We start from the raw sequence: 121,896 nt of genomic DNA on the forward strand, positions 1-121,896 counted from the left end.
TCTCTGGTTATATACAAAGTATATTCACATCAATTCGTTTCCTCAAACCTGTACTTCAGATAATGATGATCATCACATTCCACCATCATTTATAACCCCAAGCCCCCACTTCCCCTCCAACCCCTCTGTCTTATCTAGAGTTTGTCTATTCCTCCCATGCTCCCTTTCCCAACCCCACTATGAGTCAGCCACCTTATATCAGAAAAAAACATTCATCATTTTTTTTGGGGGGGGGCATTGGCTAACTTCACTTAGCACTATCCTCTCTAACTCTATCCATTTACCTGCAAATGCCATGATTTTATTCTCTTCTATTGCTGAGTAATATTCCATTGTGTAGATATGCCACTTTTTTTATCCATTCATTCACTGAAGGGCATCTAGGTTGGTTCCACAGTTTAGCTATTGTGAATTATGCTATGTCAGAAGTTATTTTAATGATAAATCTTCCAGCACCTGATAGAAGGTTGCCTTATTCAGGAAATGCAACTTTTCTGAACAGGTTTCATTTTTAGATGATATAATCTCAAGTCAAATAAATGTTAAATTCTGCTTTCTTCAATTTCAGAAAAAAAGAAATGCAAGAAATGGCAGAGGTGGGTGGCAAGAATGACCTGTGAAGGGCGTGGGGTAGGAAGAGGAGTGGAAATAAAGCCAGAGACTTTCCACTGAACAGAATGGGCGGGGCTTGTAATGGCTAATTTGAATTGTCAACTTGATTGCATTAAGAGATACCCAGGAAGAAGAGGCTTCTGGGTGCATCAGTGAGGGTGTGTCTAGGAATGATTGGCATGTGGGATAGCCAACTGGAATGAAGACCCTCCCTAAGTATGGGCAGCACCATCCAACCCATGGGAGGTTTGAATGGAATAAAAACTGAAAGAATAAGGAAGCAGCACCAGATGCAGGCTGCATTCTTCTTGAAGGGATTCTTGATTGCTGCTGCAATCCCCTGAGGATATCAGACTCTCACTTCTTCACTCTTCCAAAGTGGACTCTGCCAGTGATTCTCCAGAAGCCTTTGGTCTTGGGCTAGGGTAGCACCATTGATCCCTCTTGTTCTGGGGCTTCAGCCTCTTGGACTGAGCAGCTGCTGGTTCCTCCAGCTCTGCAGCCTGCAGATGGCCACTGGGGACTCTCCAGCTTCTGGTCACTTAAGCCAACCTAATAAGTCCCCTTTCTATAATCATACCTCCTGTTGATTTGGTCTCTCTAGAGGACCTTGTCTAACACAGGGCTCCTGGATTAGAAGCAACCTCAATTTCTCCATAGTTTTCCTTTGATAAAAAGGAAAGTGTATTTTTACTCTAGCAGACATTACCTTTTGTGTGGTCTAGCTTTTAGCAATTTGCGATGTCTGTTCTCTCTGTCCCTTCATGACTTTTAAAGCGCCACAAAACCTACTTCAGCTTTCTCCTTGAACACACCGAGATTCATTTCTTCACCTGCCATTCTGGAAAATTCCTTCTTCATTCTTCAAATCATGGCACCACGCAACCCTCACTGGGTTTCTGCTTTTTATAGCCTGTCTTCTCCACCAAGGCCTGAATGTCACTGTTACAATCCCCTTTCTCGCTTGTCACTTTGGCTGGGATGTCACTGATTTCCTGTCTCTGCCTAGCTTTCTCTGGCTCTGCGGGCCAAGTCGCTGTCATGCCTGGCTTCCACATTCAGTGGGATTCGCACTTCATTATTCTCCTCTCTGCCCCCTGGACCCTTAGAAACTCTCTGTTCCCAGCCCCCTGCTTCTGTCCTCTCATGCAGATTTCCTGCTGTCCTTTCTCCCCAAATTGCAAGAATCTGTGGTCCTCTAGGCCCACATTCTCCTCTATTCCACGTCTTTGCCACCGGTGCCAACTCTTGGCGCCACCTGCTATCATTCACTTGGATTTCTAACTGGCTTGTTAAGCAGAAAAACTCATTGACTTAAAATGCAAGCTTCATTTTGTTACTGTAAATGGAGCAGCAGTGTCAAAGGTAAAGGATGGAAAGGTATTGTAAACATTCAGATGGTAAAAGGGGCCCGGGGTCATTAACTCCTTGCTAGGAACACTTGACTGCTGTAGATGCCAGCCCTGAGCCCTACTCTGTCTTTACAAAGTGAGGTAATTGTAGAGTTGAAGTGCTGGTATTGATGTATTGGAATCTGCCTGAGAATTTCAGTATTCTCTCATCAGAGAATGAAAAGAGATTTCATAGGGAATGCCAGTCCCCTGGCTCACTTGCATCCTGCCCAGAGCCCATCCTGAGGTCATTTCAGGGCAGCTGGTCCTGCTCACAGAGATGTGACCTGGAAGGAGGGCAAATCACTTACAAGAAATATTGATCAAGCCTGGTGCAGTGGCACATGCATGTAATCCCAGTGGCTCAGGAGGCTGAGGCAGGAGGATTTCAAGTTCAAAGCCAGCCTTAGTAAATTATTGAGGCCCTAAGCAACTCAGTGAGACCCAGCCTCTAAATAGAATATAAGAAAATATGGGCTGGGGATGTGGCTCAGTGATTAAGCACCCCTGGGTTCAATCCCTGGTATAAAAAAAAAGAAAGAAAGTAAGAAAAATTCACCACTCTGCTCTGCACCCCATTTTCCTGCCTTTACCCCTCTATATTGAATCATTAAATGAAAACCTGTGATGTTCCTGCTGTATGAAAATCACTGGGATGAGTAGATAAACTCAGTTGGCCTGAAGATACTAAAAGTCAGTGCTTAATATATGTTCAGAAAAATATCACCAGTATGAACGTTTATGCATTTTCTGGGTTCAGCACCCCAAATGTTATGCATCTCCAGCGTAGTGAAAGAGCTGGGAAATGAACTCCAGTATAACCCAAAACAGGGGGTGACAAATACCATAGGGAGGTCTAGCTGAAATGTTATGGTGGTCGGACTAGAGAAGGGTTCTGTCTGTCAAAGAGGAGTCCACTATGATGAGGAGCAAAGGAAGAGGAATTCCATGGTGATGACCCTCTCCCTGAAGCAAAAGAAGTGTCCAAGCCCTATTTAGTGAACACTTAGTTTTCAGCAGTATTTATCCCAGTGTGATCTGGTGCTATTTGAGAAAACCTGATGTGATGAAATGTGGTTTAAAGTTCATTCAATCAAGAGCCCTCCCCCCCTCTCTCTTTCTTTGTGCCCGGGATTTAACTCAGGGGCACTCAACCACTGAGCCATCTCCCCAGCCCTATTTTGTATTTTATTTTTAGAGACAGGGTCTCACTGAGTTGTTTGGTGCCTTGCTTTTGCTGAGGCTGGCTTTGAACTTGTGATGGTACTGCCTCAGACTTCTGATTCACTGGGATTACAGGTGTGCACCCCCAAGCCCAGTTAAAGCCCTCTTTCTCATTTAGAGTCAGGGTGGAGAAAGCAGGATGTAGGTGGGAGAAGGTGTGAGATGGGTCCCTTCAGGGCATCTGTCTGAGGGTCTTCTTCATACTTGCTTGGTTGGTCGAGGAGAGGTTGGGGTGTCTATCTCTACACATCTTAGAGATGTTTGGCTCCCATGATGACTTAAATGCTTCCCAATTCTAAGATGACCAAAGAGTCAGCTGCTCATGGCACAAAATGCAGCACCTGCTTTATTTTTTTAGATGGGTTAAGTTCACCTCTGCATTAGGAGGTCTAGCTAACTCTATGCTATCTAGTTTCCTCTGAGGCCTGGATCTCAGAGCTGGAAAAGGCGATTTCTGTGGTTATTCTTCATATGTATTTCACATGTGCAATGCAAAATAATAATAATACCAAGGACCTCAGTTATTAGGGTCTCAGTATGAAATGTCAAGGACACTAACTCTCCTTTATATCTGTACCCTCTTTCTACCTTTTCCAAGTGAAATTATTTTGCACCATTTTCTGAGAGGCTTGGATGGTATGTGCTACGTTATTATTTCCTTATTGATATTGGAATCGTTTTCTAATGATTAATAACTGGGAAATGATTAGTAATGAGCTAGAGTCTTTTTTAGACATTGCATTTTAATACAATTTACAACTATAAGCCATTGGCTTCTTTTAAACAGTTACAAACATGAATATCAGTGTCGATTAGGAATGGGTTTCTTAACTTCGGACAGCTCTTAAATGACATATCCATTTGTAAGAGTGCTGTGGCTTTCTCATTTATACCTAGAAATACAGAAAATCTAACTTATTCAAAGTTTATTAGATGAAGTACTTGTGTTTTTGAAGTTTTAAAAGCAGTAGCTACAGTGATGTGAAATATTCTAACTACACCTACTAGAATGACTCCTTACAAAGATTAATTATGTGCAGCTAATAAGAAAACAGTAACAAGGTGGAATTTAGAAACTAAAGAATTGAGAATTTAAACACATGGTGCAGGGAATGTTCATGCACACACATATAGCTGCCTTTTTTGTTGTTGTTGTTGAAAATCCACATTAGAGCACTTGTGTTGAATTATGTCTCTTAGGCCATGCTTTATCATAAGGCTTTCATCAACAAAGTGAAAATCTCTTAAAATTGTCATGGATTTACTGTATGTTTATTAGTATCCCAAGTGGCATCTCTTTCTTGACCACATGCTAGGTGATTAATTATACAATGATTCTGTGCATTAAGGCATCTCTCTCAAAAGCTTTTCAGCTTTTGAACAAATGAATGTTGCTGTCTCTTAAAGGATTCAAGGATGACATTGACTTCTGAGTTTGCCATTTTATGAGTAACTAAAGAGAAGAATGTATTGATCAACTCTGATATTAAATGTCTCAGACTTTAGAACAGTATAACAAGTATTTTAAAAGCTTTTCTCGTCTTTGTTCTACCACTTCATATTAAGATGCTGAGTATAATATAGAAGTACATATGGAATATAAATATTATGTGAGCATATTATACAATTATGTATAATTGGGCTTCCTCAAGTAATCTTTTTAACATACTTTTATTATACATACAATATACTATTATTATAGAAATGATTATTTCTGCTTAAAGGTGATTTATGGTTGGGAAATGCAGATATATTATGTGTAAAATTAAATATTTTTCTAAAAAAGTATAACATCAGATGTTCATGAATTTCGGAAATAAAAATACATAATGCCTAGCTAGTTCCTAAGAGGTAGGCTATATCTTCTGTTTGTCAAAGTATTTACTCTGAATTGTTGGTGGAGCTAACTTTTACTGAGGTTTCTCTGTTGCCAGGTACTTTATTACCAAGGTTGCCATCAGAACCGGGAATGACATTACTCACTATCAGGATTGAGAAAATTGGTCTGAAAGACACTGGACAGTGCATCGATCCCTATATTACAGTTAGTATAAAGGGTAAATAACTGGCAAATTGCATTATGTTTTTTCTCATATGGGACAAAGTTTTTGACAGGGGATGGTCTTGTATATGTGACAACTTACTTTAATGCATTCTATAATGAGGCAAAATCCTAGAAGAGATCATAACAGAACATAGTTCGAAAGACTTACAAAAAATATTTCCTACTTATACACTCACTTTTGCTTTTGAGTTTGTATAGATTTTTGCTCTTCAGATTCCATCTAATGTGCAGACTAAACATACACATTGTCCTTAACAGCAGCTACAGTCTTCAGGATATAGATTAACAATAGCACCCCTCACCTTCTCCTATCCAGTCTATATTCATTTCTCTCCACAAAGCCCCATTTCCTATTTTCCCATCTCTCCTGCTTCAGCCCCTTCTTCTTCCTGTGCTACTGAGGTATCTACTTAGGTGAATCCTACAGAGGCAGATGAAAATCAGGGGACAGGGAAGTAGGGTGCAACCACAACATCCATGCCCTGAAAGCAATCCCGTGGGATGATGATGTGATTAAGGAATAAATTATACCATTTTACAGAAATAACTATAGTTAGTACAAACGGCTTATTTTAATCTGTAGTTTTGCACCAAAGGAACAGATCGGTGCTGAAATTAAATGGAGGAACTTTTATCAATTGCAGAAATAAAGTCAGATCCATGGGTTCATTAGTGCTAATTAAAAGAAAAATATGACCACAAAGAAAAACATTTATTTAAAGAACATAATCCACAGCACTAATACTGGTACACTTTTAAATTCCGAGGTTACCAGTTATCAAATATATAGTGTACCGGAAAATATTTACATTGTTTGATAGGCCATTTATAAAACTGCATACTCATTGAGAAAGTATACTTAAAACACAAAAATATTTAATGATGTTGTAAATGTTAAATTACCTTTGCATATGTTATACTGAAATATTTTTATGTAAATATTTTTTTAATTATTAAATGTACTAAATTGTTTTTTGAGCTTTTTGAGACACATAAATGAATAACACATAAACACTGAGGAGTTATTAAATGAGTCCATGTTGAATTTGACTAAACTGAGATTTTTAAACCCGGAAAATTAAAACTATATATAACGTGCCATCTGGTTGTTGTAAATTCAGGGTATGTTGTAAACAGTATAACCAGAATTTAGATAATATATATGAAAAATTATTCATTAACCAAAGGGTTTTTGTTGGCTGTTCTCATCCATTTTTGGTTCTTAACAGGGAAATTATGATAAGGTTAGGTTTAAAGGCTTTTCTAAATAAGTCATATACTTGATCAAAGTTAGAAATTGGTGGCAGAGCTCCATTGTGGCAAATTATATACTCCAGATTTTTTTTGGCATAGAAATATATAGTGGGATATTCCCTATGGAAAAAAAAAACATGTTTGTTCTTTTTACCACTTCACTATGAAGATCAAGTTTTGTCCACTTGGCCATGTAAAGGCTTCCTACCACTTCACTATGAAGATCAAGTTTTGTCCACTTGGGCCATGTAAAGGCTTCCTTGTCCCCTTCATGAGGTCTCCTATCCAGTCTATATTCATTTATCTCCACATACCCCATGAACTTTAACAACTCTCACATACTTGCTCACACCAAATAGGAATCTCTTAGCCTGAGAATCTCCTCTCAGCTCTTTCCATGCCTCTTTAGGAACTGTAACCTTTGCAGTTTCTATATTTTCCGTCTGTATATGTGAATGCTCATAAGCAGAAACTTAATTGTTTCTCCAGATCTGAATGACATAGATTTAACTCCTGTGCAAGATACTCCTGTGGCTTCAAGAAAAGAAGATACATATGTTCATTTTAATGTGGACATTGAGCTCCAGAAGCATATTGAAAAATTAACCAAAGGTTTGTAATTATCAGTTACTGACTTCTTAAGGACACAGTACTTATCTGGGTTTGTGTTCATAGTATACTTAACACAAGATCTTATGTCACATAGTTATGAATATTGACTTAAAGTCAAATCAAAATTTTTTTTAAAATATGAGAATTAGCAGTTGCATTATCTAGTTGTGTAATAAATGTGGTTAAATATTATTTGATAGGGAAGTTTTTCTCATAATACAGAGTTAAGGAAGCAGGTTCCCTAATAATTACCTTAAGTCCTTTTAGGAACCTAATGATTACTTTCTAACAGTTAAAGAATTATTTTTTTTTCTTTCAATAAGATGCATTGGGTAAAAAGATACTATAACTGGCAGTTAGTTTGTAAGAATATGGAAAGGACAATCTGGGCGTGGTTTCAGGAGGGAGAGAAATGATATAAGGTAGAATTTTTTTTAAAGGAACTCTTAAATTTCTATTCTATCTAATACAGGTGCTTATTGAAACCATTTCTATAGGTACTGCTGATACTTAAGTAACTTCTGTTTTTCTTGTGGTATTTAATATTTTATATTCTTTGGTAGTTTATGATTCTACCTGTGTACATAACTTACATTCTTGCTATACATTTTTGTTGTACTTTGTAGAATTAAATGATATGGAGAAATGTCACTCAGACATGCTAGTACCAGAGCTTGGAGTGACAGCCACAGTGAGTTATCAACAGTTGTGTCATCAGACTGTTTGACACATGTTACTTTGTAAAATCATAGGCTTCTGGTGACACATAAGAAATGTGTGGTCTCTGGCTTATGTTGTTTGTTTTAATTCCTTAGGTGCAGCTATCTTCTTTGAATTCAAACACTACAAGCCTAAAAAAGGTTTACCAGCATCAAGTGTTTTGCTTTCATGGAGATGGATGAGATTAAACCTGGGCCAACTGTAATAGAACTGTAAGTGATATACATATAGGATTCATACTGTTCTAATGGTTACTAGTTCATGTTTCTTCTTAGTCCCTCTTATCGAGAATGTAACATTGGAGTAGATCAATCATCAAAGTATTTTAAATCTATTGTGGTTACAGATACAAGAAACCCACTGACTTTAAAAGAAATTGCAGTTATTGACCAAGAAACCACTTTATCTTCATCTACATCAAACTTTGCACAAGGAATGATTCTGACATGAGTAATGTGGAATTTCTGTGAATTTTACCACTCAGTAGAAACCATCATAGCTCTGTGTAGCATATTCATCCTTCAGGAGGCAGGAAGTGAACCATATCTATAGGCCAGTGAGTCCATTGCAAAGCTGTACCACAGAACTAAAGTCCAGCACCTCATTGTTATGACTCCTTTAGATACAGATTTATTGTAGATTTTGAAACTTGTTTTTACTTTTCTATTAATTGTGCAATTAATAGTCTGTTTCCTAATTTACCACTGTTCCTACCCTGCTTCCTGGAACAATATTGCTGTGGTAGGTATGCTCATCTTCAAACTTAATACAGCAATAAGAATGTGCTAGAGTTTACACATTTGCTCACTTTTGCTCCAATATGGTCTTTTGATTTGAATTAACTTCAAACTTTTGAATTGAAGTGGGTAGGATAGTACTAGATTGCTTTGAAAGGAAATTGGATCAGTTATGGTCTGTCTTTTAGGCTGTTCCTTAGAGCTGGCCTAAATTCACCCTCATCTGATAGTTCTACTTAGAAATAGTGTGCCTTGATCAGATCAATATCTTATATGGGAGTGTTCCCCAGATTGTAGCTGTGATTTTTTTCCAGATGACCAGATTGTTTTTCTGAAAGTGAGCATATTTTTAGTCATGTTGATTAGTTGTTCTATATCACATTGCTATTGTTTCTACGGTTAAAATTAAATGATTCTAGGGTTAACATTAAAACTATCTCTCTCAGAATAATTACAAATTTTTGAGTGGGTTTACGTCGTCTAAATCATGTCATCTAAAAATAATTGAGTCAGATGCTAATGAGATACTGCAGGAACAACTGCTGTTTTTCTGACAACTGATTGTGAAACCTTAAAACCTGCATACCTTGTCTTTATAAAGTGATGAGTATGCAAAATTTGGAAAGATATTCTATTTTTTTAATATAGGTAGATACGACTGCCATTTATTTCCTATTTAGATATATTGACATTCATATGAAAATAAGCACGTCATTAGCCTATTATAATTTCACTATTTACATTACTTTTAACTTGATGAGACATAAATAAAACTGTCATAGTACACAAGGTGGATATTTGATACACAGAAAATAAAGATTTGTGAGGAGCTTTTTTGTGGGTTACATGTAGAACCCATGTATTTTAATATTCACTATTTTAAATGAACAATGCATGAAGGGAATGCAATACTTGACCTATTTTTAAACTAGTGTAAACCCTAATCATACCATCAATTTGCTTTTTAAAATGAATAACAGTTATTTTAGCCCTTGCACTTCAAGAGATCTAGTCTTTAATTTTTCAGTTGTCTGTTAGGTCAGTTTTGTTTACTAGATGAATGTTAATAAAACTATATGAGCCTGAAAGAATTCTCAACCAAATTTAGTCTTTTCTTTCATCTGGATTGGGTTAATTTCACAAGTGCAAAAATAGTTCAGTATACAGTAGTTCTAGGAAATGAAGAATTTGCATTAATAAAATGTTCACTCAACCGAAACTCTGAGTAGTCAAAATTTCCAGACTGTAAACTTCTCAAGAGAAGGGCCTCATCTTCTCCATGTCATGTAAACTTTCCAAGGTGCTTGGCAGCACTCTACTCTGTACCCTGTGGAGTGCTCAGTACCTTTTTGTTTGATGTTACTGATGTTTGATGTTGCTCCCTTAAAATCTACTATTAAAATGTAGCAAAACTGATACATTGTTCTTTCTGTTTTCTCATACTATAAAATATGTATATCAAAGTGATAATTTAAAAAAACAAACTTTTTTTGGTTGTAGATGGACACAGTACCTTTATATTTATATGTGGTGCTGAGGATCAAACCCAGTGCCTCACATGCAACCCCAGCCCCTCAAAGTGATAATTTATATGAAGAAATATTTAGCATCCTTCACATAAGAATGCTTTTTTTTAACCTCGATTTATTTATGTGGTGCTGAGGATTAAACCCAAGGCCTTGCCTGTGCTAGGCAAGTACTCTACCACTGAGCCACAACCCCAGCTGCCACCAAAGAATGGGGTTATATGGAAAAAAAGAGGATGCTTTATATGAATGTCTTTCATCAGCATTAAACAAACTTAAATTGAACATTGTCGTCAGCTTAGCTTTAATTCAGACCTGATTGACCAACCCCCCCCCCAAAAAAAAAGGTGATTTTATCTTGAAGCAGTTAACACAAAGCAATCTGTATCTCACAAATTAGTTGTTTAAATTTACTTTCTAGTGTGGGAGGGGATGAGTCACTGGACAATAATTACAACTATAGCAGTAATACTTTCAGGTTGAAACACTACTGCTTCACAAATTAAATGATTTTAGTAACTAAACTGAAACACAATTTGCTGGAGAGGACTTCTAAAACTTTTGAGATACAAAAGTATAATTGAATCAGGGGACAGTATTCTCTACACAACCTGTATATTGGCAGATACCTTGGGCTTTGCTACAGAAGTGGTACAATCAGATGGATGTAAGGAGAGGCAACTATAGGTGGGTTCAGAACTGCTCAGATAAACTACGTAGAATGCATTATAACTTACTAATAGAATAAATACAAAAAAGGCTTTAGAGGGAAAACTACTGTTGCTTTGAATAAAATAATAAATCTGCCTTTCCTTGAAAATCTATCTTCCTAGCTGACATCACCTTTATTTAAATGCTATTTTAAAATTAGAAGTTTTAGTAACTTCAGCATTGCCTTGTGTCATGTAGAGGTTGAAAGATACATTCAAAATTGGTGTTTGTGACTTAAATTTTATTTTACATGGTTAAAAATGGCATAAGCTATTATATGGTTTTCCTCTTACACACACAGCTGCTGCTTCTAATATTAAATGGAGGTTATGTAGATTGAATTCTTCCTAAAGGACTCAAATTCTTTTTATTCTGAGTTATCTTCAGTAGTTTAGAGATTTTGTTTCACACTGAAGCTTTTGCCCCTATTTTGAGAATACTTAGGGGACATAAAAAGAACAATGATATGTTATGTTCTAGGTTTTAACAATCCTATTACTTTCTAGAATTTAAAAGAATGGAAGAATATGGTCTAGCAGTAAAAAAAAGTACTAGGCTTTTATAATTTTATTTAAATCTTAAACCTCTTAAAATGTACTGTTAAAATTGCCGTAATTAATATTACAGTTCTGGAGAGCTAGTTCTTAGAAACATTGCTTTAAAGACAGTAGTTACAGATTCAGGATTTGCTTTAATTGATTTTTAAATAAAATATATTTGAGTATCTATCAAAAAAGAATTTAATTCAGCCCATATTTGCTGATTATAGACATTATAAGTTTATGAGTTTCATTCATTCTTAGAGGATTATACTTTTCTAATTTTTTTATCATATTCCTTGAAAATCAGTGGCAAGGTATGGGAAAGAGAAGAGTGTGTTGTGTACATTTTTAAAAAGAAATTTCCTTATTTTATAGACACAACATACCACCTTATATTTTACTGTTATAATGCAATAATGGCAAAAGCAGTAGAACTTCAGGTCAAACAACTCTTGCTACTAATGTAAACTCATTCTCAGAAAACCATTCTCACATAGACAGTGGTTAGAAAAAAGTACAGGAATGTGCTACAAAAATAGAGCCACAAGACTTCTCACAAGTAAAAGAAATCCTCTATAGAAGTCCACAGTTGACCAAGGTCCAGCCTCCTTAACAGTGAGCAACAGGGAATATGCTGCCAAGTCACCATCTTCAGTTCTGAGAGTGAGTTTACATGCTTCCCCAATGGCACAAAGTCTCATGACGATCCAATGAATCAACAGACACTTGGGAAATATTAATAAACAATTTTTTATGAACTATTACAACAAAGAACTTCAGCAAGAAGGAAAATGAAGTTTATGATCTTTGAGTAAACATTTTTAGCGTAACAGTCTCTGCGACCAGATATTGAAAGAGAAAAAAATCAAGCTTATAAAACACCATTTCTCTGTTATCAACTGCAATACACTAAAAATAGGATAATGGAAATACATGTTCTTAAAGCATTTCCACAAGAAATGTCCATAATTATGACATTCTAAATCATTTAGCAATTGTATATGCTACATTAACTAAAACAAAGATATTCCTTATTGCACATTTTAAAATTGGAAGAATACTCTAGCTTAAGTGGGGATATTTAGGGGGAAAATATTTTGGCTCAAAATATATACTGCGCCAAGGCAGCTTTATTCTAAAAACATAAATCTTTTAAAATAAACTTTTATATTTTGAAGCCAATAATCCTTTAACTCGATGAATAGTTCATAGTCCATTTTCTGACTAAGTATCAGAGGTTAATTTTACAGGCCCTGTTTTAAGGCCTGTGAACATCCCTCACACCTGAGAATCAGGTGTAGGTGGAGCTTCATCTTTAAAGCCTGAAGGCATTAAGTCTTTTGCAGCAGGTGGTGGCCCATAGTCTTGGGGACCATGAGTTGGAGGTGGTAATGGGGCACCAGAAATGAAGTACTCTCTTGGGCCAAATGAGCCTAAAGGTCTAAATGGTGCTGGTGCAGGTTCTGGAAAAAAATCACGAGGGTCAAAAGGCAAATCCCGTTTTCCAGGTGAAACACCTGGTGCATATTCTCTGAAGCCTATTGGTGGATGAATACCAGGACCTGGAAAATAAAAAGGAAGTTATGTAAATACCCAGAAATTTCTGAACTAGGGTGATTTCAAGTATGTTGATATTATAGTCTTTAATTTCTCTCAAGCCTAGAACATCAACTGGTGAACATCCTGACTTGCCAGATGAGGCAAACTGAAATGGAACAAGTTTAGGTTATAGACTTTGGCCAACCAGCCATGAAGCAACATATTAAGGATTTAAATAAGGCTCTACCTAGCTCCAGGCTTGTCGTTTTTCTTTTCCTACTATATAATTGCAGAATTATTTCTATCTCACAAGAGCTCCATTTATATTTGGAAGTACTATATTACCATGAAAAGATGATAGATTATGAAATAAGAACTTTACTACATCAAAGAAATTTTGATAAAAGGAAATCCCACTATTTATTACTCTATCCATTAAAAATTCATGAAGTATTTCAGCATGGACTTTACACATGCCATCAGAATCAAGGTGCAGGCCCTCCAGGAAAAGGCCTTCCACAGCCACCTAATTAAATCAGCAACATTTATTAGATCACTGTTAAATCCTCCTCTTTAACACTTCCCTCTGACTTTTCTCAAGGTAAGGAGGGTTTGACTTTTCCTTTTCTATATTCTATAACCTACTGCTTATGCTTCCATTATGGGTGATTACAAACTTTATGTTGTAGGATTTTCATATCTGTGACAAAATTTTAAGTTATGGCATGCATCTCATCCACCTTTCCATCTATTGCAGTGCATATCAACAGATTTTCAACAAACATCTGCAGAAGTAATATTTCTGGCTTTTCTGTATATAGCCCCTTATCCTTGTCTATGAGAGATAGCTATTGCCTATCTCAGTATAAGATTATGTAGTGTCCCATATGTGCCAGAAAACTTGAGGAAAAGTTAAAATGTACTCAGCTTTATCCTTTCATTGTTAAGACCTGAGATAGCAACCAACTGTTTTAGCAAGCAATAGAAGTGGAAGATGAATGTGATTTATAAGTCAATCACTACTATTCAGATCATCATACCAAAAGGTGGAGGAATTGGCTGAGGCCCAAAAGGCCCACCGAGCTGAAGTGGCAGTCCATACCGAATGGGAGGTGGTGGAGGCCATCCCATTGGGGGTCCCATGGGGGGGCCCATGAAGGGTACCCCTGAGAAAGGAGGGGGCCCTTTCATAGCCATATGAACCTGCAATTTAAGATTTGAAAGAAGTTAAAAGTTTTAAAATTCCTATGTATTAAGACAAAGTACCAACACCGATAAAAGCTAAAACCCAAAACAGGCACCTGTCCAGAGAACACCATCAGTGCAACAAAACTCTACCCACCCCTCCTGTGTATTCCCACTGACAGCTTACAGAAGTTGGAAGGATGCCACAAGAGGGACCAGTTTGTTACTGATTATATCTGCACAGGAAAGGGAAAGGCAAGAGGACTGGCAGAGGTTGTTAACAGAGGTGATTTCTGACCAGTATGTCATGCTGTATTCACTAAAATCTATTTCAAAGGGACTCCCCCCCTCCCCATCACTTCCCTTTCATCACAATAGCTCATTACTTCCATATTAAGAATGAACAGAATAAAATGAAAAATCCATTCTCTACCCATGTAATAATAGCTACTATTCAGAGTATCTTCGGTAAGTCTTTCATATATTATTCAACCTCTGAGATCTTTAAGTAGACTGTCTTGTTTTAAATAAGAGGGAACAAAAGCAAATGGAATATCATAATTTGTTGAAGACCACACTGCATATTAAAGAAACTCAATCCCAGGTTTGCCTCCCAAGCCATGCTTTTCCCACCTCTACTCCTCTCTAACAATGGGTCTTTGCTCTCTTTTAAATCTTCTACTACAAAGGGGTTTGGGGTCTTATCTAAGCTGCCCTTAGATTTCTCCAGAGATGTATATTCCTAGAATATATATACACTGGAACTTGAGAAGTATTTTCCATCACAGTGCTATATACACAAATTAGGAAGAAAAGGCTTTAATATTTACTTTCATTTACTGTACACCATTTGAGATATTGATTTATCATTTCCTATGAGTAGTGGGTTTGAAACTAAACAATTAAAAATTTATTTTATTATAGAGCTTCAGAAGACCTACCAGATATAATAGCAACACAGTTACAAGAGAATACACTTATGTGAACAAATGAGACCATTGCTTGGGACTGGCTCAAGAGGTCATTTCAGATTATCATTGTTTCACTGAAACAGTATTTCACTTTCAGAAAATCTGATACCAATCTAATTCAAATCACTCAAAATAGGGTTTGCACAAATGGAGGAATTCTTAAATAACATTCTTCCAAACAAAAATAAAAATGATGAATTATATAATTTATAATGAATTTACTTTGCCTTAGAAGATTCAACACAAAACACCATATAAAGTTAGAGTGATAACTTTTTACATTCTGTAGTTCATTATAGTTGTACACACTTAAGCAACATTCCCAAGTTAAGGAGAAAAGTAAGCTCAATATTGCATGCAGTTTAAAGCAAACAAGATCAGTGTCATGCTCTGAATATCCTTCCCAGAAATGCACAGAATAAAACCCAATTCAGTTCTCAACCTCTAAGTACTTACTCCAACTGGATGCTCAGTCAAAGAAGTAATGGTGGAGACTGAGGGGGTCTCAGGTTCTTGGGGAACAGTTTGCTTTTTAAAAAACAAATGGGATAGTACAAATAGAACACAAAGAAGGATAAAGCAAAGAGAAAGTACTGTAGGAAAGCTACATGTTCCTGCATGACCACATGATTCACAGTAACTACAAAACTTACCTTGCCCTCATTCGTCACCTTAGCTGGAGAAGAACTTCTGGAGCTGCTGTTCATGTGAGCTGGACCACATCCTGGGTCTGCTAGAGATCAAAGAATGGATTCAGACTTATTCTAACATGAAAAGAATAAAAATCCTCCATCCACAATTACAGATTCTTTGAAATTACTTGGTCCTTTACCAGAGGCAACGGGTTTCCCAGATGCCTCAGAAGACCAGTACGAGGTAAAGGTCCATCCATTGACCCTTAGGAAAGAAAGATCAGAGCCCTTGTATGTATTTTTCAGAAGAAATAAACCACTGGTGGACAGGTCAGGGTTCAACAATAACTGGAAAGCAACATTAAAAATGGGTTGCCCAGGGGTTGGGGTCATAGCTCAGTTGTAGAGTGTTTGCCTAGCATGTGTGAGGCACTGGGTTTGATTCTCAGCACACATTTAAAAAATAAATAAAGATATCATGTCCATCTACAATTAAAAATATTTTTTTAATAAAAATGGGTTGCCCAATACATAAATCACAATTTATGAAGAGATTTAAGTAAAATAAAGAACTGCCTTGGGTTGATAGAACAGCAGATTAATAAGTACTGGTCCTAAACTTTAAGCTATAGACTTGAAGTATGTGTAGGCTGTTTTTTCTTTAGTCTGTATAACCTGACTTCCAATCTTACCAAGACTACAGTCCTATTTAGAATTGGAAATAAGACTCAGTATTTCATGTTGGAAATATGTATGCTACATAAAGTTTAAGGCTACTTTTATAATATTTTGGAAAGGAACACCATAGAGATTTAATTTAAAGATAAAGGTTTACACTTCACAGTGTAAAATTTAAAAGAAAAAAACAATACAGGGACCTCCAGGAAAAAAAAAATGTTTTCTATTCTAGAACAGATTTTACAGAAAACATTCACAAAGATAACGTAAGAAATTATCTTCTATGTATTGTACAGGCCCAAATTCTATGTTTTTATTAGAATATTCAAAAGGGAAAAAAAAACAAAACCTTGAAGCAGTTTACTATAAAGCAACATGTGAATGCTCACCAAATCCGTTTCTGGGCATATCTTTTTGATTAAGAGTAGCAGAAGGAGGTCTTCCAGCTTGCTCTGCCATCAGTGGAGGGGAACATTCTCCACCACTCACTGGGGATGGACCAAAAGAGCCATTATGGTTCAGTGGACCTAAAGACAACAATGCCGTGTTACTACTTTAAGGTAGCCTTCTCCCTGACACCAACCCTCACCTCCTGCTTTAGCAAATCATTCAGATTATTTCATAACCATTACACACAGAAATAAAAAGTAATTTACATACATTCTGCACCAAGAAATAAAATAGCTCCTTTTACAAAGTGCCCCCTACCTCTCAGAGGAGGATTTTGTAAATTTGGTCTTCCCAGCATAGGTTTTACAATCATGGGTTCATCTTGCTGCATTGCCATCTTTTGGGTCATTTCCAATAGTCTTGAATATTGAGAAAGAATGGGCTGAATTATGAAACAGCAATCTATTCCTTCATAGATAATATCTAGCATAACCTTAAAACACTATAAAACATATAGTAAGATACCAAAATCACATACTTCTGTCTCAAATTAGCAGCTTCCCTTTTCTCTTCAGCTATAGCTCTTTCTGCAGAACGAGCTTTGAGCTATTAAAGAGAAAATATTCAAATTCAGTTGCTGTAGGCTATGCACAAAATGAAGAAAAGGGGGAAAAAAATCTTACCCAATTATCATGAGCTTTCTTCTCCTGCACAGCAATCTGAAAAAGACAACACATTAAAAAAATATGTTTTTAGGGACTCATTATAATAGCCTATAATTGTCTGTATTAGATACAAAGAATTCTGCAACTACAGGACAGTATTAATTACTACCTGGTTTTTAAATGAGCGCTCGGTTTTCTGTAGTTCTTCTTCCAGTTCTTCAATTCTCCACCTAAGAATTACAACAATTGAATAACATTTGAAACATTCTGACCATTTTCCCTTTATTCCATCAGCTATACTTTTAAAGACTTTATCATACATAAGAAAAACATTTCTATAGTTATATGAATCCAGTGTGATCAAAACTAATACTACAGACCAGGTGCAATGCCACATGCCAGTAATCCCAATGATTGGGAAGCTGAGGCAGGAGGATCACAAGTTCGAGGTCAGTCTCAGCAATTAAGTGGAAACCTATGCAACTGAGACCCTGTCTCAAGGGAAAAAAAAGGTCTAAGGATGTAGCTTAGTAGTAAAGCACCAAAAATAAATAAATAAATAAAATAAAAACCTAATACTAATAACTTCTTTATCATTTAATTGCTAAAGATTCTGAATGATAAATTATAATTTCTATAACTGTTCATCAGTGTGTTCTCAAGTAATTCTGCTAGAAATATCTTCCTCCTTAAAACATTTTTTATTTTTTTCAAATTATATCCATAGAAGATTTCCAAGGTCTATCAAATGCCACACTTTTGTGGGTCTTGATACATCACACAGCAAACTGATTTCTTAAAGAATTACTACAACAATCAAAACCCCCAGAATTGTTTGCATTGACCAAGTTCCCTATGGTCTTTCCCATTGGGTGTAAGTAAATTTTTTGTTAACATTTTTCATTTGTAAAGTTGAAATTTATTTTTTCTCCTGTGTGAATTGAATGTATTCATATCCTCTCGTTATTTATACTTCCATGCTATTTTCTTCTATCTACATAATGTAAAAAAAGATTAAAAAAGAAAGCTAACACTAGATCATTAGACATTGACACCCTCCTTTAGAAACTGAACTCACTTGTAATTTTTAACTTCCTGTACAGCGGAAACCACCGTTTCATCTGCAGCTGACAGCCGCTGCTCTTTTTCTAGTCTCTCATATTCTTCGTGGCTTAGTTTCCTAAAATAAAGCCAGTTATCAAATCAAAAGTTTCTCTTTGTAAATATCACTTCCCACAATTCTATAAAATGCTTAGGCACATAAAATAGAAATTCAAACCTGCAATTTCGTAAATCAAACTCTGGCAAATCACTTACATTTTCTAACTTCTCCTCTTAATTCTCTACTTACCAGTAAATAAAATAAATGTGAAAACAACATGTGCCCCAAGGGCAAGTATCCTGTGTGTAAGATAATAAAAACTCACTTTACTTTACTTCAATGTGGAAGATCAGGACTGATCAACCTAACATAATTAAACATATTAGGATAAAGCAGGGGATAATTCTTTTCTTGTTTCTGCCATGGGTAGGACACTAAGTATATCTTTGTCATGGAGGAACTCTTTTCTCAATCCAAGACTGGTACCATAATAAAGATATAGTCAGTCAAAGAAAAAATCTTCTAGAATATGTCTTTTTAGCTATGCAATTAACGACAGAACATTTTTCACACTTTAGATATCTATTTCAAAAGAATTGCAATTAAGCAAAAAGACAAATCTGAGTTTTGATAATGTCTGAAAAGAAGCCAAACTGACCCACGATCAGAGTATTATCTACTGACAAGTTTTAACTCTGATCATGAAACTCAAGATGTTCATCTACTGAGACAAAGGTAGCCACATTTAATGATTTAAAAAATACTATTTTCTGCTATCCTTGTATTACTTTAGCCATAGTTCTAATTCAAAAGATAATTAAATTGAAACTTAATTTTCCATAAATCAGAAGAACTATAGTAAAAAAGGATTATTGATACCAAATAGAAAAAGGGGATTATATATTCTTATATAGCTTCTCATTTAATTCTTCAGCAAGTATTTTATGAGTGGCTATAATATACTAGTTACCTTGTAAGATGCTAAAGAATAAAAGAGCTCACTGTTTCAGGTACAAATGACACCTAAAGGAATATAATAATTTTCCCCACTGGCTTAAGAAGGAATATGGAGAAAACTGAATCTTGAAGGACAGAGAGAATTTTGTTTCCAATTATCAAAGAGTTAGTCTGAGAGTACTAAGAACAATCAAAACATCTTTATAAGAATATAAAATTGTGTTTGAAAGGATCCAAGCTAAAAAGGCAGTGAAGATATATGTATGTGGCCAAGATCCATTAGAAAAAGGAATCTCAGAATTACAAGTAAGGCTGGCACTTTAAGGTACTTTTCTCCTAGGTTTACTCACATATTGAAGATAACACAAAGATATAATGAGTCTGAACTAAGCCTTCATCAAATTCCTGGGCTTAGGGGAAAAAACAAGTGTTTGGGGCTACAAATAAAGGGACCCTTAATAAAAGCCCTAGCCTTTGAGTTTAGATTAGAAAGTACTGCACACTTAAGTGATGAACAGGCAAAAAATCCAAAAGGAATAATACTGAAACATTGAAAAGACAAGTCATTTTTGAATTATCTTAATTGCTGACTAAGTTTAAAGTGACAGACAATCTTACTCAAGTAACCTCAACACTTTTCTATAAAAAGATAACTTCATCTTAGTCCTCAAATTTCATCTATAATTATCACAACAATGTTAGCCAATCAAAACTGATCAGGCACTCCATAAGACAAAATTCTGTGAGAAAAAAATCCCACAGAAAAGGAAACCACCTAATGGGGTTATCCACACATGTTTTAAAATCACTGTGCTTTATACAGTCAAAAAAGTAAAGTCAAGATTATGAATTTCAGGTTTGGGAATATAGTTTAGTTGTTAGAGTGCTGCCTTTCATGCACAAGGCTCTGAGTTCAAACCCCAGCACCACAAAAGAGGAAAAAAAAAGATTATGAATTTTGTCAAAGGATTAGAAACTATAAAACCAAGAAATAGTTGAGTGTGGTGACCTACCTACAATCGAAGATACTCAGGAGGCAGAGGCAGAATGATGAGATTAAAGATAGCTTGGAAAGCAGTAAGACACTAGTCCCTTATGAGAAAGAGCAAGGAGTCTGGGGAGGTAGCTCAATAGTAGAGCACATGGCTCAAGGTCCTGGGTTTGAGCTGTAGTACTGAAATAGGACTGGGGTTGTGGCTCAGTGGTGAAGCACATGCCCCACATGTGTGGGGCACTGGGATCAGTCCTCAACACCACATAAAATAAATAAAATATTGTGTCAGGCTGGGGATGTGGCTCAAGCAATAGTGCGCTCGCCTGGCATGTATGCAGCCCGGGTTCAATCCTCAGGACCACATACAAACAAAGATGTTGTGTCCACTAAAAACTAAAAAATAAATATTAAAATTCTCTCTTTCTCTCTCTCTTAAAAAAATTCTATAAAAAATAAAATAAAATATTATGTCCATCTACAACTAAAATAATATTTTAAACCCTGAACTTTTTAAAATCCTAAACTCAATGAATGATTTTAGCAGCAGATTTGGGAAGTAAAATAAATCCTAGCGCTTTTAAGACAGGTCAGAAGAAAATATCCAGAAGAAGTAAATCCAGAATGTAGGAGGCAGGGGAAATCAAATTCTAATATGCATTATTATAATCGAGAGAATGAGGTAAAATCAACATTTAAAAAAAGACTCAAGAAATATTTAATGGTCCCAAACAACATAACTGCAAGAGGAAAAAGTGGGTGGGGTGGGGAAAACTACACCTAGGCACTTCCCAATAAAACTGTTAAAAAACCAGAGAAATGACTACAGGAACTAGGGGAGGGATAAGACCAAACAACAATGATAATGGACTCCTTAAAGAAAAAATTTAGAACAGATGGTAATTAATTGGATATTTTTAAATTGCTAAAACTAAGTAACAGTCAAAATTCAGTAGCCAAAAGAGAGATCCTTTAAAAATGGAAACTGGTTTTAACTCTAATCATGAAGTTCATGTCAACCTAATACAGATTATAAAGGTAGCAATATTTAGTGGATAAAATACTATTCTGTTTATCCTTGTACTACTTTGATACACTAATCAAATCTATCATTAAAGGACAATGTTCAAATAGAATGAAAATAATTTCAAATATGAAACCAACAGTGTAGAATGCAGAACTACAGAAACTTTAAATATGTGTATAAATTGAATGAATGTCTTATGGAGTTCACAGTATATGAAGTACTAACATACAATGCCACAACAGTTATCTGATTCGGGAGCTACTTAAAGCCCATAAAAAAATAATAATAAACCTATTAATCTATGTCAGGTTTTTATTAAATCCAGAATATATACCATGGCCTTTAAATTATGAGAAGATGAATAAAATTATAATTATAATTATATAATTACAATTATATAATTATAATTCCATTATAATTTATGATTACATCAAGCTTATACAGGGGATGAGGAAAATAATTAAAAATATTTAAACTATTAAAAAGATACAAGGAAGAAAAAAAGAACAGGTCATCAAATAGAAAGCAAATTCTTCATAAACCACAGGCACATATTGACATGGACAGACATATTTTAGAAAGTCCACTCAAGCAGCTATAGAGAAAATTACTAAGAATTTGAAATAAATTATATAAAAATATAAATAATGGAGAATGAAGACAGATGACCTAGGTTAGAAACAGAAAAGATGACACAGGCATGAACTAACATAGTACCTGGGGATGAGTAAAAAGAGTACAAACTACAGATGATGACTGAATGAATTTTGGAGGAGTTGAGAAAAATAGTGCTATAATTTAACTGCATTACAAAGAAAATTAATTGCCATTTAGGTCATTCATATTACTAGTAGGGACAGAGAAAACAAGTGTTCTCAAATAAAAAGTGATAAAATGAGAAATGTTTCTTTGAAACAGGCCAGGCATTTAGAACTGGCCTGAACAAAAATTTGAGATTCTAAAAAGGTCGCTTGGAGATCACAGAATTTTAGAAAAGTTAATGGAAAGGTTTTAATATTTAATGCATTAATTAGGCAACAGAAGTCAAAATACCTAAAAATAGTTAGGTCTATAAGAAGGTCTGTCTTTGCTTTAACAAGATATATATATATATGCCGAAGAGTAAAATCAGATGCAAACAAACAAAATCTGACACAAAAAACCTATTTTTAGAGAATTCAAGTATTTTTTGTGGATTAAAAATTTCAAATGAACTTTCAAAAAATAACTAGCTCCACACTGAGAAGATTAATATATAAATATATACTACAAACAAGTACTACTGTAATCATAACTCCTAAGGTCCTTGCCACAGTTCAATTTTTAGTGTGAACATCTGAGATATTCAAGTCCAAAACTTGTACCATCAATAAGTAAATATTATTCCTTTTTGAAGTTTTTATTCTACTAAAACATGTCATTCCAAATCACTCAGTATTTTTAAAGGTCCAGAGTTAGAGATAAAAGTTCAAAACATTAGAATTACATAACTGATCACAATGAAAGGTAATTAAAATAAATAGTGGGATCATAGAAAGGGCCTAGATCTTTTGAGAGGTATTTCCACATCAGTGACTGTTAATACCAGTTTACCACTTTCTGCCTTCATATGAATTTGACAATTGATTACGATGTCCTCACAGCCTTAGTTTATGGTTCCAACTACCTCAGGACTCTTAAGACTGATGATGGAAAGAAAAATGCAACTTATAGGAAACAAAACACAAAGGAGAAAAGACAAATCTCTACTTATTACAACTAGAAAAAATTGTAAATAATCTTAAGAAAAGATAAAATTATCTGTTAGTTCACACAGTGATAACAATAACAAACAATGAAAATCTTACTTTTGGAGTGCCATCTCATTTTGCTGGTAGAGTTCATTTAAAATCTCCACTTTCTGCCTAAGAGTTTTGCATTCCTCTTCCAGTTCAGCTTTAGAAGACCGTAGTGAATTGCAGTCACTTTCTAATTTCTTTATTTGGTCTGTAAAGGATAAAACAGCTTATCTCTATATGTGTACAAGGACTTAAGAACTTGTTTGAGGGAGTAGTGCCAAGAAAAGTAAGAAGCATGAAAGCAAGAAGCCATTCTTTATCTTTCCAATAAAATTTTAAGTCTTTTCAACATGGCAATTTCTTCTCAAGAAGAACCCACCTTCTAGATTACATATTGTGGACATCAAGGTGCTTTGCTTAAGCTGTAAAAGTTTTAGATCCTCTTCAACTACTGATATTGTAGTTTGTGTCTAAAAATTGCAGAAAAGAGAGGTATTCTTAAAAGTGAGGCACAGGAAGAATTCACAGGCACTATGGGACTCTTACAAAGAACTATACCCGAGAGACATCCATCATCTGCTTAATTTGATCTTTGATCTTCTCGTTCCGATCACCTAAAAAACAAAAGACTTTTAGCTTTTCCTTTCCTTACTTTTAACTCTATATTCTCCTAACTTCCCCAAACTAAAAAATGATTGTGTTCAAACACCGGAAGAAAAAAAAATCAATTAAATAATTAAACTGATTAGACTAATGACTTTTAAGAGAATTGCAAGCTTAGATTTAAAAAAAAAAGAAAGAGGTGAATTTCAGACTGGGGTTGTGGCTCAGTGGTAGAGTGCTCACCTAGCATGTGTGAGGCACTGAGTTTGATCCTCAGCATAAAAATAAATAAAAGTACTGTGTCTGTTTTTTAAAACAAAAGGTGAATTTCTAGTTTGCACAACTAAAATGTTATCTATGTTATTCTTGTAAGATAAAAGCTTTTCTTCTCTCTCAGATCTATCTTCACCTGGGCAAGTAAGTGTCTTGTTTAGAAAGATTCAATCCTCTATTTTCTCCCTGAATCTACTACCAGGTGTGGTTTGAAATACTTGCTATGTAAGCAATATCCAACTTGGGAGAAAACATCTGGAAATATTTTCCTCATCAGTAAACACTGTTACACTCCCTCTCTAGCTTTCTGATAGTCTCTAGCCTCTGTTCTCACAGCCTTAGTTTATGGTTCCAACTACCTCCGGACTCTTTTTTTTTTTTTTTTTTTTTTAAAGAGAGAGTGAGAGAGGGGGACAGAGAGAGAGAGAGAGTTTTAACATTTATTTATTTATTTTTCTTAGTTCTCGGCGGACACAACATCTTTGTTGGTATGTGGTGCTGCTGAGGATCGAACCCGGGCCGCACGCATGAGGGCGAGCGCGCTACCGCTTGAGCCACATCCCCAGCCCCTACCTCCGGACTCTTAAGACTGACTGTGGACTTAAAACCACAGAGCCATAGAGATGATGAGTATCAAAATCAAGTATCATCTGCATAAGTTAAGAAATAAATTTCTCTTACTGTACAATGTTCAATACTTAGAGGTTTAGGATGTGACTATTGTAGCTGCAGTGTACTTACTAGTTTTCAATGGGATAGAAAAAGTCAAGTGTTCTTCACATGCCTATTGCTACATTATACCCCAGCAACCCACCTCTGCCAATGCAACAGACATATCTATAGATCCAGTGATATGTGTCTACAACCCTGAAGCTTAAGAAGAAATTCAGCCAGCTGAAAAGTGGCATCTGTATACTTAATTAAAGACAGGAAAGCAAAAAAGGATTCAACCTCCCTGAGACTGATCTTACCTGCTAACTCTCCATTGGTTAATTCATCTGACTCATCTCGACTTTGATCCTCAGATTCAGATTCACATTGTAACCGATTCAACTGTGTGATGTAATTAGTTAGAGCCTAGAAAAGAAGCAAAAGGTTGGAAGACTCTCAATTTTAATTCAAAGATTTCAGGAGAATTCATGAGATGAAACATGTATTTGGAGTATAAACTTACATTAATAGTATCATCTTTAAGACTAAGCGTTACTTGTAAATCTTTCTGTGACTTCTCAAATGATTTCATTTGTTCACTGAGCTCAGCGTGTGATGTACTCCAGTCTTTCACTTCCTGCTGCAACTGAAAAGTCAAAACAAATGAATTCCTATGGGTTAGGGAGGGGTTTCTGCACTGGATACATCAGGACTACAAGACTTAGACAAAGAAATACAGAGCCATACTCCTCGGTGGCCTCCCTCAATCGAGGAGGTTGAGACCTTGGTTAAGGAAGAGGGCAGAGTGGCCTCAACTCTCACAGCTGCAGTAAGAACATCAGAGCTATCAGGAAGTTGAGCCTGTTTATTGCATTCCCCAGAAAATTGCTGCCAATTCAAATAATTTATCTCCAGCAGGAATGGCTGGGCACATATGACTGTCTCCTAAATTTAGATTCCTTATCATGTAATCTTCCCTTGGCCGGTGAATCAGTAACTACTCAAAAGAGGATCATAAAATACTTAATTTTCTGGTTTAAAAAGTTTCTTTGAGGCTATGCAAGTTAATAACTGATTGACATTTGATAAGAAAAGCAATAATCCAAAAATCCAAAACAGATGGAGACCATATATATGCACTCAGTTTGGGGAGCATTGTTTAAACTTTGCATATCTAGAAAAGGTCCTACATGAATATTCCTTACCTCAGAAACAGATCCAAAAAAGATACAAGATAATGATATTCACTTCTCTAGTTTACATTATGTATGACATCAAATTTTATTTACCTCCTCTTTCTTCTTCTTAAGCATGGTATTTTCTTTCTGAAGCTGACAGCATTCCAACTTCACCTTCTCTTCACGAAGCTTAGCTTCATTAAGGACAATGTGAAGCTAATGCAAAACACTACAGTTAGTGAATTAATTCCAAAGAAAAAACAAAGTTATATTTTCCCAAACCACACATCATACAGTTCTCATTTTTTGCACATTTTAGCACACCTCAAATTTTTGGTCTGCAACAAAACTAAGATATAGTATTAATATCCGTTAGCAAGAGTTGGCAGCTTTACCTCTGAAAGTTCAGAAGTATTCACTGAAATGACATCTTTAAGCTTCTCTATAGTTTTCTTATTTTCCATTATCTGCCAGGTGAAAACAGAACACAAAATATGCATTAGGATTTCAGTAGAAATACTGATATATATATGTGTGTGTGTGTACACACACATATATATACTAAAAAGATAAACACAACAAAATTTTTGTCAAGCCATCCCATTACATTTCAGGTAAATGCAGGGGATCCAGCTTTGGACTAAGCAAAAAATCAAGAACTGAAAGAGATGAGGGAAAATGAAGTCATAAATATTTCATGGCATCCACAACCTTACTGTTTATGAGATAACCAGAAAAAAAGGTCAAAGTATAGAAAATCATAATGCAATAAGTAAATAAAATGTTTTAAAGCATAGAAAATTAACTAATTAATTACTGTTTCAAGTAAACCAGTTCAAATTAGTAATTTTTTTCTAGTGATAGAGAAAAAAATTTCCCAAGATCATTTTTAAAATTTTCTTATCTGAAGTAAAAAATGATAAAATTTAAGGAAGAATAGACTAATCTCACATACAGAAGAAATACAAAAAATTTATAAATATACCCGCTCCTTAAGGAAGTGGATATAACTCTGCAATCTTTGTTTGCAATGCCTGGGATTGAATCCTGGGCCTCATGTATGCTAGGCAAGTGCTCTACCATGAGCTGCATCCTGAGCTTGTAACTCTTCATACTTTAACTGTGGGCTGTGCATGGTAACTTCCAAAGAATACAATATGAAAAGGATTGGAAAGAATTTTTACAGTGGAGAAATCTGATAAATACTACCTCAGCTAGGTGATCAAGCTTACTTGGGGGTAGGATATTTTAGAACACACTCTCTACTATCTTTTGCAACTTTTATGTAATTATAGAAACTTATAAAAATTGAAAATGAAATAAATTTTTTTAAGTACAGAAAATTGATTAATTCATTACTCTTTCAAGTAAAAAGTAAACAAATACTGTTCAACTGGACAATAGTTTTTTAGTTGTTCTGCATGTTTCCAAGGGTAGAGCAAAGCAATATGAAAATTATCCAAGGTTGAGAATAAAAATATTTCCTAGGCCCATAAAAATAATTTGTTGTATCAGTACTTAAAAGTTCCACAAAATGGGCAGAAGTGGGTTCAACTTCCTTGGCTCCTAATCTTACTTTAGTTAACAGCTAGACTAAGTTTAACTTAACCAATTTTACAAAATATTCCAAAAGCCAAATTGCAGTAACACTTAGCAGCAAAACTCTTACCAAGTCCTGATTCTTAGCTTTCTGTTCTTTCTCAGATTCTAACATAACATGAAGACTTTTAGCTCTCTCATCCAGAAGTTCATTAGCTTTTTCAAGAAGCTTCATTTTATCCTGGAAAAAATAGGTGTCAAGATTACTCACTCATTACATTTACTTTTGAGTTTAGAATGTAATTCCCCCCAAAAAAGGGATTTTTACCTTGTAATTAGTTGTTTCATCAGAAAGAATCATTTTTTGTTTCATGGTTTCTTGAACCTGTTTCTTTGATTCCTTCACCTATGCAAATAAAGCATTCAGAATTAAGATACACAAATTATAGTGCTACTATACAAGTTACTTCCAGACAAGTGACCCTTTCCAGAAGAAAGCAGTACTTAATACATGACTGCTTATAATTTGGATGATTTGTAGGAAATAATGAAAAAAATTTTAAAATACGATTTTTAAATTAAAACAGGTAGAAATGATTCAAGCTAGAACCAAGGGAGAAAGAAACAAAAAAATAATTATACCTTCTGTTCATAATTTGACAATTTCTGCATTAGTTCTTCATTTTCTTTTATGAAATTGTTCACCTTTTTGGAAATTTGCTGTTCATTGACTAAAAGGGGGAAATATACAAGATTATTACAATCACTAAATGAAATTCAATTATTCAATCTACTAAAAGCAAAGACATGTTATATGGTACTATGAGGAAATACTTCTTAGCATAGCTATTATGCTTTTAAAAAGAAATCTATGCTTATTAGCAATAAGAGTATAAAAATTATTAAAATTTAAGAAAAATATAAGAACAATGATATTTTGCTGGGCGCAATGGTACACACCTGTAATCCCAGTGGCTCAGGAGGCTGAGCTAGAAGGATCCCAAGTTCAAAGCCAGCCTCAGCAAGAGCGAGACACTAAGCAACTAAGTGAGACTTGGTCTCTAAATATAGGAGGTTGGGGATGTGGCTCAGTAGCGTGCCCCAAAGTTCAATCCCAGGTACCCCTCCCATCCAAAATGATATTTCAATTTAAGCTTATTTCACAGATGGGAAATACAGTAAAGTGTTGTAGCTTGATATTCCTCCCTTCTCAAAACACTTTCTTTTCAGAAAATGGAATCATTTAATTCTTTGCAAAGAAAAACAGAAATGAAAACATACTGATTCACATTACCATTCTTTAAATTATCTACTCAATTACTTTATGCATGATTAAATCATTAGCATAGAAATACTCTTCAAATGTAATACATCTGCATTATATCAATATTCAAAGTTAATCTGCCCCAAATTAAAACTTATCATCTCCCTATCCACAATTTGTTCCTCCTCTTTATCTCCTATCTCAGAGTTGGAACCATCATCATCTACTCTATTATCCATGCTAGCAACCTAGGAACAGTAAAATTTTCAGGAGGTAAAAAAGATAATAGACATTAAAAGTCACTGTATCTACTTCTAACATACATAAAACACACATCAAACACCAATACAAAGGGTTATTACAAGTTTAAGAGACCTAAAAATTTACCTTGATATACTCTATCTTTTACCTAGAAGAGAGAAAAAAGATTAAATTTGATATCAAACATCTGCTCAATAGAAACAGCATTCCTAAAACAACAATCAGAATCATAACCAAGTGAGAATTTAATAACATTCTGGTTCAGGATAATAATTTATAGGATTAAAAATAAGTAAAGGTTAACAAGCCTTTTAAATTTAATTGGTAGTGATATTTCATAAATAGCCTCTGACATAAAAACACTAAGATATGCACCTTATTTCACAGTAAATATGTGTGTGTATGTGTGTGTGTGTGTGTGTGTGTGTGTGTACTCAAAATCATTTACTTGACAATTCTAAATAACCAGGATAAAGTCTAGAAACAATGACTATTCAAAAGGAATCTGAGGAAACAATATTAAAGGCATAATCTTTGTACTAAGATATGCCACTTTCACTCACCAGAAAACATCTTAGAACTCCAATTTAAATTTGGCTATTGGCTGAATTTAGAAACTAAGAGGCTACATCATCTTATTTCTGCAAACCACTAAATGTATAGCAAGAATTCTGAAAGGGAAGACTGCTAGAAGAAAATGCACAAGCAACAAGAGAAATGACAATTAACATATTCTGGAAAGGACAAAAACAATCATTTCCAAAAGACAGCAATAAACTACCTGATAATAAAACGTAAGCAGAAATTTTTTTAAAACATCACTAAATTTCTTTATAACTTAGCATATTACTTGTCCTTTCAAATGTTATAAATGGTGATGGGATACTCAGATGTGTCCATGGATCATCCATGGGATCTTCGTAATAGGAAATTGCATTCAGAAAACTCCAACACAGAAAGAAATGAACATTTCTTTAATGTCATAGCCTTGCTAACCTTTTACTCAAAATGACAACAGAGGAAAATGGGAAGTAGCATAAAAGCATTCATCTAAGGTAAGGACTAAAGTTCCAAAGTCAAATGCTGAAACTGAGGAGCAACAAGCTAGGAACCAGATCCCACATAACCTAGTGAAAAGAGAAACAGGTACCAGGGTTTTTGAAATGAAAGAAACAAGAGAGAGAAATATAAAATGTTGTCATGTTTTTCCCTTCTCTTTATCCTTCTATTTCCTTTTTCCTTTTAGCTGAGAAAAAGTTCAATGAGATTAGAAAATTCCTCACAGGAATCCAGGCAAACGATTCTTCTATTTAAGAAGGGAATACTTTCTAGGAGATTTTACACTCAATTGTACAAGGAGAGGAAACTTATCTTAACAATGATATGTCTGATATAATTAAGAAATCAGAAAAAGAACAATCAGATTTGAAAAGATTTGTATCCAATGCTTTTGACCTCTTTAACTGTTAGGCTTTTCATATGCAAAGTCCATTTACCTAAAATAATTTTCTTCCAATTATGTTAAATAACTATGAAACAGAATGACCTACAGTACAAACATAAGTATGTATAAGCATATATATATATATATATATATATATATATATACACACACACACACACACACACACACACACACACTTATACATATATGTACACATATACACAGAGATAGACTAATTCTGCTCAGGAAAAAAAAAGACTTAATGAACAAAACATTTAATGGATTTTTGGACAACACATAATCTATACTTCCAAATAAAAAGGTATTTTCTGAACATATGATCAAATCATAAAATCTGGGAAAAATTTATATAAAAGACTGGAAAAATTATCTCATCTCCTTTTTCTCATTTTACTGTATTTCTTTGCAGCATTTCCCCCTGTTTATATGTGTTTATATTAACATACAGTTCATCAACATTTAAATCTTAGTTTCTGCTTTTTTTCCCCACTTCACATTTAATTGTGAGCATTTTCTGTACCTCAAAGCTTTGAAATAAATACATCTGCCTACTATTCCATTAATTGAACATACAATAACCCCTAAATGAATTATGTTGTGCTAAGTCTTCAATCTAATACACTGTTCCATTGAAAAACATTACCAAAATCTTCAAAGCATAGTTATTTCTTTAAGATAGATTACTAGACATATATGCTACATAAAAGGATATTTATCTAACCTATCCCATCTTTTATCCCACTTTTAAGACTTCTGATACATATGAAACTACTGGTCAGGATGGCTGTAAGAATTACCAGTTCTACCAACTGCACCCACACTAAATTATTTTATAAGGTTAGTTTGACTTAAACCACTAATTTGTGTTTTAGCAACTGAAAAAGAAAAAAAAGGGGGGGGCAGTGACTATATAAAATAATCCTTGTGCTTATGTGCTGAGGTATAAGTAAGTTAATTTACTCACAACAAGAACAGTTCTCCAAAAGAAAATGACAAAGGATACAATCCCAAAGAAAACAGTGAAAACTACAGGCTTCCATGGTAGTCCATAAAAATCAGGCCCAGGTTGAGTATCATCAGGCAATGTAGTAAACAGCTGAAACAGACAAATTAGAAGAAATGGGAAACCTTAAATTTATTACAAAACAGTCACAAAGAATCATGGCAATTCTAAACCAACCTCCTCATCAGAAATCAACCTCCTCAATATTTTCCAATAGCTTCTTCAAGAGAGAGGATACTGGCAGTCTCACATTTTTTGTTGGCTTGCAGTGTTTTCAAGTATAATGAATCTAAATACTTTTTTAAAAAATATTTATTTATGTATCTTTAGTTTTAGGGTGGACACATTGTTTTGTTTTTATATGGTGCAGAGGATCCAACCCAGTGCCTCATGTATGCTAGGCAAGCGCTCTACCACTGAACCACAACCCCAGCCCGAATCTAAATACTTTAAATTGAGCATACATTTCCAGTTTGTAACAGGCCCTATATCATCACATTGTCTAACACCTGGCTAGAATCCCTCTGGATCATTCTTTTCTCTTAGATAACCTGGTTTTTATAATTTAAAAATTCATTTAAGACAAAAATTTAAATATATGAAAGAACTAATTAATTTTATGGCAACAAATAAAAACAATGATGATATAAGATTTTAAATCTTACTTCCATTCCACTCTTATATAAACAGATAAGTGACATGTAATTTCAGACAACTCTTGAAAACTGGCTTAAACTTCTCTGAATTTAACATCCTTCTATAAAATTCAAAGCCTAATTTTAAATGGTTGCTCAAAGGCAGTGCAGTAAACACCTGCCTACTCTTCCCTGTTTTCACCGCCCTCTACACGTAATAGGAGATAACTGTCATTTGGGCCCAATTCCCCAGCAGTCTCCGTAGGGAAAACACCTGTAGTAACCTTAGCTGTTTGGATTGTTGGCTGCATTTCGGAACATACCATGAGGTTGTCACCTCTATTCCATCAAAAAAAAAAAAAAAAAGTGCAAGTGGGGAAAGCTCAAGTACACTCTCACCGGCCTCGCTTAACAATACACTCAAGTCCTGCCTGCCTTGGGCCCGACACACTCCATTTCTCCGTTGCCACGACAGTCAGTGCACCCACTCCGCCAGAACTCAGCCACCCGCCTGCCAGAGCTGGGGTCCCTCCCTGGGAATGGGACCGTCACCTCCAGTAGCTTGGCAATGAGGGCTGCGTAGAGCACCGACAGGGGTCCCAGGAGCTCCGGGTCCCCCGGGAAAGCAGTGACAGAAGGCACAGTGGCAGGTACTGAGTCCATGGTGTAGGGACAGCTGAGCGGAAGCAACGCTTCCATGCAGAACAGCACAGGACCCTCTTTCACCGTTTCCTACTTCGGTAGGACCCAGCGCAGAGGGCGGGTACTGGGAGTGAACTTTGCCTTCCTCCACCGCAGGCGCTTTCCGCCCAACGCAAGTAAAACGCGTCATCAGAGGAAGCCCCTGGGCCCACAGCAGTGAGAGGACAGAGGATGCAGAGGGGCGGGCAGGGAGCGGAAAGAACCAACTGCGGAGCCCAGCGGGGGACAGCGCAAGGAGAGCCCAGCAGAAGAGTCCAAATGAAAGGACTCCAGAAGGAAAGAGGCTCACCTGTCCCCGGAACTGGGAGAGGACCAGCGATTTAGAAGGCCCTGGAGGAAGCCAGGGAACTAGCAAAAGGGGATTATAGGCAGAGACTAGGAAAAAGGAGAAAGTCAGGCCTCCCAGCTCCTCCCAGAGCAAAACCCTTTTGTCAACGTGTTGAGACACCAGGTACCTACCTGCCCCAAAAGTGCAGACAGAAGAGGAGAAGCTTCTCCTGCTCCCTTATAAAGGACTACTGCTTGGACTGGGCTTTCCTTCCCTGCTCAATCCAGTCCTGTTACTTTCTCCAATTGTGGATGACACTCTTTTTAAAAAGCCTTACCCTAAGGAATCATGTCATTATCACCCCACTCCGGTGGCTTCATTTCTGGATGCCACATTTTAAGGTTGCATGACTTGTGGAAAAGAACAGAATCATGAATAGCCCCCAAAAATCACGTGCTAAAAATTGAAGAAACTGGGGACGTTTAACTTGGGGAGGGAATGAACATATGTGGATCTTTAAAAATCTGTCATCAAGTTGATTATAGTCAATTCAAAAGAACAAGAATAAGCAGGAAAGCACTGAAAAAGAAGAGCAATGAAGGGTACAGGGAGGGCAGACTATATAATTAATTCATGTACCCTCGTCCAAGCCCAAGAATACATAGAGATTGTGGGACAGAATAGAGAATCCAGAAACAGAACCAACTGGACACTTGGGGTACAATAAAAGTTAGTTTGGGGAAAATAGACTTTCTAATAAGTAGCGTTACCACATGGAAAATTATAAAATTGGATTTTTCTCTACTTATTCAAAAGATAAACTACAAATGGATAAGAAACATGAATGTAAAAATAGAAAATAAACAAGTACTAGAAAATATTGGGTGAAATTTTCTATGTATTATGAGTGGGCAAAACCTGCCTCATTGAAAAAATCTTTCCTGGCTGTATCTAAACCTGCTACACACACACACACACACACACACACACACACACACACACACAGTTTGACAATGACAACCTGAGAAAAAATATTTGCAACCTATTATTGTCCAAAGAATCATGTTCCTGAAATATAAAGAACATTATAAATAAAATGGCCAGCAAACCTATACAAAAATGGGCTGAAGAAATAAACAGATCTCAGGAAAAGAAATGCAAATAGCTATAACATATGGAAACATGCTCTGCTTAGCTCATAATGAACAAAATACAAATTAAACCACACCAAGATACCATTTCTCACTTGCATTGGCAAGATCCAAACGTTTGACCACATACTCAGTAGGTGAGAGAATGTGGGGGAATACAAATTCTCAGATAAGTATACAAAATGATACAACCCTTATGAATGAGATTTGGCAACATCTCCCAAAACTGCTTATATATTTACCTATTAACTCAACAATCGCACTTTTTTTTTTTTAACTTTTTCAGTGCTGGGGAAGGGTATCTAGGGCAAGTGCTCTACTGCTGAGCTATAGTCCCCCAGCCCTAACTTCTAAAGATACTGGGAATACAACAACAAATGTTTAAAACTTGTATTTACAAAACTATGTTATTCAAGCATTAATTATAATAATACAAGATGGTCACAAAAGGCTGAAACAACCGTCATCAATGAAAGTTGTTGAATAAACCAAAGAAGAAAGAAAATAATTTTAAATACTGCTAAGAGCTGGTTTCCAGAATATATATTTTTAAAATGAAGTAGAGAAAAATATTTGTAGAATACTAATTGTATCTTAGAAAGTGAAAAAAGATGAGTATATTATTTCTTATAGCTTTGAGGTAAAATTGACATGCAATAAATTACATGTATTTAAAGTGTGCAATTTGATAAATTTTAACATGAAATTATGAAATCACCATTATAATCAAGATAATATACACATCCTTTACTTCCAAAAATATTCTCATTCTCTAGGTAATTCTGCCCTTTGTCACCCTTCCTTCTTGCCCCCCACTTTCCCATTCCTCCAGCAAAATGTCTATCTTAATAGATTGCTTTGTATTCCTCAAGTTTTATGTGTATGGGATAATGTATTTTCTATGGCTTCTCTTATTCAGCATAATTTGAGATTCATCTACATCAGTTTATCTATCATCTATTTTTATTGCTGAGTAGCATTTCATTATATGTACATACCACAATTTGTCTATCATCTATTGATAGACATTTGGATTTTTTTCCAGTTTGGGGCTTTTACAAATATAAAATTCCTCCTATTGCTATATAACTTATCTTTTCTTTGGAAAAGAATGGTTGGATATGACTGGTATATGTTTACCTTTTTAAGAAGGTGATTCTACCACTTTATATCCCCACCAGCTGTGTACCCATCCAGTTCCTCCATCTCCAACCACTCAGCACAATTGTCTTTAATATTAGATATTTAATAAGTGTGTAGTGGTAACTCTTATGCTTCAAAATTGCATTTCCCTGATAATTATGTCAAGCATTTTTAATGTCTTTATTTACTATCTGTTTATCTTCTTTGATGAAGTGTTATTTTACAGGACTATATTTTTTCTAATGAGTTCTAAGAGTTCTTCATATATTCTTGATGCAAGTCTTGATAAATGCTTTACAGTAATTTCCTCCCAGCTTGTGTTTTGTCTATTTCATTCACTTCAAAGTGTATTTTGAATTACAGAGGTTTTAGTTTGATGAATCCCACATTGTCAAATCCTTTTTAATGCTTTTGTTGTCAAATTTAAGAAATCTTTGCCAAACCTAAGTTCAACAAAAATTTTTCTCTTATTTTTTTCCTAGAGGTTTTGTAGTTTTGAGTTTAATATTTAAGTCTGTGAGTTAATTCAGGTGTCTAATGCAAGGCATGGATCAATATTTTGCATATAAATATGCAGTAATTTCAGTACCATTTGCTGAAAAACTTCCCATTCTCTACTTGTCTTTCCATCTTTGTCAATGACTGTTGCCATATATATTGTGTATCTATCTCTGAATTCTTGGCTCTGTTCCAATGTTTTGTCTGCAATCCTGATTACTGTAGCTTTAGAATATTTTTTTTTCTTTTTTTCCTCTTCGTATGGTACTAGGGATTGAACACAGGACCTTGCATATGCTAGGCAAGTGCTCTACCACTGAGCTACATCCCCAGGCCTAGATTAAGTCTTGAAGCCACGTATTCTAGGTCTGTTGCAATCAGCTTGTCATTTTCTACAAAACTCTGCAGGAATTTTGATTGGAATAATGTTGACTCTGGTGATTAAACTGGGATGAATGGACACCTTAGTCTTCTGACTCATAAATTAGGTATATCTCTCCATTTAGGTTCTCTTTAATTTTTATCAGCAATATTTTATAGTTTTTAATATATACATTTTAGTTTTTGCCACGTTTATGTTTAAATACTTCATATTTTTATTCTATTGTACATGGAAATCTTTAAAATTTCAATTTCTAATTATTCATTGTTAATATATAGAAAATATAATTGCTTTTAGATGTAAATTTTATCTGTCAACCTTACAATAGCTTTTTTCTAGATCATACCAGATTGTATCTATATATATTCATGTTATCTGAAAATAAAGAGAATTTTATTTCTTTCTTTCCAATCTGAGTGCATTTTATTTCTTTTTCTTGCCTTAGTATACTAGCTATTTCCTTACTGCACCCCAGTACAATGCTAAATAGATGTAATGAGAGTGGACATCTCTGTTTGGTTTCTGATCTTGGGGAAAAGTATTCAGTTATCAACCATTAAGTATGAGGTTAGCTGCATTTTTTCAGAGGATATTTTAAGCTCCCTTCTATTCCTAGTTTGTTATTTGTTTTTCTACATCAATAATAAATGCTGAGGGGCTGGGGTTGATACTCAGTGGTAGAGCACTTGCCTAGCATGTGTGAGGCAATGGGTTCGATTCTCAGCACCACATATAAATAAGTGAATAAAATAAAAGTCAATCAAAATCTAAAAAAAAATTTTTAAATAATAATCAGGGCTGATTTTTTTTTACATGTCGATGGGATTTATTGTCACCTACTTGTACATGCACACAAAATAACAATATAATTTGGCCAATATTACTCCCCAACATTTCCCCCCTCTGCTATATTTTTTAAATGCTTGTTTTGTATCTCTTGAGCTAAACAAGAGTATGGGATATGTGTATGGAATAATGTATTTTCTATGGCTTCTCTTATTCAGCTTTTAGGTACATCAATGTGGTAATTTTCATTGATTTTCAAATGTTAAATAAATTTTGGATTCTTGACATAAATCCCCATCATCAGTCTAGTTTTTGTCTATGATGTATTTTCCTTTTACATATTGTTGTATTCGACTTAAATTTTTGTTTAGAATTTCTGTACAGATTCATTGGAGATCTCTTGAGAGGTATGTGATTTTCTTTTCTTGTTATATCTTTGTCTTGGTTTGGTGTAGTGATAACACTGGCTTCATAGGAGAAATATTTCCTTGCTTTAATATTCTACAAGGGTTTAGTATTACTAATACTATTAGGAATTAGTATCATTTCTTCCTTACAGGAATTGGATCACCAATAAAGCTATCTGGGTCTTATATTTTTTTCTTTGTAGAAAGGTTTTTACCTATACCTTCAATTTCTTTAATAGTCAACAAGGTTTATGAAGTTGTCTGTTTTTCTTGAGTGAACTTTTGCAATTTGTGGCTTAAATAGAATTTCTTCATTTCATCTAAATTGTCAACTTAATTAACATAAACTGTTCATAATATCCCCATTATCAGTCTAGTATCTGTGAAATCTGTAGTTATATCCCTTCTCTGATTGCGGATATTGGTAATCTGTGTCTCCTCTTTTATTTCCCTCACTAGATGTTGATCAATTTTATTCATCTTAAAGAACTAGCTTTGGGTTTCATTGATTTTCTCTTATTTTCCTTTTTTAAAATTTTACTGACTTATAGTCTTTATTATATCTTTTTTTCTTGCTTACTTGGAGATTAACTTATTTTTCCTTTTCTAGTTTCTCATAGTAGGAACTAAAGTCAATGACTGGAGACTTCTTTTTTAATAAAGCTATCTTGGGCCTGGTAGTGCTATAAATTTTCCAATAACGCTTTAGTGACATTGCACAAATGGATATGTTGTTTTCAGTTTTATTGAACTCAAAATATGAATTTCTTCTTTGATTTATTTGACTCAAAAATTATTTAGTAGTGGGGGCTAAGGTTGTAGCTCAGTGGTAAAGTGCTTGCCTCACATGTGTGAGGCACTGGGTTCGATCCCCAGCACCACATAAAAATAAATGTACTGTGTTGTTCATTTATATATATATATATATTTAGCAGTCTGGCACTAAAGTTTTCAAATATTTGAGAAATTTCCAGATTTTTCCATTATTGATTTCTCATTTTATTGTGTTCAGAGAACAAGCTTTGCCTGACTTTGAATACTTTTATATTTACTGATAATTTTTTTAAGATCCAGAATACAGTTTATCTTGGTAAATGTTCCATGTGCACTAAGCTCCTTGGGAGTTTTCTATAAACGTCAATTAATTTCAAATGGATGGATTGATTATGTCATTCACACTTTCTACAATCTTACTTTTATTTTTCATTTTCTGCCAATTGCTGAGGAGAGGATATTAAAATCTCTAAATGTAATCTATAGGATTCATCATTTTCCTCATAATTCTATCAATTTTTATACTTCATGTATTTTGAAGGTCTAATATTAAAAGTACAAGCATTTAAGTTTATTATATAATCTTGACTGATTCCTTTATCATTAGGAAATAACTTTCTTTAGTCCTGATGATATATTTTGCCCCACAACCTCTTTTGGTTTAATGTAGCTACTCCAGATTTCCTTTGACTAGTGTTTAACATGAGATACCTTGTTCAATCATTTTAATTTTGACTTCTTTGTGTCTTTCTTTGTGTCTTTACAGTGTTATTCCCTTAGACATCTATTTGGGTCTTGCTTCTTTAGGCAATATGACAATCTCTGTTTTTAACTGATGTATTTAGATACTTTCCACTTAATAGGATTACTGCTGTGCATAGGTGTAAGCTTAATATAATCTTCTATTTGTTCCTTCTGTTCTTTGTTCTTTTTCTTTTCTTTCTGTCTTCTTTTGCAGAAATACCACTATCGGTATTTTTAGTGATTCCTCTATTGGCTTATTAAGCTATAACTCTGTTTTCTAATCTTAGTGCTTCAGGGTTTAGAATGTACATCTTTAATTTGTCACAATATACCTTCAGATGATACTGTATTACTTCACATATTCAATAAGAACGTTACAATAATTACTACCCTTCTGAGATTTATACTGTTGTCATGTATTTTACTTTACATGTTTTCTAAATCCCATACCACACTGATGTTTGTCTTTAAACAGTCAATGACTTTTTAAAATGTTCAAATAAGAAAAATTATTTTAAATATTTATGCACACAGTCACCATTTTCAGTGTTCTTTACTCCTTTATTCCATTATTTCCATCTGCTGTCTTGGTGCAAGTGTAGGGTGAATTCTTTCAGCTTGTATGTCAGTACAAGTCTTCATTTTAGAAAGATATTTCACTGGGCATGATATTATCGGCCAACATTATTACTCTTCAAATATATTAAAGGTATCACTCCACTATATTCTTTTATGCCTAATTTCTGACAAGAAATCTGATGTCATCCTTAGTTCTTCTCTACATAAATGTTTTCTCTAACTGCTAAGATTGCTCTTTATCACTGGTTTTGAGCAATTTATTTATGATATAATATACCTTGATATAGCTTTATTCATGCTTTTTGTACTCTAGTTCCTTTTAATATCTTGGATCTGCAGATGTACAGTTTTCACAAATTTTTGAAAATTTTTGGCCATCATTTCTTAAAATATTTTTCTGAATACCTCTCAACGCTCAACTTGAAACTGTCCCACAGCTCACTGATGCTCTGGTTCACTTTTCTTTAACAGAAGAAATTTTCCCTGTGTTTCATTTGGGGTACTTCTCCTGTTATGTCCTCAAGTTCACTAACAATTTCATCACAAATGCTTATTCTGACATTAATCCCATCCACTGTGTTTATCATATATTTTCAACTCTAGAAGTCTGATTTTCTTAAAATGTATCTTCTATATCTCTTTTTACCTTTTTAACACACGAAATATAGTAGTAATAACTTTTTAAAAAATGCCATTACCTCATTCTAACATCTCCGGCAGTTCTCGGTTGGCTTTGATTGGATGATTCTTCTCCTCATCATTGTGGATTGTATTTTTCTTGCTTCTTTGCATGCCTGGTAAGCTTTGATTCGATGCCATACATTATGAATTACTATTCTTAATATTTTGTATACAATTAAATTACTGGAAACAATTTGATTCTCTTGGGTCTGAATATTTGCTAGGTATTACATAAATTGTAATAGTCAGTCCGAGGTAACGCCCTTCTGATTATTCTACCCAACTTCCTTAGATAGTTTTTTCCAGGTGCTATTCTGGTCCCTGTGTTAGGACCTGTTCCTTCTAATCACTTAAGATTGTTTCTATGACTTGCTAAGCAGTTTCATCACACTTATGTGCAGATCAATACCCTGCTGAACACTCAGAGAGCCTTTCACAGATTTCCAGAATTGTCTCTCAATGTAGCAACCTTCTTTTGGTACTCCACCCTGTGAATTCTAGTCACTTCGGTTTTCCTGGAATCTCAGCACCATCTCTCAATTCATGGTATCCTCTGGTTCTGCCTGACTTCCCCTTCTTTGTCATGGCTTGGGAATCTCTTAACATAGTAAAAGCTGGGACAACTAAAGAGCTCACAGCATTTGTTCCTTATGTTTCCAGAATCATTCTTTGTTGCTTGATCTTCAATGTTGCTGGATCTTCAAATTTTATCTGTTTGTGGGTTTTTTTTTTCATATTTATTTTAGTTGTTTCAGTTGGGAAGGTGAAGCCAGTACCTATATAAAGCTATCATAGCTAGATGTAAAAATCATTTGCTTTTCTTTTTCTTTTTATGGTGCTGGGGATTGAACACATGGCCTCATGTATGGTAGGCAAGTGCTCTACCACTGAGCTACATATCCCTTTTCTCATTTGCTTATTTTTTTAATAACAGAATACATAATGAAATAAATTTTAAAAGTTAACTATAAAAGAGAGTAACATCAGGGTAGACAGAACTGGGACAAAAGCTAGAATTCTTTCAAAATCAGGCAGGAGAATCACAAGTTCAAAGCTAGCCTCAGCAACTTAGCAAGTCCCTACGCAATTTAGTGAGAACTATCTCTAAATAAAAAATAAAGAGGCTAGGTATGTGGCTCAGTGGATAGGAGCCCTGGGTTCAATCACCAGTACTAGAAAACAGAAACAACTTATTTTTACAAATTAACTTTGGCTCTTCTAAATATTTAAATAATTATAAAATAAACAAAAAAATCTTTATAAAGTAATACCTAAATATTGAAAGCAAAAATGAAACAACCTGTGACATCAAGTTGGTGACAAACCACAGAAATGAATTAGTTCAAACATACCTTAGTGGGATATAGCTTAAAGACAAGAGAATTTCATTTCAGGAATACATTCCTGAAAGTATTTTAAATAACATAAATATAGTCTTGTGTTGCTTAATGATGGGAATAAATTCTGAGAAACACATCTTAGGCAATTTCAGCATGTAAACATCATTGAGCATACTTATACAAACCTAGAAAATATAGCCATTTCCACACGTAGGTATTCATATATGGTATATCATCGCTTTGGGGATAAAAACCTATAAGATATTATTATACTGAATTCTGTAGACAATTGTAACATTGTAAATGTTTATATATCTAAACATATCAAAACACAAAAAAGATATTAAAAATACTAGGTGACAAGAATTTTTTAGCTCCATTATTATGCACTAATGACCAAAATGTCATTAAGTGGCACAAGACTGTAAACAATTATACTGATGTCATTGAAAACTGGAACTCCAACATCAGAGAAAGAAAACACAAATCTAAGATAGATGAAGTGAAGTAAAATCTTTCCTGAATTTTCATGGGAATTATCTAAATGACATGATGAAAAATCCCCACATATTTCTGAGCTTTGTTCACTAAAAAGGCCTACAAATGACAGTCAATTTGAGCAATAAGCAATCCTGGTACTTGGAATGTAGCCTCTAAATATCATTTCCTATTGAAAGGAACCAAAGTTCTTTTAGAGAAATAGTTCCTTCAAGGTCTGGACAGGGAATGTTTAAGATGAACTTGGAATATCTCATAGTTCAAAAGCAAGGGAAATAGGTAACAATGACCACTAAGTGGTGGCAAAGGGTCCCAGGAGCCAAGATAAAGAGGCTTCTACAAGGCAAAAGGGGGAGAAATTGAGCATCAGGTAAGAACAATTACTATTCCTAACTGGATTAAACACACCAAATATTTTTAAATGCATGACGTCATATTGACTCTTAAATAAAAGTTAAAAAGATTTCAAAAGCCCCTTTGGGTATCATTTGATAATGCTAGAATACCACCTTACTATTCTGAAAAGTAATGAAGAAAAGGAATCAAATGTTTATCTCCTGCCTTAACTATACAAACCAAATATCTGTGTAAAGAATAATCAATCATAGCCAGGCGTCGTGGCACACACTTGTAATCCCAGTAGTTCGGGAGGCTGAGGAGGGAAGATAGCAAGTTCAAAGTCAGCCTCAGCAAAAGCGAATTGCTAAGCAACTCAGTGAGACCCTGTATATAAATAAAATACAAAATAAGGCTGGGGATATGGCTCACTAGCCAAGTGCCCCTGAGTTTAATCCCCAGTACAAAAAAAAAAAAGAAAGAAAGAAAGAATAATCAATCATAAATTTTTATTTGTATAGGCATCCCAGCCTTTAAATGAAGAAAGAAAAATCCCAGCAACTCAGACCATTGCTATTTTGCAACCTGTAATATATTAGCAAATCTCACCAAGGTCACTGTTGACTAGTAGTCAACATCAAAGGAGAGGACATGCAGATGTCAATGCAATATTTTATTAAGTTTTCATAAGAAACAGAATTGAACCTAAACCTGACTACCAATTTCCAAGAAATATAAAGCAACAGAGAAAGGCTGAGGTTGTTAGCTCAGCACTTGCCTAGAATGCATGGAGCCCGAGGTTCAATCCCCAACACCACCAAACAAACAAACAAAAAAAAAAGGCAATAGAGAAAACAGGTTAAATTGTTGTACCAGGGGGATGTCATTTATTCACCAAAGCTACAATATATCCTAGAAGTCCCACAAACATATTTTTTTCAATTATCGCAAAAAGTTACAACAAAAGGATAAATCAATAGAGAGTAACTTATATGAGACTTGTTCTCCCACTGAAAGCAACCAGAAAGTTGGAATATATATATATATATATATTTTTTTTTTTTTTTGGTATCAGGGATTAAACTCAGAAGCACTTGATCACTGAGCCACATCCCCAGTCTCAGCCCCATTTTGTATTTTATTTAGAGACAGGGTCTCACTGAGTTACTTAGCACCTCACTTTTGGCTTTGAACTCATGATCCTCCTGTCTCAGCCTCCCGAGCCACTAGGATTAAGGCATGTGCCACCATGCCCAGTCAAAATATATTTTTAAAGAGCTATTTTTCAGATAGAAAGCCACAAGGGACATGAAACTGTCACCCCTAAGAGCAGGAGAACAAATAGATGAGCATTTCACCTGGAGGCACCCTCTAGACCTCAGTTTGGGAAGGGGAACCCAAATAGGGCATAACAGTCTCACTGAGGAGAGAGAGACCAGAGTTCCAGGAGATTAAGCAGCCAAAAATATGTAGAGAAAACTACCAGAAAGATGGGAGCCACAAAGAAAGAGAGTTCCAGAAATCTGCATGGAGGTGGTCTTCAGTTTGTGGCTACATTCTAAGCAGTACCTGCGAGGGCCAAGAACAACTATAAGCTAACCAATCCCACAGTTGGCACTGAGCTGGGAGAAGTCTGGATTCCAGCTAGCCAGAGAGAGTTGACATACAAAAACAGTATGGTCAACAAGCTCATGAAGAAGTATTTGATCCAGGCATCATGGCACATGTCTGTAATCCCAGCAACTCAGAAGGTTGAGGCAGGAGGATCCCAAGTTTGAGGCTGGCAACTTATCAAGGGCCTAAGCAAGTTAGTGAGACCCTATCTCAAAAGAAAAAAAAAAGTTCACTCAATATCATTAATTATCAGGAAATAAACTCACAAAGACATACCCACTAGAATGGCCCAAGTGCTAGTGAAGATGAAGTCAAGTGGAAGTCTCCTAAATTGCTGGTGGAAGTATAAAATGATTGTGGTCATTTTTTAGCATGGCTTGACAGTATCACATAAGATAAAAACATACATTAAACGTAGGAGGCAATTGCACTCCTAGATATAAATGAGTCAATTTATAGTGGCATATATATGAAATAGTACTGTAGGAAAAATGAATCTATAGTTTAAAAAAAAAAGTTATCAGTGGTTGCCTGGAACAGGTGGTGAAGGAACTCACTGGGAAGGATCCCAAGGAAACCCCTTTTCTAGTGAAAAAACTGTTCTATATCTTGATTATGGTAGTTTTTACATGGGTATCTACATTTGTTAAAACTCAGAGTGTGCTTGCTTTGGCAGCACATATACTAAAATTGGAACAATACAGAAAAAATTAGCATGGTCCCTGAGCAAGGATGACACCCACATTTGTGAAGCATTCCATAGTTTTGTGGAACCAACCCTTCAACAGATGAATGGATAAAGAAACTGTGGTACATATATGAAATGGAATATTACTTATAGTCTTAAAAGAGAAAAAAATTACGGCATCTGCGGGTGAATGGGAATATCAGGTTAAGGGAAGTAAGCCAATCCCAAAAACCAAAAGCTGTATGTTCTCTCTGAAAGTGGATGCTGACCCATAATGGGGGTAAGGTGGGTGGTAAGAGGCATGGAAAGAATGGAGGAACTTTGACTGGGCAAAGGGGAGGTAGGACAGGTGACGGGGCATAGGGATAGGAAAGATGGTGGAATGAGATGAACCTTATTACCCGAGGTACATGTAGGAATACAAATGTGTTGTGTACAACTAGGAAAAGTTTTGTTCCATTTATATACAATGAATCGAAATGCATTCTGCTATCATGTATAACCAATTAGAACAAATTAAAAAAAACTCACTGATATTAGCTATCAAGGAATTACTGTTAAGTTGGGTGATGGCCCGTGGGTTCATTATACTACTCTCTGTGCTTTTCTTTAAAGCTTTTCTAATTAAATTTATTTTTTAACTAGTACATAGAAACAAACATTATAATTATTGAAGTAGGTAACATGACATTTTGATGCATGATTACACTATGTAACGTTTAAATCAGTTAAATATATCTACCTCCTCAAACATCATTTCTCTATGGTAAAACTTTCACAACCTTTTCTTCTAGTATTCTAAAATGTACAGTATGTTATGGTTACCTATAGTCCCCTACTATTCTCTCTGCTCTTATTTGAAAGTTTCCATGATAAAAATACTAAAAATAATTTTTAAATTAAGATATAACTTCAAATATTTAAAGGATTTCTATGTAGAAAAGAATTCAGTTTTATAGAGGAAATCATGTGGAGGAAAATTTGGAGTCAATACAAGGATGAACTAGACAACAGAAGAACATATAGCCTTGTAAGAGAGTGACTCATGCTAGGAAATACTGGTGTACAGGCCTCATAACTACTCGTCAGGGCCACAGTAAAGAAAATAACAGCAATGAGTGAGAAACTAGACTAACAGCCTTCCAAGGTTTCTTCTAACACTAAGATTCTACTAAGATTCCATTGATCAATGAACCTGATTGGTGCACATCTCCCAAACACATCAGAGCCTATTACTCTCCAGTCCTATCAGATATCATACTACTTGTTTAAGATTTTACATTGATTTGTTCATAATTTTTGCATATATTTGTTAAGTCCTTTTCTTAAGGCTTTCAAAAATCACAATCATGCCTTACACCTGTTAGACTCTTTTAGTCCTCACACAATGTCCTGTACATACAGGGCCATCAAAATGCCTTTTTGAAATCTCCTTTCAAATCAGTCTTTTAACATTGTGCCTCTTCTTTGCCACTCACGTCTATGTCTTACCTATCACTGTACAATCACTGACACACCTGCACCACATTCGTGTCCCCTGACCTAGACCTAGAGGAGGGCTCTGTGCATACCTAAAAATATGAATAAAGAAATCCTTTCCATATCGTGAGGCTGTTAACTTTCCAAGTGATGCTGATTCATTCTGATAATCAAATTATGACTGTGGAAGACTGCTTTAATCACTGGAAATATCATTATTCTAACTGCCTGGCTTGTACATACCCCTTACCCAGGTGGCTGCCACCATCATGAACAAACATGGAGCCAACTGAAAAATGATTTGTTTCTCCCCACCACATCTTTTCCACCCTGGTGGTCTTTCCTCCCCAGGTATTCATTGATTTATACCACCTTCTGACTGCCTACATGAGAATTAGGGGGTGCGTAGGGGTAAAACCCTTCAAAATGCCAGACACCTCACCAGACATTTTACCTTGTCAAATCATTTAATTCTTATGATTGGAGTAAGCATTATCTACATTTTTCAGATGAGGAAAACTTTTTTTCAAAAGTTTACTTATTTGCCCAAACTTCTAAATGATAACCTTGGGATTTGAAACCACATCTACCTGGCTTCAAAATCTATACATTTTACAAGGAAAACAACAACATCATCTTTCTTACACAAGCCTTGAAATAACACAATCTACAGGAAACAACTTCAGTTGAGGAGGATTACTGTCACAAAGGCCCTAGGACCTCCAACCTCTAAAAGCTTTCTCATTCCTATAATTAAATTCTAAAAGTCCAATATCAACAAATACCAATGGGGGGGAGGTAAGTCCTAAAATGCTTAGATAAGCTTCTAGACAGATTAAATGTCTTGTTTGAATCATGATTTTCTTTAGAAAGATCAGCCTTAAGTGACTCTTTATAAGAAACAGATCTAACCTAATTCCTTTTCATTCTTAAAACTTTCTAAGGATCCCCACTATTAATGGTCTAATGCTACTTTGGCTCATGACTTCAGTTAAGATTTGCTGGCCTCTCCAACAGGCCCATCCCCCTCCAACTTCACACTTTACAACACCAACTATTCACATTCTCCTGCCCTCCCCAAATATCCTTTCTTCATGTTTCCATTTCTCTGAACACATTTCTTCTGACTGCCAGCTTCCCCCACCACCCCAGCCTGTCTAATCAACAACAAACCACATGTCAGACTCCTGTTTGCCCTTTGCCTGTGCTTCAAACACATCTCAACCACTTTCTGACCTTATTGATCACCCTTCCAACCATAATAAATGCATTTATGGACAATAATGTTCTACCATTGAATAAATACCTCTCTTTCTGCCATTATCTTACTGTGTTTCAAGTGAATGCTGTTATCTCCCTGCCAGAATGAAAGGTTCTGAGGGGAAGAACCAAGTTTTTATAGGTGTGCAAATGTCCAGCCTTGGTAGACAGCAAATCTTCCTCATGTGCTAAACCAAGTAGCCATTAAAGCCACACCCCTATGGCTTTTGTTACAGGAGCTATCTACTCAAAGGATCAGGAGTAATTTTCATAAAGACATTTTAAGTTCTTCACTTCATGACCAGAAGCCACTTAAAAACTAATAAATAATCAACATTCTAATTGAAGAAACTATGTCAAACTTACCATCTTAGACAAATAAAGCAAGAATGAATGTAACAAGAAAAGTATGGTGGTGGCATCTTCTGGCTCTTCCACCTTTATCTCTAGTTGGTTTTCTGTATCAGCAGCATCAACAGGAGTACCTTCTGTTATAAGTAGCTCTAAAATTGAAAGGGGAAATGGCTATTTTATTTTATGCTATAGAATAAGAATTGTCTCTCTTCAGTTTCAATATTCATCGAGTGTTTCACTAAATATATGAGTCACAGTGCCTGGAATATTTGGCTCTCCTAAAGACAATTAACACAGAGAAGAAAACTTCATAATCCTAATTAGAGCTATTAGACCCTTCAATTATAAAATGAACAATCTCTAGTCTACTCTCCACTACTTCAATGGCCATAGAACTGCTACCAGAACAATATTCACTCAAGGGAAAATTTAAAACCAGAGATATATAGACCAGGGTCACATTCAACAAACATGGATTTAGTGCTGGTGAAACCTTGTGTTTAAAATTTTAGGAAAGCTGAAATAGAGGGAGTCTTGGTTTGCAGATTTGCAGGTGGAATGAGCCAAGGCTTAACACAGTATCTGGCACCTGGCAGAGATACTCAACAATTATTTATTGAATGCACAGATGACAGCTATTTAAAAAGAAGACAGTAATATCAAGAGAGACTAAAGGGAATTGGATACAGACCTGCATTGAGGCTCTGTGAATGAGGTAGAATACCAGTAAGAACTGAGAGCTTGTAGTGGTGGAATTTCAGTATGAGTTACAGCCTGGGGTACGTTTGATTAAAAAGCAGGAGTCCAACATGCAGTTATTAAGAAGTTGGACCAGTTGCTTCTAAGGTCTTTCTCAACCCTGAGATTCCCATTCACTACTATTTTTTTAAGCTTTTGCCTAATTTTTTTTAGTTTAGTTTTTGATGGACCTTTATTTTATTTATTTGTATGCAGTTCTGAGAATCAAACCCAGTGCCTCACATGTTAGACAAGCGCTCTACCACTGAGCTACAACCCCAGGCCCTCCATTCACTATTGGTCTATGAATTTGACTGCTGGTGAAGTCTGCACCATAGGCTCAGCATCTCAGCAAACTGAGCGGGCTGGCTGAGGCGCCGGCAGAGCCGGAGGGGACACACGCAGGGTCCTGAGGCTCTGTCACTCCTGCGCCCCACCCGTCATCCTACGACCCCCTAGCCCAGCCCACGGGGCAGGGGACCGGGGGATCAGAGCCCCATGTGGCCCCAAAGAGCCACCACGGAGACCCTGGGCTGCCCGCCCACCTGTGGACTCACTGCTGCATTCGTCGTCTGCACAGAGTTTGTGCTTCCACAAGGGCCAGCCGGTGCTCGGGTCCAGTTGGCCCGGCACTTGCCAGGTCAGCCACAGCACGAACAGCAAGAAGAGCAGCACTGGCGCTGCAGCCATGTTGTGGTCACCTTGGGGAGTCGGTGACAGGGTGGAGTAGGCTGTGGTGGGCTTCAGGGGGCGGAGGCGGGGCTCAGGGGGGCGGGTGGGGTGGGTAGCAAAGCACAGAGGGGTGGCGCCCGGGGAAGGCTTAAGCCTTTCCCGGGTGACACCTCAGCAGGGATATCTGGGGGTCAATCCACAGACTCTACTGGAGAACACACGGAGCTGGAGCTCCGTCCTTCTCTAGTCAAGACCTTCTCATGGACTGAAGACCTTCTCCTCTAGTCGCTGCCTTGGCAACTAGAACTCTCCTTCTCATCCAATCACCTGCCTTTGCTCCTGTGACCTCACAAGCGACCCTCCACATGATTCTAGTAGTCACCCCCCCATCCCCCCCCCTGCCAACTGGTCCTTTCTGGCTTTCCTTAATGTCTCATTTCTGGTCCATCCTAAACTAGCCCACTCCACTTCACCATCACTCCCATCCCCCATTCCTGGTCTGGTACCTCCTTTTCTGAACTACCAAATCCCACCCATGACTTGTCACAGCTAGTCTATGGTTCCAGGCTCCCTCCCCTTCAATCTCTTTGAGGTTCCTTGAAGCCCCACCCCAAGATCCCTCTGATTAGGAAAGGGGAAGGTGAATAGAACTGTGAGTGAGGGTGTAAACTGGAGACAGTGGCCTGCTTTTTTTTTAAGGTGGGGACAGGTGGGGGCAGAGAGATGGACATTAGTCTTCAGGCTAAGATCTTGAGATTCTTATCTTTATCCGTAAGGGAAGAAATTATTTAATTCAAAAGCATATTTTTAATTCTCATTTTGTGCTACCAAAGCCCTAGCATGGTGTGGGAGTGGATGAAAATCAAAAGACAAGATATCTGGTCCTGGTCGGAAAAAGTCCACAACTTAGTGGGAACCAACTGACAAAACCGATTGTCAGAGAAGAAAGCTAGTAGCTAACATTTCTTGAAAGCTTTATGTCCAGTTGTTATTCTGAAAGAAATTTTATTTTATTTTTTCTGACCTCTAAGAGGGATCTTACATTTTTCTACTTCCCTTTCCAAGACTATTCCCTCTTTTGCACTGTGTAATCTTGAATTTAAATCTGAATTAGTTGCATTGATTTTCCCTTGTGTTAATAGTCAAATTATGATACAATTTGAATTATTGAAATGCATATGGAGGGGTTTCTTTTCTTATTTTTAATGAAAACTCACGTTTTTTAAAATTAGCACCTAGGGGACTATAGGTGGAGACTTAATATGTAGAGTCATCAGCATGATAATTGTGATTAAATAAACACAAATCAGTTCATGACAGATGATTTCACTTACTATTATAATCAGCTTTCTCCTCTATAAAACAGCACAATTAGTCCTAAATTGACATTCACTAATTGTATATTAGAGTTTCAAGGAAAACAATGAAGAGTTGGTAACTAGCATAATGATTGAGATGTGTTTTGACATCAGTAATTATTATTATTTTTAAGATGGGGGTCTTGCTATGTTGCCTAACCTGATCTCCAACACCTGGACTCAAGCAATCCTCCTGGCTTGGCCTTCTGAGTAGTTAGAACTACAAGTCACCAAACCAGCCCAGTAATTATTGTTTAGTAGATCTCTTTTTGGACACTAAAATCACTACTAATATGATTGTATATGTTTGAAATTGGTTTTAGGAGCAACATACAGATTTGATGCAATTCCCATCAAAATACCCATGAATTGGTGTGAATATACTTAGTATACAATGAGAGATATGAAAAATTGTGCTCTATATATGTAATATGAATTGTAAAGCATTCTGTTGTCATATATAAATTTAAAATAATAATAATAATAATAAATGTCATTTTTCCAGAACTAGAACAAACAGTCCTGAAATCCATTTGGAAGAATAAAATATTCAGAATAGCCAAAACAATTCTAAGTCAATAAAGCAAGCTGGAGGCATCATCACAATACCTGACTTCAAATTGTACTACAAAGCTATGGAAATAACCACTGCATGGCTCTGTCATAAAACCAGATACATAGACCAATGGGAAAGAAGAGAAGACACAGAAAAAGATCCAACACAGTTAACACTCATCTGATTCTTGACAAAGATGCCAAAAACATATTGGGAGAAAAGACAGGCTTTAAACAAGTGGTGCCAGGAAAATTGGTTATCCATATGTAGACAAATAAGATTAGACCCTGTACAAACTTGAAAGAGATCAAAAGCCCAGGAATTAGACCAGAAACTATGCAAATCCTTGGAAGAAAATATACATTTGAGACTCCAGCATATAGGTACAGGCAATGACTTTCTTATTAGAACTCCTAAAGCTCAGAAAATAATGACAAAAGTTAATAAACAGAATGGCATCAAATTAAAAAGCTTCTGCACAGCAAAGGAAACAATTAGTAACATGAAGAAAGAACCTAATGAATTGGAAAAAATATATTTGCTAACTACTCTTTTTTTTAAGAGAGTGAGAGAGAATTTTTTAATATTTATTTTTTAGTTTTTGGCGGACACAACATCTTTGTTTGTATGTGATGCTGAGGATCGAACCTGCACTGCATGCATGCCAGGCGAGCGTGCTACCGCTTGAGCCACATCCCCAACCCTGCTAACTACTCTTTGACACAGGATTAATATCCAAACTATATAAGAAACTTTTAAAAACTTAACACCAAAACCTCAAATAACCTAGCTTAATTGGGCAAATGAATTAAACAGATACTTCTCAAAAGAAGAAATAAAAATGGACAACAAATCTATAAAAATGTTCAACATCATTATCAATTAGGGAAATGCAAATCAAAACTACAGTGAGCTTTCATCTCACTTTAGTCAGAATAGCAGCCATCAAGAATATGAACGATATGGGGCTGGGGTTGTGGCTCAACAGCACATTGCTTGTCTAGCACGTGCAAGGCCCTGGGTTCGATCCTCAGCACCACATTAAAAATAAAGAAATAAAAATAAAGGTATTGTGTCCAACTACTTAAAAAAAAGAATATGCACAATAATAAATGCTAGAGAGAATGTGGAGAAGAAGGGACACTTTTTTCTCTGTTGATAGGATTATAAATGAATATAACCACTATTGAAATCAGTATGGAGGTTCCTCAAAAGACTAGGCAGGAGACCACCATATAACCCAGCTATACAACTACTCAATGTTTATCCTAATGAATTAAAGTCATAATACTAGAGTAGTACATGCATACCCATGTTTATAGCAGCACAATTCACAGTTGCCAAACTATGGAACCAAACTAGGTGCTTATCAAGGATGAATAAATAAAGAAAATGTGGCATATACACACAATGGAGCTTTATTCAGCCATAAAGGTGAATTATGTCATTTGCTGGAAAATGGATGAAACTTGAGAACACACAAAATAAGCTAAACTCATAAGATCAAGGGAGTCTATGTTTTCTCTCGGATGTGGAAGCAAGAGAGGAAAAAGGAAAAAAAAGTGAAAATCAAATGGAGATCAGTAGAGTGTAGGAAAGAGACCAGGAGAGGGAGGAGTGAAGGGAAAATACTGGGGAATGATATTGGCCAAACTGTAGTGTTATATTGTGCATGTGGAAATATGTAACGACAAATACTGCCATGATTTACGACTATAATGTATCAACAAAAAAATGGAAAAAATAAAAGAAAGCAAACAAAAGAACAAAATTGCTTTCATGTATATATGTATGTATGTATGTATGTATACAGCCTAGCCAAACATCTATTGTGAGCATAACATTAATACTCTGGAACAGTGTTGAGCAAATCATACCTGTAAGCCTGACACTGTTTTTTTAAATTGTTCCCTTTATTCCTTTTTTCTTTCTCTTTCTTTCTTTCTTTCTTTCTTTCTTTCTTTCTTTCTTTCTTTCTTTCTTTCTTTCTTTCTTTCTTTCTTTCTTTCTTTCTTTCATTCATTCCTCTCTCTCTCTCCCTTCCCTCCTTCCCTCCCTCCCTCCCTCTCCCCCCCTCTCTCTCTCTTTCTTTCTTTCTTATTTCCCAGGCTGGCCTGAACTCCTAGGCTCAAGTAATCTTCCTGCCTCAGCTTTCTGAGTAGTTGTGACTGTTGGAGCACACCACGGTGTCCAACAATGACACTTGCTTTTGTAAACAAAGTTTTATTAGAACACAGAAGCTTATATTATTTACCCATAGTCTAGGCTGTTTTTGTGCTACACTGGCATTTGAGTGGCAATTAAGACTTGCCTACAAAGTCTAATATGTTTATTATCAGTCTCTTTTCAGAAAAAGTTTGTTGATCCATGATTAGATTATAGACTAAAGTCAGAAGAATGAATACATAAACATTTCTTTTCTTACGACTAAAATTGGCTGTATGAAATGAGATAAATGATCTATTAATTGCCAAGATATATGTCTCTTCCCTATAGAAAGTGTGTATTCAGGACTAGAAATCTTGGCACTGTGTCATGTCAAATGTAGGAAAAAACCTGGCAGTTCATTTTGATGAGACTTAAGAAATTTCTTTTCCAGGGCATTTTGAGGTGTATCTAAAATTTGTAGATAATACAGGGAAGAACATTTTAATCTGCAAATAGATTATGTTCATTATTAGTTTGTAATCATTTCACAACTATCATATAATATTAAAGCATCATAAGAGACTGCCTATCATAATAGAAACTTTTATGACTCTAGCCATTAACTTGTATTTTTCTACTTATTGTAGACCCATACTTTTAAGCTAGTGCTATTGGTAAAATATATGATTATTTAACTCTGATTGCCTTACTAATTTTGACCAGTTTATTTTTCAGATATCCATTTTGGGGTTTACTCTTTCAATTAATTTTGGGTTCCATGGGCAATGAAATTGTTGTTGAGTATGTAAGATGTTGCAGTTTCTATGTAAGTTCACCTAAGTTCTTCTACCACTATTGATGGGCAAGGATATAACTAATTTAGTACTTTTACTTGAAACTGTTATAGTTCTACTGTACGGGATTTGTTTTCCTGACACAAAAGAGTATAAAACTAGAAAAACTAAACATTTTCAGGTATTAATTTCAGAGAGATGAAGCTCAAGTAAGATGGTGGTCATACTGAGTTAAGGAGAAAATTATCAAAGTGCAAGATTATCATATTGGTTGGAATTTTGTGGACAAGAATGTCTGAGCTATTTATGGTGGGTGCAATGTGATTATGTGTGTGTGTTAGAGAGAGAGAATACTAAAAGCCTGGAGGAAATTTATTTTTGATATGAATGTACCAGATGAGACTCTTTAAGTCTTAGCAGAGTTTGACTGCTATAAAGGAGACTGAAGATGATGCTAAATGGCAATGTTGGAAGAAATTAGGTTTTCAGCAGAGTCAGGTTGCAGCAGCTTCACTAATATATCAGGTACTTAATTAAGAGTTCATAAATAAGCCTTAGCAAAAAGAACCACACAAAAAAGAGTAAAGGGAAAATGGTAGACCTAAATTTGAAACCAAAATTGATTCATGCTGAAAATGTATGAGGAAGCCAGAAAGGAAAAAGGAAAAGATAAGTGTGTGTGTGTGTGAAAGGAATCTGAGGGCAATCAAAGGGAGATCAGTAGAATAGAGGAAAGGGATCAGGGGAGAGAGGAAAGCAGGTAAAAGAGAAATACTCAAGAATGATATTGGCTAAGTTTTATCACTATATTGTACATATGTATGAAAACATAACAACAAATCCCACCATTATGTACAAGTATAATGCACCATGAAATATGGAAATAAAGAAAAATACCAAACCTAGTGAGGCACGGAATATGCTTATAATCCCAGTGACTCAGGTGGATGAAGCAAGAGGATCACGAGCTCAAAGCCAGCCTTAGTAAATAGAGGTGCTAAAGCAGCTCAGCAAGACCCTGTCTCTCAATAAAATACAAAATAGGTCTGGGGATGTGGCTCAGTAATTGAGTACCCTGAGTTCAATCTCTGGAACCAAATAATAATAATAATAACAATAATAATAATAATAATAATAATAATAATAATAATACCAAATCTAATATGATCAAAACAATTCACCAGTAATTAGCCTGCATGACACATAAAACAGAATATCCTTTATAGGAAGAAAACATAATCCAGACTTCCTATGATGTATCATCTATAAATGACCAGAATATAATTTAAAAAATTTTTTTGGTACCAGGGATTGAACCCAGGGGTGCTTAACCATTGAGCCACAACCTCAGCCCTTTTTTGCATTTTATTTAGATACAGGGTCTCATTGAGTTGCTAAGTGCATCCCTTAGTTGCGGAGGCTAACTTTGAACTCTTGATCCTCCTGCCTTAGCCTCCTGAGTCGCTGGGATTATAGGCATGTAGAATATCATTAAATTTTGCCAGAATGCAAAGAAGATAGAAAAATGAGAACCACAAGAGAAAATATCACATATAAAAAAAGTTCCGTGAGCTGACCCAGATGTTAGGATTAGCAGAAAAAATTTAAATAGTTTTTATAACTAATTTCAAGGAGTTAAAGAAAAGCTTAATCATAATGAATACGTAGATATGGGTGTCAACATATAAATGAAAAATTTCTTTTTAAAGAAATAAAAAGTACGGTATTGGAAACGAAAAATTCATGAAACAAATCTATCATCAGATTGTATAGTGCAAAAACAGCAAAAAGTTAACTTGGAGATAGACCAATAAAAATTATCTGGTCTAAAAATTAGAAAGAAAAAAATAGAGACTTGGTTACTATCAATACAAAGTGACCTAACATACATATAATTACATTTCTAGAAGAATAGAGGCATAAATTGTACAGAAAAAAAATATTTAAGACAATGATGACTAAAATTATCCCAAATTAACAAAAAAGATGTCAAGAGATTTAGGAAACTCAGTGAATACTAAGGTTAGTTACAAAGCAAATCACATCTAGATGCATCAGAGTCAACTGTAAATGATCAATTAGAAGGAAAAAGGTCTTGAAGGCAATTAGAAAAAAGTGGTGTGTTATGCATTGGTAAAAATGACTAAAATGATAGCTGACTTCTTATCAGAAATGAGAGGTTAAAGTTAATGGAAAGGTTTAAGGTGCTAGAAGACAAAAACTGCTAATCCAGGATAAATCTCTTCAAAACTGAAAGCAGAATAGACATTTTAAAATAAATAAAAAGTAAGAAAATTCAATACCAATAGATCTCTACTATTAACAATGCTAAAAGAACCTCTTCAGGATAAAAGGAGATGATCCATCAGGTAGAAACAGATGCACTGTGTGTTTTAGTTAACTGTGTAATAAACTTAATGGTTTAAAATAAAAATTCTTTGTTATTTTTTCCTTATTCTATGATTTGGCTTTACATAACCTGATGAGTCCTTTGCTCTAGGTATTTATTACTGCTTATGTGGTTTCCTTTCGCAGGGATTGTTTAACCAAAGGTAGAACTGACAAAATCCTCCTACCTCAGCCTCCTGAGCCACTGGAATTACAGGTGTGCACCACCACTCCTGTCGGAAAGCGAAGCAAAATCCAAAGGACCACCAGGTAAAGTGACATCTTACTCCCCTAGTCCAGCCGCCGTCCCCTCTCCACAATCTCTATTTGCAATGGAAATCTTACACCTTCTGGATGGGACAGAATGATGCAAATCTCTGGCCAAACAAATGGGAAGGCAGCATCCTATAGTCAGTTCTTGGTTCACTTCCGTTAGCCGGTACCGGCTCAAGGGGCGGGCAACTTCGTTCCAACCTTCAAAGGAGGAGTTGGGGCGGGGCTAGGTTTTGCGCATGCTCCCAAGGCAGGTTTTGGGGCATGCTCAGAGCAAGCCCACGCTCACAATTTCCGGTGAGAGCTTTCTTCTGGAGTGGAGGCGGTTTCCTGCGGAGCTCCGGCGGTAGGTGGGTGAGTGCCGCGAGTATAATTGCGAGCTTACTTGTTTAGAAGACAAAAAGGGTGTGCTTGGATTTACCCGTGTTTTCCTTCCGAGTTTTTTCCCCTTATGCTCTAAAACCTTGGGTTCTGGGAAATGTGAGCCAGCTGGAGAAGCTTTGGTTACTGTGGCAACCATGTGTTACTGATTCTGGTTTTTGAGGATTTGAAAAGAGAATTTGTGTTATAACTCCTCAAAGTACATGCTGGGTCGCATTCAGAGTCACATATTATTTCAAACTTAGGTGTTTAACCCCGGAAATTGACTTTAAAGGATTTAATTCTGGTAGTAATGTGGAAAAGCAGTACTTTAGGCAGGGTAACTAGTTAGAAAGCTAATGCAGTGATTAACACAATTTCAGGGTGTTGTAGAATTCCAGAGAAGAGGAAATATTGTAGAAATTCTAGGTGGTAGGATCAGAAGCTTTAATGCTTGGGTCGATGTGGGAAATGAGGGAGAGAGACACTGAGCCTCTTGAGGATTAATTCCAAACTCGCTTTTGCATTTGTATTTCTAGTTTCGTTTGCCACCTGCAATATCATTGCCTCCTACCTATCTCTTGTCCTAGTTCTAGTCATGCCTAGTAGTTTTATGTTCTCTGAATTTCCTTGTCCTCATTTTGTGTGTGTGTATGTGACCTTGGACAAGTTTCATAATTTCACTCCCTTAGTTTTTTCAACATAATGTGGAAGAAAACAATTAGTATGTAGTGTGAGTGTGTGTGATTCTGTGTGGGAGGGATAGAACCCAGGGCCTCATGCACACTAGTCAGGCACTGTACCACTGAGTTACATCCCTAGCCCCAAATTAAATAATAGACCAGGTATGTAGTAAAGATCCAATAAATATTAGCTACTACTATTTGTATTGTATTTGTTATTTGCATTTTATTGTTTCTTTCTCTAGACTTGAATTTTTTAAAATTAAGGGGAAATATCTTTATGTGCTTGAAACATAGTAATAGTTGAGTAATGGATTATTTATTTTGGCTGCTTCTGACATAATTAAATGCTTTTTGGGTATGTGGGGGGGTACCAGGTGTTGAACCCAGGGGCACTTAACCACTGAGCCACTTCCCCCAGCCTTATTTTGTATTTTATTTAGAGACAGGGTCTTACTGAGTTGCGTAGGGCCCTGCTAAGTTGCTGAGGTTAGCTCTGAACTGTGATCCACCTGGCTTTAGCCTACTGAGCTGAACAGATTACAGGCCTTGGCAAATTTATTCTTTACTTTAAAAGAACTGCCAGTTGCAGGTTGGAGTTGTTAAATGGGTAGAGTGCTTGCTTAGCATGTGTGAGGCACTGGGTTCAATCCTTAGCATCACATAAAAATAAATAAATTAATAAAGGTATTGTGTCCATCTACAACTAAAATATATATATAATTTTAAAAAACCTACAATGCAGTTAGTTAGCTTGTCCATTTATACAAAAAGATTCCCTGTGGTTTTGATAGGAATGATAGGACTCTGTAGACTAGTTTAACAATAGTGGTCTTCCAACCTGTGTATCTGAGGTGTCTTTATATTTATTTGGGTCTTTTGAAATTTGTTTCAACAATATTACTTTTCAGATGGAACTTTTCATCTCTTTCGTAAAACTTACACCTTTTATTTTTAGTTTTTGATGCTTTTACAAATGGCATTGTTTAGCTAATTTCATTGTTTGCTTCTTCATTGTAAATTCATTTTTTGTATTTATCTTGTACCTGGCAACATTGATGAATTCATTTATTAATTCTAATAAATTTTAATGGAATTTTAGAATTTTCTAGACAGAAAATATAGTTTTCCTTTTCAGTCTAGATGTCTTTTCTATAATTTGCTGAAAGCCCTAGCTAAAACCTCCAGTATAATGAATAGAAATAGTGAGAGGGGACATTCTTATCTTGTTCTTGATTTTAGGGAAAAAAAGCATCCAATCTATCACTATTAAATTTCATGTTTACTGTGGGTTTTTCATAGATACTGTTTAATCAGATTGTGGAAAGTTCCTAGATTGTCCATGGTCACAAGATGATCATGTAGTTTTTGTTTTTTGGTCTACTGATTTGGTTTAGATCAGTAGATCTTTATTTACATTAAGAGATTTTCAGTTGTTAAGCCAACCTTGCATTCCTAGAGTAGATCCCACTTGAGCATGATGTATTATTCTTTTAACAATAGCTCAGTTTACTATTGTCTTAACAGAAGTTCTCAATACTAAACGACTTTTCTCTCTTTTTTTTTTTGTGATGCTGGGTATTGAACTCTGGGCCTTCACCAAATGACTTTAAAATTTTTTTTATCTTCGAGCAGATGAAAATGATTATGCATACAGTTCAGCAACCCAAAGTATGCTCAGTGACAGCTGAAAGACATCTGTAAATATTTGTGGATTGATTAAAACTCCTGGAGTTTGGGACCCTTTTGTGAAGAGTTATGTAGAGGTAAGTAGATTTTTCATAAAATTGTATTGGTTTTATTTTTGTCTTAAGCCTATGCGATATTGCATTTCTAATTATCTTTATTGATCAGGAGGAAATTTAATGAAGAAAATTGTTAGGGTTAAGGGTTAGGGGGTTAGGGTTTAGGGTTGGTTAGGGTTAGAGGGTTAGGGTTAGGCATGAGGGTGGGGGTGAGGGTGAGGGTTTAGGGTTAAGGTTAGGGTTATGGTGGTTAGGGTTAGGGTTGGGGGTTAGGGTTAGGGGTTGGGGTTAGGATTAGGGGTTAGGATTAGGGGTTAGGGTTAGGGGGTTAGGGTTAGGATTGGTTAGGGTTAGGGTGAGGGGTGGGGTTAGGGTTTAGGGTTGTTAGGGTTAGGGTTGTTAGGGTTTAGGGTTAGGGTTGTTAGGGTTTAGGGGTAGGGTTGGGGTTAGGGTTAGGGTTAAGGTTAGGGTTAAGGTGTTAGGGTTAGAGGGTTAGGGTTAGAGTTAGGGTTAGGTTTAGGGGTTGGGGCTAGGGTTAGGGTTGGGGTTGGGGCTAGGGGTTAGGGGCTGGGGCTAGGGCTATGGCTTAGGGTTGGGGTTGGGTTTAGGGTTTAGGGTGAGGAGTGAGGGGTGAGGGTTTTGGGTTAGGGTTAGGTTTAGGGTTTAGGGTGAAGGTGTAGGTGTTAGGGTTTTGGGTTGAGGGATGAGGGTGAGGGTTTTAGGGTTAGGATTATGGTTATTGTTAGGGTTAGTGTTAGGGATTAGGGTCAGGGCTTGGGTTTAGGGTTAGTGTTAGGGTTCGGGGTTAGGGTTGGGGTTAGGGGGTTAGGGGTTTGGGTTAGGGTGGTTTTGGTGGTTAGGGTTAGGTTTAGGGTTTACGGTTAGGGTTAGGGTTAGGGTTGGTTAGGGTTAAGTTTAGGGTGAGGGGTGGGATTAGGTTTTAGGGTTTTGGGGTTGGGTTAGGGGTTATGGGTTAGGGTTTGGGTTTAGGGTTAGGGTTTGGGGTTAGAGGTTAGGGGTTCAGGTTAGGGTTAGGGTTGTTAGGGTTAGGGTTTAAGGTTTAGGGTTAGGGTTGTTAGGGTTAGGGGTAGGGGTAGGGTTGGGGTTAGGGTTGGGGTGGTTAGGGTTAGGGTGTTAGTGTTAGAGGGTTAGGGGTTAGGGTTAGGGGTTATGGGTTAGGGGCTGTGGCTAGGGCTAAGGCTTAGGGTTGGTTGGGGATGGGGTTGGGGTTAGGGTTTAGGGTGAGGGTGAGGGTTTGGGGTTAGGGTTAGGTTTAGCTTTAGGGTTTAGATTGAGGGTGTAGGGGTTAGGGGTGAGGGTGAGGGTGAGGGTTTTAGGGTTAGGGTTTTTGGGTTAGGGTTTTTGGGTTAGAGTTAGGGTTTTTGGGTTAGGGTTTTAGGGTTAGGGTTAGGGTTTTGGGGTTAGGATTTTAGGGTTAGGGTTAGGGTTTTAGGGTTAGGGTTATTGTTAGGTTTAGGTTTAGGGGTTAGGGTCAGGGGTCAGAGGTCGGGGTTAGGGTTTAGGGTTTAGGGGTTAGAGTTTAGGGGTTAGGGTTTAGGATTTAGGGTTAGGGTTAGGGTTGGGGTTAGGTTTTAGGGTTTAGGGTTAGGGGTTAGGGTTATGATTTAGGGTTAGGGTTAGGGTTGGGTGTTAGGGTTAGAGGGTTAGGGAATACTCTCATGGACAAAGCAGATAGCAGGCAGTCTTTAAAAAATTTTTAAATTGAGTTATAATTAGTAAATTGGAATATACGGACAGAATGTGTCAAAAATGCATTTTTGGAGATCTGTCAAAAAAGCAAAGTATAATTTACTGTATCAGTTTGAATTTAATCTTGATTTTTCAGATGATGTCTAAATGTTTATTTTCATAATAAGCTTCAGTTTCTCATTTTTTGTTGTCTATGTGAGGGGAAATGCTGAAATATTTAGTTAAGAAAAACACTTTCAATGGAAAAATTGTAGACAACCAGTTTGGATGGCATGCATGTTTTAAAACCAATATTGACATGATTCTTGGACATAAAATGATTCAAGCATAGAAACCAGAACTGTTATTACCCAGACAAGGGATTTAAGTGCATACTTCCCGTGATACTTCCTAAGAAGTATGACAACTATTTGTTTTCAGCTCTGACCCAGTGTTCAGGAGTGCCTGTTTCTTCAAAAAAAAAATCTCCCCAGCCCCTCAAGCAAGAGAATGTTGACCATGAAGGCAGCAAGCAAAGAGCTCAGAAACACAAATTCAGGACCCGAAAGCCCTCAGTTACATTACTCCCAGAGTGCTAAATACCTGGAGGCCTTTAGGTTACAGGAAGAAAGTTCAGGAGGGCTGCATCCTTTCAACAAGACTGTCAGCAGCATATTTATAACCTGGATTTCTAGTTACTGTAGACCAATAAATAGACTGATGATTTTTTGCAATTAATTATAAAGACCCTGATATAGAGAACAGAGCAGCCCCATATTAGACAGCACCAGACAAGAATGGTTTAAGACACACTGAACATAACCCTAGACCAGAGTCAGTTAAACAAAGACACAAATCCTAGCCCAACCAGAAAAGATACAAAAATATTAGTACAAAGATGTGATTGTATATCATACAGACGTCTCCTGAAGTGGAGGTATTGTAGTGCACTAGTCTGAGCAGAGTTGGCTCAGATCCCAGCTTTGGCATTTTCTAACTATTGAACCTGAGAACAGGAAACTAGCTATTGTGTGTCTCACAGTGGGACTTACTTTATTTGAAAGCCTCTACTCTGGTACCCACCAGGTTGCAAATGGACAGCAAGTAAGACCTATTTTTCTTATGTTCCTCATTCTCTTGTTGCCCTAGTTACTCCTTTGAGATGAACGAGTAAGATACTGTATATGGTTCTCATTCTGCTGTGTCACGTTCAAATAACCTTTATGTTTTCTTCCTAACTGCAGAGTTTAAAAATCTCCTCTGGTCAAAGTCAAGAAGCAGTTTGTGGAAGGATCTTCCCTTTGTATTTTCCATGAGAATGTGTGTGGTAGAAAATTCCTGAGCACATGCAGAGCACCAACTGCAAAGGAGTCTGAGAGATGTAGTTTTCAGCATTCAGACTATGAACCAATCCCAGGTATTGTCCACCAAAGTCTGTAAAGATAGGTCAAGTTGGAATGGTCACCAACTGCTGGAAAAGATTAAGAAATTATTAGAAGTGCTAAGGAAATTAGAATCATGCTTTCAATGTCTTAAGAATTTGATTTTCCCTCAAAGATCACATAGATTGTATACTACTACCATTCTAAAAATTTATGTGTTTATTTTACATTGTATTACACTAACTGCCTGTTATGGTTTAGATATCAAATTCTCCCAAATTCCCATGTGATAAAGTGCCTTTTGAGGGGTAATGGAATCTTTAAGAGGTGAGGGGCCTAGTAGGAGGTCATTGGGGGTGTTCCCTTAAAAGATATACTAGGACCCCAATCACCTTCCTGCTCTCCAGCTCATCAGGAGCTAAGTAGTTTTGCTCCACCATGCACTCCCACCATGGTGAGCTGACTTGCCATTGGCCCAGAGTCTTGGGGCCGACTGATCATAGACTGGATCCTCTATGAGCCAAAAAATAAGCCTTTTTTTCTTTATAAGTTGATAGTCTCCAATACTTTTTTATAGTGACAGAAAGCTGACTAAAATACAGTCCTTTTACTTTTTTTATATTATAGGTCTTAAGAATGTGATTCAAGAAGAAAATTGAAAAACAACTACATGAATGCTTTATCTAGCTGTATAAGAGATTCTTTTTCACTTCATGGGTGAAAATGCTAAATCTGAAGACCAATGAGTCTTTAAGTCAAATAACTATTTTATTAGTTTTCATACAAGGAATGATGGACAACCTGTGGTCAATTATGATCAATTTAGCTTAAGCCATTTGGAAATAACCACAATTTCCTATTCAAAGTTATCTGTTCCAGAAATTATGGAATGACATTATCCACAATATGATATGAATTAGATGTCATAAACTTGAGATTTCATAACCTATGAGTAAACATTTGAGAGTAAGGCAGTTGGATTTATAAGCAGTTAAAACACAAAATAAAAATTTAAAGGCTGGTCTACAAGTTTTAGCTGGTCATTCACGTTTCCCTAATGTTTCTTTCTACTTGCCAAACAAACATCATAGCTCCTTTCTCATATCAAATGTCCTCTGCCATTTACTTAGCACTAGGACCACACAATAAACGAGCACTGCATTCTCACTTTCCAATCTCATCCTACTGTTATCACTAACAGAAATCCTTATTAAGATTGATATGTTGCTTCTGGGACCCATGACAAGCAATCATTTACATTTACTTAAATAGGGAAAAAGAAAAAAAAACTCTATTTATAAAACTTAGGAGTGGAACACAATACCCTCACCCCTCAGAATTGTGATTATTCTAAACCCTAGGTCTTTCACATATTTTTTCTTCCCATTTATGTACACCACTTTGTCAGGTGTTTTAGTCATCATTTTTACTGCTTTGACAGAAAGACCTGACAAAACAAATTTTAAAGGAGAAAGAATTTATTTAGCCTTCAATGTTTGAGAGGACTTCATCCATAAATGGCTCTGTTCATTGTTCTGGGCCTAAAGTTGAAGCAGAAGGGCATGGTAGAGGAAAGAAGCTCAGGACTTAGCACCAGACCTCAAAGAGACTTGTTTGAACCTACAAGTGTCTAGTGACCTACCAGTTATTTGTGCCCAGTCAGACTGCAGCACCCCAAGGGCATGAACCGGTGATCTATTTCCTTCAGCCACTCTCCATCTGATTATGGTGATAGCCAGATTAATCCATATCAGTTGTCAGGTTAAAGCTTTCATAATCTATGGGCTGGAGTTGTTATTCAGCAGTAGAGTTCTCCCTACCATGTGTGAGACACTGGGTTTGATCCTCAGCACCACCTAAAAATAAATTTATTATTTTTTTAAAAAAAAGCTCTCATAATCCAATCATTTCACCTCCACATTTCTTTGCATTGTCTTACATAATAGCTTTGGGGGGATACCTCATATCTCAAACATAACCTCATGCTTCTCTATTTGTAAAGTATCTGTGAAAACTAGAAACATAAGTGCATAGTAAAGAAACGTTCCCTCATCCTTAAATGTCAACAAACACAGACACACACACACGCACATACACAAATGAATATTTGTGCTTCTTTTTTAAAAATTTTATTTTTTAGTTGTAGGTTGACACAGTACCTTTTATTTTTTTATTTTTATGTAGTGCTGAGGATCAAACCTAGGAGGATCAAACCCAGTGCCTCAAGCATGCCAGGCAAGCGCTCCACCTCTGAGCCACAACCCCAGCCCCTTGTGCTTCTTAATCTCAGTTTATTCAAACAACACTCATTTTAAAGATATATCTGGCTCCTAATTTGAATGTATTCCTGAATTTATTTCATTTAAAAAAATGTGTTTACAAGGGATTCTCTCTTGGTAGTTGCAGAAATGGAAACTGGACATAGTTTCATTGGGTGTATAAAAATAATTCAAATGTCATGCAGTGATTCTGTTTTTAATTGGACAACTGGGAGCCTGGGATGATGAACTTTAAGTAAAGATTGCTCAGCATCAGTTGTTACATAAAGCTGCCAGAGAAGCAAAGGAACATTGTAAATGAGTCCTACTACCTCAGGTCTTAGAGAAAATTTTTAAAATGTCTGATCAGGGAAAATTAAAGAAAATTAAAAAGAATGTATGGACAAATTACAAAAGAATACATGTAATTAAGTCAAGTCATAAGGAGTTTAATGCACATTGGTATGTTGCCTTATAGAGCTATTTTCCTTTGTTTAAATATCTGCTTTCTAGTGTGTAAGAGAAAAAAAAAGTAACACTTTTTGGAGCTTGCAATGTTTGCATAAGATTGCTCATAGGTTTCTTGCACCAAACCTTATAATAGCAAAGTATATTTAGTTTTATAAATTACTTATAAAGCAAAGTATAATAGCAAAGTATATATAATAGCAAAGTATACACATAGTTTTATAAATTACTTATAATAGCAAAGTATACAATATCAAAGTATTGAATATTTCTAGTATTATGGTGGTTTACATCAAGAAATCAATGATTCTCCAAATTCTGAAATTTATTAAGATTTAAAATATGATTTTGGAGAATATTACTTCCTTAGAAGTTTCTCTGATAGTTGGGAAAATAGAAATTTTACAGGACATGAAAGCTATAAGTGTCCTTGGAAGTCATCCAAACCAATACACTTGTTTTATAGCAGAAAAACAAAAACAAAAGCAAGTTACAAAGAAATTCAGTTGATTGACTCAGGATTGGGCAATTAAGTAGCATAATTACATGTTTCAAACTTATGTGTCTAGATCAGAGTTTTACAAATAAACTTCACCTTAAAACAGTTTAAAATGTTTAATGTATTCTTAGCATATTCATCAAAAGTAATATGCATCAAGATTTTTTAAATTAGGAAAAATAATTATTATATTTTCTCAAAATATGATACATGTTTGAAATAAGAATTTAATACATCCAATAATGTATATATAACATCATACTGATATAATGCATTTTAATATGGTTAACATTTTGAAGTGATACATAGTTGCTACCAATTATTCATTGCCATTTTCATCTCTATTCATAACCCTCCCCAAACCACTTTCCCCACTCAGAATAAATTCCAAAGTCTTTGCAATGTCCACCATTCTCACTGCTCTGAACATCTTTAGCTTCATCTTCTAACTTTCTCTTCTCCTCCCCAAGCCCACTGGACTCCTCAACCATCCTACAGTTCCAAGGTCATTAACACTACTGGCCCTTATGTTTGTTCTTTTCTTGACTCGGCCACTAGGTAGTCCATGGCTCACTCACACGGCATTACATCTGCTCTAACAACTACTTATTCGAGAGACCTTCCAGTAATACACTGTGTAAAATTTTATCCACTCATGTCATTGCACTCCAACCTCCTAAACTGCTTTATCCTGCTCTCTACACTTATCATAATCTAACCTATTAAGTGTATGTTCATTTCTTTGAGATGGAAGTCCCTCAACATCAGTTACACAAGGGCAACTACCTTGTCTGTTTTATTTCCTGCCAGACACACAGTGTTGCTGAGAATATATATTGATTCAATATATTAGGATTTCACCTAAACTCAAACACTTCATGGAATTCGTTTTGAGAACTGCATCTTCAAGCCATTTTCTAAAATAAATAAAACAATTTCAATTTTATCTTGTTTAGTCATATTTCCACTAAACAAAACTACTCATCCTGACTAGTGATACTTAATCCATATGCAAAATATTTGAACCAAAAAAGGTTGATATATATAAAAATAAACTTTAATTAAATTTTGATAAGAAATATTTGAACCTTAGCTAAATGGCTTAAACATATCCATGTTTATTTGTTTGAAAATGTCATCTAAATATACCCCACAATGAGGAATTATATTGTTTACCATATACATTAGCAATATTTTAGAAATATAAATACTTTATGTAAACTTAATGTCACTAATAATCCTTACCATAGGCAGATTCTGCTTCTTGTAGATATGCTCTGAAATCTTTCTTGGACATCTATGCTTTTAATAGAATAAAGCTTCTGAGCATTTAAGTATTTTGAATATTCTTGCTTCTCATCATAAATTACTATCTCAAAAGAGTTTAATTGGAATAGATTTTAACTACCAAATGTCACAGAATGGAATGATAATTTAGGAGCATATTTGTACCTTTAAATACATTTCCACTCATTATGTCCTCTATCCGATATTGCATTAAGCCACAGAAAAGGTGACTCAGACATGCCATTAAGATTGCCAAGGCTTAAAAAGCAGTACAATGGATAAAAAATGTATTACTCAAATGTGTCAAAATGGAACCCAATTATGCTTGATCTTAATAAGTCCATTACAAGCTATATTAATTAATAAAGCTTGTCAATCATTAAAAGACATTGCTTAGAGATATTTAATGTGTTGGGTTATTTTAAGATATGAACAATTGAAATAAGCTGTCAGCATATGTTCAAATGACAGTCAATCAACTACTGTTTATTGAGTAAAGTGCTGAGTGAAGGACCATTATAAATATGAAGATGAATAAAGATAATTCTTGCTATAAAGGAACCAGAATTCAAGTTGACTGTTAGTCTTGAATTTTTTTTTATTTGTAATTAGGTAGCTAATCTAATTTTTAAATTTATTTTTGATTTTTCCTCTCTCATTTTTATATTGCATATGTATATTTCCTTCATTTACCAATTAAAAATAAATTATAAAACATGCTTTTCCTTTCTTTTCTACATCTACATAGTATTTTGTATTTATATATGACAGCAGAATGAATTACAATTCTTATTACACATATAGAGCACAATTTTTCATATCTCTGGTTGTATAATATTTTAAGTGTTTATTCACCCAAGCTCATAAACTGGATAGAGGAGGTGTAAGTTCAAGTTGCAGTCTAACCCATGTGACTGACAGAACAAATGTACAAAATAAAGGCTCAGACCACATCGGCATGTGATGTTCTCATTAATGTGCACCTTTCCTTGCTGAAATAAATATGAGAAGCAATAAGTTAGTGTTCCCAACTCTCAAGTAATGATTCTTATCATTTTCCGGGAATCTATTAAGGCATGAAGATCTTACACACATTATATAATTTTCAAAGTAATTCTGAGGCAGTCATTTAAAATAATTTAAAGCTGATTAAATTGATGGAGAGAGATATTAATAATTTTTGCCTAAATTACACAATTAGAAATTTTTATAAAGATCTATAAAACTCCAAAGAATATAGGCAGAGCTGCTCCCCAGATATTTCATGTACAAACTCATTCACTCTCACAAAAATTTAGTGAGATATGAATATGATTTCTAAGCTCACTCAATCTTTGAAGGTCTAGCTCAGTTTACTCAAATTCTTTACAGTGGCAGTTCTGTGTTCACTGATATCAAATGACCTGTGAGTTTCCACAACTTCTCTCTTTTCATCTTCTGATTGACACTTATATTTTGGGCCAGATAGATCAGAGGTATAATATAAGAAATTCTAGTTCTTCAGACACACTATAAGCATTATTTAATGTGGTAGTGATGTGATATCTCCAGAAAAGTGTAGGTCAAATTCAATCATATTCAATAAATAATCATTGTGAACTTTATTAGTAAACTTCAACTCCCTGATAATTTTACTTTCTCATGGATAGTTCCCTGAAGTATATCCCCTGAGTAATTTTATAAACCTATACCTTGAAAATTGTTCTATGCAATAAAAAATTTTAACTATGAAGTAAACACATTAAATTACTCATATTTTCCATTATATCAAAAATTAAATTACTCATGTTTTCCATTATATCAAAACAATCCAGCTGTTATATTAGTAAGTGTACTAAAATGTATAATTATATATTCTAATATATATGTTGAACACATATACATTCACTCACATATTTTCAAAAGTTACCTCAACTTTTTTAAAAAAAAAACATGGTAGTTGTCAATTGACTTTTATTTTATTTATTTATATGGCATGCTGAGAATCAAACCCATTTCCTCATGCGTGCTAGGCAAGCACTCTGCCACTGAGTCACAACCCCAGCTCCTATATGAGCATTTTTAAGATAATGCAATTTAAAATAGAGTTGTAAGTTTCATAGTTTAATAAAATAACAAAAGGCATGCTTTATACGGGTCTTTGTGACATATGTGTCATTAGGTAGAAAACAAGAATGATGAAGGAAGTCTTGAGACTCAGAATGTGGGTCCAGAGCCTAATGGTTCTTTGAGAAGCGTTCATTCCTTTCTCTAGGAATCCTCCATTCTCTGATACCCTAAGCCAGCAGATACACAGTATAAAAAAATGGCTTAACATGAAATTCTAAGATACAAGAGCTAGTCATCCTAGGGGCTTAGTATGGGCCAGCAGCACTCTAGTCTTTGAGACATTGCCTGTCAGGTCCTACTATGGTTTCACTATTAGATGTCTCAAAAAGCTCACATGTGAGACAATGCAGGAAAGTTTAGCAGTGAACTGACTGGGTTATGAAAGCCTTAACCTAATCAGTGAGTAATCTCCCCTGATAGGGAGTATCTGAGTTGTGACTGTAGGCAAGTTGGGTGTGGCAGGAGGAGGTGGGTACTTGGAGGTGTGCTTGTGGGGTATACATTCTGTCCATAGCAAGTGGAATCTCTGTGTGTGCTTCTCAGTAGCCATGTCTTGACCTGAATTCTTCTATCATATCCTTCTGCTGTGATGTCGTGCATCCCCTGGAGTCCTGAGGAATGGAGTTCACCATCCATGGTAAGAGACATCTGAAACTGTGAGCCCCCAAAATAAACTTTTCTCCTTTAATTGTTCTTGTCAGGTCTTTTGGTCTCAAGAATGAAAAAAAAAAAAACAACTAAAACAGTTCCTTCTGACAGCATTGGAAAAGCAGCCCATCCTTCATCAAGGAACAAAGAAGGAAATATAAAAGGAATTTATTTCCAGGTGTAGTTCTTGGTTCTCCTGTTAGAAAGTTGAGGGCACCTTGTGGACTGAGTGAAATGGTGGCTGCTGTAGTCAGCTCAGGCTGCCATAACAGCATACCACAGACTGTGGGACTTAAACAACAGAAATTCATTTTCTCACTGAGAATTCCAAGATCACTTTGCCAGCCAACTCAGCTTTTCATGGTGGTTTTCTTCCTGACTTTGGATAACCATTTTTTGCCTCTATCATCACATAGTAGAAGCAGGCAGGAGGGAGAGAGGAGAGAGAGGAGATAGAGAGACAGACAAAGAGAGGGAATTTTGGAGGCTCTTATTATAAATACACTGATCCCACTGGATCAGAACTCACCTTTTGACCTCACTAAAACTTAATTAAAGGTTAAATAAATCCACTCAACCCACAGAAATATGGTAAAAGATGATAAATAGTTGTTTTAATCCACTGAAATTAGAGAAAATTTTTTACAGTAATAGATAACTAGATACCCCTATTCCAATTTGTCATGTATATATAATAATATCAGACCTGGCCACCACATGGGTGACTGTGTCCATGAAGGAACAATTCAAAATTCCCACTCTTCTTTGCGCATCCATTTTACCATCTGTGAAACATCATAATAGGACTAAGTCAGATTTTTTTTTAAAGAGAGAGAGAGAAAAGGAATTTTTTAATATTTATTTGTTTAGTTTTTGGTGAACACAACATCTTTATTTTTGTGTGGTGCTGAGGATGGAACCCAGCGCATGCCAGGCAAGCATGGTACAGCTTGAGCCACATCACCCAACGAGGATTTTTTTTAAATTGTATTGATTAAAAACAAATGACACTCTGGGGGATAGCTCATGTCATTGCAGTTAGATGGTGGCTGGGGTTGCAGTCATCTGAAGACTAGACTGTCCTGGTCATCCAAGATGGCAGCCTCTTGTGGCTGGCAGTAGTGGTTGTTGGTCAATCAGTATGCCTGCATGTGGTCTCTCCTCTTGGCTTGTAAATCTCATAGCACGTTGTTTGGTTTCTCAGATGGAACAAGTCAAGACTAAGTGATCCAAATGGAAGGATACAGAAGCTGCTAGGCCAGTTGATGGCTGAACCCAGAATGGACACAACTTCTTTTCTGCCATATTCTAGAGGTCTGTGTAGTTGTAGATCACCAGGATTCAAGGAGATTAAAAAGACTTCATTTCTTGGGAAAGCAGCAGAAAGTAGGTGACAAAATCACATTGTGGAAGTGCATGTGGGGTGAGAGATATTGCAGATGTCTTTGAAAAGGGGTAAGACCTTCTGATATGCCATCTTTTATTATCTTCCTCTAAAAGAATTTGCAAACATTTGTGGTAACCTGCTGTGGGAAGTGAATGAAACTGTAGCCTTTCCTCTCCAACTCTGACAGTCCTGGGGACAGGAGGAAGAAGCATCTTAGTTTACAGAATCATAGAAAGGGTGAACAATGCTTCACTCTCTGGCAAAGCAGGAGTATTAAATATTTTTAAAAATATTGGTTACTGGAGCAAGCATGTACATACTAATAATGGAATTTTTTAAAACTTGTATTTTGGAAATGTTCATAATAAAACATCCTGTACTTGAAATTAAAAAAAAAGTAAAGCCCCTCCAAACATTGTCAAATAGCAGATTTGTCAAATAGTCAAATTTAGAACTTCATTACATGAATGTGGGAAAACACAAACATTCAACCCACAGAAGGAACTAAATTAATGGATGGGGGGAAGTTGTGTGAAGATGGAGGTTTGGGATTTCCTACTAGTTGGAACTGTGGGAGCAACAAAAGTCATAGAAATCAGAGTTATAACACTGTATTAGCATGGCAGGAAAATAGTATTACCTATACTATCTACATATTTACAAAAATTAAACAGACTTCAAAGTTATTAATTATAAGTTGATGAAATTAAACAGGTATTTATACAAATAAGTCTATTTAACTGTAGATAAAATACATAATGGGTTTTATAGTAATCCAATGTTTTCATTTGCATTAGGCTTTTGTTGTTGTTGTTAATCTGGAAATAGATTCTAAGAGTAGTACATTAACAAAATATTTTAACATTCACCCTTATAAAATGATAATAAAGGACCAGAATTACTAAGGAAGTAAAGACCTGCTTATTGTAAAAACAGACTAATTTTCCATGTTTATCTTTTCAGTATAACATCATCCATCATTGTTAGAAATCTTATGACCATGTGCCCACCAGTTAATTCATTGACATGCAGACCTTTGACATTTTTATTTTTCTTCACATAATCTTTCCATTCCAAATTGTCATAAACAGTTTTATTGGTGATCCTATCCTTTGAAGAGCATCTTTTCTCCCCCATAATATAATGAAAGTAAAGACAGATTACTGCCCAGAAAAGGTGGAAATACCCTGAAAGCCAAGAATGAATAAAATGATCTCAAAGAAGGAAAAGTGAAAAAAATACAAATGCTTTTTATAAAAATGTTTAGCTTTCTATAAAGTACTTGAATTCTATATAAATAAAAGAATTAATTATACATAAGTACAACCAAAACATTCAAATTAAATTTTTTTCAGGATCTATATATCCTAATATCTTCTACGTGGTCATTAAAGATGAATATCAAATTTTTTTAAAGTTAAAGGAGAAAGGTAGAAAACATAATGTCATTTAATATTCAACTAACATTGTCACCTATGTCAATCCTGTTTTGGTAATAATCATCAACTATATAACAAGAGAATTTCTATTCCAATGTTACATAATATTCTATTTTTTTATAAATTTTACGGAATCAATGAAATAATAATAACAGAAGTATCATTATAATAATAGAAATATCATTTATTATAGATAAATAATATTTATTTCATATTACTACTAAAAAATTTCAAACTTTTTATTTAACTTTGCTTGTGCTAATTTTACTAAGTGTAACAATTATAAGATTTTCCTTTTATGTGCTTCAACTTACTTAAGACACCATATGCCGTGTGTATCTTACTCTGGAACCATGTTTATAGATTTTGTGCTCCGGCCCTAAATAACACTTAATGAAACTAAAATATGTGCTTTGCATTTGGCTAGATGTATACAAGGGTTATACTTCCATTGTACATGATTTTGAAAGAATATATAAAAAAAAACATTTTCTAAGTATAAATACTTTGTGATTTTTCTAGGTATAAATATTTTGTAATATTTATGAGCTGAACACAATGAAGATGGGATGATTCATTGAGCTTTGGTATTTTGAGGCTAAGAAAAAGCAAAGATAAAATAAATAAATAAAAGAACTCAAACCAAAGATTTATACTCTTACACTTATCCACTGAAATAAAGACACATCATAATTCAAATATGTCAGTTGACAAGAAATAAGCTTACACTTACAAAAACTGACAATATATTTATCTTAGAGAAGTGTAAATTAATTAAAAGTTTTAAATATGCTCATAATTATCCTTGACAGCTTCTTAAATGACTTCCAGTTATCCCTGCATAGGGTATTAGTACTCTTTGGTAATCTCTTGAGTATGGAGTGGACCTAATGATTTGCTTCTCAGGAATTAAATACTGCAAAAGTGATGTAGTCCCAGCAACTTGGGAGGCTAAGGCAGGAGATGATGAGTTTAAAGGCATCCTCAGCAATTTATCAAGGTTCCAAGCAACTTATTGAAACCCTGTCTCAAAATAAAAAATAAAAAGGGCTGGGGATGCGGCTCAGTGGTTAAGTGCTCCTGCATACCAAACAAAGAATCAAACAAACAAAATTTTTAAAAATGGTGTGGTACTACCTGTAATAATAGATAATCATTTTTAAAAAAGTGTCCTAATGTCTTGGAGCTTCTTTTGCTCATTCTGATGAAGCCAGCTGCTGTGTTTTGGCCTGTCCTATGAGGAGTCCACATGGCTAGCAGCATCAATAGCCACCAAGGAACGAATTACCTTACTCAGCCTGTGAGACATGAACCTGATCAACAGTCACTGAGAGAGTTGGAAGGGGAGCCAACCCATATTCAAGCCTGAGATGATGCTTCAGCTCAACTCTTGCATTGCAGCCTGTAAAAGAAGGATCCACCTAAGTGACATCCATATTTTGGATCCACAAAATCTATGAAATAATATGTGTGTAATATTTTTAGCAATTAAATTTTGAATAATGGCATACAGCCATTGATAGCTAATATAAATAATATTTTACGTTAGAGTCAAAATAATGTTCTATTTCACAAAATGGTTATAATCTGCCATTTTTCAATATTTCTATTCTCTAGTCCTTTGTTACAAAATCTGAGAATTTGGGAAGAATGTAAATATAAGATTCTTTATTATTATTTCTTTGTTTAAATTGTATCTCACTTACTTCATTGGATTACTAAATTAATGCCTAGATTTGATATTAAATTAGTAAATAAGAATTGTAAATATTACATCATACATGCATAGACAAGTACCTAGCTCAGTGCTGTTCACTATTAAAAATGTTAGAAAAGAGGAGGAAACAGATGTTTGTAGGGGATGGAATGCAGGGAAAGCAAGCCTGGAGTCTCAGCTTAGCTACTGTTTATTGGCCCATTTGGGATTTTCAGATGGACCAGAGGGGAGTGCTTGGGGGCTAAAGTTTTCATACACTCCAATAGAAAATGTTCAATCTCTCAGCATCTTTCACAGATTTTTATTTTGTTTATACCAATTTATAAATTTTGTTCAAGATCAATTCTTAAACTTTCTGTAGGAAAATGTTTAGTATGTCAGAATAAAAATAAAAGTGTGAAATACACATTCACAGCCATACATTTTCAAATTTAATAAGCACATGATTTTGACAGGGCTATAATTTGAAAATCTGAAAACAAAGGTGTGGAATGATGAAGGAGCACATACTCTGAGTTTTGTATATTAAAATTCAAAAATTTAGGAGCAATAGAGAATACTGATATGAAGCATCATTTTGCCAAATTATCATAATAGATTAAAGATATTGGCAAATCTTTTGCTACTCCTTTCATTGAGAGTGCAGGAAAAATTCAATTCCCCTTTAAACAAGCTGGATTAATTAATTAGCTTGGCAAGTGGAATAGGGTGAATTGGTCTAGGATTTTCAAAGAAGAAAGGGCTCTTAGCTTTCACCAAAACCTCTTATAATGCCAACAACTATATGAAGCCAGCAGCTACTTAAGAAACTCTGAAACCCTGAGATCATATAGTGAAGAAGCTGCAGGTAGGTCAACAGTGTGAGCTGAGTCTAGCCTTACAGCTATACACATTGTGTGGGTGAAGTCATATTGGATGCTGCAGACAACTCTTAGCTAATTGAGTGTTATAGAGTAATGACATTAGAAGCCGAACAATTACCCAGCTGAACTCTCCCCCTAATTCTTGATGGGTCATAATAAAATGGTGGTTGTTTTAAGCTACTTAACTTTGGAATAGTTTGTTACATAATAATCAATAACTGGAAATATCAACATACTTGCCTAATTTATTAACATAGTAATTAATTTATTAATTAAATAACACCCCCAAAAAGAGAAAAAAACATTTTGCAATATTATCTAGAAGTGACAATTAAGGCTTCTCAAATACATGAGATTAAAAATGTCATTGGAGATCTAGAAGAAAATCACAATAGATAAATAAATAAGACAACGGTAGTCTGTTCAATATGCTAATTGTGTGACTTTAGAGAAATTCTATATTCTGCTTGAATTCTATATTCTGCTATGTAATTAAATATGAAAATGAATAGAAAAACGTGTGAATACAAAATACATATGTGATTGTGTTATGATTATTATATTTGGATATAGAAGTTATGAGTTAAAGAATACATTCATTTTGTTGTTCCATGTAGACTGCTACATTGAATGAAAAAAATTTCATGCCTGCTTCTAATAGACAGGATAGACATAAATAACCAGATCAAGAATGTTCCTGAAAAGATTCATAGCTCTTTATATAGCATGTATGTTAGTACAGAAATAATAACCCCCTGACCCAAGACGAGAAACATGAACATATCTTTCTTCAGGTTGATACTGAAAACTAACAAAGGTATTAGTTTGGTGTACAAATTCCTACAGCATTTTCTTTTTAAAAAACCTCAGTTCACAGAACTATCTTGTATACTGAGTAGGACCCTATGATAGATATATTCAACTTGATAAAACTCTATTGATGATTTTCCATAGTGATGCATAAACATGGTTTTCAAATAAAGGAAAGAAAAACCTAGGCATATAGAAGATTTAATGAGAAGGATCCATCTGGTAGCTGCTTCAATCACAGTTTTTCTTAGTGGCAACCACATTTACTTGTTCATTTCTCAAATCTTTTTGTGTTTCCCTCATGTCCCCAATATTAGGCTTATACTACTACTTCATGATTTATGTTTCTTGGATAATGAAGACATTTAGACATTTTCTGTTGACAGTTTTTCAGTAATGATTAGTGATGAGAGATAGATTGTGTTTCTCATACTGTTCCATTCCCTTGCCTTTCTCCTTAATTATTCTTAGTTTCTTAATTCTACTATTCAAATTCAAATGGTACACTTAATTTTTTTATCCTTAAACAAATAATATTAAATTTTAATACAAAATACTTACAAAATCCTGATTAACTCAATTGCAACAATTCAACATAATATTTAATAATTTTCTGAAAATGTATCAGTTTTAAAATTAAAGTTTTTAGGTATTTTTAAAATTATTCACATGTGATGACATCAGTTTTCCAGAATGTACTGATCAGATATGTGTATTTTAATCCAGATCATTTCCTTTAACACCCAGTAAAAATTTTTTTCAGTGAGGTGTTTGAAATATATGTATTTTAGAAGAATCATATTGGAAAAAAAATAAAAGAGATTTTACACTGAAGAAAATTCCTCGGTGTGGCTTGTTAAGAAAATATGTCTCCTCAGTCTCAGAGGCTGGCACATCATAGTGTGATGCTTTCTCTCTACTTGTATGAATCAGCATGATGCCTCAGCACAGGAAATCTATAATGTCATAATGTTCCTTAAATACCACCAAAAAGGTAATTTTCAAGTTAAGAAAGAAACAGGCACTTTTTGTTAGGAAAAAAAATAATTAAAATATGTTTAAATGTTTTTATTTTTATAGTAATTAACAATAGACAAAATGCTTAAGGTCATCTCTACAGAATTAAGTATTAATTACAGAATTTGCACAATGAAAGTGTTTTTGTTTTTTTCCTTATTCCAATTACCTTGTTTGCTTCCCAGATGTTATGGTTTAGATATGCAGTGTCCTCCAAAATACTCATGTATGAAACAACACAAGAACATTCAGAGGCTAAAGTATTAGATTATAAGAGATGTGGCTTAATCAGTGAATTAATCCACCAATATGGATTAAGTGGGTGGTAACTCTAGAAGGAAAAGTGTGGCTGGAGGAGGTAGGTCACTGGAGCCTGCCTTTGTGAATTATATTTTGTCCCTAGTGAGTAGACTTCTCTCTCTGCTTCCTGATTGCCATATCCCCTTCTTACCCTTCTGCCATGATTTTCTACCTTACCTTCAACCCAGAGTTATGAACTCAGAAAACCATGGATTGAGACCTCTGAAACCCTGAGTCAAAATAAACCTTTCCTTCTCTACATTGCAACCAATAGCTGATTAAAACGCCAAATAAAGTTTCTTCAACAATCTGTAGAGATATACCCTTCTTTTCTTTCACATGAAAGGTGAACATTTAATTTTGAATAATTAAAGATAAGGCTTTGTCCATATTACATTCAGTGGTTAATATTTTTCCTTCTTTTCAGTAGATAGAGGCAAATGTGTTTCTATTTGTTGCTCACAAAATGAAGATGAGTTTCCTTTGCCAGATTTTCTTTCTGAGCTTTTAAATGCATGACTAAAGATAGTATCTTCTTGGAAAAGTTATATGTGTTTGATTTCTCATCTACCTGTGGTGAAACTCTTAAACATTTCTCTTGTTTTAGTTTTCAAATAATATATTTCCTTAAATATTTCTGTTATATCACCATTTCACACATGTTTTATAAACAAAATAATTTCCAGTTTTTAATTTAATTCATGAAACTTTAGTATCTAGCAATAAAACACATTATATGTCCTGAAAATATTCTCATTAAAAACACCAAAGTAAGATAAATGATATGGAATAGTCACAGTTTAAATGTGTAAGTAGATCACTAATAATTAAAATAACTCTATTTGGGGAGATTCACAAATCTTCCAAACGGTGTCACATGACAAAGAGAAAAACTCATCCCTTGACACATAGAATTAAAACTATAAAACACAAAAGATGCCAGGGAGATTTTAAACAGTGACAGAAAGAAATAAAAGATGACCAGGACTAACACCAGAGTTTTGAAAAGTCATTTTCAAGAAAGAATAAATAATACCTTTCAACCTATGAGAAAAACAATAATTGAAAACCTATAATTTTGTACATGGTCAAAGTATTATTATAGAAAAAAGCAGCATATAAACATTCGCAGAGAGGTAACATTCAAATCTGAGAAAAATCTCAAGCATGTCTTTCAAAAGGAAAACAAATACTAAAGGATAAAAATGAGTTATAAGGAAGAAAGATCTTCAAGGCAATAATACATTAATTTCAATGCAAAAAATAAGAGAAATGTGTGATTCTGGGCAAAAATAAATGTAAAAATATAGGAAAAACATTCTCCCATATGCACACTGACATAAAGTTTCACTAGCTATACTGGCATCCCCTACCCAATCTGTAGACATGAAATTTGTCATTCATATTAAGGATATAGAAGAGATTTCAAGTGATATGAAAATACAATGACTTTCCCTATATGGATGAATGTAAAATTTGTATGACTTGGAAAATTTCTTCTAATAGTAACTGAAGAAAAAAAATATCATATAACAAGTAGAAAATGTTTCATCAGAACTTTCAAATCTATCCCCCAAAAATACACACCAAAAAAAAAAAACTATAAGGAAAAAAATGGTGATTTAATTTTAATTGTCAAAACATTCAAGAAATTGATAAGTACAAACTAAATAAGCCTTTTAAGAAAAGTAAGGGAAAGCTGTTACCAAATTAATTCTGTTAATACTATGTAATAGAAAATGCTTCTTGAAATAGCCAATTAGCTGATTGTTGTTGATCAGCAGTTGGATTAGAAGTTTATACTAGAATGTAAATCAACACACTGCTTACTTCCCTGAGAGAGGTTGGCTTCGAATGTCATTTCAACTAAATTGGCATGCTTAGTTATGTAGTTGATTTACAAAGGAAGGAAGGAAGGAAGAGAGAGGGGGAGGGAGGGAGGGAGGGGAGGAAGGAAGAAAGAATGATGAAAGTGGAGAAGGAAGCAGAGAGGGAGAGAAATGAAAGTAATCCAATAATATGAACAAAATACAGCTACAGAAAATTGAAGGAAGAGGAAACGTGATTTGTGTGTAAAAATATTTAATCTCAACAGTAATATGAGGATTGCAAGTTAAAACTACTATAAGAAACCATTTCACACTAAGAGATTGGGAACGTTTAAGTCTGACAATAACATGTTTTGACAAGGATATGGAGCAAAAATATTTCTGTGTCCTGTTATTGGGAATTTAAATGAATACAACCAATTTGAAGAGTAACTTTATGATATCTAGATAAACTTAATATGTATGTGTGTGTATATATATATATATATATTTTTTTTTTCAAAACCCAACAGTTTTTCTCTAAAGAGGCAGCTGTACAAGGCCATATGCTCATAGAATCACTTATAATAAAGAAAATTTAGCAGCAACCTTTAAATTTTTATATTTAAAGGTAATTTATATTTACCTTTATATTTTCATAAAGTAAAAAGGTTCATACATAAGTGTGTGTATATTTATATGTATATACACACATATATGTAGAATTTATTCAATATGTGTGAGATGGATGATCATTAGTAAGATAGTCAAGGTGTATTATTCTCAAAATGACATTGAAGAAAAATTAGCAATTTGGAAAACAATATAGACAATAAAACATTTGAATGGATTTTAATAAAATAGATATAAAGTATATTTTAGAAATAAAGCATAATGTAAGTTCTTACCAAACTGTAAGAATACTGAATTAAGCAAAATGATTACTATTTAGAGAATATTTCAATGGAATTGAAATATTTTATTTCTTAAGTGATTGAACCACACTTATTCTTTTAAATATTTTAAGACTACAATTTTTGAACAAAATTGCCATCAAATTATGCAATATTACACATATTGAGCTCAATTCAGTGGAAGTGAGAAAAGTTGGTAATATTCTAATGAAGAAAATGTTGATATTAAGTGGACTATGTATATGGGAAGGATCTTCTGAAAATTTCATCTGCCTAGTAACAGGAGTCTAATTATTGTGCTGAATCAGAATTTCAGTAGTAGAAGCTGACCTTTATGAGAGGAAAAAATCTGCTTATGACTAAAGCTATTGAGATCTTCAGGAAGACAAATAAAACAAGATTGAGAATAATGGAATTTGAACCTTCAAACTTGATCTCAGCTAAGCTCAGCTTTATTAATTTCAGCACTTACAAAACCTACACTACTAAAACTCAATATTTTATATGTATGCTGTATCTCTTTAAGTCTTTTAAAATGTTTTTACAAAAATTTCAATGAGAAAATTATTAGTATCTACATGTATCTGCATGTTTGTGTGCACATACATATGTATTATATAAGCACATATGTGTTTACTTTCTAAGAATGTCTAAGAGTACACAAAATTGTGAAATTAACTAAAATACATGAAAACAGAAAAGTTAACCCACAAAATTGTGAAATTAACTAAAATACATGAAAACAGAAAAGTTAACTAAGTTAGAGATAGAATACCTCTGTAAGTAACCTGAATCAGATCCTGTAACATTTGATTCAAATGTATGATATGTCAAGATCATTGTATTGTCATGAGCAACTAATTAAAAAAAGAAAAATAAATAAATAAATAAATAAAAAGAGTAGAAAAGAGGAAATGAATATCAGTTCTGCCTATTTAAGCAAAGTTTCTAAAATCATCTGGTGCACTCTATACATTGCTAAGAAATCCATATGTAGTAGCATTTATAAATCTTTTACACAGTGTTTAATAAAATCAGTAGTTTTTAACCACATTATCACTGAGAGAATTGAGCCCAATGTAGGGCAAATATATGATCTTAGTTCTGGATAGAAACTATGTGTCACATTGTTAGTTGGAATTACCTACTGGTATTCCCAGGACAAAAGGTCTTGTCAGGGCATTGTTTCATCAGAATCTTCATCATCATTAGTACTACCACCACGATTAACACAAAAAAGTTATGTACAATTTAGAAAACATTTAAACATGCTTAATAACTCTTATGTATGAGTGTGTGTGTGTCCAGGTGGATGGATAGGAAATATCTTTTTAAATTATTTTTGATCTGAGATGGATTGTATTGTTCTTGCAGCAGGATTGACTGACAGGTCTTTTAAGCAAGAAATCAGTAGTTACTTATACCTTTTGACAAAGTCAGTCTAGTTGATTTGAGGAGAGTAGTTTGTAGAGGAAACTTAAAGAGTCTCAGCTGACAGATGATGATGGTTTGTACTTAGTTGGAAAATAGTTACCAAAGATGTTGATTTGAGATTTACTACCATGTAAAATGATATCTAGAACCATGGGATTTAAATGACAACACCTAAAACATAGGAATTGAGTGGAAAGAGAAAAAGTGAGGGATAGGATCCTAGTGGGTACTCCACTACTTACAGGATGATTCTAGAGTGAACCTCCAATAATGGTGCATCATCTTTAATGGAGGATGGTGTGGAGTAGCCAATTAAAGTGTTCTAAGAGGTAGATAAGAGTTGGATAATTTTAATACTGCTTTTTATCTACGTCCTTGGAAAAGTAGCAACCATTGTCTGATGTCACAGGTGCTGACTTTCAAAATACTGCTAGTCCAATGAGGTCCACATTGTTCTGGGAACAAAGCTTTCTACTTTGTATTCAGGGTATTTACAACTAGATACCACAGCATTTCCAATGTAATTCACTTAGAATTGTAACTGCCTGGGTTTTACTTCTTAATAACTTTAAGTCCAATGATGAGTCCTAAAATTTTTATTTCAAGTATTACTGTATAACACATGAGAAAATTTTCAATTAATATTCCATCAACAGCTGGGGGTATGGCTCAGCAGTGCTCACCTAGCACATGTGAGGCCCTGGATTTGATCCTCAACACCACATAGAAATAAATAAATAAAGGTATTATGTCCAACTACACTAAAAAATAAAGATTTTTTTTAAAATCATTCTATCAAAAGTTTTGTGATGTGTATGTGAAATTTTATTTCTTATTTATATATCAATTAAATGATAACCTTTAACAACGTAATTCCTTCTGGAAGAATTTGTGCATAAATAAGAAAATAGGCAAGTAAATAAATCTGATTCTCATTATCTGTTCACACATTTTGGGTATATTGAATTTGTTAATGAGATTTATTTTCTTTAATATAATAAACTGTAATTTAGATAAGTATTTCATTACTATTATAAAAGTAATTATGGGCATATTAGTTTGTTTGGGCTACCATAACAGAGTGCATTAGACTGTGTGACTTATAAACAACAGAAATTTGTTTCTCACAGTTCTAGAAATACAGAAGTCCAGGCTAAGGCACCAGGCTTGCCTGATGAAGACTTGCTTCCTCATTGACATGCCTTCCCACTGCATACTCACATGGGGAAAGAGCTAGCTCTCTGGGGTCTCTCTGGTAAGGATAGTCATCCCATTCACGAGGTTAGAGTCCTCATGACCTAATGCTATCATATTAGCGATTCAGGGAATCCAACATTCAGACCATAGCATATGTAAGTATAAAGAGGGTAAGATCATATCCTTATCTTGATTATTTGTCTCTGTTTATATCAAATGTACAGTATCATTGTAATATTTTATAAATTTGAATAAATTTTTGATACAATTAGCAATCCTACTTTTAAAATTTGATCCAATGATATTATTCTTTTATAATATAGTAGACACCCCCCACCACCACACACACACACATACATAAATAATAAACCATCATGGCACATGTCAATGTGCTGAGAGGTAAACCACACTGAAATGATTTATTTTATTGAAGTTTAGATATAAATTGATAGAGCACTGATAAAGCACTCATTAAATGTCTATGCTTTTACACCTCCTTCAATTCATCTGACACTTCAGAATATCACTATTGCAAAGATTATGGTTGGATAAAACTCTGCAAAGTCTGAAGTGTGCTCTGTATAATCTTCCTTCTGATTCATTTAATGTAACCTTTATGCAGTTAATTAAAGATAGAACATGTTGACATGGAGAACATAACATGATTCAATTGAGAGTGTTGCATATTATTAATGTTTAATATCTTTCTCTTCAGGCAAGAGCCATACTTGCCTTGCTAGACTAAAACTCTTATAACACTCCAAACAGTATGTGTGTGTGTGTGTATGTGTGTGTATATATATATATATATATATTTGTTTTTCTAATTTAAACAAGCATTTTATAGTAATTTAGGAACTATAGTTGTTAATTTAAAACTATGAGTTTAAAAACTACCATTTATTATGTGTATAATATGTGTAAAGTGAAAGTTTATTGCATGCATTATTTCATTGACTCCTACCGATTCTATAAGGTAGATGCATATCATCAAAATTGGTATATGAGAAATTTGAGTCACAAGTTTAATAACATTGTTACCAAGTTGGTAAGCAGACCACAAATCTAAATCAATATCAACATTACTTTAAAAAATAATCTTTTGTGTTTGCATGATTTTTGAAACAAATACTCTGCCAGGAGAAGAAGTTAAACTTAAAAAAAAAGAAGAAAAAAGGAGAGGGAAGCTTGTTAAAAGTATAACTGCGTTTGTGTATAGTAATAGTAAAAAAATAAAGTACACCAATTAATGTTTATTAACATCAAATTTAATGTTAATTAAATTGACCTATATTTCTAGATTACAATTGTTAAGGGAAAGATGAATTGCTAATACAGTCACCATTATAACATGGTTGAATCTTTCTGTTAGTATAAAGTTAGTTTTAGTAGTAGTTGAATGTCCATTAAAACAGATGATAATAACAATATTGTGTATTTTAAACACTCCCTATAGCCAGGGCAGTGGCACACACCTGTAATCCCAGTGGCTCAGGAGACTGAGGCAGGAGGATTATGAGTTCAAAGCCAGCTTCAGCAGAAGTGAGGTGCTAAGCAATTCAATGACACCTTGTCTCTAAATAAAATGCAAATTAGGACCCAGAATGTGGCTCAAAATCAAGCATCCCTGATTTCAAACTCTGGTATCCAAAAAAAAAAAAAAAAAACCTCCCCTTAGTGTTTTTTTCAATTTTTTCCCACCGTTTAAATAGTCAGAATGATTACTAACCCCATTTTTGAGATAGGATCTTTGTGGTTCAGAGATGTTAATCGTCCAAGGTCACATATCTAGAAAACAAGAGACCAAATGTAAATATGTAAGCTGTGTGAGTCATATATATGCGTGTGTGTGTGTGTGTGTGTGTGTGTGTGTGTGTGTGTGTGACAGGTAGGTGCCTATATTAGGTGCCTATATGTTTGTATGTATATATATATATATAAAATATATATGAGTGTATGTATATGAATGCATATATATATATATATCAGTATGAACCAGGAAGTGAGCCTTCACCCAATGCCTCGATTCAAGCCTCCAGAATTATGAGAAATAGGTTTTGCTGTCAAAGTCACATGGTCTGTGGTATTTTTCTTATAGCAGTCTGAAAAGATTGAAATATACATACACACATCTATTCACAAATACTAGACCCTTTTTTTGCTCCTTTTAAGTTAGTATTTCTGAAAACAATGATTACTGTGAAAGTGTCTTTTACTCCCATAAAGAGTAAATGGAAATCTTAATGGGTGATTCATTTCCAGCTACTAATACATTCTTTGAAAGACATATTGCTAAGCCTTTATTTGTTATATTTAGAACTTAATCACCAAAGTAAATTTTATGTATGAAAATTATGGATGAAACTCTGTTTTAGCTAGCATTGAATCCTCAAACATTAAGGAATTTGTTTTACTCCTGTTGGTCTAAAAAGATAAGAGATTTACTTTGTCAGTAAGTATAAATTAAAAAATATTGATAGCAAGGATATATTCTAGTGGTAGAATGAAAAATCTGCAGTGAATTTTAATAATATAACCATAAATTTTAGAGGATATTTTCTTTTTTTTTTTTTTACTTCTTAAATTCATCTTGTTTAAAAACCATGGAACACCTGATTTAGAGAGTAGAATGCATATGACTAATACTCTGACCCCATAAAAGCAAGGGAAGAACTGTCAGAAGTGGAAAAAAGGAAGGAAGAATGAAGGGAAGGAGTTGGGACAAACTACAGACCTCTGTTCATTTACTCATGATCTGTAAGTCAGCATCAAGATGATGAATTGAGAAATACAAATTAAAGCATAACCTCCAAAATTATAAACATAATTTACAATGAATTAAAACTCTGCACCTATCAAATTCAGGTGGTGGTAGGAAAGAAGCAAGAAGGAAATTGAATTTAGAATAAATATAAAGATATATTATTTTCAACATTACAATGGCAAGCAAAAAAAGAAGTACCAAAATAAATATTTTAGTTCTAAAGGATAAACTAATTTTTCTGTTTATCTTAAGCAAACAGCTCATATGAAACTAAAAATTTCTTGGGTGCACAATCTACTGCATCCAGGTTGTTAGTAGTAAGCAATTCTACTCAAAGATTGAATTGTCAAAGGATATGTTTTGCAGTTAACTCTCCGTGGTAGACTCATTGATTGCAGTTTTGCACGAAAGTATCCTTTAGGAATCATATATAGGTTTCTTTATGACAGAGGCAGACTGGCTCCCACCCAAAATAACTCCCAGGATAAGATAATGTCTTGCATGCTTCTGGATCAGAAGTCTAGGACTACATCAAAGTATGTGTTTGGAAAATAAATATAAATCAAACTGTTTTTTGAGAAACTGACAATGACTTTAGATATTCTTGTGTTTAACCTCCATATTAAATAGAGGACTCCATCTAGACTTAAAAGTGGTATTTTTATTTAATTATATAACAAAATGTTAAATTTGATATCTGTGTGCTTTTTACATAAAAAATATGCTTGGCTTTAAAATATTAAAAAGACTCCCCAGTTTAGGAATCTATCAAAGTCAAAGCCATTGATAATGGTCTATTATTTCTCCTGGAAAAACTCCACTTAGCCAATTGATAGTAAAGTGGGAATAATATAAAATATGTCAAGGCAAACATTCATTTCTCAATTTTCTCTACATCCCAGCTTTGTATCTTATCCAATTACCAGCAAAATATATTAGCAATATTTTTGCATATTAATGGTAGAAAAGGCTTCATAGAATTATAGATTTATGATTCACAATTATGAGTTTGGTAATTGAGACAAGTGAGGCTTAAATAATACTCATAAATAACACATGTGCAAAGTAGTTTTTTTCAAAATATCCCCTATTAAAATAACATTTGTGCAAAGTTATTTTTAAAAATTTAAAATTTTAGGTCATGTGTCAGATTATATGAGACTGAGTATATAATGTTTTATGAAGAACAAATAGGATTTTCAAATCTTCTCTCCTCTTTATTAATTTTTAAAATGAAATAAAGCAAAAAATGATATAGCTCTGTCTCTTTGTAATGATTTACGGTAAGACCTGATATGAATATATTTAAATATGCATATACATATATTTTTTTAAAATATATAGGGTACATAGAAGCTTTGTAAATGTTCTTGCAAGGAAAATTAGTATTTTTAAAATAATGTACTTTCTTGGAAAAGTCTTAGGAAGTTCATAAAATATCCTATTCCTCTTCAATATGTGTGGTAACATTACTCACATAAAAGTTGTTGCCTTGGTTTTAGAGTCTCCTCACCATGGACAAAATGTATACACCAAAGCACACCCCCAATGACTCACATCCTTCAGCCACACTCAACTTGCCTACAGTAACCACCCAGCTAATCCCTATCAAGAGACGATTCTGATTAATTGGGTTAAGACTTCCATAACCCAATCATTTCACCTCTAAGATTTTTGCATTGTCTCACACACGAAATTTTTGGGAACACCTCACATCTAAACCATAATACCAGGTATATTCTACTTCAAAATCATTTTGTGGCTAGGAGTTTATCATCCTGCTAGTGAATGCCACAAGCTTGAAGGCTATGATATATGGTCACTAATTTGTTTACAAGAAAGTTTTGATTTCAACCATTCTTCTGACAGGTAGTTTTCAGTAGAGAGAGAGAGAGAGAGAGAGAGAGAGAGAGAGAGAGAGAGAGAGAGAGAGAGATGCAGACATGTTGTCAATTATGTTCTACTCATTTGGATTACAATAAATTTAATAATTTGTTTGCCTTAAAAATATTTAAGAGCATGGTTACTCACTGCAATGACTGGAGAAAAATATTTGAAATGCATATATCTCACAAAAACTTTATATACAGGATATATGAAAAACAATAAATTAATTAAAAATGACAACACAGGAAAAAAATAAACATTCAAAAGAGACCACTAAATAGAACAACTAATGGATAATAAGCCTATGAAAAAGTATTAAATTGCAGAGAAATACAAATTGAAACAATAAAAAAATACAATTACACACACAAAACACAAGAATGGCTAAAATCGAAACACACACATAAAAATGCTAGTCATTTGTGAGAATTTAAGATTAGAAATCTCATACACTTGTGCTATTAGTCTATGCAAGTGCAACCACTTTGGAGAGCTGCCTGAAAGTATTTATTAAAACTGAACATATGGGGACTGGGGTTGTAGCTCAGTGGTAGAGTGATTGCCTAGTATTTTGCAAGCACTGGGTTCAACTCTAAGCACCACAAATGAATAAATATAATAAAAGTTCATAGACAACTAAAAATACATATACATATATTTAAAAAAACCTGAACATGTGTATGTCACCCAGTCTCCAGAATTCACTCCTAACATACACCCATCAGTAATGTGTGTCGATGTTTACAAAAAGCCAACAACAACTTGAAATTTCTCCCAAACCCCATCAACCATTAAATAAATAAATTCCTACAACGGAATATCAAATAGCAAAAAAAAAAAAAAAAACTAACTAAATATGTTAACTGCGTACAAGTAGCCAGACACAATAAAGCACATACTGTATGGTTATTTAGAAGAGAACTATATTGACTAGTTCTTATCTCTTACATATTTCTTTTAAAAAGAAAAGAGATAAAAAGATAAAGTTCATATCTACCATATTAATTCAGAGGAGTCATTAAAGAGGTAATGGCCAAAGGGAGAACATATACTGAAGCTTAGGTGATGTTCAGTTTCTGAATCATGTTTACCTGGTTTTGTTTATTTTGTGAAATTTGATACCATGTTTAAGAGTTTTTATTTAAAGAATACAAATGTCCACACATGGTGAAACACATACGTACAGTGCAGAAAAGCAAGTTTCCTTTGTGACAGCCCTGCTCTATCTAACCTAAGTCTCTGCACTCCAAGGGTAATATAAATAAATATCTCTTTATTACTGAATTTAAATTTATGTAACACCTTCTCACATTGGGGACACTTCTTAATAAGGTAGAAGACAGAGGATAAAATATTTTTATGGATATGTAACTGTTTAAATTAATTGCCACAGATAGCATTGGGTTCAGGAAAACAACAAAATTTAGGGATTGTGTTTCCCACAGAAACTTAGTTTGAATTACTGTTTTCAAAACTCTGAATTATTTTTCTATTGAAATATCTTTTCATGAGGTTTGAAATCTACAAATCAGTCTTTTAGAGGCGGAACAAAGATATATTTTTTAAATGAGGGTCAAAACTAAAAAAATAATATACTTTTAGAATTTTAAAGAAAACAAAAGACAAAATTCACTAACTACAAGAACCTATGTCTCAAATGTGGTCTATAAAATCAAATGTTGCCTTATCATAGCTCTGGGTACAAATGAGAGAATATTCCCCAACATACCCTGATCTACTTAAGCAATTTAGGTTATGTTTAACTATTTTAGCCTAAAGAGCCATAATGATGCAGCTCCAAATTGTCAAATTCTTATCTTTGAAAAAACTCAGATCTGAGCTGAGGAAAAAAATTTCACACAGATACCATGATTGCATATAGATCATGACATTAATAATTGAAATATTTCTTAGAAATTGTGGTTGAAAGCCAAAAGAATCTCTACTAAATTATACCCATGCCTCCTAAAAAATTACTTTCAATCAGAATGTCAATATAGCTATTAATAATCTTTCAGAAGCTTCTTTATACTTATTGAGGTAACCAAGCAGCTGTTATAAAAAAAAGAGTTTAAATTCCCCTGCCCCATTCTTTTGCTATGACAGAGTAATCCAAGTCTCATTAATCAGCAGTGATATCTTCCTGTTGTCAACATGCATGGGAGAAATGGTTTTAGTCTGGGCTAATATTAGAAGGTGGTGGTAGAGACTGCTCCCAGCTCCATTTAGTTTATGTGTACCACCTTGGTATTTGTAATTGAAGGCTTGACCATTCTTTTATTAGAAGAAACATGAGAACCATCCATCAGTGCCAAAGGCAGGAAGTTGATATCATAAATCAAGTGTCATTTAACACTTGCACATCATAAAGAAAGATCAATTATTACAATATTTATTATAAACTTCTCAAGTTATATGCACAAAAGTAAGACATCCATCTTTATCAGTTACATACATACCTTTTATTCCTAACATTGTTAACTGGATATTGCGTACCACTGCCAGCCACTCTCTGAATTCTGAGAAAGTAATAATTTTTAATTTCATTTAGACATTTCTCAATTTAACTTCATCATTCCTCTTTTTGAATTCAATAAGTTATTGTTTTATGAATCCAGTCTGTAAGGCCTTGCTGAATCAACTGTAATAACTGCACAGTGTTGTTAAGTGAGAAGTGACTCTGCTACCTCATTATGTAAAACTGTGGGGAAAAGGTTGGGTGGAATAAGTTTTCCTCAGTAAAATCACACTTGGACTCTTGGAATTTACACAGAATTTTTTATTGACAACCAAGTCTTGTGAATAAGAACCAGTAAGGAAAGAAATGAAAAGCATTTGTAAATAAAGACTAAATTTCTAGTGACCGTGTTACCAGTTTCATTTCCTTAATCTATTTAAGCCTCCCCCAGTTGTGCTTTATGTAGAAAGTTGGGATTTGGTGCCAGGGAATTGCTAGATTTGATCTTAATGATTTATAGAAGTTGGCAATAGATATAATCACTCTAAGTGTTATGGGAATAGTGGCTATGAATAACTTAAAGTCTAGAATGAGGATTGGGTATAGAGAACTAGCTTTCCTATTACATATTCAAAGTATCCTTATTTACAATGCAGAATGAAATCTGTTCTCCTAAATCAAACAAGAGATTGGTGATGAATTTGCATTTAACTCTACCAAGGAAATGGACAGCTCATGGAATTTAAACTTAAACACTTAAATAACCCATTCAAAACAGAGAGGCAAATAAGGGATATGGGGGTAGGAAAGATGGTGGAATGAGATTGATATCATTACCCTAGGCACATATATGACTACATATATGGTGAGATGCTATGTTGTGTTCAACCAGAAAAGTGAAAAATTGTGCTGCAATTGTGTACAATGAATCAAAATGCAATCTGCTGTCATATATACCTAATTAAAATTAACTAATTAATTAATTTTAAAAGAAGACATAACAACAACTTAAACAAAAATAAAATAGTCATAGAATAAGAACATAGATGTTATTGTGCAGTTATTGCTGCACATGAAAAAATGTCTATTAGATGCAGTAAGCAACATTTTATGATTTTTCTGATTTCACAAATTTCTTTTCAATATTTTCATTTTTCTGCACAATTTCTTCAAAAAATCTCTAAAAGTAATTGTACTTAGCATTTAATATTTATCTTCAATTCACTTTGAAGTGTTCCTATCATTAACATTATCTTGACTAGGTATTAACACTATTCTAGTTTTGGGAAAACTCTCAAACTAAATCTTGAAAGAGATGAACTCATTGCACTAATATCATAAATATCAACCCAAGGTTTGTGCTACTGACCTCTACTTGCCAGTCCCTGTATTTCTCCTTTCTATATCAACTTGAATTTTACTTAGGTTCCAATCCCAAACTATTGTAAACTTTTTTCATTATCCTAACTGACTTTCATACTTTATTACCCAATAGTTTGGTTTGGTGTCTGGTGACTGAAAATTTGCTCTGAAATTTTACTGCCCATGTTTAAATTTTCCTCCTTCAATCATTGGCAATGCCAACTTGAATAAATAACTTTTCTTTATTTCACATCTCCATGTGTAAGATGCAGATAATCGTATCTTCTTACAGAGATGTTGTAAGTATCCAATGAGGTAGGTGATAACCCATATGAAACTCTCAGACATGGTGTACAGAAAGCAAAGAATAATATAAAAGTAACTATTTTTATGGCAATGTACACTTTATGGATTCTCTCCAGTACACACATTTATAAATTTTTTTTATATGTGAAAATATTCAATTCCATATCCAACCCTATGAAACAGAACTAGTATTTCCATTCAGAAGCACTGGATTCTATAAATCTTGCCCAAGTCAGAGGATGTTTGCTGTTGTAATGTGCTTTAAGCTGCTCTACATTTAGATCTTTCATTTCATCATTTGTAACTAAAATACACAGAGAGAAATTATTAATAAGAAGTTATATGTAATAATTCTGAAGCATCCAGATTCAGGGTGAGTCAGTCTACAAAGTTCATTGTATAAGATGATGTATCAGGTAAAGTTCTCATAGTTATTTAATATTACCTGTGAGTTGAAAGACACTGTCTAGCAACTCTTCAAGTACAAAGATTAGACATTTATCACCATAGAGAGCAAATAATTTTTCAGTGCCAATGAGCCTACAGATGGCATGGCCAAATTTGTATTCAGGAAATTCCAACTCCACATACCTGACATGTCTTCTAAAGAGAATATTTAAAATTTCTGCAAAAGTATGATAATACGTAGGAAACTCACAGTTACCATTTCCCAGGACATTGCCTGGTTTTGCAAAATCCCACCAAACTTCTAGTTAAGGAACATAAGACATAAAAAATGTTGATGGGAAAACTGTGAGAGAGAAACAGAAAAAAAACAGCTGAAGTTTCCTGTTAAAGGAAGCCCAAATCTAATAAGTTCTAGCTAGGAGTAATGAGAAGGCTATGACACAGCCTGGCAGAACCCTAAGGTCTCCAGTTTTGTAAACCAAGTTGGCAAGAGAAAGGGAGGGTTAAATTAACTGTGAAAGTTAACTAAACCATCCAGTGCCACACACATTCACTGTTGCATGGATAGATACCCACTCTTACATAGACAAACATACATACACACACATACAAACATGTATAGGACATTATACAAGTTTATTCACCATTAAAAATGAAATATAATAAACTATATTCTTCCTCTTTGAAAAATGAAAAGCATACTCATTTTCAAGTGAAATGCCTAAACACTCAAAAGCAAAAACTATCTGTTCACAAGTCCCACCATAGAAGCAGAATTAGAAGTTATTATTAACCATTAATCTTAAATATAACTTATTAATATGAGACTCATAAGATATTTGTGGAATTCCTCCAAGTAAAAACAAAAAGACAAATGGATAAAATTACCTCCAGAAAAAAGAGATGTGAAAAAAGTATATCCTCATAACAAGATCTAGCATAAAGAAAACAACAGAGAACAGATTTTTACTTTTTTAAACTTAAATATATGCAATAATTATAAAAATTTTAAATTCAACAAATAGAATCTAGGTGATAAACACATGGGTTTCAAAATACATTTATTTCAACTGTTTTAGGCTGGAATTTTTATAATAATATGTTAGAAATAATTATTAGGAATATTATGGAATATTTGATATCGCTCCTAAATAGGTGAACACAAGAAGATGTTAGACACTGGGCATGATAATTCAAACCAGTAATCCCAGCGACACAAGAGGCTGAGGCAGGAGGAATTCAAGTTCAAGGCCAGTCTCAGCAATTTAGTGAGGTCCTTAATAACTTATTGAGACCCTATCTCTCAATAAGAAAATAAAGATGGCTGGGAGTGTGTTGACTAAGTGGTAAAGCAATTCTGGGTTCAATCCCTAGTGCCAAAATGAAAAAATATATTAGAAAGATGTGAGAAAAGTAAAGGTCATAAAAAGTAAATTCAGAAGCTCTAGTAGTAACTAACAGGTGTTTCAGAAAGTCAAGAACAGCCAGACTAAAGAAAGAAATCAAATAAATGTGTAAGACATACTCTCCCCAAAAGCCTCTAAATTAAAAGAGTCCTTTAAGCACAACAAATGAAGGAAATATGCATTTAATTACAACATAACTGAGTTTCAGAATTGGTACAGTGATCATATGTGTGTGTGTGTGTGTGTGTGTGTGTGTGTGTGTATATATATATATAGAGAGAGAGAGAGAAACAAGACCAGAAGAACATGACTCTTAAGAGTGATGCTGAATGCCAAAAGACAAGAGAGAAATTCCCTTCTATTTTTCTCATGGGAAATTATTTTTATCTTAGAATTCAGTTCACACTCAAATGATCAATCATGTATGAAGATAGGTTTCAGCTGCTTTCAAATATGCAGGATCTCAAAAAAATAATCACCCCCAAGAAACTCTTTAGAGAGTTACTTGAAAATGCAGTTCTTTAGCTCTGGCAAAACAAATAAACTCAGGATGAGGTTCCAGACCAAAAAATGGATTGAATCCAGAAAAGCATTCAATGGAATCAATCCTCTAGACACCTGCAGTTCAGAAGGGTCCCAATAAGTCAGTCTTTGGAAAGTTTGAGGATATATAAAAGTATTACAGTGACCAAATGCAAAAATAGCATTTAAACATTTGGACTGGTGAGGCACAGAAATTTCAAGACCAATATAATCAACATTTATGATTTTCTCTACAAGTGAACATGTGATATGTAATTCAAAGAATGGAATTTTTATTTATTTATTTATTTATTTATTTTTAATTGATTTTTTTAAAAAAAGAAATGATAGCAGAATGCATTTCAATTCTTATTATACAAATATGGCAAAATTTTTCATATCTCTGGTTATATATAAAGTATGTTCACACCAATTTGTGTCTTCATACATGTACTTTGATTAATAATGCCCATCACATTCTACCATCCTTGCTAACCCCCTGCTCCTTCCCTTCCCCCTCCCACCCCTCTTCCCTATCTATTCCTCCCATGCTCCCCCTCCCTACAGAATACAAATATTTTTATGCTTACCTAGAAACTAAAAATACAGAAAAAGGACAGAAATATGATGAAAGAAAAAGGGAAAGAGTACAGATATCTTCATCTTAAATATTTTTGATAAAACACAAAAATTAGAGTAAGCAAAAGAGTAAATAAAATATTATGGTATAACTATTCTGATAGGTTCGATCCATGACATGTAGGAGAGTTCAACTGAAAGTAAATAATATTTTAGTAGTGTGAGCTTTGATCTGAGGATTCCATGTCTGTGGATTCAACCATATGTATTCTAGTAAAAAATATTGTTGTAAATTTTATATAAAGCATAGAACATGTGTGGATTTTGGAGTGGGCTAGAATTATAGAACCATACTTTCCTCTAGAGATGACTATATGATGGCTCATGTAACATTTGAGACATCATATTTAAAAATAATTTATTGATGATGCTTTACAACTATAGAGACATATTTCTGAAGATGATGTTTTGGTTAATAGGAAAACTGAATTGAACATCATATGTGTTTGTTTAGTTGGACGGAAGCGTAAAGATGAAAATAAGTGTAAACTAGCTAAATCTTTGCCTTTAAAAAAAGAAGTAAAGATGAAAATAAGTGTAAACTAGCTAAATCTTTGCCTTTAAAAAAAGAAATATATCATATATAAAGCAAATAAATGAAAAATCGTGTGGAAGCATGTTACCTGATATTGAGGTAACAGCAGCAAAAAAAAAAAAAAATACAAAGCTGTACATGCTTCCTCTAGAGACAAGATTGGACAAGAAGGATTCAGAATGGTGCTGCCAGCTTACCCTATGCCTCTGATAACTGAATAATACAGCAAACCATGAAGAGTTAAGTAATCAGGAGGTCACATTTTACAGAATATATTAATTAAGCAAAACTGCAATGATGAACAGGGAAAATTCTTGATAGTAAAATTGTGGGCAATTATAGATCGAAAATGAGGGTAGTTAGGACTAAGGATCCCAAAATTAGAAAAATGCTTTTCCAGAGTGTTCTATCAGGGACAAGAAAAACGTAGGGCATAGAACTAAAGCAATAAAGCAGATACCAAATTCAAATCAGCATAGATTTTGGACCAAAAATAAAACTTTCCTTTAGACATACCTGGAAACTATTCACTGTGTTTGTAATGAGGATAATACACGGCTCCTCATGTGTAATTACAATTAGAGAATTTTTTGTAATTGGTATACACTTTTCATCATGTTTTGTGAATTCCGTCAGCCACCCTATAATCTTTCTCTATACATAGCCCTGGATGAACATTCTATTGGGCATTTTTCAGGCAAATCCCTGACCTGAGGGAAGTTGGCATCTTGATGTGTAGGATAGATAAACCAGGTACCGATTAGAAGATTGCCTGTGCCAGAATTACATTGGAGCTATTCATAGAAGAAAGATGTTAGAAAAATTCTTCTTGCCTACTTTATTAATACCTGAATAAAAAGAATAGTATCAGTAATTAGGAGTCTGCCACAGCTATGTGCAATCCAAAATGTAGGAGTTCAGGAGAAAAAATTAAAAAAAATTTGCAAAACTTACCTAAAGTTTAGAAATAGTTGAATTAAGGTACAAAATGCAAGCATAGCAATATTCAAACCAACACAGATTCTAAATTTTCAGCTCTTTTTGGGGCATACCTTCATTTCTATTGTAGATCATTGATGTGGACAGTTTAAAAACATCCCCTCTTGTAAGATCAGGACTTCAGATTCATTGATACCTGTTTTACTTGGAGGACCTTATTGAATTAGAGAACACCAGAGAAGATACCAACTGTAATAATCCCTAAAATTAAGGAAAGTTTTTAAGAAAGGCAAATAATACATATATACTCTCATATTATGTTTTCTTCTAATTCATAAATTGGTTTATTACTGATAGGTTTCTAATTTATAACTCATGTTATATGTCCAGATGTTCTGAATGTAGAAGTGACAGTATCAAGATCTTGTTCTACAATACAAGAAGCAAATCAATCTATCATACCTACAAGGTGGATGATAGGATATAATACATGATTGTTTTTTCTTCACAATGTTATCAAAAAGCAAATAAGAGATTATACAGTGAGTCAGCAGAAGAAAAATATACCAAATGCATAATTTTTTAATTATGCAAGATAAAACAACTTCTACTATGTTAAAATAAAGAGGAAGTCTTCCCATCGTATATATTAATTGTCTAAAAACACATTTAGAAAATAGCTGCAATTTTCCTTTCTTATAAGAGAAAAGAAAATTATATAAGTACTAAATCAAGCAAAAAATTTGAAGGCAAGGGCAGCTGTACAACCACTTAGAAAATGTTTGGTGATTTAAAAAAAATAAAATTAAGGATAGATATTCTATATAACCCAGTAATCCTACTTCATAGGTATTTATCTAAGAGAAATGAAAACATTGTTCACAAAAAGACTTGTGTAGCAAGAAGCTTTACTCGTAATGGACAAAAATTGAAGACAATTCAAGTATCTTTCAGTGGATAAATGCATGTGCTATGGTACATCCACACAATGGTATGTTAGCAACAATAAGGAAAATACCTATTAATTCACTCAATACACACATAAATGAACTTCAAAAACATTACAACAAGGGAAAGAATCTAGCTTCAAAAGATTATAAAATACATAAGTCTATTTATTCTGGAAAAGGCATACCATAGAAGAGAACAAAGATCAATGATTGCAAGGGCTTGGAGTGTTTTAGGGTCTCAATATAAAAGAGCAACCTGTGGAAATTCTTTGGGATAATGGAAGTATACTGTATTCTCTCAGTACTAATGGTTCCAAGAATGTATGCATGTATGAGATCAAATAGAAACTAATATCAAAAAGCAAATTTTACTGTATTTTAGTTTTTAAAAAGTAACATCCAATAATATATTCTATCAAGGTGAAATTAAGGGTGGTAGGATAAGACAGCTTTCATAAAGATAAGAAAAGGAAGACCAAAATAGCAATATCAAGCAAGATTATGTTTGGAGAAATCTTCCTCAAATGAAAACACAGATGGTCCTACCTAGAGATAAATATGAGGCTAAACTAGCAGTGATATATACATATATATGAACATTCTATTTTTATGTATTACTTACTCCACTCAAGTAAAAGATCCAGAGAACCAACAGAGAAAATCATAAGTAAACATTGCTCTCACAGTGTGCACTCTAAGTGAAGTATTCAAAAAGTTGCTTTTTAAACTATGACTAAAGTTCTAAAAGCATGCAATTATCCATGCACAACAGAGATGTACCCCTGTGTTGCTAGGAGAAGCACTAAGGACACCATGCTTTAGTAGATGTGGTTAGCTGTTCAGAAAGGAAGACAGAGCACAAATGACAGGCTGCTCTTTATAAACCTCCAAGAAAAGCTAGGGAAGATGTAGGGCAGATGGAAACCAAGATGTTCAATAATTAGTATGTGATAATTTAGAGAAAAAATTATGTTCTTGACACCTGGCAAATTAATTTTCTTTAACAGTAGTGACATTGTTTTTTTGAAAATGATACCTCTGCCAAATAAATACAAGAGTCAAGAACCTGGGCTTAGAGAAGGTCCTTATTTTCCTAAGGAAAAGGGAAGAAAAATTTAATATTTTTAAATTTTTAATTATTTTTACCTCTAAATTGTTACATTTTCTTTTCATTTTGCCCCCTCACTATTTGAATAAGGTATACTCTTAATCTTATAAAAAGAATTATTGTTAATAATGCTCCCTATTTTTTTGACTTTCAAAAATGTTGGCTTTCTTTTTTTAAACTTGTTTTCTAAAAGCTTGCCAGAAAACAAGAGTGTAATTAAATAATAGGAAGATTGGCTTGCCAGAAGGGCATGATTATTTGTCCCTGTGGTCTAAAGGGAACTTTGAAAAAGAAATGGTGTGTGTCTCATTCATATTTATTTTAAAGTGATGCTATACTTTATTTAAATTTTTGTTGAGTTATAACTCACATACAAAATAGCCACAAAATTCTAGAATACATGGAAAACTAAAAGAAAAGAACTGTTCAGTACATCAGTTAGCATGAGGTTGAAACACAGCTGGCCCAGGAAGGCTGGAGTACAGCTGTTTGAGTTACCTAAATATTTGAATGGTTTCCGCCAACACTCTGAAAAAAAAATCAATAAATAAATGACTACTACAACATTTCTGTAAATTACTTTCTGCAGCTCTCCTGATGGATTGTACCAGGTGAAATATATAACCACTCTCTTTTGGAGCAATGTGGGGGTGGGGGGCTTTTCCAGGAAGAATTTCACATGGAAGAGTCTCTTGTACTATTCAGAAATCCTTTTCTCTGGGGATAGTTCTTATCTTTCACCACCAAACTCCTCCAACAGCAGCTTGGGAGGCTAAAAGAATTTTGCAGCCTGACTTGGTCAGGGTATTAATCTATGTTTTGTCTTTGTTCCCTGTTTGCCATTTTTATATTATAGTGCCCAACTAGGCAAAAAGAAGCAGCAAAATAATACAGCAGGCCTTCTTATTACCAATTAAAATGTGAGAAAATTGAGGGTCAAGTATCAATGCATTCAGGGTCACACTACTTGTTATAGGCAGAGGCACAAATTAAATTCAGAGTTTTTCCCTTTTTCTTTTTTTTCTTTGTTGCAGGTGTTTGCTCTGTTTTAGTCACATCAGAAGAACATTCAGTTATGGGCAAGCTTTTAGAAAACAAGTTTAAAGGAGAAAGCCAACATTTTTGAAAGGCAAAAAAAATAGGAAGAGTTATTAACAATAATTCCTTTTATCAGATTAACGATATACCTTATTCAAATAGCAAGGGGCCAAAATGAAAAGCACATATAACAATTTAGAGGTGAAAATAATTAATGACATAATTATTACTTTAAAATAAGGAAAAATATCATGTTTGGATTTTAACTTAGCAAGCGAATATGTTTGCTGTTGCTTTCATTTTAACAGTGGAGCAAAGGATCTGTTTTTGTATAGGTAATTATTTAAATCAATATTAGAACAATTTTAAATTATTCTATGACTATTTCAATGTTACTTATTTTTTCAAGAGAGTTCCTTTCAGATTTTCCTTGAATATATGCATTAGCATTTATAATTGTGTTATTAAATATGAAAGGACATTATTAAACTGTCACAAAAATCCTATTTCAATTTGTTTTGTGCTATTTCATTGCCCCATTTTTTTCTTTTTCTTGACTATTCTAAGAAAATATAAAATATACCTTACTTGGTTTAGGTTTGGAGACACTTATTTTTTTTTTGTCTTCCTGGATGCTACTCTCTGAGATTGTGTTTCTTTTGAGGAACTCTGTCTCCCAACAAGGTGGCTCTAAACCAGCGAGTTAAGTTCTCTCAAAAGCAGTCTTTGCAGAGATGTGGTAACAGACTGATGTGTCAAGATTAAGTCATTTTTTCAAAGAGAATCATGATGAGAGAGAAAAGGAGAGAATTTCAGTGGTGTGCAACTCTCTCAGAACACTTATAATAAATACTTTTCTGTTTGCTTCAGTCCAAAGCTGTGCTCCAATTATAAATAAGCAGAGAAGAACCAAGAAACAGAAAAATATAGACACTAGCTAGGCTTTGCAGCAAAAATGTGGAAACAGAGATAAATTATATACCACATTTAAACCCAAAAAGTTTGGGAGTGTTTATTTATTTATTTTTTATATATTTTTTTATTTTTATTCATTTTTTATTTTTTAATGTATTTTATTTATTTATTTATCTATCTATTTATTTATTAGTTCTCGGCGGACACAACATCTTTGTTGGTATGTGGTGCTGAGGATCGAACCCGGGCCGCATGCATGCCAGGCGAGTGCGCTACCGCTTGAGCCACATCCCCAGCCCCGTTTTTTTAATTTTTTTATAATTAAGGGAAGGGGGTGTGTGGGGTGAGAAGGATGGTGGAATGGAGTGTTTAAATTTAAGCTTTTATTTATAAAATAATCTTTTCATTTTTATTTGCAAATTTACTTGAAAAATTTTTTTCTACCTTTTTATTTTGAAATAATTTTAAGCTCTAATTAAAGCTGAAATCTAGTATAAACATCGAATATAACCTTCACATAGCTTCCAGTACATAGCTGGAGGCCCAGATATTGCCATGAGACTCTAGGGGTGGTTTTCTAATTCTTTAATTCCTTTTAGATATATGAATTGGAAATTTCCCTAAGAGGGACCTGTCCCTTTTCTCTCTTAAATGATCATTTATTTACTTATATTATAATTGATCATAGATATATTTTTGTATATTATCATGAAAGAATACTAAGTACTTTGGTGCTCAAATTACAAGAGCCTTGGCCATTAGAAATGCCTTTTGGACTGGATTGTGTCCCTTTCAACTTGTCCTTTATCTTTCAGTTACACTCCCTGACTATTTGGATATAAGGTGCCTTACATTACTGTTGGGTTTTTCCTTCTCCAGCCTTAGAAACCATCTAAGGGAGTTCTGTTCTTCCGATTAGAAAATGATTTTAGAACCAAAGTTTTGGCCAATATTTCTGGGGTGCAGCTGCTACTTAGCTTTCTCAATATACAGAACCAGAAAATATATCTGCACACCTACTCTATTCATGTGCACATTTATATTTATTTCTGTGTCCATATGTATTCTGTATCTCTATGTATTTGCATTTTAAAAATGAGCTGAGTCTCCAATGAAAACCACAGGTTTTATTCTAGTCTTCAAGATGTCTTTATTTGTATTTACTTTTCCTGAGAGTGAGAAACTTAGTTCTCGGTTATCAACAATATACTTACCTAAGTCTTCAAACTTAACAAATAAAGTAATATTAGAATAGTTAAAATAATCTTAGTAATTATGGAGTACAGTGTTTGTGGGCTATAGTTCTTTTTGTTGTCATCTATAAGGATCCAGCCCAAATGTTATTCTCCCAAATTGACTCTCACATATCAATTTAGTATCTTATGGCTATGCCATTGCTTAACTCATTAATCTTTGTTGTTGTTGTTTTTTTATATACTTTGGTATTTTCCACATAGCCAATCATGTTGTATGCCAATAGAGACATTTTTTTTAACTTTCTGCTCTGTATGCCTTCATTTTTTCTTTGCCTATTCAATAGTTAGAACTATTTTTTAGGTTTAGTAGAATGTTGAATAGAATTATTTCCAGTCTTAATGAATTCACCTTGTCACTATTGAGTATGATGTTACCTTTGATATGTGTGGACACCTATTACTGTGTTAAATAAATCCTCTTCTATAAAGATTATTCAGGTTTGATATTTGAAGTGACTCAAAGATTATCACAGAATGTACTCAGGCAAAAGCTTTCCATAAAACAAAGCATATGATACAGGAGAAGAAAGTACAGACAAGCACCAAGGGTTTGAGAGACATCAAGGAGCGGTTCCTCAGGGTTCATTTTAGTCACACAACATGCACTTTGTCTCCAAATTACACATCCAAAATTTGTGCAAGGAATCCTGGCCTCAGGAGAACTCATGATGGAAGTTCCCAGCAGGGTCTCTAATGGCCTACTGGTCATGTAACCAAGTCCACCTGGCTAAAGGATTACACAAGTTAAAAGCCATGAACAAACATGCTGGCTGCCTGTGTCTCCGGGGTACTTTTGAACTTTAAACAGCACTTCATAGATCAGTAGGTAATTGGTTAGTGGGCCCGTGAACTTTATCTTAGCTAAGACTCAAAGTCAGATATCCAGGCATCCCCAGAGAACTGTCTCAGTCCAGGTGTAAAAGTGATGCATCCTACCATCAGTGTGTTCCTACAATAGACATTTTTAATATGCTGAATAGATGTTAAATTATTCAACCATTTTCTAAGTCTATAAAGATGGTCATTTTCATTTTTTTTCTAAACTTTTTGTATAAATTATAATAATTTATATTTTTAGAAATTCATGGTAGTAGAAATCAAATCCAGAACCTTGCTCATGCTAAATAAGGCCTCCACCACTGAGTTACATCCCCAGTCCATGTTTGTTAATTTTTGAACAATAAAACAGATTTTAGTTGTTGAGATAAAAACTACTTATATGTGATATGTTGTCAACTATAATATATGAATGTTTCATTGATGGTTTTATTATCTATATCCATGAGGATGTCAATCTGTACTCTCTTTTCATGTAATATCTTCATCCAATTTTGGTAGTGTGATAATCACATCATGACACATGGATTTGAGAACAAGCTTTTTCTATTAGAATTTCCCTTTTAAATGTATACTAAAATTCTCCAGTGAACCCATTTGTTTTCTTTTTTTAAAAAAAAACATTTTGTTGTTACTGTGATTTAAATTTATTCAATAAATATAAAGCCATTCATATTATTTGTTTCTTGGGTTAGTTTTGGCATTTGTTTTTGTTTTTGTTTGCCTTTCAAAGACTTGTCCTTCTCTCCTAAATATTGGATCTATGGGCATAGAGTTGTTTGTAGTATTGACTTGTTATTCATGTAGTATCTATATGGGCTGAAATGATACCCACTCTTTTACTCATGTGATTGATAAATTTAATATTCTCTCTTCTTTCTTATCTCAGCTAGAGATTTATTAATTTCACTGCCTGGTTCAAAGAATCAGAGTTTGGTTTTATTTATAATCTGTGCTGTTTTTCTACTTAACTTTTCTTATTTCTATTCTTGTTTTCCTTCTTTCTTTCTTCACTGGGTATTTAAGTTTTAATTTAAATTATTTATTCATTTATTTTTTGTTCTTCTTTCATTACTTTGTTAAAATAGATACTTAGGTTACTAATTCAAGCCTTATTCTAATAAAATCATTAAAAGCTATTAATTTCACCATACCTCTATTCATCTTCTTGCCTCTAGTCTTATGTGCTATTTAATTTTTTTTCAAAAAAGTACAAATATATTTTAATTTCATTTGAGACTACTTATTTGTCTCTTCAGTTATTTAGAAGTGTGATATTTAATTTTCGGTTGAAGATATATGAATATTTCTCTATCACCAATTTCTAGTTTAATGCCCTTGTATTATAAGAATATATTTTGTGTAATTTCTATTATTTTAATTTGTTAAATTTTGATTTAAGATCCAGAATATGGTCTCCTTTGGTACATGCTCATTTTTAAAGTGTAAGTATTTTGCTCCTGCTGCATGGAGATTTTTATGTCAATTAATTCAAATTGATAAAGTTTTTCATTTACTGAAAAACTTTTATCAATCATTTTGAATGGTTTTATATCTATTGAATTTGGTTTTAATTCTTACATTTAGATCAGTTATTTCCTACTGCTTTTGTCTCTCTTTGTTAAGTCAATTAAGAAAAAGCAGTTTTGCAGTCTTCAGCTATAATTATGGATATATCTCTGTCATATTTCTGTCTTATCAGTTTTTGCTTTATTTATTTTGAAGCTCTGTTGGTAAGTGCTTATACAATTATACCTGTTATAGCCTCTTAATTGATCTTTTCATCATTCAAATTTCTACCTTAACCCTGTGATATTGTACTGAAATCTATTTCTCTGATATTAATCTAGTTCTTTTCATTACTATTTAAGTAGTATATCTTTTTATTTGAACTTTTTGAAACAAGTTTATTGAGATATGATTGTCATCCATGTAATTTACTTGTAGAACATCGAGAGTCTAGTGGTTTGAGTATACCATAAAACTGTGTGAATATTTAGAATATTCACTACAATCAACTTTATAATATTTTTGTTTTTCCTAAAAGAAAATCTGTATTGAATAGAAATATCTCCCTATTCCTATCCCCATAACTCAACCCCAACCAAACACTAACCTATTTGTTGGCTCTATGAACTTGCCTGTTATGAATATTTGACATAAATAATGTCATATAATATGTGATCTTTGTGATTGGCTTCTTTCATTTAGTATAATATTTTCAAAGTTCATGTTATACCATGTATATGTATTTTGTCTCCTTTTTTTTGGATGAATAAAATTCCAGTTGGTGGATATATCCCATTTTATTTATTTATTCACTGTGTGTAAAATAATGTATATTTGAATGGGAATATGAATATTGGGGATGTATCCATTTTCTGTCTAGTATGAATAAAATTTTCATAAAAATTTCATGTTTTCTTATATGTATGGCTATGTATTTTTTTTTCTTGGACAAGGACCTACATGAAGAATTACTGAATTATGCAGTAGCTCTATGAATAATATTGTGAGAAATTTCCAAACTGTTTTTCAAGGCAGCTGTACTATTTTACAATCCTACCAGCAGTGAATAAGTTTCTGGTTTTTTTATATCCTCACCAACACTGGTTATTTATGAATTTTTTTTATCTTGTTTTACCTTCCTGGTGGGTGAAAAGTGGTATTTCTTTTGTGTTTTTTACTTGCATCTCCAGTAATGTTGAATATCTGTAATAAGGTTATTGTATATATTGAACATTTGTCTATATCTTCATTAAAAAATATCTATTTCAATTTTTCCCTATATCATTATTATTTTTTTTAGTATTTGAGCTCTAAATGTTTTTGAAGTATTCCAGATGCAAGTCTCTTATCATATTTTCTTTCTTGCAAATAGACTCTCCATCCTTTGAGTTATCTTTTACATCACAAAGATTTTCATTTAGATGAAGTCCAATTCACTTGTATGTTTTTGGTTTTGTTGCTTTTGCTTATTGGCATCTTACTCAATACATTGTTACTAACCCAATATTGTGAAAAATTTCTTGTATTTGGTTTTTTTTTCTTTTTTTGGTTTTAATCTTGCATTTAGATCTATAATCCACTTTTAGTAACTTTTTGTGTGTGATGTGAGTTAGGGATCCAATTTCATTCTTTAGCATATTATAGTTGAACTGACACCATTTATTTCTTTAAAGTATGTGTTGAAAATCATCCAGGTATAATTTTTTATATTAAAGTTAATCTAATGATACACTTGTATCATATTTTTCTATTCAGTCTGAAATATTCTTCATTCTAATTGGTAGATTTATTTGGTTCACATTTAATGTGACATTTTAATATTATAGAATCAAAATTTAATATATTTTAGCAGTTCTCTATTTATTCATTTTGCTTTTTCTCACTCTTCTACCCTGTTTTCTGTTTTTCTTTGGACTGATTTAGTATTTTTCCCTCTTACTTCCTCTATTCACTTTTTGCTTTTATCCCTTTTCAAATTTTATTGGCTATCCTATGATTCAAACATATATCTTTATTTAATACATCAATAATTTCTAATAAATGAAACACTTTATGTGTTATACAAGAATTTTGAAAACTATATGCTTAATTTCCCTTTTTAATCTCTTATGTGTTTCATAAAAAAATTATGAAAAAAGTATACTTGGCCATTATTCTGCTTCACACACTCAGTTATTTTTCAGAGACATTATAAATATGAAGGCCAATAAAGTTTACTTTTAATTCTCATTTATTGTATTTTCCAACATACACAATTTCATTGTGAATATTAAAATTCCAATACAGTGTAGCATTCCTTTTATGAAAACCTTTAACAACTTTGTAAATGAGATCCTCTAGTAGTGAGCTCCTCAAGTTTTTCTCTGATAATGCTCTATTTCTACTTCATTTTTTTTAGAGAGAGAGAAGAGAGGGAGGGGGAGAGAGAGGGAGAGAGAGAGAGAGAGAGAGAGAGAGAGAGAGAGAGAGAGAGTTTTTTAATATTTATTTTTTTAGTTTTTGGCAGACACAACATCTTTATTTGTGGTGCTGAGGATCGAACCCAGGCGAGCGCGCTACCGCTTGAGCCACATCCCCAGCCCTCTACTTCATTTTTAAAGGAAATTTTACTATTTAAAACTCTAGGTTAACTTTTTGCTGTTATTATTGTTCAACACTACAATTTAAAGGCATTTATAGATTTTCTATTGTATTTTTTATATTTGTTTCTCTGTATGTTGTCTGGCTTTTCTTTTCTGGTTGCCCTCAAGATTCTCTCTTGGTCTTTGTTTTTAAATATTTAAGTATTATATTTATATGATTTCTTTCATTCTTGCTTTATTTGGTGTTTTTATGACTTGCATGTATGATTTGATACCTGTCTTTCAATATAGAGAAACTTTGATGGGCTAAGCACAGGGGCTCTTGCCTGTAATCCCAGCTTCTCAGGAGCCTTGGTAGGAGTATCACAAGTTTGAGGCCAGTGCATGCAACTTAGTGACACCCTGTCTCAAAATAAAATGGGTTGTGAATGTAGTTCAATAGGAGATTATTCTCCTGCATTGGATATCCACTACTGAGAGAGAGAGAGAGAGAGAGAGAGAGAGAGAGAGAGAGAGAGAGAGAAAGAAGGAGTAGGAGGAGGAGGAGGAGGAGGAAAAGGAGGAGGAGGAGGAGGAGGAAAAGGAGGAGGAGGAGGAGGAGGAGAAGGAGGTGGAGGGGAGTGGAGGAGAGGGGAAGGGAGGGGAGGGGAGGCGAGGGGAGGAAAGGAGGGAAATTTTGAAATTTGGCCTTTATTTCTTCAATTATTTATTTTTTCCTCATTTATCTCCTCCCTTCTCATTCTTTCTTCTTGAGGAGATGTCAGTTATATGTGTTAGAACTTTACTATTAATATATGGCTATTGTATTCTCTTTTATTTTTCACTTATGAATTTGTTTAACCTTGTTCATTTTTTTATTCTTTGTAGCTTTTCAAAGCTAATTTCTATTTTCAGTGTCTATCTTTGCATTCACTGGTTCTGCTTTCAGTTATTGAGTTTGCTCTTGAGCCTATAGAAGAAAGTCTTCATATCTGTGTAAGTATGGGACTTTATAATTTGTATTTGAGTTTTTCTTATAGTTTTCTTGTCTATGCTAAATTTAGCCATCTGTTATTCTATGCTCTTGCACCCCTCCTTTTTTTTTTAAATCAGAGGACTTCATATATTAATTTTGGTTATATAGGCCTTTCCATTTACATGGATTAAAGAGAAAAGAAAAAAATCTATAAATCCAAAAACATTGATTATACAATGATCACATTTTTATGTCATGCAAAATGAGAATTCAGCAAATCATACTCTGTAAATAATTGTAGGTGCAAGAAAAATAGGAATTATTTTAATTTTTGGAAAATTAGAAAGCATGTTTCATGGGTAAATCTGGAACTGGCAATTGTCACATGGAATATAGCTAATTAAGGTAGTTGTTGGAAATATAAATCATGATTGCTGGGGATGTTTTCTCCCCAAAACTGTGAAAAATAGATTGAATAAGTCAGAAAAGCAAATCAAAATCATTTGAACTAAATAAAAGAGAATACCAGGAAATTCTCCATACTCCAAAAATAAAAAATATGGAAGATAGAAAAGTGAAAAAAAAAAGAAAAAAAAAGGAGGATTAATTTGGGAAATCTTTTCTATAGGAATCCTTATGGTTATTATAGAGGTAAAAACTGAGAAATATATTTTTTCCTGAAAGTTTATTATTTATAGTCTATTTTCTTTGCAAACTTTGTTACATATGTATGAATACTATATATATATATATATATATATATATATATATATATGTACACACATACATACACACATATTTAAGTTTCTAAGTATAATTACTTTTTAACATAAAAAATATTAAGTGTGAAGTGTCTGGCAAATAAGTCACAGTCTTATGAAATGTGTAAATTGCAAGAGTGATAAAAATTGTCATAAAAATAGGTTATATATAAAGAGAAAATACTTGTAGACTAATTATCTACAAAATTAAAGCTTAGAAAAAATTGGGACAATTTCAAGCTTACATTAAGGCAAAAAGTGTGCCATTCACATTCTCTTTGTGTAAATAATGTATGTATCAGAAAATAATTATATCTGCATTTCCCTGATTAATAATTTACACAATTATAATTCATTTTAGACCATCCCCTCTATGCAGTGCATGTAGAAAACTCTTGGCATATTACATTTAGATTTTTATCATTTTTGTATATAGACTCATGAGAGGTTTTCACATGTTCTGGAAGTGTTTTGCATTTATTATATATGGGGCATGTTTTATATTTTTCTTGTATATTTTGATATATAGAAATTCCTTTCAAAGGTAGCCGCCTCCAGCAATTCCTTTTTATGATTTTCATCTGTGTTTTTTTTGTTTGTTTGTTTTTTCAATAAAGAAATCCATTCCTTTTTTGCGGTTGTAAAACTATTTTGCCTTCTTAAAATTCTACGTTTTTTTTCATATTTAGATTTTAAATCTATATAGAATTAATGTTTGTTTATAATATATAGAAAAAATTTAATTCTCACTTTACAAAAAAAGAATGGATGATAATCAGTAACTCCAAGGCAACATATTTAGAAATATCTTCCCCATTGACTCCCTTATATGTGATTGTGTAGGAGTGAGTTCCTTGTGTATTTGTTCAGCTACATTTGTCTATATATCTTTGACCAACCCGTACTCTTAATAATTATAACTGCATCATAAATCTTGATATTTTGTACTGAGATTCCTCCCTGTGTATTCTTACATAAAATTAGCTTAGATACTGTTAGTTCCTTTTACTTCCCTTTAACTTTAGGTTAAAATAATTAATTTAAGTAAATATACATGTATACACATAAATTCACATACTATTGGATATTACTATTAAACAAGTTTGGAAGAATTTTTATTTTGATTATTGACTATTTGAGCAATGAACCTGTATGTCCACCATTTATTTAACTTTTTAAATTTTTTTAGGTATATTAAAAATACATTTTTACAGCTTTTTATAGTAAGTTTTCTAGACGACTTGTATTTTTGCTGTCATTCAAACTGGGGTATTTTTTCATTATTTTTAATTCCATATATTTTTGCACTAGTGGTTTTGATTTTTGTTAAGCCCATATCTAAACTCTGTGATTAATTCTAATAATTTATTTATGTATTCTATCAATGTGTCTTCATTCATAATGATCATGATCTATACAAAATAACTGAATTTTGGTTGTTGATATTTTTGCTTTCATGTGCGTATGATTTACTTCTTTGCCTCTGTACTGAATATCTAATTTTGAACAGTTATTGGAACAGTCACATATTTCTAGTTCTTAACATTAAAGGGAATATTGTCAAACTTTCACTATGAAATATTGCTTATTAAAGTTTTTTGTAGATAGATTTTATCAGATTAATGTATAAAATATTAAAACATTTCTTCAAAGAAACGTGGAAGCCAAAATATAAAAATGACCAATAAATCTTGAGTAATTGTGTTTCTGCCAGAATAGAAATGATAAAAACTATATAGTTGCTATAGTTACTACTTTAAATGATAGATTGTGAAAAATTGTTCTCTCGTTAATTGGTTTTTAGAAATGACATGGACAAATCTCTAGAAAGTATACCTGTAAGTATGGTTTCTAGTGACTTAAACAGGTTTTTCAAAAATGACTTCTCAAAGCCTCATTGAGATTTCTTTATGTTAAACAATTTAATCTATACAATTTCAGGTTCTCGTCCCTAGATTAGGGGGTCTTCCCACTTGAATAAATGCTGGCAGTAAGCAGGAAACATCACAGAAACTCCGATATCCTCTTTTGGAACCTAACATTCCATATATTTACTAATTAAAAATACTTAGAACATCACTTTTTGTTTAAGTCTTTACAAGGTTTTGGGTGAAGTCCAGAATCTAAGAATATTTTTAAAATCTTTAAATAACTTACAAACTAAACTTCTTGTCTCCAAGAAGAATAATTTAAGTATAGGTGATCTCTAAAGGAAACACATTATTGAAAGTGGAAATTTCTGTTTGCCTAATGAAAATAAATCAGAGTGTACTACTACTAATTGTGTCAGTGATGACTGTGTCAAATAGATCTTTAAAAATACATAAGCAATCTACTCCTATTAAGATTATTTTTGAATACTTCTAGCAGGAGCACTTCTGTTTACACTTCTGTTTAAACCACAGATACACCCATGATTATTACTCCTAGCATAATTTTCTTTCTGTTTGGAGTCTTTATGAAATAGAGGTTAAATAAGTTAGTTATGGGAGCAAAAAGGAAAACTACTTTTTGGAACACAGTAGCAGAAAAAGAATCTGCTTCCAGCTACTTCACTTCTTAAATTTATTTCATATGATACTGCACTCTACTGAATTTCCTTCCCAAAAATGTTATTTGATGCTGCTTGTCAATTCTTTAGAACAATCCCATCTCAGGTTTCAATTTGAGACAGAGTGAATTTCTGTTTCTTAAAAAAATAAAAATAAATAAATAAATAAATAAAGGAAAAAAAAGGGAAAAGCTTTTGGCAGAATACACTCTATGATACTTATTTAAAGTATATGCCATGTTGAAATTGTTCTTATTGTGCCTTGAAATTAGAATGAGTAGACTAAAATATATGTAGAATATACTTTTAATGATAAAATAAGTAAATGGTAGTGGGCTGGGTTATAGCTTAGTGGTATAGTGATTTCCTAGCATGTGTGAGGCACCGGGTTTGATTCTCAGCACCACAAAGTAAAATAAAAATCTACTGACACTAAAAATTATTTTTTTAAAAATAAGAAAATAGTAGTGCCTGGTCAGATTTGGTATCTTATAAATTGATCATGGACTAATAAATAACAGTGTTTTATTAGAAGGAAACATTCAGGGAATATGATAGAAGCCAATTAAATTTATTTATTCTGCTTGGATACTAAAAACCCTACTTTTAATATTTCTAATGTTTTGATTATTCTCCTACAACCTCTCTGCCCTCTTCATATAACTGATCTGATGTTCTAAATTGTAATTTCTATAGCCAGGGTCTTAATCAACATTTAAGTTTGTTTAGACCATTTTCAAATTACAATGAAAGTACCTTCTTTACATTATTAGGTTTTTTATTTCTTTTTGTGATACTGGAGATTGAATCCAGGGGCACTTAACCAATAAGCCACATCCCCATCTTTAAAAAAAATATATATATATATATATATATATATATATATATATATATATATATATATATCAATTTAAATAGATCTCTGTATGTATATTTTAAAGATAGGGATGTATATATATATTTTAAAGATAGGGATGTGTATATATATATATATATATATAGTGTGTGTGTGTATGTGTGTGTGTATGTGTGTGTATATATATATATATTAAACATGGGGATGTATTTATATATATATATATACATATATATATATATATATATATATATATATATATATATTATCTAGAGGCAGAGTCTCACTGAGTTGCTTGAGATCTCTTTAAATTGCTAAGGCTGGCTTTGAACTTGTGATCCTCATGCTCAGCTTCCTGAGCCACTGGGATTATAGTAATGTGCCATCACTCCCAGGAAGTTATCAGTATCTTTTTAACAAATGGTTCAGATATTCATGCCATTGTGTTTTATCTAGCTCAAGAAGCCAATATTTACAATCCACCCACACCACCAGTAGCCTACCTAATCTTTTAAAGCATGATTCTATACAGACTTTCTTTAGACTGTTGTCAGCTCTTTGATGACTCTCACCCTTCTCAAAAAAAAAACTTATAATGAGATTAAATAATGCCTGAAATACAGTAAGCATTCAGTAAACTGTGGCTATTAATAGTAATAGTGGTACCATTTTCTTCTCTTCTAATAAGTTTTAGAAAGTTCAGAGACTTCACCTATTTGAACTTTTAAACCACAGATACACCCATGATTATCCCCTTGTTTCCTCATTGGAAAGCTCATTTCATTGTGTTGTGTCCATACTCATTAAAAATGAATAAGTAAAAAAGAACTTTTGTGTTTTTTGAGTTAACTTGACTTCTTCAATATCTGTACTTTTGTCCTAAGTATAGGCTCTGGTATTGCCTGTTAAAATTTAAGGAATCTATTCTGCTCATGACATGGCTTTCTTCATTTGAAAACAGCCATGATCATATTCCTGAATCCCCATCAATCAAATACCAACAGTACGTACATAGTTTCAACATTGCTTGTTGAAAAATTCAACAATAAAGTTGACAAGATATAAATTCACCAGATTGTCTGCTTTCAAAAAATTAGGATCATACAGAAATAATAAGAGTGAATTTCCTTGATCAATGTGGGATATTTCATCTGTGCAGTTTGCTTCTCTATTAGGGAAAACCATGTGAATTATTTTCTGTAGCTTAGTTGTTTGTAGCTGACTCTCACATTTGTGTTCCTTTAACTGTCACTCAAATTCTCTCTACTTGCTTCTACCATCTGAATTTTCAAATAGTATTCAGTCTCCATAACATTCTTCTATCCATTATTTCCCTCTGACTTGTACTAGTAACCTATTTTATTATAATCTTTCTTTTCCATTTCAATATAATTCATTTATTCATCAAATCTATCTATCGACCACTCCCTTCTCTTTTCCCATTCAACTTAACACTCATTCAATTGGCAAAGTTTTCCAAATACACTCTTCTTTAAGATATGTTGTAATTCTTGGTTATTTTGTGAATTCTGATACTTTAAAGGTCAAACATCATTTTATGAAAAAACAACTCATGAATTCAACTAAAGTATGATTAAATAATCAAGCTTTTAAGGTGATACTACTTCACTTTACCCACCACAGGGTTTTAAGTTAATTTACTGAGCAGATAGTATGTGGAATGCAGCTGTACGAGAAGAAATTATAAGTAAGGTACTAGAAATTTTAGTCAAGCAGATGTGCTTCATCTAAAAACAACCTTGAAACTGCAAACAGGTTGATTTTATTTTTAAATTTAGGTTTGCATGAGTCTTTGGGAATCTGAAATGAATTTCTCCCAAATGAAAGATCGCAGCTTGTTTCTTCAAATTAGTTCACAATTTACAATTTAACCTATTCTACATGTGAAACACTGTGTAATTCCAATAAGAAAAAAATAATAATTTAATTGTCCAGTCACAAAATTATTTACCTGAAAGTAATTAATGTAAGATTGATAGGTGTCTCATTTTTCTCGTGACTGAAATCTTTTAAGCCACAGAGTTATACTGAGATACATGCCTTGAACATTGAAATCATTTATAAGACAAACAGATCACTGCAGCAATGAGGAACTATGCACCATCTAAAACCAAGGTGTAGTAACAGGCTATCCTCGATATTGCAAGTGCCCTGTCAGTTATGTTCTTCCAGAGTGGCAGCAAAACAGAATCTCGGTGGTAACAACAGACTTGGAATAAGAAGAGGAAATTTCCAGCATGCCTTGTACTCATGGGCTACTACATAGGCTGCTCTATGACTTACAGTTTAAGCTCTATAAAGAAGGATCACACAGCAATGGGAGGGGTCTCCTGGGCACAGAATCAGAGGCTCAGAGTGAAAACTGAGCACAAGTAACAAGGGATGCAGAGAGAGGAGCCAGGTGTAAGGAAGGAAAGCCATATTCTCCAGCTCTGAGCTGCTGTGCTGCATGCTGAGGGAATGGGCTAAACTATTGCTGATGTGACCAAGGAGAAGGCAACCTTCTCTCACTAATTAGACTCCACCCTTGCGCTGAAACTCTTAGGAAGAAGGAATGCATTTTTCAAAACAAAGAGGCAACATCCTGTGCAGAAACAGAAAAAGAAGAATGAGAGAAAAAAAATACAAGGGATGTCCCAAGGTCCAGAATTGATTTTTAAACATATTTTAGTTGTAGATGGACATACTTTTATTTTGTTTATTTAGTTTTATGTGGTGATACAGATTGAACGCAGTGTCCTACATGGCTAGGTAAGCACTCTACCCCTGAGCTACAGCCCCAGACTTGAGAATTGATTTTTGAAAGCTGTGTGATGTTGGGAATATTTCTTTTTCTTAATCTCTACCACTTCCATAAAATATAACTAACTATACTGCTTCTGTGTAACTTGCAGAGTTATGAGATTCAAATGAGATGAGAAAATAAATACACATGTTATAAATGTAAATCACTATAAAAATATAAGATATACACTGAAGAACAAAGTTCACGTTTCTGATAATATCTTTTGATACATATATACACATATATATATTAAGCAAATTTCCTTATGCAGCTAAAACCAACACAATTTATTAAAACAATAATTATATGCATGTACATTTTAAGCATACCTATTTTATAAATTGGAATTATTACTGCAATTGTATAAAAGAATGATACTTATACGTTTAAAATTATTCACTTACTAATCTGAACTATGGCTCATTTAAACTTGATTATTTAAATACTAATTCTTAGCCATAAATATTAGTTTTTTATTTCCATCTCTCCAATACCTGTACTTCAGTCAAAACCCTACATGAGGCCAGTTGGAACTCAAGATTCTGAACTATTCTTGATTATAAGAAGGAATGAAAATCAAAACTACTCTAAGATATCATCTCACTCCAGTCAGAATGGCAGCTATTATGAAGACAAACAACAATAAGTGTTGGCAAGGATGTGGGCAAAAAGGTACACTCATACATTGCTGGTGGGACTGCAAATTGGTGCAGCCAAGATGGAAAACAACATGAATATTCCTTTGAAAACTGAGAATCGAACCACCATTTGACCCAGCTATCCCTCTCCTGGGTCTATACCCAAAGGACTTAAAAGCAGCATACTACAGGGATACAGCCACATCAATGTTTATAGCAGCCCAATTCACAATAGCTAAACTGTGGAAGCAACCCAAATGCCCTTCAATAGATGAATAGATTAAAAAAATGTGGAATATACACACAATGGAATTTTAAAGAGAATAAAATCATGGCATTAGCAGGGAAATGCATGGCATTGGAGAAGATAATGCTAAGTGAAGTTAGCCAATCCCAAAAAAAACAAATACCAAATGTTTTCTCTGATATAAGGAGGTTGACTCATAGTGGGGTGGGGTAGGGGAACATGGGAGGAATAGATGAACTCTAGATAGGACAGAGGGGTGGGAGGGAAAGGGAGGGGGCAGAGGATTAACAAGGATAGTGAAATGTGATAGATATAATTATCCAAAGTACACTATGAAGACACAAATTAGTGTCAACATACTTTATATACAACCAGAGATATGAAAAATTATGCTGTATAAGTGTAATAAGAATTGTAATACATTCCACTGTCATCTATTTTTTTAAAAAAACAATATTTTTTTAAAGAAGGAACAGCCCTAATACATGTTTTTTTGTTTAGATGTCTTGGCTTTCCTTTTCTGTCCTTCAGCTGTCCAGGGAGAATTTCTTTGTCAAGTTTTGGGCATAGAGTCCTTGGGACCTGGCTGTTTGCTCCCCAATCTCGGGGAGCTTGCCTCTTCCATTTCCGGGTGTTTTCTCCTAACCTGTTTTAAATGCATGTTTAACCTCCTACTCCATCAGAGCACCCAGTATCAAGCACTCCATAAATCCCCAAGCTTTCTGTACAATTTCCATAACTTCTGATGAGAACTAAAACACAGCATGTTTGCTAGAGATTTTCTTGGAAGAAAAAAGTTTTACCTGAAACCTAAGTTTTACACTTATTTACCTTGTACTAAATTTTTGAATCTTTTTGTGTAGAAGGACATAAATGACAACCACATAGATTCTGATGCCAGGTACAATCCCTGTTTTTCCATCTCAGACAGAAATAATTAATGTTTCCTTCTGTATTGACCAAACTTCACAAAAGTTAGACTGTCTTGTCTTCATTTGTTCCAAATTCCACTGTCAGCATCTTTTTCAATTCCTTTGATCTCTTTTCTGATTCAGTGCTGATTCCTGCAATCCATCAGCCCAGTCTTTTCAAACAAATCATTATGCTCTTACAGTGTTATTAGATGTAATGCCTAAATCCATCTAATGCAAAAGGGATGTAGGGATATGTATATATACATATACATTAACATGTGAATATACATGTCCATGCACATAAACATGAATATAATTATATAACTATTGCACATAGATGCATTTTTTATATTTACATATGTATGTATGTGAATATATAGATATACATGTTATATTCTTTCCTTAGAAACTTAGAACTCTAAAGATAAAACATCATGTATTGTAATTACTAAGAGAAGCACAAAATTCAAAAATAAATTTTAAATGTCTGCTGACCCTTAGAAGAGCTGTTCTTGGAAAAGGGCCAAGTACAAGCCCACATTAGTCTTGGCAATGACAAATGCTGTCTGCTTGTCATTTTGCAAAAATTAGAATTGATTGAACCTGCCCTTTTATGGAAACAATAATGATAGTGTATCCACCAAGGGCAGATGTATGTAAAATTGTAGTTTGAAATTAGCAAAACTCAGTTTTTCATTTTTACATTAGATACACATAAAAAAGTGAAAATATCTCAGTTTCTTCTCTGAAAGTGCTTTCATAGCAAAAGTTAGCTGTTTTGCTTTTTATATCTGATAAATGTAATGTCATCAGAATAAAAACCTTCTGAATATTTTACATAGATTTAGCCATCTGTTGCATAGAACACTACGATCTCTATTGGTCTATCAATTTAGTTTGCATGGTTTTAAAAATAAATAATTGTCATATATTTAAGCAATAAGTTCAACAACAAAAATAAGCAGAGAAAAAGTGTTGGAGGACACTAAAACGACTGTGTCTCAACCAGGCAATGGTCATGATTTATTACAGGGCTCTGTCAATCTGGAGACCTCTAGAGATGGAGTCACAACTCATCCATCTTCCTGGCACATGGAATGTGAAACTGCTCAGAATGAGGCACTGGAGAGGGGCAGAGCCTATGGTGAACTGGACAATGCACACCCCAACAAAAAGATATTCATTCCCTTGATTGTTTATTTGTACATTTATATGCAAAAACATGAACATGGAGACAAATACCAGTTGTTCTAACCAAATAAAATGCATCTGTGAACCAGATTCAATAGATTTGTAACAAAATTAAACAGAAAAATAACGTACGAAAACACAACAGAGTACAGACACAGATCCTTTTCTAAATTTGGTATTTTAAAATGAAGATGGAGCAGTAAGATCTATCATATGGTGATATTAAATTAATGATGAAAAATACAGTTATTTTTCCCAAGTAAATCAAAGAAAGTATGAAAAAATAATGAATACCAAAAATGTTCGGAAGGGTTATTTTGTGATTTGATTCAGAAGTGAATATGGCATAGGTTTGAAAATCTACTTTAGAGATACTAAACATTTTTTTCATTAGGAATAATTTGTAAATCTATTAAAAGTACATCATGAGGGCTGGGATATAGTTTAGTTGGTAAAGAGCATGCCTTGCATACAAGAGGCCCTTGGTTCTAATCCCCAATACCACATTAAATAAAAGAACATAGATGCCCTTCAATAGATGAATGGATAAAAAAAATGTGGCATCTTTACACAATGGAGTACTATGCAGCAATAAAAAATGACAAAATCATAGAATTTTCAGGGAAATGGATGGCACTAGAGCAGATTATGCTTAGTGAAGATAGTCAATCCCTAGCTTCACTCTATGAAATATTTGTTTATTTTGAAGATTTCTGTTTCTCAGTTTAGAAGGGGAAGGGGCTTAGCCACATAAAAGTGCATATTTTATTTTGGAAGTATGTGGGTATCTTCATGAGCAGTATACCTTCAGTACTGATTCATAATGTCTCATAAGTCCACATGAAAATAATAGAGATTTGATTGTAGATGATTTAAATGTACCAAAATGTACATATCTTAAAGTTGTATGTCCAGTTCAAGTTCCTCGATCCAATATTTAAAGTGCTGCATCTGAAAATATTAAATGAAATGAGGTGAGTATGTTATGTACTTCAATGAATTTTCCTGGTGACTGGCCCATATCCTCCTTGTCAATGGGCACACTAGTTCCATAGCTGCTGTTGCATGTTAGCTGATAACCAACCAGATACCTTTTACCCATAGAATTTCACTCAACAAAACATAATCTCAGAGATGTTTCCCTCCTCCCCAAATAAGCTGATGACATACTGATAGGGAGTCCACAAATGTGGTCCACATTACCTCAAAGTGGGGCTAAATTTGCCTTGTAATCTGGGCTACAGAGTGCTGCATACAGGAGCCACATTCTTGTTTCATTTTTATCCTGTTCTTTATTCCTTTTCTCCTAAGAATAGGCCCCAAGAAACAAATACTTGTAATGAGTTTGTATAACTCTGACCCAGTACACCCAGTCTGAATATCTTTGACTGATATTAAGGACTCCTGTATTATATATATATATATATACTTGATTATTTTAAATTCTCTTATGAAAAAAATTGCTTCCAAGTTAGATCTACAAGTCAAAAGCAGATTGAGAATGAATTAGTTCTCCTGTTAAATCCAGGGCCATTTGTGTAGCACAGATGTTGAAGTCTGATTAATGCTAAAAATACAATACCTAGCTTTCTATTTTAATTTGTACAATGTCAGAATCCATACAGAGTTATATCCAATATTGATAAATAGAACTACATAGATATTTAAATTACCAGTTTATCAGAAAGTACCCTAGTCTGTAAATTTTCTTTCCAAAGTTTATTTTTCTTAGTTTATTATCAACCAGTGGTGCAATGGAGCCATGATGTTGTAACTGAACCACTGGAGCACTTTGTCACTGGGCCTTCTGTAAATGATGCAATTCTTGCAAGCTTATAAGTAGTCAAGCAGGAAATCAGTTGTGATAAATTTTATATACTCTTGCATACATTCCTGGGCTTGATTTGGGTAAATTTTCAAGGAGATTCACTTCATATTAGTGTATATCAATTTGCTATATGTTAGGATCCCTTAGCGGACTTTTAAAAAAATTGTTTATAACATTGTATTAGTCAACTCTCTGTCACTATGATAAAACACCTGAAATGATGAAAGGAGAAAAGATTTAGCTTGACTCAGGATTTCAGAAGTTTTAGTACATGGCCACTGCTCCAGTTGCTTTATGCTCATGGGGGCAAAGTGTGTCATGGCAGAGCTCATGGAAGATGTGGCCTGTTCACCTCATCCAAGCCAGAAAGCAAAAAAAGAAGAGAGGAAGGAGCTTTGCTTCCAATTGCTCCTTCAAGTTCATGACCCCTTGACCTAACTTTCCTCAACTAGACCCCCTGTCATTATGGCTCTACCCGCACCCAGTATTCCCATGGCCTAGAGACCAAGACTTTATCACATGGACCTTTGGGGAACATTTCAGTTCCAAAATATAGCAACCACCAGAATTTTTAATGTAATTCATCAAGAATGTGGCCTGAGAATCAGTATTATTTTAAAAGTCTAATGTCTTAATATCACTGTGCCTCCACAGTTAAGAATCACTTCCTACCATGGCTTGCTAAGTAAAGAGTATGCATGCCAATTTCCTAAGGAACACCAAAACTGAAAATTCTTACACTGGTAGAAATTTGTTCTCTTAACCTTATTGAGCACTGTGAATGGAATGTGTTCTACTAGTCCATTGTCAAGAAGTCCCTCTTTTATCTACCATGGTAGGTCCATTCAGTGCCTTTCACCACAGTCACGTGTCACTTAATGGTGGGATAAAGCCTCAGGAACATTGTTGGACAATTTTGTTATTATCCAAACACCATGGAGTGTGCTTACACAAACCTAAGTGATGTTGCCTGTTACACACCCAGGCTCTCTGATACCACTTATTGCTCTTAGTCAATAAGCCTGCTCAGCATGTTACCATACAGAATACTGAAGGCACCTGCCACCCAGTGCTAAGTATTTGTGTATCTAAATATGTCTAAACATAGAAAAGTAACAGTAAAATTGCTAGCTGATAGAAATTTTCAGCTCTGTTATAAGATTATGAGAACACCATGGTATAATCATATACATGGTCCATCATTGACTGGAGAACATCATCATGCAGATATAAATAGCAGATCTCTAGAACTTATTCATCTTGCATAATGGAGTACTGGCAATATTTCTTCCCTTGGGGATTATTCAACAATAACTGGAGATATTTTTGTTGTTGTTATTGCAACATCTTTAAGGATGCTACTGATATCTCTTAAGTAGAAGCCAGAGATGTAAGTAAATTTTCTACAAGAATTACATAAGACACTTTCCATACATTAAGAAAACAATTATCTGCCCTCAAAATTCAGTAGTGCCAAAGGTGAGAAATTTTGTTCTCACAAAACATTTACTTAAGAGGCTTATCTTTAAATTTCTCTAGTATCTATAACAATATGTCTAGTCAAAGTCCTTCTTAGGGCACATTAAATAACAACATGATCCAAATTAAAAACCTCTTAACACTCATAAAATAGATGACACCAAAGTAGCAGCAATTTAATTATACATTATATTCTGTTCATAAAATTTAAACTTCCGTGCAGTGACTGATAGTACCATAAGAGTGGTACTTTCAAAAGTTACCAGTTTGACCAAGCAAAAAAAACAATATTTGAATCCTTCAAACTCTCTGGAGTATACTTCTATGCAGAGTCTTTCATTTGATTCAAGATAGAAAGAGAAAGAGCCACGTAGAATGAATCTGAGATAGACTGTTACCCACAAGAGAACCCTCGAATAATCTTGAAAGCAGAGAATTTGTTCAGGTTCCAGCAGCAAAATCAATCCTTTCATTACTGTGGTTGTACATTTACACTGCCCGCTGCCACCTAGCTCTGCTCTTCTCCTCTAAAGAATCGGGGTCTTAAATGGACACCGAATTTAATTCTTTTTGAGCCCCTTTCCTTGCCTAATTCTGCTTGCCCAATCAATCCATGTATTTGTAGTGAGGCTTCTAATCAATGATCTTCCACTACTTTCTCATGCCAATGAAAAACACAGGAGTAGACACTTGCCCCAAGCTGCACCAAGATAGTTTATCTTCCAAACTTTGAAGGTAAAGACACAGGAGGGAAAACCTGAAATAATCTGAAGATTTCTCTAGGGGGCCAGGTGTCACAATTCTTAAGGATTCCTAGCTCCTGTAACTCTTCTTGATTCCTACCTTCTATGTTCCAATCAAGCTTAATTTTGTGATCATGTAAGTCAAATTCCTAGAAATTAAATATTGTATTTTATATGAGAGTAGAAATATTTGTGTACTGTTCATGTGTTACTTACCAGTGTTGTAATCTTGGACTGGTTTCATGATTTCTCTTTGCCTCCATTTTCCTATCTGTAAAATGAAAATAATAACATCATAAATATATCATAATACTGCTTTGAGATAATCTATGCAAAGCACTTTATTAAGTAAAAAGTAAGCACATAGTAAGAGCCAACTAAATGTGATCATTATCATTTTATGGATGATATTAAATCTTTAAAGTATTTTGAAACTAGAAATTTAAAGGAATTTTCTTATTAATTCAAGTATTCTTGGTGTTCTAAGTAGAAAAATCATATTGTATATAATTAATGGTAATTTAATTCTATTTTTAACTTTTATTTCTTAACTTTTCTTGTCTATGTGTATTTTTGAGAATTTTAAAAGTCAGAACTTTAACTGATATATTGTAAAAGAGTCTTCCTGGGGCTGGGGATGTGGCTCAAGCAGTAGCGCGCTTGCTTGGCATACTTGCAGCCCGGGTTCAATCCTCAGCAC

General features: G+C 34.1%; 1 protein-coding gene, 1 long non-coding RNA gene, 1 other non-coding gene and 1 pseudogene across 12 annotated transcripts; 3 read left to right on the forward strand and 1 right to left on the reverse strand.

Annotated features, from left to right (window-relative positions):
- The first annotated feature begins 5,082 nt into the window (after positions 1 to 5,082).
- Positions 5,083 to 10,031, forward strand: LOC144373339 (axin interactor, dorsalization-associated protein-like; annotated as a pseudogene).
- A 2,097-nt stretch (positions 10,032 to 12,128) lies between these two features.
- Positions 12,129 to 121,455, reverse strand: LOC144373345 (transport and Golgi organization protein 1 homolog). Of its 9 annotated transcripts, none has more exons than XM_078036445.1 (23): positions 121,413 to 121,455; positions 47,878 to 48,014; positions 31,508 to 31,639; positions 29,205 to 29,226; positions 28,196 to 28,284; positions 27,882 to 27,959; positions 27,684 to 27,794; positions 26,410 to 26,481; positions 26,126 to 26,230; positions 25,360 to 25,482; positions 25,157 to 25,262; positions 23,868 to 23,923; positions 23,689 to 23,779; positions 23,379 to 23,517; positions 18,533 to 18,634; positions 17,624 to 17,684; positions 17,473 to 17,508; positions 17,328 to 17,395; positions 17,108 to 17,208; positions 16,789 to 16,926; positions 15,743 to 15,819; positions 13,974 to 14,136; positions 12,129 to 12,956 (listed from the first exon to the last, which is right to left on the reverse strand). In XM_078036445.1, the coding sequence occupies exons 1-23, from the start codon at positions 121,438 to 121,440 to the stop codon at positions 12,673 to 12,675; spliced, it is 2,319 nt and encodes a 772-aa protein (XP_077892571.1). In that variant the 5' UTR covers positions 121,441 to 121,455; the 3' UTR covers positions 12,129 to 12,672. The 9 variants fall into 9 exon arrangements, with proteins under 9 accessions (XP_077892571.1, XP_077892570.1, XP_077892573.1 ...); XM_078036444.1 differs by having other exon boundaries at positions 15,743 to 15,822; XM_078036447.1 differs by lacking the exon at positions 121,413 to 121,455 and adding an exon at positions 56,708 to 56,980 and having other exon boundaries at positions 15,743 to 15,822.
- Positions 44,745 to 44,851, forward strand: LOC144373354 (U6 spliceosomal RNA). Its single transcript, XR_013433067.1, has one exon. It is a non-coding gene; the product is annotated as a U6 spliceosomal RNA (small nuclear RNA).
- LOC144373346 (uncharacterized) lies at positions 57,037 to 72,536 on the forward strand. 2 transcript variants are annotated; one of them, XR_013433064.1, is made up of 5 exons: positions 57,037 to 57,142; positions 59,471 to 59,601; positions 62,514 to 62,686; positions 63,279 to 69,909; positions 71,125 to 72,536. It is a non-coding gene; the product is annotated as an uncharacterized LOC144373346 (long non-coding RNA). The 2 variants fall into 2 exon arrangements; XR_013433065.1 differs by having other exon boundaries at positions 57,038 to 57,146.
- Positions 121,456 to 121,896: the final 441 nt, after the last annotated feature.

This window comes from Ictidomys tridecemlineatus, unplaced genomic scaffold (genome assembly GCF_052094955.1).
Source record: "Ictidomys tridecemlineatus isolate mIctTri1 unplaced genomic scaffold, mIctTri1.hap1 Scaffold_36, whole genome shotgun sequence".
NCBI lineage: Eukaryota > Metazoa > Chordata > Mammalia > Rodentia > Sciuridae > Ictidomys > Ictidomys tridecemlineatus.

Coding starts and splice junctions, on each gene's coding strand:
- LOC144373345 (XM_078036444.1), bottom strand. CDS start 121,440: ATGAAACCAGTCCAAGATTACAACACTG. Junction 25,263..25,359: donor TTAAAGATGATACTATTAAT/GTAAGTTTATAC, acceptor CTTCTTTTCTAG/GCTCTAACTAATTACATCAC. Junction 17,509..17,623: donor AGCGCTCATTTAAAAACCAG/GTAGTAATTAAT, acceptor TGTCTTTTTCAG/ATTGCTGTGCAGGAGAAGAA.